We start from the raw sequence: 144179 nt of genomic DNA, 5'->3' as shown, positions 1-144179 counted from the left end.
AAGGAGTATTCAGAATGCACACTGTCTTGGTCTGGGGGAGGGGAGAGATGGGCAAAAAATTTGGAACTCAAAATTTTCTGGAAATGAATGTTGAAAACAAAAAATAAATAAAATAATTAATAAAAATATATATATAGCAATAATAAAAAAGAAAATATGCTTAATATGATGTATACATAGAGCTTATATCAGATTACATGCCATCTTGGAGTGGGGGAGGGGAGAAAGGGGGAGAAAATTTGGAACTCAAAATCTTATGGAAATGATTGTTGAAAACCAAAAATAAATTGATTAATTAATAATTTTTTTAAAAGTTTTGCAAAAACAGTGCAACCAAAATCAAAAAGAAAGCAGAAAGTTGGGGAAACGTTTTAAAGGGAATATCTCTGATAATAGCCTTATTTCTCACATACATAAAAGACTGAGTAAATTTATAAGAATACAAATAATTTGCCAATTGATAAATGGTCAAGGATATAAACAGATAGTTTTCAGAGGAAATCAGAGCTATCTATAGTTTTATAAAAATATTTTGAATCACTGTTGATTAGAAAAATACAAATTAAAACAACAATGTGGTACCACCTCATCCTATCAGATTGGCTAATACAATAGAAAAGGAAAATGATAAATGTTGGAGGGGATGTTGGAAAACTGGGAAACTAATGCATTGTTGATAGAGTTGGGAACTGATCCAACCACTCTGTACAGCAATTTGAAACTATGCCCAAAGGGCTATAAAACTGTCCATACCCTCTGATCCAGTAATACCATCACCAGGTTTATCCCAGAGAGATCAAAAAAGGGGAAAGTACCTATTTGTACAAAAATATCTATAACAGCTCTTTTTATGGTGGACAAGAATTGGAAATTTAGTGGATGCACATCAACTGGGGAATGGATGAACAAGTTGTGGTATATGATTGTGATGCAATACTATTGTTCTCTAAGAAATGACAAGCAGGATGATTTCAGAAAAACCTGGAAAGACTTACATGAACTGATGCAGAGTGAAGTGAGCAGAACCAGGAGGACATTGTACACAATAACAGCAATATTCTACAATGAAGAACTGCGAATGACTTAGCTATTCTCAGGAATACAATGATCCAAGACAATTCCAAAGGACTCACAATGAAAAATGCTATCCACCTCCAGAGAAAGAATTGATGGCATCTGAATACAGATTGAAGCATACTATTCTTCACTTTCTCTTTCTTTTCTTTTTCGTTGAAGTTTTCTTCCACAAAATGATTAATATAGAAATGTTTCTTATGATTGCACACGTATAACCTATATCAGATTGGTTACCTTCTCAGGGAGCGGATTTAAGAGAGAAAGGAAAAGGAATTGTGAACTTAGAACTTAAAAAAAAACAATGAATGTTTAGAAAATGTTTTTATATGCAATTGGGAGGAAATGAAACATTATTTTTAAAAAAGAGAATGCATGGTGTCAAGAGATGGAGTTTTGTGTCTGGGGAAGAGCAAAGGGACCAGAGCAATTGTTATTAGATCTCAGAGGAGTTAGAGGGAAATAAGGTGTATGAAGATTGCAAAGGTAGGAAAAGGCCAGGTTGTGAAGTGAGGATTTATATTTGAATCTGGAAATAATAGGGTACTATTGCATATACAAGAGAGAAGAAGAAAACACTTGGTTGGGGAAAGGCAGCTCGTGGAATTAGAAAAGACATTTTTGGAAGATAAGCTTTGAAGTAAACTAGAGATACTAAGAGGCAAAAGTGAGAATGGAGTTAATATAAGTCATGAGAGAGAGCCAGTATGAAAATAGGGTAATAAGGAATGATATGGATGAGAAATGGAGAAAAGACAAGTTTCTGAAGACCATACTGGGCTATAAAAGGAAGTTACGTGTAATGAAACTAAAGGTAGGTTGGAACCGGGCCTTAAGGGCTTCACAGAAAAAATCAAGGAAGTAATATTAGATCCCAGAGGTTCGGAGGAACCACGTATTTTTAGTGAGCAGGAAAGTAATGAGGTTAGACATGTGCTCTAAAAACTTGACTTTGGCAGAGAAGACAATGACAGATTAGAAATACAAGAGACTTGATAGGGTAGGGGCATCAATGTGAAGAAAGACAGAACTAGGCTATGAGTAGAAAGAAAATGACAGATGCACGAATTTTTAGAGGTAGAAAAGGCAAAATGACACTAAGGTTTAAATGTTGGGAAACTAGAATAATCTTGAGCATAACTGAATAGTTCATTCCTGTTATGGACAGAAGGAACCTTGTTTCTCATTCAAATTTTCATATATTATTTCTCATCTTTCCATTTACTTTTCTTTTTCTTCAAACTTTTCTGCTATTCTTTTTTTCCTTTGGATTCTTTCTCTTGTAAATGTTTCTTTTGTGGTATTCAAATTCTTAAAGAGCTGAATATGGATGGTGGATTTAAAGAGCAAGCAGACTATTCTTTAATGTAGATGGATATTGTACCACAAGGCAGGTGACCTTGTCAGAGGGCAGATGGATAAATTTTCAGCTTTCTGTCTACTATTCAATTATTGATCATGCCTTTCCATTTTTTTAATATAAAGAATCTTAAAAGATTGTGACTGGATATATGAATAAGAAGTTTTTCAGCTTATACAAATATCATAAGAGGCAGCATAAAATAGTGGATAGAGAGTAGGACTGAGAGCTAGAAAGACCTAAGTTCAAGTCCTATCATTTCATTGACATATACTGGCTATGTGACTCTGGGTACAACACAACACCTGAGACATCCAATCAACTGTTCAAGAGATTAACTTGTAGAGTAGTATTTTGCTATAAGAAAAGACAAGCAGGATGATTTCAGAATTTATAATGCCTGTTTTGAATGTCCCTGTGAAAACCTCACTTGGAAATAGGCACAGTGATGTTATTAAACATGAGCTTTTACAGACCAGAAATTGGTAAAAATAAAAACTTGGGATTTGACATATTGCTTTGTTGATTATCTAGACTTAAGGTATTAGAAAAAATAACAATAATGTAGATTAAACTGAAAACTGTGTCTTGTGCACATTCCTTGAGAGCAGGTTATTAAATATTTATCAACACATTTCTGTTTATAGGATAGTAGCAGCTTAATGAATATCAATCTGAAACTTCCACTGCTTACTATTTTTCCTCTGGATCCCACCATAACTGCATGATTTTGCATAGATAGGAACACCTTTTCATATATAGAGGGTCCAAGTCTTAACATGTTTATTTCTGGAAAAACTCCAGCTCACTAAATACTTATTGAATTGACCAGAAAAAAACAGTTATTGAAAGTCAACTAGTGCTTTTGCCTGGATTTGACACATGTAAAAATGGGATGTGGGATAAGGAAGAAGTACACATTGTGAATTACCCCAAGTTCTGTAACTGTTTAGGGAGGGCAAATTCAATCACAGGATGTTCTTTTTTCATTTCCTTCCCACTTCTCAAAAATCAAAATCTGCCTTCAGGGAAACAAGTGATAATATCAGTTCTTTAATTAACAAGGCACATAAATTCTTACAATTAGAGAGAGCATTAGAAATCATAAAGGCCATCTATGAGAGGAGCACCAGGAAAGATTTTGAAGTCAGAAAGACCTGCATTCAAATACTGCCTCTGACACTACTTTTAGGACATTTTTCACAACTCCACAAGGCACCAAGATTTCTCAGCACTTGCCTATGGGCTGAATGTTTTTTCCATAATTTTTGTCTCATTCTCTTAATTTTTTTCTTCATGGTGACCTTAACAGTGTATTGACTGAGTGTCTTCAATGCTGAATATATTATTATTTACCCTGGTCCACTTTTCAGTTATCAAATGACCCCAATTTTCTTATAACCATCTTTCTTCTACTCCCTAGTACTCATGCTTACAATTCCTGGCTTCTTTAATGACTCGTCTTAATGTACCATCTTCTCAAAGAAGCCTTTTTTGAATACTTGTTACTATGTTCTCATTCCTTTCCAAATTACAAATGAATGAATGAGCATTTATTATGTATTTACTTTGTGCTAGGCACTGTACTAAGTACGAGGGATACAAAGAAAGAAAAAACAAGACAATCTTGTTCCCTAGAAGCCCATTTTCTAATCGGGGACGAAGTGTTAGGTATTACAGGTTGGGAAGACAAGCCATAAAAGACAGTCCTGGACCTGGAAAATAGATCCAGGAGAGACAATTTTAAAATTATTGGACTACCTGAAAACCATGATCCAAAAAAAGAGCCTACATGTCACCTTTCAACAAATTATCAAAGAAAACTGCCCTGATATTCTAGAACCAGAGGATAAAATAGAAGTTGAAAGAATCCACCAATCACCTCCTAAAAGAAATCCCCAAAGAAAAACTCCTAGGAATATTATAGCCAAATTCCAGAGTTCCCAGGTCAAGGAGAAAATATTGCAAGTAGCCAGAATGAAACAATTCAAGTATTGTGGAAGCACAATCAGGATAACACAAGATTTAGCAGTTTCTACATTAAGGGATTAAAGGGCTTGGAATATGCTATTCAGAGTTCAAAGGAGCTACAGAGTGCACAGGGTGATTTGAATATGAAGCGAAGATATCTAAAAAATAAAATTAAGGGGTGAGAGAGGACTATACCGGAAGAAGGAGAAAGGGAGAGGTAGAATGGGTAAATTATCTCACATAAAAGAGGCAAGAAAAAGCTTTTACAGTAGAGGGAAAGACGAGGGAGGTGAGAGAGAATGAGTGAATCTTACTCTAATCAGATTTGGCTTAAGGAGGGAATAACATACACACTCAATTGGGTATGGAAATCTATCTTACCCTACAGGAAAATAGAGGGGGAAGGGGATAAGGGGAAGGGGATGATAGAAGGGAGGGCAGATTGGAGGAGGGGGTAATCAGAAGCAAACAGTTTTGAAAAGGGACAAGGTCAAAGGAGAGAATTAGAAAAACAGGGGGTGGGATAGGATGGAGGAAAATATAGTTAGTCTTTCACAACATGACTATCCCGGTAATGTTTTGCATAACTACTCAGGGAAGGGATCAGAAAGGGCTTGTAGTATAAGATGGTGCTGAGTGGAATCCTTAAGGCAGAGAGGTGCTGTACAGAATGGAAATTAGGAAGACATTTGATAGATGCATAGGAAACTATGAAGAAGAAGGAATATCATGTGTGAGAAACTGATAGAGGCCCAGTTTCTCAGGATTACAGCATGCTACAGAGGGAACAAATGACCAATGAGGCTGGAAAAATTATATAGGGCCATGTTTTCTAACACTACAAAGGTTAAGAAAAGAAAAGGGGGAAAGGAGTTTACAATAAGAAAAAAATAGAAGCAATTCCATACAGGTTTCACATGTTAGATATGGGATTTAAAAAAAAAACTTTCGCAGTACTGAGAGGGATGAATTGGGTGGAGAGACACTTTAGCACAAAGAGCATATAAAAGGTTTTTGCCATAATTTTGCTGTAAGGAGATAAGGGGCTGAACTAAGGTGGCAACTATGTGGGTGCATAAAAGGGATGAGATACAAGTCAGAGGATGCTGCCATCTTAATTATGCTCACTAAAGAGAAATGGGTGCCTCCAATGAACCAGAGTCCCCTAAACCACTCTTGTATAAGATAATATTGAAGTTGGAGCTTCTATCATTACTTGGTCATTGCTTCCTCTTCTATGATGACAGCTGTACCACAACAACAACAACACTGTGATACAAGAGTCACTTACAGGGAGAAGCGGGGTGGCACAGAGTAGTCAGAAAACAGGTCTTGAAATCAGGTAGGAATATGTATGAAACTTGCCCCAGACACAATGACTATGTGGTCCTTGGCAACTCACTTGACCTCCTTCAGCATCCTTTTTCTCCTCTATAAAATGTAAATAATAATAGCAACTATCTCACAACATTCTTGTGAGGCTTCAGTGAGATAACAAGTGTGAATAGATAAGCATAAAGACTGGACCTTTGATTTCATTTACACAGACTTTTCAGATACAGAAACTCCCTCTACCAGTGCAAGTCACCACCTTCTCTGAAATGTATAGCCTTGGAGAGGTGTCTGGGAAACAGAAACTTTAATACACTTGTCCAGCTTCACATGACCCATGTGTGTACAAGGTGTGCCTTCAACCTAGGTCTTCCTGGTGTTGAGACCATCTCTGTATCCAATATACCAAGGCTATAATATACGTAAAGCAATTTACAGAATCTAAATGATGATAGAAATGTCAAATGCTATTATAATTCAGAGACCCAAGAGCTGCTCTTTGATACAGCAGTAAACTATCTGGAAAATCTCCTCATGAAAACAGCAAAATTTGAATGAGGAACAAGACAAAATACTTTGGAGGTACATTTTTCTGTTTGCATCAAAATCTTTCCTCTTTGGCACAAAGGCCAGACACTGGACGTTTTTAATTCTTTTTCTCTACCTTATCCCTAACCTTTGCAAAATGAACTAGCTTTTAGATTCATTTATTGTTTTTATACCTAATTTTGTTTGTTTGTTTTTAGTTTGTCTATTTCCCATCTAGTTTTTAACATATCTTCTTTAATGCTATTTTTAGGGGGCTTGTTTGTTTTCTAACTTATAAATGCATATTTAATTCATTAATCCTTTCTTTTTCTGTTTTGTTAATATACTTCTATAGGAATATGATTTTCCCCTCAAGAACTGCTTTGGCTTCATAACAGAAATTTTAGTCTGTTGTTTCATCATTATTATTTTCTTTAATGTAATTATTCTTTCTGTTATTTGTTTTCTGGCCCAGTTATTATAAGATTCCTTAGTTAAGTACCCATAGTATGATGATTAAAATAATTCTGAGAAAGATAGTTTCTGGGTAATTTAATCTTTTTGTTAAAAACACTGGCATCTTAATGAAAGGATGGTCATTTGGCCATCTCTCTTAGATCAAAGACTCCTAATGGTGGCAGGATAACAGTTTATATACCCTTTGAAAAGTGGGTGTTGCTGAGGGGTGTCAGTCAACTCTGACTGGTTAACACAATAAGAAGTGGGCCTATTAAAATGAATGTCTTGGGAGACATGACCTGTGTCACCCAAATTTTGACTTATCAATTTCCATATCACCTGTCTGACAAAAGGGAGAATCCACATTTTCCCAGACCTGTTGGAGCAAACACAATGAGCACGAATATACCCATTAGCCCAAACTTAGAATTTCTTCTAATGTCTTTTTAGATCTTGGCATGGATAAATCTTTAAGAGAGATTTCTGATACTAATTGGTTTCTGAATGAGGAAGTAGAAAAGGGGGAAAACCTTGATCCTGTTTCAATAATTAGATATTAAATATAAGAGAGAAAGAATTAATTTCTCACATTATTACTCTTTGCCTATATTTTGTGGTCCCTGAACTAATTACTATTTTTATTGTAGTATGGTCTGTAAAGGATATATGTATAATTTCTGCTTTTTATGTTTATTTGCCGTATCTTAATGCCCTGATACATAGCCAATTTTGCATATACATGTGTGTATATAGTGTGTATGTGTACATGCATTCATACTACTATAAAAGTGTGTGTGTGTGTGTGTGTGTGTGTGTGTGTGTGTGTGTATATATATATATATATATGGGCATACATATACATATATACTTCAGCAGTGTCCTTTGTTCTAGCTTCTCCAGTAGTTTGTTCCATTTTATACTTTCCTTTTTTTACCTTTTTGTTAGACTTATCAAAAAGAGAAGAACTTTGAAATCTTCTGTCATTATTATGTTACTATCCAAGTTTTCTTATACTTCAGTTAATATTTATTTTACCAATTTAGATGCTGAAACATTTAGAGCACATATCTTTAATATGAATTTTGGTTGATCATCCATGGCTCTTCTTAGCATAATTTAGTCTGCCTGTTCTCAAAGATGCTTTGCTTTTTGTCTGATACCATGATTCCAATTCTTGCTTTTTTCGATTCACCAAATGCACAGGAAATTTATTCCAGCTTCTCATTTTTTTCTGGTTGGATGGAGTATATATACATATTGGTACCTATTGGTGTTAGATGGAACCAACGAAGTGCCACTGCAGGATAGATTGCTTTGGTATACATAAAGCCTGAAAGTAATGATTTCCTGTACCTTTTTTTAAAATTGTATTACATATGTATGGGTGTTCTGACTGGTCTAATGATTTTGCTGATTTAGGGAACTTTCAGTGAGGAAACTCCTTCTACCAATTTAGACTAGCAACTTTGCTACAATAATTAGTCTTAGAGAGCTGTCTAAGGCAGCTATGTCCAGGCACAGAGTAGGATTTGACCAGGTTTTTCTAATTTTAAGGCACAATCTCCATCTGTGATATTCTTTCTCTAATTAAGCATAAAAGGATACATATGCATGAACATACAAATCTATATGTATACATCTGTACACTTACATATGGATCCTTTTTCTGCTACAAAAAAGATCTTTACTGTGTTCCTTTCTCTACTTGGACCTTATCATCCAGCCTTCCCACTTATCTTTTTCTTTTATAAACCAACTAGAGGCAAACAACAGTGACTGAGTACCAACTCTGTCAGATGTAGAATTTGAATAATGGATGTTGACTGTTCTGTATCCTTCCATTCACCTCCAGCGTTTGGTGGGTCCTGGTATGACCAAGTGAAAGGATGGTGCAATAAAAAGGACACATACCCCATTGTTTACCTGTTCTATGAAGACATGAAGAAGTTGAGTAAATAGAGTAAATGTTCATGTACTCAACAGTCTTTGCTGCAGAATCACAGAATCAAAGAGTAAAAGGGGACCTCACAGATCAGAAAATCCAAAAATCCCTTTACAATGGCCCTAACAGCTGCTCATCCAATCTTCTCATGAAAATCTCTACAGAGGGAGAATACATGAATCCCTAACACAGCCCATTACATCTTTCAATAGCTCCAATTATTAGGAAAGTTTTGTTTACATCAAGCTTATATCAATTTGTCCATAACTTCCACCCTTTGGTCTCTGTTCTGCCTTTGGGGTCATCTACACTAAGTTTAATCCATCTTCTAAGACAGTCAAACCATCACTTAATCTCAGCTATTATTTTCCTTCCTAATAGAAGTTAAATTTTTTATAGGATATTTTCTTCCTGTAAAAGGAAGCTTCCTCCATCAAGGCCCTGTTAGGACTCTGCAAGATATTATTAAGATTTCTCAACATGTCTCTGAGTTGAATATTTTCTTTCCATAAATTTTTGTCTAAAATTTCTTTGCTTTGTGGCAACTTTAACAGTGTATTGACAAAGTTTTTCAACAATGAATCTTTTATTGCATGGTAAAAATTTACCTTGGTCCAATACTCAGGTATCAAATCACCCCTAATGCCTTGCAGCTTTTTCTTGTTCTCCTCCCTTTATCTCTTATCCTTACAATCTTTGACTTCTTTAATGACTCAGTTTCATGTTTGATCTTTTCCAGGAAGCCTTTCCTAAACAGTTGTTTCTATGTTCTCATTTTTCTCCAAAATATAAATGGTTAAAGTAATTAATGAAAAAGCATTAATTTTTTACACATATAGAATAAAGTTTATTCAAAGACATTATTTTCGGGGCAGCTAGATGGTGCAGTGGAGAGAGCACCAGCCCTGAAGTCAGGAGGACCTGAGTTCAAATCCAGCCTCAGACCAAACATTTGTCTTGTTACTAGCTGTGTGACCCTGGGCAAGTCACTTAACCCCAATTGCCTACAAAAAAAAAAGACATTATTTGCAAACAATACACAGCTTATAAAGAAAGAACTTGAGTTAAAATGTCAGTAAAGTTGATGGGGCCATTGATCCTGGCTAGGGTATGCTCAATCAAGTTGGGGGAAACAATCTTAGGGCTGTTCTATTTACTTCATGCCATTAGACATTTTAGGGGAAGCCAGCAGAGACCAAATCTCAGAGAAGGAAATAGAGAGATTGGCAGCTCAGACACAGAATCAGACGTCAGACAAGAAAACAGAGAAATGGGCAGCCTAGATATTGACCAGACAGGTCCTGCTTGATTGAGCTAATACTGCTAAGGTAATAATAAACGACTCTCCCACAAAAGGACAGGGACTCATCACTCTAATAATCCAAGTCTACTTTTTGGGATTTTCTTGTGCAATCCTCCTCCCTGGATGTCTACCCAGAAACATCTTTGAATGATGGCAAAAACCATAGGATCAATTACTAGACTGAGCTAATGATCAAATAAACCATCTCCTACAAGAAGATTGGGGTCCACTGGGTCAAATAAATCAAGCCTATGTCCTGGAGTTTACTTATGCAGCATGAAATGACCTCAGGTTTATGCATGTGCATGTATGCATATATGTATGCATGAGTGTGTGTGTGTGTGTGTGTGTGCGTATGTGTGTGTGTGTGTTGTGTGTGTGTGTGTATACTCTAGTTCCCAACATTCCTAACTTATATAGAGGAAAGCTGATATTAGACAGAATTTGACAGTTACCCTGAGCATTGATTCAAATGCTAGGCCCTCCTATGAATACTCCAAAGTTGGGAAGGCCGGAGGAGGGCTGTCACAATTGGGCTAAGTGAGTCCAGCTGGCCCTACGACTCCCACACACATAAAAGCCCATGACAAGGATCAAGGATACTATTGCCCTTACTGATGAGAGAGATGAGAGGAATGCCAAATAAAATGGTACTGGGAGAGAATCCTGACATCTTTTTAGACTCCTAAAATAAGGTAATTGGAGAGATCTGGAGTAGATCATTCTGTCTTTAAACCAGAGCACTATTAGATGAAAAACATTTACTGAGAATTTACAATGTGACAGGCACTGTTCTAAGTACTGGGGTTACAAAGAGAAGAATCAAAACCCTTCACTCTCAAGAAGTTCATGATCTAATTGGAGGTCGAGGGATGAGGGTTGGAGAGAGAACATATAAAAGACAGTTCTGCTACAGGGCAGTTGGCAAGACTCATTAAAAACTAACTGTGCACTTATAGGAAGACATTGTTCAGATAGAGATTTTGCCCATGATTCTGTTGCCTTTCATCTAAGAATAACTTACATATTGAAATGTATGTATGTGTATGTATTATCATTGTTTAGTCATTGCAGTTGTATCCAACTCTTCTTAACCTCATTTCAGCTTTTCTTGGCAAAGATACTACAGTGGTTCTCCATTTCCTTCTCCAGTTCATTTTACAGATGAGGAAACTGAGGCAAACAGGGTTAAGTGACTTGCCTAGGATCACACAGCTTGTAAATGTCTGCAGCCAGATTTGAATTCAGAAAGAAGAGTCTTCCTGGTCTAGTACTCTATCTACTCTGCCACCTAACTACACACACACACACACACACACACACACACACACACACACACACTATATATATATATATATATGCATATATATATATATACATATATATATACACACATAGACATGTGTATATATAATATATACATAGATATATACACATATATATATATATATCAAGGCACATGGTGGTTTACCATACACATATGTGTATATATGTGTTATATACAGATATATATAATGTGTATATATATGTGTATATACATATAGATATATAATATACATATATATGTGTATATACATATACACACATATATATATATACATCATGTGTTATCTTTCCTCATACCATTAGCAAAGCAACAAACATTTATTCTATGTGCTTACGACTTACCAGGCATTATGCTAAGCACTAGAAATACAAACAGTAACAAAAAAGACTGTCCCTACTCTCAGGGAACTTTCATTCCAATAGCAGAAAACACCACACAGAAGGAAATTTAAAAGGAAGGGAATATGTTAGAGAAATTCTGGAAAGTCAAATGTAGAACTACAAGAGGGAAGGAAGATGTGGCTCCCTGGGTTATGCCTTAAAATTCAAGATATGGGAGGAATAAACCAATCAGAAAAATGGGCCACAGGAATAGAGCATACTCCCAGTGAGCTGGGTGAGCTGCCAGGGTGTGGAGGCTTCTGTAGCTTCATAGAGAAAGACAACAGAGCCATGTGTACAACCTGAAGAAGAATATCAGGCTCATAAGCACATAATAATTGCTTGCTGATCAGTCTGCTCACATTTGCTACTTGTGTCACCCTATGGATGTCATTCAGCCTCATTTTGCCTTAATTTCCTTATTGATAAAATAAAGCAGTTGGATAAGATGAGGTTCTTTTCAGCTCTACATCTATGATCCTATGATCTTATTTACAGATATGGAAGGGTACTATGATCTTATAGAAAGTCCTATCTTTTTTTTTTTGCTTTTACTTGTCTCCTCCTTACCCAGAACCCAAAACAGAAAATCCAGAAATTTTTAAACTTCCTGGAGAAGGACTTGTCAGAGGAAATTCTCAGTAAGATCAGCTATTACACCTCTTTTGATATCATGAAGCAAAATCCCCTGGCAAACTATATCACCATTCCTAGAAGCAGGATGGACCACTCCATATCCTCATTTATGTGAGGTGAGTGAGGTTCAAGTTCTGAATTTTATGTTCTATGAGAAGGCAAACCTCAATAGATGCTAACTGGGACTTGTTTAAGAATTCCCTTATGCTGCACATTGTGTAGACACAGCATACATTGTGGAAGGAGTAGTAGAATTAAGTCAGAAGATCAGCTATACTACTAATCAATGTATGACTATAAGTGGGGTCTCAGTTTACTAACTTCTTAAGTAGGGATAATTTTACCTTACTATCCTAAATCACATGGTTATAAAATGTGATGACATAAAAGAAAAGCATTTTGTGGGTTGAAAAATATTATAAGAACTTATGCTGTTCTTGGAACTTGTATATTCAGGTCAGCAGCATTCCTCTGCAATTCTAAAAAGGAAATTTTATGTTCTCACCCATTCATTCAGAGGCTATATGAATATGTGACATTTTTGAAAATTCTACCTCATTACTTCAATATGGGGTTTTTTTGTTTGTTTGCCTTAGGAATGCCAGGGGATTTGAAGAACATTTTACTGTTTCCCAGACTGAGAAATTTGATGAAGACTACAAAAAGAAGATGGCAGGAACCACTTTAACCTTTCACTCTGAGATATGAAGTGGAAAAGAATAGAAAATCACCCAAAATCTTCCCTGGGTTTTTTTACATTAAAAATCACGGCCACATGTACATCAAACCATGAAAGTCTCTTACTATGATGTTCTATCAATCTACACTGTAATGCTTCAGCAATCAATCAATTAACAAGCTTTTATTAAGCCCCTACTACATGCCAGGCATAATATGAAATGTTGGGGATAAAAGACAAAATAAATCAATTTCTGATTCAAGGAGTTTGCAATCAAGTAAACCTGGGGGAGACAATTATGTGTGTATACACACACAAACACACATATATGTTTAGGCATGGTGTGTACACACATATATGTATACACACATATCTTCAGTTAGTCAACTGGCACTTATTAAGCATTTTCTACGTCCTCTGCCCTGTTCTAACTACAAAAGATAAAAAGAAAAGGGGCAAAAAGTGATTTCTGCTCTCAAGGAGCTAAAGGTCTACCAGAGGAGAAAACACAAAACAACTGCATACAAACAAGATACATTCAGAAAAATCGGAGATAATCAGCAGATTGAGGAGGCTTTGGAAAAGATTCTTGCAGAAGATAAGACTTCAGCTGAGACTTGAAGGATAGCAGGAAAAACAACAGACAAAGAGGAGGAGGGAGAGAGTTCCAGAAATGATCCAGCATGAGAATGCATGGAGTCAGTCAATAAAAAAAATAAACCGTTCATTAATTTGACTAAAATGAGGAAAGAAAAAAAACAAATTCCCTGTGGAAAAATAAACGGGGTGAATTTACCCCCAATGAGGAAAATTAAAGGAATTATTAGGATCTATCTTGCCCAGTTATATTCCAATAAATCTGACAGTCTAAGTGAAATAGATGAATAAGTACAAAACTATAAATTGCCTAGATTAACAAAAAAGGAGACAAAGCACTTAAATAACCCCATGTTAGAAAAAGAAATTGAAAAAACCTTAATGAACTCTCTAAGAAAAAATTCAAAGGTACAGATGGATTCAGAAGTGAATTCTACAAAGCATTTAAAGAATTAATCCCAACACTATATAAACTATTTGGGAAAATAGGCAAGGAAGAAGTTCTACAAAATTCTTTTATAACACAAATGAGGTGCTGACACCTAAAGCAGAAAAAGCAAAAACAAAGAAAGAAAACTATAGACCAATTTCCCTAATAAATACTGATGCACAAATTTTAAACAAAATACTAGCAAGGAGATTACAACAATGTATCGAAGGATCATACACTATGACCTGGTAGGATTTATACGAGGAATGCAGGGCTGGCTCAATGTTGGAAAGACTATCAGCATAATTGACCATATCAATAACAGAAACAAAAGAAATCATACAATTATCTCAATAAAAGCAGAAAAAAAACTTTGACACAATATAACAACCATTCCTATTAAAAACACTAGAGATCATAAGAACAAATGGAGCTTTCCTCAAAACGGGAAACAATATCTATCTGAAAAAATTGTCTATAATGGGGATAACATAGAAGCCTTCCCCCTAAAATCAACAGTAAAGCAAGGATGCCTATTATCACCACTGTTATTGAATAATGTACTTTATTGAATAATGTACTAGAAATACTAGCTATAGCAATAAGAGAAGAAAAATAAATTGAAGTAATTAGAATAGGCAATGAGGAAACCAAAATGTCACTCTGCAAATGATATGATGGTGTATTTAAAGAACCCTAGAGAATCAACTAAGATACTAATTGAAATAATTATCAACTTTAGCAAAGTTGCAGATTATAAAATAAACCCACATAAACTATGAGCATAACCATATATTACCAATAAAGCCCAGCCACAAGAGTTGTGAAGAAAATTCCATTGAAAATAACTGTAGACAATATGTAATAATTGGAAGTCTACCCGTCAAAACAAATCAAGGCACTATGTAAACATAATCACAAAATACTATTCACATAAATAAAGTTAGATTTAAACAATTGGGGAAATATGAATTGTTCATGGGTAGGCTGAGCCAATAAAACTAAAATGACAATTCTACCTGAATTCATCTACTTATTCTGTGCCATACAAATAAAATGATAAAAAATTATTTTACAAAGCTAAAAAAAATAAGAGCAAAATTGATCTGCAACAACAAAAGATCAAGAATATTGAACAAATAAATGAAAAACAAAGTGTGAAGGAAAGTGGCTTAGTGTACCAGATCTCAAACTGTATTACAAAGTGGTAATCATCCAAACAATCTGGAACTGCTTAAAAAATAAATTGGTGGATCAGTGGAAAAGATTAGGTACACATTATATTGTAGTAAATAATCATAGCAATTTAGTGTTTGATAAACCTAAAGATCCAAGGTATGGGGATAAAAACTCATTATTGGACAAAAACTTCCAGAAAAACTGGAAAACAGTATATAGACCAGATATAGATCATCTTATGACAAGATTTGGTTAAAATAAGTAGGAACATGATTTTGACACAAAAGCATACCATAGGCAAATTTGGAGGGCACAGAACAGTTTATATAGCAGATATAATACACAAAATTATAGTCACATATATATATCAGATCTATGGATAAGGGAAGAATTCAGGACCAAACAAGATATAGAGAGCATTATAAAATGTAAAACGGATAATACTGATTATATTAAATTAAAATGGTTTTGCAAAAACAATGCAACCAAAATCAGAAAGAAAGTAGGAAATTGGGGGAAAATTTTAGAGGAAATATCTCTGATAAAGGCTTCATTTCTCAAATACACAGAGAATGAGTCAAATTTATAAGAGTACAAATAAGTTCCCAATTGATAAATGGTCAGAGGATATAAACAGACAATTTTCAGAAGAAATCATAGCTATCTATAGTCTTATAAAAAAAATTCTAAATCACTGTTGATTAGAAAAATAAAAATTAAAACAACACTGAGGTGCCACCTCACACCTATCAGATTGGCTAATATGACAGAAAAGGGAAATGATAAATGTTGGAAGGGATATGGGAAAACTGGGATACTAATGCACAGCTGGTAGAGTTGAGAACTGATCCAACCATTTTGTACAGCAATTTGAAACTATGCCCAAAGGGCTATAAAACTGTCCATACCCTCTTATCCAGTAATATCCCAGTTCTATCCCAGAGAGATTTAAAAAAAAAAAAAGGAAAGTACCTATTTGTACAAAAATATTTATAGAAGCTCTTTTTATGGTGGCTAAGAATTGGAAATTTAGTGGATGCACATCAACTTGGGAATGGATGAACAAGTTGTGGTATATGATTGTGATGGATTACTATTGCGCTCTAAGAAATGACAAGCAGGATAATTTCAAAAAACCTGGAAAGACTTACATGAACTGATGCAGAGTGAAGTGAACAGAACCAGGAAAACATTGTACACAGTAACAGAAACGTTGTACAATAAAGAATTGTGAAAAACTAAGACATTCTCAGCAATACAATAATCCAAGACAATCCCAAAGGATTCACAATGCAAAATGCTATCCACCTCCAGAGAAAGAATTGATGGCATCTGAATACAAACTGAAACATACTATTTTTCACTTTCTCTTTGCTTTCTTTCTTGTTCAAGTTTTCTTCCACAAAATGATTCATATGGAAATGTTTTATATAATTGCACATGTATAACATATCAGATTGCTTACTTTCTCAGGGAGGGAATAAGAGAGAGAAGGGAAAAGGAATTGGGAACTTAGAATTTAAAAAAAAAAAGAATGTAAAAAATGTTTTTACATGTAACTGGGGGAAAATAAAACATTATTTTAAAAAAGAGAATGCAAGGAGTCAAAAGATGGAGTTTTGCGTCTGAGGAAGAGCAAAGAGACCAGAGCAATTGTTATTACATCTCAGAGGAGTTAGAGGGAAATAAGGCATACCAGTGCACATACAAGAGAAAGGAAAAAACACTTGGTTGGGGAAAGGCAGTTAGTGGAATTAGAAAAGACTTCTTTGAAAGATGAGCTTTGAAGTAAACCAGCGACAAAGTAAACTAAGAGACAAAGGTGAGAATGGAGTAGATATCCATTGGGGTAGAGAGCCAGCACAAAAATAGGGTAATGAGGAATAATAATGTATGAGAAATGGTGAAAAGACACATTTCTGAAGATCGTACTAAGCTAGAAAAGGAAGATATATGTAATGAAACAGAAGGTAGGTTGGATCCAGGCTGTAAAGGGCTTTAAAGGGAAAAGCAAGAAAGTAATATTTGATCCTACAGGCTCTTAGCAGCCATATATTTTTAGCAAAGAGGAAAGTAATGAGGTTAGACATGTGCTCTAAGAAATTGACTTTGGCAGAGAAGACAATGACAGATTAGAGATGAAAGAGACTTGATAGGGTAGGGAGATCAATGTGAAGAAAGACAGAACCAGGTTGTGAGTAGAAAAAAATGACAGATGCAAGAATTGTTAGAGAGGTAGAAAAGGCAAAACAACATTAAGGTTTAAATGCCAGGAAGCTTACTAGCTGTGTAACCCTGGACAAGTCATGTAACCCCCATTGCCCAACCAAAAAAAAAATCTTATGGAATTGAATGTTGAAAACTAAAAGTAAATTAATTATTAAAAAAAATAAATAAATACAGGTGGCCTGCCCCCTGATTAGCCTGAAAGAGCGATTGCTTCCAAAATAACTAAAATTATATCCTCTGCATCTATTCTACAATGTGTAATATCAATCAATCAATAAAGATTTATTAAGTACCTACCCCCCAAAAAGAGTAAGCAGACTATTCTTTAATTTAGGTGGATATTGTACCACAAGGCAGGTGACCTTTTCAGAAGGCAGATGGATAAATTTTCAGCTTTCTGTCTACTATTGGATTGTGCTCAAGATTATTCTAGCTTCCTGGCTCTGGATTCAGGAGGACTCTATCCACTGTGCCACCTAGCTGCCCCCTCCATAAGATTTTGAGTTTAAAATTTTCTCCCCTCCCCTCCAGTCTCCCCTCTTCCAGATGGCATGCAATCTGATATGGACTCTACTTATACATTCATATTAAGCACATTTTCACATTAGTCATGATGTAAAGAATTGGAACTGATGGGAGGAACCACAAGAATGCAGCAATAAAACAAAACAACAAAAGAAAAGGAGAGCAAATAGTATGCTTCCATATGCATTCAAACTCCACAGTTCTTCTCTAGGTGTGGATAGCATTTTCCATCATGAGTCTCTTGGAGCTGTCTTAGATACTTGCATTGCTGAGAAGAGCTAAGTCTATCAAAGTCAGTCATCACACAAAGTGGCTATTATTGTGTAAAATGTTCTCCTAGTTTTGCTCATTTCACTCACCATCAGTTCATATAAGTCTTTCCAGATTTTTCTGAAGTCTGCCTGCTCATCATTTCTTATAGCAAAGTAGTATTCCATTACATTCATATACCACAACTTGGTCAGCCATTCCCCAATTGATGGGCATGCCCTCAATTTCCAATTCTTTGCTGCCACAAAAAGAGATGCCATATATTTTTGCACATGTAGGTTCTTTTCCCATTTTCATGATCTCTTTGGAATATAGAGCAAGAAGTGCTATTGCTGCATCAAAGGGTATATACACAATTTAATAGTCCTTTGGGCATAGTTCCAAAATGCTCTCCAGAATGGTTGGATCAGTTCACAACTCCACCAACAATATATTAGTGTTTCAATTTCCCCACATCCTCCCCAACATTTATTATTTTCCTGTTTTGTCATGTTAGCCAATCTGATAGGTGTGATGTGGTACCTCAGAGTTGTTTTGATTTGCATTTCTCTAATCAATAGTGATTTAGAGCATTTTTTCATATGACTATAAAAAAGCTTTAATTTCTTCCTCTGAAAACTGCCTGTTCATATTCTTTGACCACTTATCAATTGGGGAATTACTTGTATTCTTATAAATGTGACTCAGTTCTTTATATATTTTAGAAATAAGGCCCTTTTACTGGTTGTAAAAACTCTTTCCCAGTTTTCTGCTTCCCTCCTAATCTTGGTTGCATTGGCTTTGTTTGTGCAAAAACTTTTCAATTTAATGCAATCAAAATTATCTATTTTACATTTTGTAATGTTCTCTAACTCTTGTTGGGTCATAAGTTCTTCCCTTCTCCATAGATCTCACAGGTAAACTATTCCTTGCTCTCCTAGTTTGCTTATAGTATCAGCTTTTATAGCTAAATCATGTACCCATTTTGACTTTATCTTGCTATAGGGTGTAAGATGTTGGTCTATGCCCAGTTTCTGCCATACTATTCTCCAGTTTTCCAAGCAGTTTTTGTTAAATAGTATTTGTCACCATTTTTGTGTTTGGTTTTGGTTTTGATTTTTTTTTGGTTAGGCAATGGGGTTAAGTGATGTGCCCAGTGTCACACATAGCTAGTAAATGTTATGTGTCTGAGGCCGGATTTGAACTCAGATCCTCCTGAATCCAGGGCCAGTGCTCTATCCATTGCACCACCTAGCTGTCCTTATATAGTATTTCTCATCCCAGAAGCTGGAGTCTTTGGATTTATCAAATAGTAGGTTAGTATAGTCATTAAGTGCTGTGTCTTGTGTATCTAATCTATTCCACTAATCCACCACTCTATTTCTTAGCCAGTACCAAGAAGTTTTGATGATTGCTACTTTATAATACAATTTAAGATCTGGTACACTTAGTCCACATTCCCTTTCTTTTCATTAGTCCCCTTGATATTCTGGATCTTTTGTTCTTCAAGATGAATTTTGTTATTGCTTTTTTTTAGCTCTACAAAATAACTATTGGTAGTTTGATTGGTATGGCACTGAATAGGCAAATTAATTTAGGTAGAATTGTCATTTTACTATATGAGCTTGGCCTATCTATCTCTGTGTGAAGTGTTTTGTAATTCTATTCATTTAGTTCCTGGGTTTGTTTTGGCAGGTAGATTCCCAAATATTTTATAATGTCTATAGTAATTTTAAGTGGAATTTCTCTTTCTATCTCTTCCTGTTGGGCTTTGTTAGTAGTATATAGAAACACAGATGATTTATATGGGTTTATTTTATATCCTACAACTTTGCTAAAGTTGTTTATTATTTCAAGTAATTTTTTACTTGGTTCTCTAAGATTCTCTAAGTATACCATCATATCATCTGCAAAGAGTGATAGCTTTATTTCTTTTTTTCCTATTCTGATTCCCTCAGTTTCTTTTTCTTCTCTAATTGCTAAAGCTAACATTTCTAGTACAATATTGAATAACAGTGGTGATAATGGATATCCTTGTTTCACCCTCAATCTTAATGAAAATGCTTCTAGCTTGTCCGCATTATGGATAATGCGTGCTGATGGTTTTAGATAGATGCTATCTATCATTTTAAGGAAGACTCCATTTACTCCTATGCTCTCTAGTGTTTTTAATAGGAATGGGTGTTGTATTTTGTCAAATGCTTTTCCTGCATCTACTGAGATAATCATATGATTTCTTATTAGTTTTGTTGTTGATATGGTTAATTTTACTGATAGTTTTCAAACCAGCCCTGCATTCCTGGTATAAATCCTACCTGGCCATAGTGTATTATCCTTGAGATAAGTTGCTGTAATCTCTTTACTAATATTTTATTTAAGCTTTTTGCATCTATATTCATCAGGGAAATTGATCTATAATTTTCTCTCTCTGTTTTAACTCTTCCCGGTATAGGTATCAGCACCATATTTGTATCATAAAACGAATGTTGTAGGACTCCTCCTTCACCTATTTTCCCAAATTGTTTATATAGTATTGAAATTAGATGATCTTCAAATGTTTGATAGAATTCACTTGTACATCCATCTGGCCCTAGAGATTTTTTCTTAGGGAGTTCATTTGTTCAATTTCTTTTACTGAAATGGGGTTGTTTAAGTATTTTATTTCCTCTTCCATTAATCTGTGCAATTCTTATTTTTGTAAATATTCATCCACTTCACTGATTGTCAAATTTATTGGCATACAGTTGGGCAAAATAATTCCTAATTATTGTTTTGATTTCTTCTTCTTTGGTGGTAAATTTGCCCTTTTCATTTTTTGATGCTGGTAATTTGGTTTTCTTCTTTCTTTTTTTAAATCACATTAACCAAAGATTTATCTATTTTATTGGTTTTTTCATAAAACCAGCTCTTAGTTTACCTATTATCTTAATTTATTTATACTTTATTTATTTATCTTTCCATGGCCCTTTATTACATGTAACTTTTATTGCATCATGATCTGAAAATTATGCATTTAATATTTCTGCCTTCATAAGAGTATTGTCCTCCTGTTAAAGGAAGCTTTCTCCATCAGGGCCTTGTTAAAATTCTGCAAGATATTTTCTCAACATGTATATGGGTTGGATATTTTCTTTCCATAATTTTTGTTCCATTCTCTTCTCAATTTCTTTTCCTCATGGCAAATTTAACAGTGTATTGATCAAGTTTTTCAATACTGAATCTTTTATTGCATAGTAAAATTTACCTTGGTCCAGTACTCAGGTATCAAATCGCCCCTAATGACTTCTAGGTATTTCTTATTCTACTCCATATATCTCTTGTCCTTACAATCCTTGGCTTCCTTAATGGCTCAGCTAAATGGATAATTTCTTCCAGGAAGACTTTTCTAAACAGTTTCTATGCTCTCATTTTTCTCCAAATTATGAATAAATCAATGAATGGAAAAGCATTTACTAAGTATTTACTATGTAACAGGCACTGTACTAAGTACTGGGGATACAAAGAGAAAAATCAAAACTACTTTACCCTCAAGAAACTAATGTTCTAATTGGGTGAATGGTTTGGTGGTTGGGGAAACAATACATAAAAAAATTGTTACATACAATATATAAAAAACTGCTGCAGGGCAGCTGGAAATAGCCAGAAATACTAAGTGTACAGTGGAAAGGAAGTCATTGTTCAAGTAGAATTTTTGCCCACAAAGCTACTAATGCCTTTCCTCTGAGATTAGTTTGATATTTATATATATTTGTGTGTATATGTATATTTGTATATATAAAATATACCATATAGATGCATGTTTGTGTATATATGTGTTATATACATCATATATAATAAATATAATACATCATGTTTTTACCTTTCCTTATATCTTTAGCAGGCAATACATATTTATTTTGTGTGCTTACTATTTGACAGGCACTGTTGCTTAGCACTAATAATTCAAATAAAGTTTACTTTTCTAGAAATACAGAGGAATACCGTTGACCTGAATATATGAGTTCTAATAACAGTATAAATTTCATAGCATTTTTCAGTTCACTAATAATGCAAATAAGAGCAGAAAAAGAGGATCCCTTACCTCAAGGAACTTACATTCCAATAGGAGAAAACAAGACATAAAAGGAAGTTAAAAAGGAAGAGAACATGTTAGAGAAATTCTGGAAAGTCAAATATAGAACCACGACAGAGAAGGAAGATGTGGCTGCCTAGAAAATTCCTTAAAATTCAGATTCTGGGAGGAATGAGCCAATCAGAAGAAAGGGTGTCAGGGATAGGACATACTTCCAGGGTGAGAAATCCAGGGCTGACAGTGAACTGCCAGGGTGTGGAGACTTCTGTGGCCTCAAGAGAAAGATGACAGAGCCAGGAGGGCAGCCTAAAGAAGATTACCAGGCTCATCATAAGCACATCATAATTGCTTACTGATTGATCTACCAGTGTCACCTTGTGGATGTCATTGAGCCTCACTTTGTCTCAATTGCCTTACTGAGAAAATGAAACAGTTGGATTAGATGACCCCAAGGTCTCTTCTAGCCCTAAGTCTAGGATCCTAGGACCTAATTTACAGATATGCTGGGCACTGCGTCTATAAAAGTTTCTCAGTTTTTTGTTTTTGTTTTGTGTTTTTACTAACTTTTCCTCACCTAGAACCCAAAGCAGGAAATCCAGAAGATTTTAAAGTTCCTGGAGAAGGACTTATCAGAGGAAATTCTCAGTAAGATCATCTATCACGCCTCTTTTGATATCATGAAGCAAAATCCCCTGGCATACTATATTGCTTCTCCTAGAGTCATGATGGACCACTCCATTACTCCATTCATGAGCAAAGGTGAATGAGGTTCAAGTTCTGAGGGTCATGTTGTGTGAGAAGGCAAACCTCAGTACATACTAGTTGTAACTTGTTTAAGAATTCTCTTATGCTAACTACTGTAGAGAGACAACATAACTGCAGAAAGAGCAGTAGAATTAATTCAGAAGATGAGCTATACCTCTAATCAATATGTGACCATAAACTGGGTCTCAGTTTACTAATTTCTTAAATGGGGGCAATTTTACCTAATTTGCCTAAATCATAGGGTCATAAAATGTAATGAAATAAATGAAAAGCTTTTGTGAACTGAAAAATGCTATAAAAATTTATGCTGTTATTGGAACGCATATATTCAAGTCAACAGTATTTTTCTGCACTTCTAGAAAAGTAAACTTCATGCTCTCATCCACTCACTCAGAGGTTATGTGAATATACAATAATTTTGAAAATTCTACCTCATTAGAACAACGCTGGGATTTTGATTTGTTTCAGGAATGCCAGGAGACTGGAAGAACCATTTTATTGTTGCCCAGAATGAGAAATTTGATGAAGACTACAAGAAGAAGATGGAAGGAACTACTTTAACCTTTTGCACTGAGATCTGAGGTGCAAAAGGATAGAAACTCATCTAAAATCTTTCCTGAATTTTTTTTCCATTCAACCTCATGACCATGTGTACATCAAAACATGAAAATCTTTCACTGTCCTCTTTCTACCTACACTGTGATCCCTCAGCAATCAATTAATTAACAAGCATTTATTAAGCACCTACTACATGCCAGGTAACTATCAGAGGCAATGAGAATAAAAGACAAAAAATGAAACAATTCCTGACTGAAAAAGTTTACACTGTACTTGGGGGAGATAATTATGTAGGTATGTGTTTATACACTTAGAAAGGTATATATACATCTATGTAATATACATATACATATACATATATAAAATATAAATATGTACACACATTTATATAAATATACACAGTTATATCTTCAGTCAGTCACTTGGCATTTATTAAGCATCTACTGTGTTCTAAACACTTTGCTAGGTGCTAGGGATAAAAAGAAAAGGAGGGGGACAGCTGGCCTGCTCCCAAAAAGCTGACAGTCTACTGGGGGAGCCAACATAAAACAACTGTACCAAAAGGGTATATTCAGGAAAATTTTGAGATAATCAGCAGTGGGAAGGCTTAGGAAAGATAATCTAAAGGAAGGTAGGACTTTAGCTGAGATTTTAAGGAAAACAGGAAAACCAGCAGTCAGAAGTGATGAAAGAGGGAGTTTCAGACACGATCTAGCATGAGAATGCATGGAGTCAAAAAATGGAGTTTTGTACTTGAGATATAGCAAAGGGGCCAGATCCAATGTGATGGGATCTCAGAATATGCAGATTGATTTAAAGCATTAGAAGACTTCAAAGATAGGAAAGGGACACTTTGTGAAAGGAGAATTTCCATTTGAGCTTAGAAATAATAGGGAGCCATAGCATATCCAATCAATCCTCAACATTTGCCATTTAACTTTTTGACTTTAAGCATTCACGTGATTTTGTCAGTAATCTCATTTTCACTTTCATGTTGGTAATTGTGCACCTTCCCAGCTATAAACAGTAAAGAAAAAAAAAGAGGGGCATGTGCTTCCAAGTTTGTGAGTGGCTAGTATCCTGCTAGGCGCATTGCTGCCCCCTGCATTTATTGCATATTTTTATTGTTTCTCTTTAAAACTCAAGTTTTGCATTGCAATTATGCCCCCAAAGCATAGTGCAAATCCTCTGGGCTCTAAGGCCATTCTTGCAAAGTCAGTGAGAAAATAAAGATGTGCAGTAAACTTCATGCTGGAATAGCCAGCAGTGTAGCCACTGTTGACCTAATCAGTCAGCTAACCAGAAGCATGAGCCTCTTAATCCTATCATCAATCCCAGACTCAAGGTTAAATATCAACTCACCTCTGCTATGCTTTCATTCTCCAAGACCCTTAAGAATGTCAAATGGCACATGAAGCAGATGTTGCTGATGAATTATTTCAAGCTGGTATGTCTTTCGTGATCTCCAACACCACCCACCAGCTATAAAGGACAGAGTGCCAGAGGTGATGTTGAGACTTCACCAGTCTTGGTATCTTCTGACAGCAATGACTAAAGTTCCAACAACCTCTCCCTTGGTCTTCAGACAGTGGCCAAGGTAGGGAGGTTTACAACAATATAGCATACAAAACAATGCCCTCACACCACCATCTGACACAGTGAAAGCATGTTTTAGGTTTTAAAAAAATGCTTTAGTTTTAAGAATTTTATTTGCTGCACAGTGTTTATGGTACTGTAAATTTCATATGTTATAAAAATGAATATTATCTGAAATCAATTAATTTTTACAAAGATGTTAACACAAAAGGTCACAGAATTCTAGGAAATTACTAGTGAGAAAAAAATGTTTTGCATGTTAGCAATTTTATTTTATGTACTGCATTTTATGGGCTATTTCGTAGTTACTGTGTTAGAATTAATGTTTTTTATAAGGAATGGTATGCAGAAAAGTGTATTTTTAGCAATCTCTCGAGGAAGATTACAGTTTTTGGTGATCACAGGAACCTCACCTCCTATTTCCCATGGGTTCAATGTATCACCATTTGCATTTTTCCTCTCCTGACATTTATTAGAAACGTTGCCCCCATGAAAGTTGAGGATTGACTGCACAAGATAAGACAAGAATATTTGGTTGGAGAAAAGCAACTAGTGGAATTAGTCAAGACTTCTGTGAAAGGTGAGATTTGAACTAAGCCTTGAAGTAAACTAGGGATACGGAGACAGAGGTGAGGATGGAGTACATGCCAGGCATGGGGGATAGGCAATATAGATACACAGAGTCAAGAGTACTGCGTATGGGAAACAGTAAAAAAGATGAATTTGGCAAAACTATGGTCATAAAGGGGAATAACGGGGAATCTATAAAGATAGGTTGGGTGTGGGCTATAAAAGGCTTTAAGTAGCAAACTAAGGAATTTATTTTTGATGCTAAAGGTCTTAAGGAGACGCATACAATTATTGTGTCAGTGAGAAACAAGATTGAAATCAATGATGTAAGAAAATTGCTTTGGCAGATGAGTCAAGGATAGTTCAGAGATGCAAGAGACTTGAGGCAAGAAGTAAAATGTGATGACAACCTGAATTCGGTTGGTGGCTATAACAGTGGGAAGAAGATGACAGATACAAGAGATGGTGTGGAGGCATAAAAGACAAGATTTGGCAACTGAAAGAAGATGTGAGGCTTGTGAGAGCTAGCAGTCAAGTATGACACCAAAGTTTGAAAACTGGGAGGCTAAATAATCCTGGGCATAATCAAAAGGTAAATAGAAAGCTGAAAATTCATTCATCTGCCCTCTGACAAGTTCACCTGTGTGCTAAATGGAAGTCAGCTTACCCTTTACCTCCATCATTCATACATAACTCTTCAGGAATTTGAATGACCAGGAACATCTAGGACATTTTTTATCATCAGAAAACATTTTAATTACATTAAAAAGTGATAATCAGCGCTCGACTTAGACTGGTATCCATATGAGTGGAGAGATAGTAGTTACAAGAAACATTATGGAGGCAGAAAATATTAGGCAATTGACTGGAGATGAGAGCTTTGCAAGAATGAATAGTCAAGGAAGACACCAAGGCTGGAACCCTGAGTGGTTGGAATACTCCTGAGCATAATCAAACTGTAGACAGAAAGCTGAAGATCCTTCTATCTGCCCTCTGAGGAAGCACCTTGTGGCACAGCATTCATTAGCAATAAGGAAAACTGCTTATTTTTTAAATCGATCATCATATCCAGCTCTTTAGGAACTTGAATGTCCAGGAAGTAAAGTTTAAAAGAGAGATGACCAAAGTAAAGGGGTGGAAACTAAGGGAAAAGACAAAGTGAACAAGTGCAGCAGAGGGAAAGAAAACAATATAATGGGATTTAAATGGCAAAAAGAATTCCTTCTGTCCACACCAGGTAAGGACTAAAAGGATTGGATATTCTGAAATAGAATCTGTGGATCAAGAGGATAACATGTAAAATGGATGCAGGTATCCAGTACCAATGCAAAAGTGTTCAGGGTATCTTGAAGCCATAGAAAAAGACTAAAGTTGGGGAATGGAAGATGAAGAAAAATATACTCTCTTGATGGCTAATGAAAGAAATGGAGTGAGGAGGGAAAAGGGGAAGGATAACAGATTAATTTTAGACATTAGAAAGATTAGCTAATTGGAGGCAAAAGAGAAATCTCACACTGGCCTGAAACTCATGAGAACATTATTGCCTGAGAGAAAGTGGAATATCAGTTTTGGAAGCCAAGATGGCAGAGTAAGTAGGAAATTGCCGTAACTCTCCCATATTCACCTCCAAACAACCATAAAACAGTGCCCCCAAAATGAATCCTGGAACAGCAGAACCAGCAAAAAGATGAAGTGACATAATCTTTTAGCCCAAGAAACTTGGAAAGTCAGCAGGAAAGGTCTGTCTCACTCAGGTAAAAGGGGAGCCCAGTCCAGGACAGGAAGCACCCCAGCAAGCCAGAGGCAAGCTTCACCTCAGCAAATCAGCAGAAGGTCCTGAGCCCCACAGTGGTGGAGCAGGAGAACAGTAATACCAGGATCCCCCATGTGCCTCAGGATAGCCAGTGGAAGGGCAGATGCCAGCTCCAAGAACTTGCCACATGCTTCAGCATAGCCCCTGCAAACAGGTAGACACCAATGCTGGAAGGTAGACACCAGCACTACAACCTCCTACCCCCAACATAACCCAGCATACCTCTGCAAACAGGCAGCCAAGAGCACTGGGACCACCACATGTTTCAGTGTGGCCCAAGGTAAATACACCAATGCAAGGACACCTCCACTAGGACCCCAGCTCAGCACCAGGTAAGCTGCCAGACCCCTATGGCCTCCAGCAGCACCAGTCACTCCCCAACCCATCCTCTCAGCACAGTACCAGACAGGAGGGTCTCCCATGGGCCTCAGGGCAACATCTGGGCAGCACCAGCTAAACAGCCAGGACACGCAGCACCTGGCATAAGAAGCTTAAGATGGAGCAGACCTCAAATTTTAAAATAAGAGAAAAGGCCAGAAAAGATGAACAAAAAAGAATCTGACCATAGATAGTTATTATTGTAACAGGGAAGATCAAGACACAAACTCAGAAGAGGACAAGAATGTCAAAACATCTATGGGAAAAGCCCCCCAAAAAATGATCTCAAACTCAGAAAAAAAAAACTCATGGAATAGCTCAAAAAAACAGTTTTAAAATCAAATAAGAGAGGTAGAAGAAAAATTGGGAAAAGAAATGAGAGTGATGAAAGAGAATTATGGGGGGAAAAAGAATCAGCAGCTTGGAAAAAGAAAATATCTTTTAAAAAGTGGAATTAGCCAAATGGAAAAGGAGATACAAAAACCCACTGATGAAAATAACTCCTTTGGGGCAGCTAGGTGGCATGGTGGATAGAGCTCTGCCTTGGAGTCAGGAGGACCTGAGTTGAAATCCGGCCTCAGACACTTGACACTTACTAGCTGTGTCACCCTGAGCAAGTCACTTAACCCTGATTACCTCAATGAAAAGAAAAAAAAAAGATGAAGAAGAAGAAAAGAACAGAACTCCTTTAAAAGTAGATTTGGCCAAATGGAAAAGGAGATACAAAAGCTAATTGGGAAAAACAATTCTTTAAAAATTAGAACTGGGAGAGTGGAAGGTAATGACTCTATAAGACATCAAGAATCAATCAAACAAAATCAAAAAGAATGAAAAAATAAAGGAAAATGTTAAATACCTCATTTGAAAAACAACTGACCTGTAAAATAGATCCCAGAGAGATGATGTCAGAATCATTGGACTACCTGAAAGCCATGAAGAAAAAGAGAACCTGGACAGCATCTTTCAAAAAATTATCAAGGAAAACTGCCCTGATGTCCTGGAACCAGAGGTCAAAATACGCATCAAAAGAGTCCACTGATCTCCTGAGGAAAGAGATTTCAAAACAAAAATGCCAAGGAATATTGTAGCCAAATTTCAGAACTATCAAGTCAAGGAAAAAATTCTGCAAGTGGCCAGAAAGAAACAACTCAAATATTAGGGAGCCACAATAAGGATTACACAGGACTTAACAGCTGTAACATTAAAAGATCAGAGTTCTTGGAACGTGATATTCTGGAAGGCAAAGGAGCTAGGACTACAACCAAGAATAACTACCTGATGAAATTGAGCTAATACTTCTAGGGAAAAAAATTCTCATTCAATGAAATAGAAGAATTTCAAGCTTTCATGTGCAGAAGACCAGAACTGAACAAAAAGTTGTATCTTCAATATCAAGAGACCCATAAAAAGTTTAAAAAAGAAAAAGAAAACATAAAGGACTCAATAGAGCTAAACTGTTTATATCCCTACACGGGAGGAAGCTACTTACAATTCTTAAGAATTGTATCACTAATACTGCAGCTAGAAGGAATATATATATATACATATACACAGAGGGTATGGGTATAAAGTGAATTTGAGGAAATGACATAAATAATTTAATTAAGGGTGAGAAGAAAAGGAGAGGTAGAACAGAGTAAATTATTTCACATGAAGAGGTGTGAAAAGGCTCAGATTCTTATAATCTAGCCAATAGCTCACTGATGCTCAGACTCCTGAAGAGTCTGCCCAATATGCTGGATGTTCTAATAAACCTTGTCTTTGGCTGAAAGAAGGCTTGGGTCTAATTCTTTCTAGGAGGACCCATATGTTGTAATTTTGGGGTCCCAGTGCCCCTAAACCCCTAAACTCCAACATTTTGATGGCCTGTATGGGGAAACTGCCTAACCCCAAGTTCTTATCCAGCAAAGACTGGAAGGTATCGTAAGCCTTCTTCTTTCTTGCTCTGCAGTTGGGGTCACTCTCCAAGCACCTAGGAAGGCTTGGAGGTACTTTTCAGGCAGACAGTTATGAGACTGTCTCACATGGGGCCTAAGGCTCTCAGGCTTTAGGTCCACCGGTTCAGTTCAAGGCCACGGACCTGGGCACACCTTCCACAGCATAGAGGACAAGGACTGATGCCCTATGTGGAAGCATATGCCCAATTCTCTCAATTCTCTCAGTGCTAGGGAATTGGTAGAACTGCAGTTGCTTTTTGGTTCCTTAAGGCTTACTTACTCCCTTCCCTCTATACCCCTGAATCCTCCTACATGGAGGTTACAGGGAAAAGTTAAAACAGCTAAAAACACCTTAGGAGATTCTACAGGTTTTGTGATTGATCAGTAAGGAGTATTTCAAAACTCTGTACCACCTGGTTGCTCCCTTCCCTTGAGTCAAGAAGGTAACTGTCAACCCCTCTCATAGGAGAAAAGAGTTTCACCCTTTCCCCCTCACCTTTGATTTCACCCTCCCCTGACATGGGGAAAGGAAAGATGGGGGAGCCGCAGGAGCTACAGTACGGGCTCCACTGGCAATGGTCTTGGGCCCTAGGGCAACCTTACCTGGAAGCATCACTGAGGCTCAGCACATCCTGCTCAAGAAAAAGAAGCTGGCCTCAGAACTTGGGTAAGCACGCTCTTTTAAAACTGTAGTTTTAACTGTTAATGATGAGATGTTGATTCTCTGTATAAAGTAATTTGAAAATGCATTTAACAAACCTGAAGTCACCTGACTGGTAATGGGTTTGTTTCAAGTTTCAAATTGGTGAGCTTTCTGTACCAGTTATGTTAAGCAACTTTTCATAATTTGGTTACTGCTAAAATTATTTAGATATTGTTGGTTGTTGTTTTAATGTGTAAAAAGCTTGTTTGGGTTATGGCTTGCTGAGAATTAGCGAGTGTATAGAAATCTCTAACGATGGGCTTTTTACACCAGGACAAATTGAAATTTGAGATGTAAAGCCTGGAAAAGTTTTTCCTAAGCTGGAGTTAGTGAAACTTGCTGTTTGAGGTAAAAGCTCATAGGATTTTATTTTGAGTTGTCTGATGCATCATAATCCATCAATAATCAATAATCCACCATCTGAGAGAAATGCCACAAGCTACTCAGAGAATGTGATACTGGTGGGAAGTCAGCATTGGGAAAAGCTGACAGGACAATTTTAGCCTTAGTCTAAGATGAGATCCTCCTGGCTCAGTTTCCCCATTATGTGCCCTTGAAAGGGAATGTTATCCACCTGGCTATTCCTGAGTCTGGCTATGAGGTGGATTTGATACTGCATGGTTGGAAAACTGAGTTATCTGAACCCAAACAGAGCTAAGGATATTTTATCCTGTCATATCTGGATCCTTCAGTCTTTCCTGTCAGATCTGTGTCTTCCAGACTACAGGTCATTCACCTACAATTGATAGTAAACAGCAGGTACCAGCCTATCTCCTCCCATGTTCCCTGAATGCAGCCTGTGCTTGGTTTCAGTCAACCTCCTCTTTGGGACCCCCTAGAGGCAGGGACGTCTCTACCCCTTGCCAGCAAGAAGCAGCTTCAGAAGCCAAGACCTTCACCCCTTACCCCAAAAGAATTTAGGTGCCATTTGTTCGAGGGGGGAATGAGGGGGTTGAGATCTGGACCCCAGAAAGGAAAAATCCTGTACTTTCCCACATGGCCAAATCTCTGGTGTTCCCCTGAGGCTATAATCCCATCAACTAGCCTTTCATTGTGGCTATACCACCCTTAACCTAGTTTAGGCCTCCATTGGCTTACCTCCCTATGGTCCCAGGCCACTTTCCACCCTTAATCCTAGCTAGGCTCCATTCTCCCTTGGCCCTGTGGTCCTGGTCCCTGGCACTCTATTACCTCACTGTTCCTGCAAACTACTTGGCCACTCCTAGTTCCCTCCCACAGTCTTTCTGTAAGTAAGGTCCATCTTGTCTCCACTAAGGTGCTCAGATTCTTAAAATCTAGCCACTAGCTCACTAATGTTCTGTCTGCCCAATATGATGGATGTTCTAATAAACCTTGTGTTTGGCTGAAAGAAAAAAAAGGGTCATTAAGACCTATTACACTGGAGGGGAATATGGGAGGGTGGGTGGTGGGCATCCCTTAAACCTTACTTTCATCAGAATTGGCTCAAAGACACATAATTGGGGGAAAATAAAATGCTATTTAAAAAAGAAAGTAAAATATCACATTTCTAAATAAATATATGCTTTATGATTGTAAACAGGACCATTCCTAAGAAAACTTCATGCCACAACTCTCTGTTCTCCTCCATTATCCCTCGTTCATAACTCCTTTCACATCTTCAAGGGTATCAGTGCTGTCATGATGCCTGTCTCATCCTCTTTTCAAAAACTATCCTCGGGAAGCAATTAGAAATTCTTTTAAGCTAAAGGCATAAACAACTGACAAAAGCTTAAAGTGTTTCCTCTCTCTGAGTAACATTTAACAGGAATGAAAAAGTGCAGGATTTTAGATATGAACCAGAAGGAGGGTAAAGTGTTATGTGGGTCAAAAGTGCATTTTTAGAGCCCCTGAAGTTATATTTCTTAGACAATACCTACTCTACCAACTACTATAAGAATCAGTTAGGATTGTTAATACAGCCTTATTCATAAAGCACATATCTATTATTTTGCCTTACAACTACTTTAAAGAGGCTACTACTAATCTACTGACTTAGGACATTATCCATGTAACAATCATGGTGAACAGTAACGACCCAAACATATTAAGTTATCGTATGTAAAAAGCTAATAGCTCAGCAACGATATTTTTATCATGTTCCACCTACACATTCACACCAAATACTTCCTGCTCTACAAATACCTTTATCTGATCATTTATAACCTGTACAAACACGTGCTTAGTTTCTCTTTCTGGATTCAATATGCCCCAAACATATATACACAAGCAATAGCACTACAGATATTTTTTTGTAGTTAATAATTGGACTGTACCTTTTCAATTGTTTATATTTTAAAAATCTTAAAAGACCAGGATGCTCCATTTTATGGAAATGAAAATGTTACCTATAATAATATGACAGGCAGCATAGCATAATGGATAGAGTAGACCTTGGAGCCAGGAAAACCTGGGACACATATTTGCAATGTGATTCTGAGTACTGTATTTAACATTTGAGAGACCCAAACAATACTCTAAGGCTAAATTTATGCAGAGTAAGAGTTAATTATTTTTGGCAGAGGGAGTTTTCTCATTATGAGTTCCCTATATCAGTGAAATCACATCTAATCAAAAAGTTAATGACAATATCACAGAAAAGGAAAGCTTTTTTTTCAGTTTTCATGTCATCAATCATCACCCCTTCAGAGTTTCACATTGTTAATGATGCCAGAGAAAAAATGTCTTGCTTATCTTTCATTGTAAAGGAGATCAAAACTAAACAGCACTTAGGGCCAAGTTCATGCGCTAGCAATCTTCTGTTAATCATTATTATGGGGAGGTGGAGCCAAGATGGTAGAATAAAGGCAGAGACTCCCCTGAGCTCTCCCTAGAACCCCTCCAAATCTCCTTAAAAAATGACTCTAGACAAATTCTAGAGCAGCACAACCCACAAAAATACAAAGTGAAACAAATTTCCAGCCCAAGAAAACTTGGAAGATGCACAGGAAAAGTCTGTCACACCAGGGTAAGAGAGGAGCCCAGTCCAGCTCAAGCCACACTAGCACAGACAGGGCCCCAGCAAAATGGAGCAGGCCTCAGGGTTACTGAATCACTTGCAGCAAAGGCGCTTTCCAGACCTCTCAGCCCATAGACGCCAAAGACAACTTAGAAGGTCAGCAGGAAAGGTCTGTCACACTTGGGTGAAAATGTAGCACAGTCCAGCACAAGCCACGCCAGCACAGCCCCAGTCCCAGAAAACCAGGAGCAGACCTTGGGAGTGGCTGAATCAGCAGAGGCAATGGCTGCTTCCAGAGCTCTCGGCCCACAGAGGGTAAGGGGGTCAAACAACTGGTCAGAAGGAGATTACAGGGGTCTTTTTGCCAGCACTCAGGCAGGACTCTGTTGCTTTGCCCACACTCAAATCCAGGTCCTGGGCGGCAGTCCCAGGGCGAGGAAGAGCACTAGGATAGCAGAGCTTGCAGCCACAGCACAGGGAGAATTCTCCTCACAGTTCCAGGGCAGAGAAGAGTGCTTGTGGTCGACTCACGGACCAGAGCACAGGTCAGGAGAGCAGTAAACACCTCTCCCCAGATCATACCACCTTGGAAGAACTGAAAACTTACAGGTCCCTAGAAATATCTCTGAAAACAGCGGCACAAACTCTTGAAATTTGGGACAGTGCACCCTGCACCCTGGAAGCAGAGCCCCACTTTAACAAAGACTTAAAAGTCAGCTAATAAGCTGGGGAATAAGCAAACAATGAAAATAAACCTCTGATTATTGAAAGTTACTATGGTAACAAGGAAGATCAAAACACACACTCAGAAGAAGACAACAAAGTCAAAAGTACTCCAAGAAAAAAATATGAACTGATCTCAGGTCATGGAAGAGCTCAAAAAGGATTTTGAAAATCAAGTAAGAGAGCTAGAGGAAAAATTGGGAGCAGAAATTAGTGATGCAAGAAAATCAGGAAAAATGCGGTAACAGCTTGGTAAAGGAGACACAAAAAAATACTGAAGAAAATAACACCTTAAAAAAAATACACTAGGCCAAATGGTAAGAGTTCCAAAAAGCCTATGAGGAGAAGAAAGACTTAAAAAGCAGAATTGGCCAAATGGAAAAGGAGGTCCAAAAGCTCACTGAAGAAAATAATTCCTTGAAAATTAGAATGGAGCAAATGGAAGCTAATGACTCTATGAGAAATCAAGAAACGAGAAAACAAAATGAAAAGATTGAAAAAATAGAAGACAATGTGAAATATCTCATTGGAAAAACAACTGACCTGTAAAACAGATCCTGGAGAGATAATTTTAAAATTATTGGACTATCAAAAAAACTATGATTAAAAAAAAGATCCTAGACATTATCTTTCAAGAAATTATCAAGGAAAACTGCTTGTATATTCTTGAACTGAGAGGTAAAATAGAAATTGAAAGAATCTACCCATCACCTCCTGAAAGAGATCCCAAAATGAAAACTTCCAGGAATATTATAGCCAAATCCAGAGTTCTCAGGTCAAGGAGAAAATATTGCAAGCAGCCAGAAAGAAACAATTCAAGTATCATGGAGCCACTGTCAGTATAACACAAGATTTAGCAGCTTCTACATTAAAGAAACAGAGGGCTTGGAATATGGTATTCCAGAGGGCAAAGGAGCTAGAATTACAACCAAGAATCACCTATCCAGCAAAATTGAGCATAATCCTTGGGGGGGGGGTTAATGGACATTCAATGAGCTGGAGAACTTTCAAGCATTCTTGATGAAAACACCAGAGCTGAACCAGAAAATGTGACTTTCAAATACAAGACTCAAGACAAGCATAAAAAAAGGTAAACAGGAAAGGGAAATCATAAGGGACTTAATAAGTTTAAACTGTTTACATTTCTACATGGGAACATGATATTTGCAATTCATAAAACCTTTCTCATTATTAGGGTAGTTAGAAGGAGCATATATAGACAGAGGGCACAGATGTGAGTTGAATATGAAGGGAGGATATCTAAAAAATAAAATTAAGAGTGAGAGAGAAATGTACTGGGAGAAAGGGAAATGGAGAGATAGAAGGAGGTAAATTATCTCACACAAAAGAGGCAAGAAAAAGCTTTTGCAGTAAAGGGGAAGAGAGGGGAGGTGAGGGGAAGTCAGTAAACCTTACTCATCATCAGAATTGGCTCAAAGGGGAATGACATACACACTCAATTGGATATAGAAATCTCTCTTACTTACCCTACCAGAAAGTAGGAGGGGAAGGGGATAAGAGAAGGGTGGTGGGGTGGTGATAAAAGGGAGGGCAAATTGGGGGAGGGGATAATCAGAAGCAAAACACTTTGAGGAGGGCAGGATGAAAGGAGAGAGAAAATAGAATAAATGAGTGGGAGGGAAAGGACTTCTAAGCATTACTGACGAGAAGATCAGAGATACACAGAAATTTTGTAAAAGAAACATAAAAAGGTAATATATATATATAATATATATATATTATATACATATATTATATATATAATATGTATATATATTACATATATATACATATTATATATATATGATAAAGAACCAAACATAAATAAACTGTTTATATTCTACTAAGGCAGAATGATACATGTTACCCTTCTCAACCCTATCATCATTGGAGAGTTTAATTAGAACAGGCCTGGGAGTGATTCTGTTAAGTCTTGATGATCTTAAGAATAAAATAGGAAGAGAAAGGTAAGGGAATACATGGCAAGGGTGGGGGGGGGGGAAAGAAAGGAATGTGAGGAAAAAATATCTCACATAATCTAGATATTCAAATAGACATCTATACAAACAAGGATGAAGCGTTGTTGGGGGTAATGGCCAACACTTGTCGCTCACTCTCCTCTGAATTGTAAGAAAGAATACACACAGAGAGAAGTAAAGAAATGTATTTCAATCAACAAGGAAATAGGAGGAAAAGGGAAGAAGGGAGAATTGGGGGGAAGCTAGATTAGATAGGTTTTAGCCTAAGCAAAACAAATTCTAACTAAGTATATATTAAAATATTTATATCTCTTTTTGAGATATAAAGGAGAGAATGAAAATCTGAAAGGAGTGTTGATAAATTCTGAAGTGAATAAACAAGTTATAATAAATAAATGTGATGTTATACTACTGTCCTGTAAAAAAAAAAATGATAAAGGAGATGATTTTAGACAAACCTCAGAAGATTTGTAGGAACTGATACAGAGTAAATTGAACAAAAACAGAACAATTTATATGACAACCACAATATGATAAAGTCAAACAACTTTGAAAGAATTAGGAACTCTGATGAGCTTAATAATCAGCAATGACTCCAGAGGGTTAATGATGAAACCTGCTACCTACCTCCTGATGGAGAGCTGATGTAGAGTACAGAATGAAACATGGTTTTTGAACATGGCCAGTGAAGAAATTTGTTTTACTTCACTGTACATGTTTATAATAAGAGTTTTTTCTTTCATTCTCTTTGAAGGTGGGTAGAGACTGGAAAGCAGAGACAAGGCAGATTTTTTGCTCCTTGAAAAGATTTACTATATACATATATGCACACATATGTATATATACACACATATATGATATTTTTAAGAGATATCGTGTGAGGGAAGAGCTCTTTGGTTTCTCAAACAATTCTTTTAAACAATAAGGAAGCCTCAAGCTATGTCTGATCTTCAAACTGTAAATGTACTGTCTATACTGCCCCCAAGGTTAGTGATGAATTTCTTATATGTAAGTAAGTAGAACATGCTTCTTGCATGATATTGAAGGTTTCTTCTATCTCTGACACTCTGTGACACTGCATAAACACACAGGAATCACAAAGAGTTATGAAAAGAAAGGAGATGGATCAAAGTCACTACTAAACCTGGACGATTTTTTAAATAAATATCGACCTAGACCCTGTGAACAGATAGGGACATAATAGGAAAATCCAAGCCAATCAATGCCTTTAATTGATAAAAGATGAAGGATTTAATGATTTATTGATTTATTATCATAATCCTTTCCACCCTGTGATTAATAATCCTATGGCTCCTTTCATTCTTACCTTACCCACAACATAGTTTTGAAAACCACCTTTTTGAGAGCCTTGGCTCATTCTGGCCTTCAGCAGTCCAGACACTATTCTTATAGGACCTTGTTATTCTTTTGTATTTATACTCAGATACCTGCTCATACTTTGATTTTCAGTACACATCTTAAAAATATGAGCTGGATAAATTAATAGGCAATAGCAATTGGATGTGTAGGTATAGACTACTGCACAAAAGAAATAGTTAAAACATAAGACTTCTCAAAGAGCATTGAAAAATAGTTTAAAAAAGTAAGACGGCACCCCATTTATCACAATGGACACATATGAACCCATAAACAGATACAGAAAATGATGAGGTATTCCAAAAAATCACCTTTATTATACTCTCCTGGAACATAAAGATGTTTATGTAACTTGGGATAATGCTGAACAGACTGCACTTTCAACTCAGTTTGCATTGTCTGAGCAGTACCCTCTTTCTCTTATTTCTTAAAGAGAGTAGGGTATTAATCAAAGGGGCAAAAAGGCCTCTCACTTAATTCAGCTACCAGTTTGGGAGAATGGAGGTGGGAGGCACTTATAGGAAGTAGACTTGGAGGGATTGAGTGGTTTCAAGGAACAAACTCTCCAGGGGTGAGCCCAAAAGACTAAGTGACTGTTGCTCTATTGAATAAAACAGACTGTTAAGCCTGAGTTATGTAACTATATTTAATTATATTGTGAAAATTTCATCATTCAGGACTCCTGCATATTTTACTTCAAAAAACTCTTGACAAGAGAAATGTCTATGACCATGAGGGGACTCTTGTCAGATTGGACATTTCTCTCTCAAACAGAGCAATGCTTGGATATCTCCTTGTACTGCCCTTGCTCGATAATTCACTGGGACTTCCCAGTGATACAATGGGAGACAGGCAGGAATTGAAGTCTCAGGATCTGTGATTGAATCTCAGCTCTGCCACTCAACATATGGGAGAGCTTGGGCAAGTCACAACCTCTGTGGATTTCATTTGCCCGACCAGGTGGCCTCTGGAGCCCCTTCCTGCTCTAGAACTATAGCCCTGTTCTACCAATGTGCAAACCATTTCACAGCATGGAAGTGAAACAGTAGTACAGGCACCATTCTCCATGTCTGTCATTATAATCTGCCTACATTCAAAGACTAAAATGTTGTTGTCTTGGCCTGTACTGGTTATTGTTGGCCAAATCTGGCATTAGATATAATCTGTTAAGGCTTCCAATACTATGGGCCCTTTTTAGTTGAGATTTCACTTGTCTCTTTCCTCATTTTTACAATCTCCATGATAAGCAAGAAAACTTATTAATTTCCCAAGTCTTGAATCTAGAGAGCTCTGTCCAACACTGTGCAAATATTACTGACTACTAAGAGTTATTGACTTATTTTGTTTGAACTGTGATTGGTCTCACATTTCAGCTTTAGGGCTGTCATTCCAAAAAAATGAATATTGTCCTTCCTGATCACCAGTAGATATGAGTCATTTGCCTCAAGGGTTCTACTTAAGAAACTTAGGAATTTTCTTTCTTTGTATCTCTGTGTCTGTCTCTCTGTCTTTGTCTCTTTCTCTTTCTCTATCTCTGTCAGTCTCTGTCTCTTTTTCTATCTCTGTCTCTCTCTGTGTGTCTCTGTTTCTGTCTCTCTCTCTCACACACACACACACACACACACACACACACACACACACACAGCCTCATAAACCCTAACCACTAGTAACACCCTAACCACTAGTATTCCTGATGTAGCACTTAGGTGTAGTCAGTACTATCAAATGTAAACACATTAATCAAAATCCTAATAGGACAGATAAGGGGAACTGCTCTTAGTGGGGAAATAGGGTCAGAACACATCAAAAGACGATTTACTGTGGCTTTTCCCAGAATGCCTAGGAATATAGGTGAACCCTGACCACAATGTCTAATTGGCGTATTCATATCATAACCACCTATATGGACTTTACTGTCCCAAAGAGGTTGGTTTGAGCTGAAGTCAGATATCATAAGTAATAATGATTGGACAGCCAGTCACCTTTGCAGCAAGATATTTAAACAAAGCCCAACTAGTCAGCTAAAACAGTACCTGGGCCACATCTTGCTCACCTCCCTGTTTTACAACTTGTCTTGGAATACTTGTAAGTAACCATACAAAGCCTTCTTTTCACTTTTCTTTTCATTAGCTCTCAAAGTGCAACTGATGATGATGTTGAGGACATGTGGACTAAGTGTGATTATATAATGAGGTTGTTAATGTTGCAGAAGACTAATAGAATTCAAGGTGACCCTGACCAATTAAGGGAAAAATTTATACTGAACAGGATGACATCCTATAACAAAAATTACAAAGAAGTAAAACTAGGAAATGAAAATATACTATATATTCATGTTACAGGAAAATATAAAAAGAACTAGAGTTCAAGGTGGACCCCTAGTAAAATACGTATCAATAGTATAGCACAGCAGGGATTGATTAATAAGATTGACATGTTAGACACAGAAAGTAATTCTTCCAGAGTCTGAAATATTCTTTTGTTAGGGGATCATCCTATCAATCTAAAATACAGAGATGTTCAAAGTAGTAGATTCAGAGTTCTAAAGTAGATATACATTGTGTAGTCCTGGGCTCTACATTTTAAGGCAGAATGTGGAAAAATCATAGGAGTTCCAGAGAAAAGCAGTAAAATTGATTAAAGTTTTGGAAAACAAAACTAATAAGGGAAAATTAGAGTTAAGATTGGTTAGCAAAGTAAATATTTAAGCTAGAAATTGTATTTGGGTATTAAGAATGGTTAGCAAAGTAAATATTTACGCTAGAAATTGTATTTGGGTATTTGACCACATTTTATGAGGAAGATGTTGCCTATTAAGGTTGCATTAACCTAGAATCCCATCAGGCATTTGCCTAAGGGCTAAAGAATCAATCACCAAATATTTGTCAAGAGCCTACAATAAGTTAAGTACTATGCTAAATGCTAGAGCTTTTTTTTAAATTTTCATTGGGTTTTTTGGTTCAATTTTTATTTATAATGTCATAGCTGTAGGAAATACCCTGTGATATGTACCCGTGCATATCAACGTGTGCTTTGTGACTTGCCCAGGGTCAGACAGCCAGTATGTGTCAGAGGCACAATTTGAGCCAAATGTTTCTGACCTTGAGAACAACTCCATATGCACTGTGTCAGGCTGTGCTGGGGACAGAAAGAAAAAATGATGGTACCTGTCTTCAAGAAGCTTACATTCTATTGGGAGTGACAACATGTAGACATATCAAAGTTCATACAAAATTAATGTAAGGGAAGGCATTACAGAAGCTGGAAGGGATCCAAAAAGGTCTCTTGTAGAAGGACTTGATTTGAGTTTTGTAAGAAACTAGGGATCATAAGACGTAGAGGTAAAGAGAGAGTGCGTTCCAGAGATGGGAATCAGCTTGTACGATGAATGGTACAGAGATGACAGATGGTGTGTCTTATGAGAGAAACAGCAAGAAGGAAAGTTTGACTGGACTGTAGTGCATGACTGGAAATAATGTATAAGACTGGAAAAATAAATTGGAAGTGGGTTGTGAAGGGTTTTAATTCCAAACAGAGGAGTGTATGTTCCATGCTAGAGGTAATTGGAGGTTATTAAGCAGGGGGCTCACTCTTTGAAACAGATAGAGCAAAGAATAATAAATGACTGTGATGTCTACGAGTCACCTAAACAGAGAATAATGGCTGGGGTGGTGGGTTTGGAGTCAGAGCCCTGGGTTTGAGCACTGACTTTGCTACTTTATTCTCTGTGTGACCTCGAAGAAGTTTCTTAACTTCTCTGTGCCTCAGTTTTCCTCATCCGTAAAAGGATAGGGTTCTACTAAATAATTTCTAAGAGATGCCATTTCCGGGGCAAGCAATGGACGATTAGGGAATATAGCCTATATCCCTGAATGCCTCCTCTTTTTAAAGGACACTGACTCCCAAAGATGTTAAGAAACTTATGCCAAGGCACACAGACAGCCAGGAATCTATACCAACTCCTCTCACTGCAGAGCCAGCACTCTTTACAAAGCCCTTCACTTATTTCAGTCTTCTTGCACAATATGGAAATGTTTGATGGGGGCGGGGCCCAAGCCAAGATCTTCGCCCTTTGCCCCAAAGGGAATCTGACTCACAGGCCCCAGACCCTCATCTCCTTAGAAAGCCCTAGCTTACCTTTAGATCTTATTCAGATGCACCTTCAACCCTTGCCCTGAATAGAATCTGGCTCCTGTTTGTCTACAGGACCCAGAAAACCCTTAAACCTTCAAATTTCTTAATCGACTCCCCTCATATCCCTTTGAAAGCTTTAGGCTCCCTCTTCTCTATAGGCCCCAGAAAGGCCTTCCTTACAGACTTCCTTTATCTCCTTTTGAAAGTCCTAGCCCCACCTTGATTTTGTGCAGATGCCTTTCAAACTTCTGCCTTCCTGTTCCCATTGTCTATTCAATCTCTCTGACCTCCTCAATGAGAATTCTTACCTAGACCCTTTCCCCAACCCCCTTCTCTGGCCACCCAAAGTTAACTTTAGTATTTAAGATCCACCTTGGCCCTCATTCAGATGCTGAGAATCTCAGGCCCACAAGGCTGAGACCCTCTCATGCCTGCTCATCTTTACGGGTGTCACCCGGCTGAGAATCTCTCGTGCCCCAAAGGCTGAGCCTTTCTCATGCCTGCCTGTCCTTATGGGCGTCACCTGGCCGATGTGATTTATCACTAATAAACTTTTTCTCTGGCTGAAGAAGATTTGAGTTGAATTCATTCCGCAGGGCCCGGTACCGCGATCTTGGGGTCCCAGCACCCCAAAACCCCTAGACCTCTTCATGTTTAACATAATTGCACAGGTATAACCTATATCTAATTGTTTACCGTCTCAGGGAGGGGGGAAGGGATGAAGGGAGTGATAGAACTCAAAATTTTAAATAAAAATGCAAAAACAAAAGTAGTATCATTATGTCCTAGAAAAGGAATACATGTAACTACAACCACCACCCACCCACCCCCCACCCCCCACCCCTGCAAATAAATAAATAAATAAAAAGTCCTTTACAATTTGGCTCCAATCCTTCTTTCCCACACAATCTATTTCACATTACTGTGCCTCATGAACCCTATGTTCCAGACATAGCAGCCTCTTGGTTTGCTCTCCAAACATGTCATTCCATCTCCCACCTCCATATCCTGGCCCAGGCTATCCCTGAAGACCTCTTCTGAGTGACCCTGAACAGGCCACTCCCCTATTCTGACACCTCAGTTCCTCATTGGTTGTTGTAACAGTTTAGTTGTTTTTAGTCCTGTCCAACTCTTTGTGACCCCATGTGGAGTTTTCTTGGCAAAGATACTGGGGGTGGTTTGCCATTTCCTTCTCCAGCTCATTTTGCAGATGAGGAAATTGAGGTAAACAGGATTAAGTGACTTGCCCAGGGTCACACAGCTAGTAAATGTCTAAGGTTAGATTTGACCTCAGGAAGAGGAGTCTTACTGATTCCAGCCTCTCTAGCACTGTATCAACTGTGTCACCTCCCTGCCCATTTGGTAAAATAGATATCATAATATTGCCCTACCTAGCTCTCAGGGCTGTTTACAAGGGAATTATTTTATAAATTTTTTAAAATGCTATATAAGCATGGGCTGTTATTACAAAGAACCCTCCTTTCTTCTCCCTCTTAGCATTTCTAATTTCCTTCAAGGCACAACTCAAAAGGACCCAGAGGTCTTTTCTGTCAGTGTTTCCCACCCACCGCCTGGGGAAATTACTTTTCACATATTTTTTATTAATTTATCTGCATACATAGTCATTTTCCCCATTCTAATGTAAGCTTTGGGAGGGCAGGGCCTGTTTCTCTCTGTCTTCACTTCACCAATATGCAACACAGCACCTAGCATCAATCAGGTGCTTCATGAGCATTTGTTGGAGTGAGTATGGATGAAGCTAAGAGAAAGAAAGAGTCAGCAAAAATGTAACACCCTTTTGGGAGTTAAAGCTTGAATTAACTTGGCATTTTCTCAAAATCACAGTCGGGTCAGAGGCAGGGCAAGAACTCTGACAAAGAGATCAGTTAGCAAACCAAAAAGGATGCAGGAAGGAAGAGAAAGGAACAGAACTGTTATTTAAATCTTTTCCCTACCTGGGGACATGACCTTTGCATAAACAAATCCAAGCTTAAAGACACAGAAAGCTTAATTCTATTCACTAATAATCACTGGCCTCACTGTTGGGGAAAGACCAATAGCACAGCCATTCAGTATCTTTCTGTTTAGAGCCCATGCCACCACCATTACGTTAGAAGTCTAGCATGGAGCATGTCTGTAGCTACCACACCTCATGATAGAAATCGGGCTGGAGGATATCCTGGTTAATAATCAGAGGGCAGCTCAAGTCCAGGAGTAGTTTGGCCTCTTAGAATTGCTGTACTTCTCCTTGGAATGTCCTCTGTTTTCATTAAATTATAATTACTGCACAGTGTCCTAAGTCCTGTTTTCCCTTCGCATTAAAAGGTAAGACATGCAAACAAAACAGGCTATATGTATTTCGTTTTAACTTGTACTATAATGCAATAGGAGCTAAGAAAATAGATTCACCGAATCTGGTGGGGCTATGTGTCTGTTGCACACTAGCCTGAAAATACTGGAAGAACTGGGACTTTAAGGACCATGGACTATATTTTCCAAAAGGCCTGGACCCCATAATAAGACCTTCATCTCCTCTTTATTCCTTCCCAATCTCATCTATCCACACCCCTAAAATATTCATGCACCCACCCTAGTGAAGAGGTCTAGGGGTTTTGGGGTGCTGGGACCCCAAGATCGCGGTACCGGGCCCTGCGGAATGAATTCAACTCAAATCTTCTTCAGCCAGAGAAAAAGTTTATTAGTGATAAATCACATCAGCGAGGTGATGCCCATAAGGACAGGCGGGCATGAGAAAGGCTCAGCCTTTGGGGCACAAGAGATTCTCAGCATCTGAATGAGGGCCAAGGTGGATCTTAAATACTAAAGTTAACTTTGGGTGGCCAGAGAAGGGGGTTGGGGAAAGGGTCTAGGTAAGAATTCTCATTGAGGAGGTCAGAGAGATTGAATAGACAATGGGGAACAGGAAGGCAGAAGTTTGAAAGGCATCTGCACAAAATCAAGGTGGGGCTAGGACTTTCAAAAGGAGATAAAGGAAGTCTATAAGGAAGGCCTTTCTGGGGCCTATAGACAAGAGGGAGCCTAAGGCTTTCAAAGTGATATGAGGGGAGTCGATTAAGAAATTTGAAGGTTTAAGGGTTTTCTGGGTCCTGTAGACAAACAGGAGCCAGATTCTACTCAGGGCAAGGTTGAAGGTGCATCTGAAATAAGATCTAAAGGTAAGCTAGGGCTTTCAAAGGAGATGAGGGTCTGGGGCCTGTGAGTCAGATTCCCTTTGGGGCAAAGGGCGAAGATCTTGGCTTGGGCCCCGCCCCCATCACTAGCATCTCCTGAGGTCTTCAAGTCTTTCTCTGCTCCCCTGCAAGTGACTTGCTTCCTCACCAGAGCCTGTCCACCCACCGCCCCCTGCCATACTGGCCAGAGTTTTCTGAGGTTCTTTTGCTTCCACCAAATCCATCTCAGTTCCCTCTCTGTCTCCACCAATTCCCAACAGCAGCAGCCAGTCTTTCCTAAACTATTCACTTCTGTGCAACAGTAGAAGGCTCAGGGAAAGAAGGCTCCACTGGACTGGACGCTTGAGGACTATGGTCTAGTAGCAATAATAATAATAACTTATATTTACATAAGGTCTTAAACTGCAAGTCCGTGAACTCTGATCTTAAATAGTAACAATCAGCACACACACTGTCATCCTTTCTTTGTAGTTTCAGTATCTCCTCTAGCCAATGTAAAGATCAGGTGAAAGAGAGTATGGCCCAGGAAGCAAAAAGACCACTGCTTTCAGAAGGAAGGAAACGTGCACCCTTGGGGGAAGTGGAGGGGATCCTCCTGCCAAGTTCAACAGTGAATAACTGGGACCAAATACAGAAATTCAAGGCCAAGGATGATGATCTTCTCATCTGTACCTATCCTAAGTCAGGTGAGTGTGTTTAGAAAGATCTGAAGTTCCTCTTAATAATAATTGCTAGTGCTTTATATAAGAATTATGTGCATATTATAATCATTGTATATTAATACAATAATTGATTATTATGTCAATATATTCATACTTTATAATAAAATATAATTGTATATAATAATTATTTTATACTGCTTTGAGATTTGCAAAGTACTTTACCAATATATATTATTTCATTTTATCCTTACAACAACCCTGTAAAAGAGGTACCATTATTATCCCCATTTTACAGATGAGAAAACTGAGGCTAAGAGATTAAGTGATCTATCTAGGTTCACATAGGCGAACTTGGTGCAGGATATGAATTCAGGTCTTCTGTAGTCCAACTCCAACATGTTATCTTTCTCCCACCTAGCTGCCTTCAATTAGGGAAGGAAGGATCTATAAGAAGAAGAAGAATACATATACAGCACTTTGTTATATATATATATATGTCTGTGTGTGTGTGTGTGTGTAACAAATATAAAACAAATATAGAATATATATCTTATATATGTACATATATACATACATACCCATATATTTGTGGGTGTATATATACCTACATATAAAAACATATTGGTTATTGGTGTTGTATTTGTCCTTCATTCTCAAAAAGGACTGTGACATCAGGGAGATGATTTTGATTTGATTTGATCTGAGGGAGGGAGGGAGGGCTGTGCTAGGTCACCAGCCTCACTTTCTCCTCCTGAGCCATCTGCGTCCAGTGGCCAGATATTCATCAGGACAACTGGAGATAACCCAGGATGCAATGGGAGACCTTGGCCCTTTTAAGCTAAGGTCTTTTCAGGTTTTCATTTTGAGTGATGTAACGCCTATTCAGTGAATAGGCCTCTTTAAGAAGCAAGTGGGGGGGAGCAGGTAGGTGGCAGGTAGGTGGTGCAGTGGATAGAACACTGGCCCTGAAGTCAGGACCTGACTTCAAATCCGGCCTCTGACCAAACACTTGACACATACTAGCTGTGTGACCCTGGGCAATTCACTTAACCCCAATGGCAGAAGAAGAAGAAGAAGAAGAAGAAGAAGAAGAAGAAGAAGAAGAAGAAGAAGAAGAAGAAGAAGAAGAAGAAGAAGAAGAAGAAGAAGAAGAAGAAGAAGAGAAGAAGAAGAAGAAGAAGAAGAAGAAGAAGAAGAAGAAGAAGAAGAAGAAGAAGAAGAAGAAGAAGAAGAAGAAGAAGAAGAAAAGGAGGAGGAAGAGGAGGAGGAGGAGGAAGAGAAAAAAGAAGAAGAGGAAGAAGAAGAAAAACAAGAACAAGAACAGGAAGTAGTGAGTCAAGGAAAGGCCCTTTAATCAAAAAAAAAAAGAAAAAATCAAACTGGGAGAGGAAGATCCTTAGGGTTGCTGGCTAAAAGAGAAAGTTTTTATACACACACACACACACCCCATTTGAGCCTCACAACTCTGTGAGGCGGATACTATTATCGTCCCCATTTCACATAGTAGGAAACCAAAGTTAAGTGACTTGGTCACACAGGTTCACACAGTGAGTTAATGTCTGACACAGATTTTGATCTCAAGTCTTCCTGATTCCAGGACCACCCAGCTGCCTCTCCACGATTTCATTCATGAGAGTACTCCTTCTGCCAAAAATAGAACACAGGCTTTCTATAACTTAATACAATCAAGAATTATTGTGGCTACAAAAGTTCATCACTCTGAAGTAAACAGTGATAGGGTCCTCTGAACTTTAAGTAGAGCTGATCCTCAGGGAACAAATATATAGATGCCATCCCTAAGCTGATATTCTGACCTTCCATTTTGGTGGGACCTTTCAGAGTCGTGACTTAGGAATTCTGAGGCTTTGGGGTGAGGAAGAAGAAACCTGAAGAGAGTCCCATCAAGGAGACAAAGCAGGAAACGATGAGGCCAGGGTTCACCAGCTTTCCTATGAGCAATTTGTGGCTGGATGCAGTGATGCCAGGGGAACAGTGGCCCCAGTGAGTCTACATTGTGCCCTCTACAGAATATACAATGACCCTGGATTCACCCCCACCCCAGCATTGGCTAAAAAGGGAGATGGTGAAAGAAGCATGGCATTTGTCTCCTTTGAACATAGGATGTAGTGAAAATATGCAGCAGATACAATAACGAAGTTACCATTGATCCTAAGAGAGATATCAAGCTCTGGTGGAGGGGAGGGTGGCTCGACCAGATAAGGGAATGGGGACAGTTACTGACAATAAAGTGATATGAGGAAACTTGGGGCTAGCAGTACCTGAGAGGATGTCTCTCAATTTGTGCCCCAAGTCCTCAGCCTCTCATTCCCCCCTCAATGTACGTCAGGAACTCCAACCTGGGGAGCCTTAATTATCAGACTAGTATACTTACAAAAAGCCTAGTCCACAAGGTTATGAGGCTATACATTCTGAAGTAGAATCGTAGAGAAGTTCTTATAAAGTACTTGTGAATGATTATCAGAGCTTAAATTTCCTGAGGCTTTGCCTCTAAAATGCTTATCTGCAAGATTCAGGTATAAATTATAACATTTTTAATGTGCTTCAGAACAGAAGAGTGTAAAAAAAAATAGTCTTAAGTGTATTCAGAGCAGAATTAAGGCCAAGGAGGAAGAAACCATCTCATATTAGAAAAGTGGTTTGGAAACCCTAAGTGCCCCTAGTTGTTTTCACTTCTGATATCAGTAACTAAATTATTTATAACAACCCCATTCATTAAGGAGGCCCCTATAAATTTCAGCATCTGAGACACATTTCTGCTTGCCCTGTCCTAGTTCTGATTCTGTCCTAGTCTGACTCTAACTCTGTCCCAAGACACCAGAGGATAACTTTAGTGGGGGTGTCTATTCAAGAAAAATCTGCTGGACCCGGAATTAGGAGATCTGAATTGGACCAGGGACAAGGAATAACCTCATATAAAAGGAGGCCCAGATGTAAGCCTGGGCAATAAGGCTAAAAGATGGGGTATTTTCAGACTTTTGTGACATCTCCTGAGAGTAGATATGAATATTAACAGCTCGTTGTGATGATAGAGGGTATTTCCTTGGTGAGTCATGGGGAATACCTTGATTACTTACTGCTCATTTATACCACGCTGGCTATAAGTGATTAAGTCTCAAACATGTATGATTTGACTGGCTCAAACTATCATAGAAATGTGCCTTTGTACTGTGCTCTATAAAAAGAGGACAAGCGGTGAGGCTTGATCTGCCTAGAAGAGTATGTTGAGTTTGGGTACATACCCCTCCAGATAGACCTATAGGCTCTGAGTTGATATACGGACAGAGAAACCCAAAGCAGAGTTAATTGGGACCCTAACAAGGAGATGGCCTAAATCACGAGGGAGTGGTTATTTCATCTGTAAAATAAAGATAGTAATAGCTCCTACTTCCCAGGGTTGTTATGAGTATCAAACAAGATAATATATGTAAAGCTCTATATAAATGCCAATTATTATTATTATTATTATGCCCATACATTCCAGAGATATAATCAAAGTCCAAAAAAATCTCATCTTTTAGCCTCTTACTTATTTCTGATAACTCCTATTCTCACAAAGCCTCAGTGTCCTTATGTGATAAATAAAAATACTAAGGTTTACCCTTCCAACCTCATAGAACTGTTTGTAAGAAAGCACTTTATTGGGGGCAGATAGGTGGTGCAGTGGCTACAGCACTGCCCCCGGAGTCAGGAGGACTTGAGTTCAAATCCCACCTCAGACACATAATACTAGCTGTGTGGCTCTGGGCAAGTCACTTAACCCCAACTGCCTCACTAGAAAAAAAAGAAGAAGAAAAAAGAAAGCACTTTATCAAATCCAAAAGTTGTTCCTTTTGTATGGTTTGGCCAGTTTTCTCCCTCTCCTAATTATGACATTCCTTGCCCTCAAAGGGGGCAAAAAAGGGATGCAAATAATTCAATAGAAAGGGATTTGGAGAATACTGGGTTCAAATCGCTGTTCTTACTACCTATGTGACTTTAGGAGAATGGTTTCAATTCTCAGAATGCCACAGTCTTCATTTGTAAAATGAGGGGTTTGAATTCAATTCAATTCAATATCTAAGGTCCCTTCCAAATCTAAATCTATGTTCTAGAGTGATTTTATATTCCTCTGTAAGTTCATAGTTCACGAGTCACCCTACTTTCCTACCCCAAGTGGAAAGCTTCCAGAAGCTTTGAATTCTCTTCTACTTCTAAAAACAGTGGGCTTATCACATCATTTCCAGTGGAATTTCAGTCATTTCTTAGCAACAAAGGGAAGAACAGCTATCTACCACACATAATGGAGTTATGAATTCAGGATGATATAGCTAATGTAGCAGGGTCTACTTTGTCTAAGACAAACAGGGACAGTAGTTAAAATGGTGCTTCCACGTGCTCTCTGCTTCTAATCCTTTCTACCTGGAAATCAGGAACAACCTGGATTCAGGAAATTGTGGACATGATTGAACAGAATGGAGATGTGGAAAAGTGTCAACGATCAGTCATTCATCTCCGGCATCCTTTCATCGAGTGGGCACGTTTACCTCAACCTTCTGGTAGGCACTTTTCTCCCTATCTTTTCTCCTTCTCCTTCCCTGTGATCAGTATGAAGTCTTAATTACAATGATAAACACCACAAAGCAGATGTGTATTTGCATGTGTCTGCTACAATTTTCCAAATATACACTTGCTCTCACCAGGTAGAGCCTTCTTGCTCCAAGCAGCAGACTCTAAGACAGCTAAGAATTAAAAATGGTTACTTTCCCAATAGGAAATATAAAAAGCTTCTAACTAAAAAGTTTACTATAGAAGCAAAATCTCTTTGTTGACCTTTCTCATCTCATATCCTATCTTCTGCAGAAGGTCTTTCCTGGTTCCCCCAGCTTGTACTAACTAACCCTGAGTTTACCTCATATCTACTCTATATATAGCAACTGTATGATGCTAGTTATTTACATAGCATCTCCCCCATTTGGGCAGCTAGGTTGCTAAGTGGGTGGAATGACTGATTGTGGGTGGAATGAATGATTCAACTGTTTGCCTGAAAAAAAGCCTTTCCTGGATCATTGCCTTGTCAACTCAATGAAACTATGAACTATGCCATGCAGGGTTACCTGAGATGGACAGGTCATGGTGGAGAGCTCTGACAAAAAAAAAAAAAGTGATCCCCTGGAGAAGGAAAAGATAAAACACTCCTGTATCTTGACCAAGAAAACCCTATTGAAAAAATAGTCCATGAGGTCATGAAGAGCCAGATATGACTGAAAGACTGAATGGCAAATCTCCCCCATTAAACTGTGAACTCCTTGAGAGCAGAGACTATTTTTGCCTTTATATCTGAGCTTAGCTCAGTGTTTGGCATATAGTAATGACTTAACAAAAAATTTTGATTGATTGATTGATTGATTGACTGTTCTCCTGCCTCTCTTGAACTGCCCGGCCTTGTCTTTTGTAGCTCTCCTGGTACCTGCCAGCTCAGACTTTGTACACCTGCTTTGTAATTCAGTACTTCTGTCTTCATTGTTCTTGTCTATCAATACAGTTTCTCACTAACTGCTTTTTCTGTTTCCCAGAATGCATATAGGCCCTGACTTTAAATCTGAAGTCAGAGTTAGTAATGACCTCAGAGGTCATCTAGTTAAACTCTCAACTAAATAGATATATACTGTAGAATATATCTGGCAAGGGCTCATCCATTCTTTACTTGAAAACTTAACAGTGATGGTAATTCACTACCCCCTTGATGTCAACCAATTCCACGTGACATAGCTCTAGTTACTTAGGAAATGTTTTTCTCTTTTTATCAACCATTAAACACTTATTAAATAAACACTTATCATGTATCACACAATATTCTAGGAGCTGTGTATACAAAGAAATGAAAACCCCTTTCCCTCAAAAGCATATAAGTTATCCCTTCTACATTGCAACTTTCCTCATTGTGGTTTCAGTATATTGCAGGTTGGCAAAAAGAATTAAATGAGAATTTTTTGGGAGTCTTGCAGAAGCCACAGATGACATGTGAAGGCCAGCAGAAAAAGTTTAAAAACTCAGAAATACATAAAATATATGTATACTATTATATAATATCAACATACCATAAAAATTTAGACTTCTCTGCTATGAAGGGAGGGCCAAAAAATTTTATGCATATTTTCCAGATAGCTGCACTCCTAACTCCCATGATGTGGAAGAGACAACTATACATATATGTGTGTGTGTGTGTGCGTGTGTGTGTGTGCGTGTGTGTGTGTGTGTGTGTGTGTGTGTGTGTGTGTGTGTGTGCGCAGGCAGCTAGGTGGCGACAGATAGAGTGCTGGAAGAATCATCTTCCTGAGTTCAAATATGGCCTTAAACACTAGCTATGTGACCCTGGGCATGTCACCTAACCCTGGTTGCCTCAGTTTCCTCATCTGTCAAATGAGCTGGAGAAGGAAAGGGCAAACCACTCCAGTATCTTTGCCAAGAAAACCCCAAATGGGGTCACAAAGAGTCAGACATGACTGAAATGACTGAACGACATGTGTGCATATACATACATATACATATATATATATATATATGAAAACTTGGAGTTCATTAAGATCAATCTTCTCATTTTACAAAGGAGGAAACTATGGCTGAAACATCAATTAACTTGCCAAAGGTCACATATCTGAGGCACGACTCAAACCCAAATCTTCCTGGTTTCAAGTCCAGCACTGTATCCATTATACCATGCTACTTGACTGCCTTGTTTTTAACTCATTGTTTCACTCCGACCTTCAGTTCACACATGTACCTGGAATCCTTTCTGATTGCTAGTCCACCTGCCTGTTTATTGATCAAAATCTCCCAGCCCAAATTTCTTCCCCTGCCTTTATTTTCAACCATAGCCTCACACTGACAGGTTGGGAGATGTCACAAAGAGAAACAAAAGCAAGGTAGCTACAAAGTAGCTGCTATTTGGTGAGATGTCTAGAGTATCTGTACACATGCTAAGCAGAAGAAACAATACCACACCCAAGCCATGGAGTCCTGGGATAGGAGCATCAGATGGCCCTAATGAGAGTGCTATAATCAAAGATGGATTAGTTATTGTAATGCCAAAGTCTTATGTACTCCCAAAGGCAAAGAACCACTAATAGTCCTAGAGCCTCAAACCATAAGTACCAGCCCATATGCCTGATCCTATCTAGAAATATTTTTGCTGCATAGAAGTGCAATTTCTTCTTTTTATTAATGTTTTTCATTTTTTACTTCAAAATCACATCTGAATATATCTCTTCCTCCTCCCTACCCAATGGTCCCTCCTTTGTAATAAAAATTTTTAAAGAAAGGGAAGGGGAAGTGAAGCAGTTCAGCAAAACCAACCAACATTTTGATTATATCTAGTAATACATAGACCTGTAGTGCCCCCACCTCTCCAAAGAAGAGAGGAAGGTTTATTGTTTCCAACTGTTCTCCAAGACCAAGCTTAGTCTTCATAATTTTACAGCATTAGTCTTTGTAATTATATAGCATTTAACTTCTGTTTTTTCTTTCCATTTACATGACTGTAGTCACCACATGCGTTGTTTTACTGCTTTTGCTTAATTCTCTCTGAATTGTCTTTGTGTATTTCTCTGTATGCTTCATGTTCATCATTTCTTACAGCACAATAATATTCCACTACATTTTTTTGCCAGAATTGATTTGCCATCCTTAATCAATGGGAATCTAGCTTTATACAGTTCTTTGCTACCACCAGAAATTTGACAGTGAATATTTTGGTGCAAATGGGACTTTTCCTACAGAGAAATGATTTCAAATTAAAGGACCTTTCCCTCAACTTCTCTAAAGATGCAACAATGAGGTAGGGAGGACTTGCGGGTATTAATACTGGGTAGCAACTACTCCAGAAAAACCCAGAAGTGGATGCCTTAACTGAGCATTTATGAATAGTTTTTGAGCTTTATCGCAGGAAGTACTAGGGTAGAAAGCTGATTAGCCAAGTGATATGCCAGTCTTCTGTTCATGCTATTGACATAAAATAATACCCACTAGAGTAAAATAGCCAAATTAACATCTTGCAAGGTAATTTTAAAAAAACTTTATTGTGATCTATAGTCTAATAATACCCCAGTGCTCTTCTCTCGTCCTCTGCCATACTACATTTCCTGTGGGGTCAAGGATCAGACTTCTATTTCTTCTAGCAGTCTACCTTTGGCTTTTCTCCCAGTGCATTGTAATGAAATGTCTGTTGTAGGAAGAGAGCACAAGGGGAAAGATATGGTTGAGCGTCCCATGTCGCCAGAAAGAAAAAAAAAAGCAATTAGAGGTGCTGAGAGGCATCAGGGTCAGAAATGAAGCAGAGGACCAAGCCAGTAGGGCCTTCAGGGAAGTCAGTAGGCACCACTCACCAAGAACCAGGAATGCTGAATTCTCCTTTCTCTTACCTGTTCTTATGTATTCTTCCCTGACTCCATCAAGTGCCAGGCGTATTGGTAACTTGCAAAGGGTTATTTATGGAAGAAAGTTTTGCTAAGCTCTATGTTGCACATAACTACCGTTGTAAATTAATTGTGGTTTTAGAGAGTTGGAAATAATTACATATATCATTATTCCCATTAGACACTGAACACTTGTTAATTGATTGATTGGCTGTTGGCCCTCTCTCTTTTACAGCAGAAAGTTCAAACACAAGAAAGGCAAGGACAGTGGGTAACAACAATCTGACAGGCAAGACAAAGCAAAATCGGCAATACTGAAAACCTGGAAGGTTAAAAAAAAAGTCAGGCAATTAGATAAGAAGAAACAGCACAGGCAAGAAGATGTAAAAATTTTCCTAATTCCTAAAAGCAGAAACAGTTGCTTCCTCCTCTGATTTCCCCAAAGAATCTTGTTCTTACAGCACTTCTCATAATCTCCCCGGTATTATGATTATTTCTCTATGTCTCATATCTCCTACTAGACATGAATTCCTTAAGGGCTGGGCCTGTGTTTTATTCATTTTTGTATCCTCTACAACACTTATAGTAGTGCTTTAAACTGAATAAATGCTCCACAAATAAAATAAATAAAAGCATAACACAAAATAAACAAAAATGAGAGACCATTTTTTTTAGAGGGCAAGGGGGAACCACACCTGAAATTTTATTTCTCTAGGTGTCAATGAATATTATTTTGACTCTATTATTTGTATTCTTAGAGGTCCCTGGTGCACTGAGAAATTACAAAACTTGCCCAGGGTCACACGGTTGATATGGATCAAAGGTAGGACAAGAACAGTGCTCTGATTGATTGAAGCTATGTCTCTATTCACTATGACATGCTAACCCTCGGCAAGACACTCATTACAACTATTGGACTGACGCAGTTAAATTTTATTTGGGAACTGAAGGGATCTCCCTAAGATTACAATATTTCATTGTCCTAAAGAAAAAGGAGATACTGCCTATTAGTTCTATTTTCTAATCCACAACAATTCTTCCATGGAGAAAGCTCCCAAAAATATATAGGGAAAGTAAAGATTTTGAACAATAGGAGATGCTCGACAGGACTTTCTCTACAGCCTCTTTTGATGATTAATCTATCTGCTTAGTTTATCCCTGTCTTATTCTGAATTATTTCCAGGTGTGGACCAAGCCAATGCAATGCCCTCTCCTCGGGTACTGAAGACACACCTTCCCACCCAACTATTGCCTCCATCCTTCTGGGAAAGCACCTGCAAGGTAAGCAGAAACTATTATGTAAGGTAATCTGAAAGAATAATCAAATTCATTCAAGTGATGTTGAATAAATTCTATAAAGAGCACCTATCTCAGTGCCAATTCTGCACTACCCCCCCCAAAAATAGTACTGTTTTTGACAGCAAATTGCTACTAACCATGACCTCTATCTGACCATCGATATGGCCTAGAGGATAAGATCCACTGGCATAAAAACAGATCACCACAAACTGTAAGTTCAGAACTTAATTGAACAGCCCCATTCCACCCATAGCCATGGCAAGTAGACCACAGCATTGTTATCTAGCCCACAGAAGAAAGCCTACTGTGTAAACAGAGTCATACAGACCACAGCATCAGCCTCCTACATAAGCAAAATATATATTCCTTAGCTCTTGTTTCCCGCTCTCATTCAAATCCCTCCTCTGGCAAGTCATTTAAAACTCCTGTTCCTCATCTTCTTCATCTGTAAAATGAAACAGACTAGATGGCTTCTGAGGTCCCTTCCAACTCGAGTTCCATGGCCCATGTTTCAAAATAGCTTCAAAAGCTTTAGAATTTCAATCTGCTCAAGAAACTTTAGCAATATGAGGTTACCATAAAAAAAAATTGGGAGTTTCAGTGGACTATAGGCTCAATATAAATTATCATTGTGATAAGGTAGTCAAAGAGCTAATGATATCCTTATTGTTGTTCAGGCATTTCAGTCATGTTCAACTGTTTGTGACCCCATTTGGAGGTTTTAATGGCAAAGATACTAGAGTAGTTTTGCCATTTTCTTCTTCAGTTCATTTTAAAGATTGAGAAACTTAGGCAAAAAGGATTAAATGACTTGCCCTGGGTCACACAGCTAGTAAAGTCTGAGACCAGATTTGAGCTCACAAAGATGAGTCTTCCTGACTCCAGGCCCAGAACTCTATCCACTGTACCACCTAGTTACCCTTCACATATCCTAAAACAGTTAATTTTCCTGAGAAAAGTCTTAAACTCGTTAAGATGAAGATATTAAAAGTTTATGCTTTCTGTGTCAAACAAGAAAATCTGTTTACAATAAACCCAAATATGATTTATCCCTTCTCATCTCAAAATAATTTTCACATTAATAATGCCCTTCCCCCACCTAGTTACCAAACTACACCCTCCCACTTCAAAATTCTGCTTCAAGATTCACTTTCTCCATTATTTCTTCCAGAAATAACCCCACTTGGTTTCAGTTTCTTTGATATTCCCCTTAGCGTATCCTTTCTGTCAGTCATACATTAGAAAAATACTGAATTGGGGGTTAGAAGGCCTGGGTTCAACCTCTGACTCTGCCACTTAACTGTGACTGCCACACTTAACTGTGACTTTGGACAAGTCACTTGGACACCTCACTTAGCCTCAGTTTCCTCATTTGAAAATTAGAGGATTAGACTATATAACCTCTGTAGTCCCTTCTAGCTCTGAATCTATGATCATATGACCTATATGTAAAATCTATAATTGGTTATGTCTATGTTTCTATCATTTGTATTTACAAACAATGTCCTGTCCTATGTTATCCCATTAGGAACTGTGCCTATTATTTCCCTTGTGATTGTCATGGTGCCTATAACAGTGTTTGGCACAGAATTGTTGCTGATGGATATGACAACCTGTGTAAAATTAACATCTTTTCTATATATTATACTCACTTTCCCAAGATCATTTATGTAGCTCGGAATGCCAAAGACTGCATGGTATCCTATTACCATTTCCAAAGGATGAGCCAAACACTCCCTGAACCAGGAACTTGGGAAGAATATTTTGAAAACTTCATGAATGGGAAAGGTAAGTGAATGCTTTAATGTCTGTTTTAATTTTTACTCTGACTTGAGATGGACCTACATGATCACAACATTGTGGATTATTCTGTAAAACATAGTACAACACTGTTAATTATTTTTTATCTCTGAGGTAAATCACACAGCTAGGAGACACAATCTTCCCATCCTAGCTGCTGGCAGGATGAAAAGCTGTGCTAACCCAGTTTCCTGCATTATGTATATATGCCTATGAATAATCTTGTTTGTACAGGTTACCTTTGTCCTACAGATCCCCTTTCCAACTGTTTAAGGCACAGAATTTAGAATCCTAAAGTTGGAAAGGATTCCATAAACCTTAGTCCAACCTCCACCTAAAGACCAAATCCCCTTTACAATGTCCCAGATAAGTGGTTATTTATCTAACATACAACATCATATTAAATATATGCTATGTGCCAGGCACTGTGCTAAGTGCTAGGGATATGAAAAGAGGCAAAAGATAGTCCCTGCCCTCAAGGAGCTCACAATCTAATAGGGGAAACGACAAACAATCAAATATATACAAACAAGCCATATGCAGGATAAAACAGAAATAATTAACAGAGGGAAGGTGCTAGAATTAAGACTTCCTGTAGAAGATGGGCATTTAGTTGGGATTTAAAGGAAGCCAAGGAAGCCAGTAAGTAGTGATGAAGAGGAAAAGCATTCCAGACATAGTGGACCACCAGAGAAAATCCCCAGAGTTAAGAAAATGGAGCATTTTGTTCATGGGAAAGCAAGGACAGTGTCACTGGATTGAAGAATACATGATGGGGAGTAAGTTGTAAGAAGACTGGAAAGGTAGGAGGGAACTAAGTTATAAAGAGCTTTGAACATCAAACAGGTTGTTTTCTATTTGATTCTTGAGGTGATAGAGAGCTATAGGAGTTTATTGACCAAAGGGGTGACATGTATACAATCAGCAAGCTAGGCAGTCAACAAATGTTTAACTAGCATTGTGCTAAGTGCAAAGGATACAAAGAAAGAACAAAAAAAAAGTTACAGCTCTCAAGGAGCACGCAGTCCAGTAGGGGACACAAAATGCAAACAACTACATTCACATAACATATATAAAGGATAAATTTGGGAGTAGTCTCAGAGCGAGGGCACTAAGATTAAGGAAGACTGGGAAAGTTTTCTTGTAGACAATGGGACTTTAGCTGAAACTTGAAGGAAGCCAGAAAAGCCAGGAGGTGAAGATGATAAGAAAGATAATTCCAGCCATAGAGGACAGCCAGTGAAAATTCTCAGTCTAGAATACAAAGAAATAAATAAAAAGTATAAAATAAATGTGTCCAATCTAAAACTGCCTTTGTAACATCCACCCATTGCTCCTAATTCTCACCACTGGGACCAAGAAGAACAAGTGTATTCCTCTTCATGTGATAACTCTTCAAATACTTTTATATCCTCCTCTATTGAGAGTTCTCTTCTAGCAAAACATCCCTAGTTCCTTCAACAAGCATGATCTCAAAGCCCTTTGCTATCCTGACTAACATCTTCTGTACACACTCTTTTTCCCTAAATCTTTCTTCTCTTCTTGCTCTTGCTCCCAAGCATTTCATCCTGGCCATAGTCATACCATCGTATGAGTAAATCCTGCTGAAATTAATGGTTATTGCTTTATTGCTCTTCCTCCCTCCACAGTTGTAGAGGGTATCAACCACCCATAAGCTATTACTGTTCTGTCCCCTCCAACTCAAAATTCATTCTCCTTGACAAAGAAAGTGGTTCAAATCTGCTATCTCTGTCTTGCATCATTATAATCCATACAACCCAAGCATTGATCCGATCCTTCTTTGATCATCCTCTTTTGCCCAATAGAGCTTTAAAGACTCTTCTTTGCGTGGAAGCACTACTGGCACTGATTCTCCATTACCTGTCCTTGCTTCCATCTCTATGCATATCTTTTAAAAAATTTAAGTTGGCTAGTGAGTCCCCTTTGCATCCACATTGTACACTCTCTCTCTCTTTCTCTCTCTCTCTCTCTCACACACACACATTCACACACACACACAAGGCCTAGTCTTAACCTAATCTAATATTTTATCACCTATCTTATACTGCTGCTCTACCTCTCTAGTCAGTCACAACAGTCAGCTACAAGCTTCAAAACTAATTTATTAATAAGGTATGTGTATATCATATTTCCTCAACAGTATGACACCATCAGCCTAGGATATTATGTTAATTAGTATGTTTCCATAAAGAACACTTTGACTACTGACCTAATTTTTTGCCAAAACAAAAAACAACAAAAAAAAAACCCTGTAAAGGACATTCTTGTGTGTGTGTGTGTGTGTGTGTGTGTGTGTGTGTGTGTGTGGTGCATGAAAATTACTTTTCCCAAATGAGAAGGCAGGTTCTGATTCATCAGTCCCTACCCATACCTTTGACAATAAACAGACAGAAAACTAGGATTTTCAGTGTGCCATCCTTTATATACATAGATGCTCTTGCTAGACAGCACAGTGAATACAGTGCTAGAGCTGAAGTTAGGAAGACCTAAATTCCCATACTTACCTCAGATACTTACTAGTGGTATGACCCTGGGCAAGTCACTTAACTTCTCCTAGTCTTAATTTCTAAGTCTGTAAAATGAAGAAAATAATGCTGCTTACCTCACAAGGTTGTTATAAAGATCAAATGAGGTGACATATATAAAGTGCTAGCTATTTTTATTTTTATTATTACCAATAGGACATGGGCTTTGAGGTTGTATTCTATTGTTTCTACAATGGTGATAAATTGAACCAATTACTATGTCAGGTCATGCATTCACCACACTTTGTTCTCTTTAGACAATTCCCTTTTTCCTACATATCAGAAGTGTTCCTCAGTCTTCAAAATTATTCTTAAGAGTTTTCCCTTGTTCTTCAGTAGACTGTCCATCAGATTTTAGCTATCCTTTCTCTGAACCCTTTGAAATCTGCTCTCTCAAAGTCAAAGGTTCGTGTCAGGTTGTACCTAACTTTCTTCTCTTATACAGACTGTAAGCTGGAAAGGTCACTGTCCTATAAAGCTTCCATCAATTCCACCCAAACATTAGACTCCTCATTGTTGGTAGGAATCAAATCCAGAAAAGGATTTCTCTTTGTTGATTCCTAAACCTTTTGAAGGGTGAAATTATGATTAAATTAAGATAATAAATTATTAGCTGATCTGCTTTCAAAGTCAGCAAATTAAAGTCCTCCATTTCTACAGTATCACATCTCTGCACCTAGCTAGTGATCAGTTTCCTAAATTCTTTATCTGTTGACTCTTTTTGTTCACATGGTGTATAGTATCCTATGATGCCACTTCTATTTCTTCTTCCATTGATCTTCACCTAAATGTTCTCTCCTCTTGTTCCTGGACTTACCTATGTGACTATATTTGCTTAAAATGTAATTCTACTCTGTCCTCTCCTCTCCATACAGATTCTTGTTGTTGGAGAGAGACATACAGGCAGAGACACAGAAAGACAGAGACAGAGACATAATGGAATTGAGGGAGGCTAGTAACAGTAACAGTTCAAATTCATCTGGTCCTTTATAGTTTTTTTAAGAATGTACTATCCTTGGGGGGCAGCTAGGTGGCGCAGTGGATACAGCATCAGCCTGGAGTCAGGAGGACCTTAGTTCAAATCCAGCCTCAGACACATGATATTCACTAGCTGTGTGACCTCGGGCAAGTCACTTAACCCCAATTGCCTTCCCAAAAATAAATAAATAAATACAATGTACTGTCCTTGAAACGATGTTGTTAGCCAGTCAATAAGCCTTTTTTTGAGCATCTGCTATGTGCCAGGCACTGTGCTAAGCACTGGTGATATTAAGGCAAAAGATAGTCCCTCTCTGAACAAGCTCACAATGTAATGGGGTAAGACAACATGCAAGCAGCTAGAGCACAAGTGTTGATTCTCATTTTACAGACAGGGCAATAAACTGAACAGCAGAGAAATTGGATGACTTGCTCAAGATGAGGTAGCAAATCAGTCTATTCAGGCTCTTCAGACTCCAAATCCAGAGTTCTCCCTACTATATATACCACAACTGCTTCAGAGTAAACCAGGACACAAAGATTTGAAAAACAGAGCATGAATTGAGCAAGGACTTGGAAAAAATTTATGAAACAAACTTAGTATTCAAGTAGTAACAGCATGAAATTATTGATTCAAGACAGTATGGGGATATAACAATGAGATGTAAAATGAAATTTCCAAGTGAAAATTTAAGATGAGATTAGGTAAAATTTTCCAGATGGTATGAGCTGTCAGAATGGTAAAGAACCTAGTTTGAGGTTGAAATTGTAGACCCTTGGGACATTTAGAACTATATTAGAATATGCTATGGAAGAAAAAATCTTATTATAATAGCATGATTACCAAAGGCCTGGCTTTCTGAAGTTTATAATTCACATTCTGGGTCATGTGTAGTGTTAGACCAAGAGGAAACGTGTTATTAAATTTAAAGCAATTGGTTTCTCATATTCAAATTAAACAAATTTACCAAATAGAAGTTTTCACATCTTGGTAATTATAGTGTTATCAAAAATGACAGCTTTTAAATTAAATTTGGGAAAGGATAAATATCTTAGACAATCCAATAACTTCCATTATTTTGTAACAACTTTGAAAAGTACCTTCTTTCTATACACAATCTTTATTCTTCTAAAACAGAAGCAATTTATTATGTTTTAATTTCTGTATTTATGCCACTGACCATAACTGTTCTAGAAAAATAACTCAATTCTTATGGAGAACAGCTACATAGATCACTATTAGAGTTGGAAATAGCATGTGTAACAAGTCAGTTTTTTATCTAGGGATCTTGCTAAATAAAGCAATAGATAGATACATATATGTATATACATATGTGTATATATGTACATATATAAATAAGTTTATACACATATAAAAACTGGAAACATATATTCTACTAATTCATTGGGTGATGAGAGAGAGCTTGATTTCAGTTCCTAGCAAAATTCAAAAACACATCATGCAAGATTAAACCAGACTAAATGCATAATTATTTTATCATGGTTATTGCACTGATTCAAGGGAATGCCTTAAACATGGTATTGCTAGATTTCAACAAGGCCTTTGGTAAGTTTTTCATACTGTCCTCATGAACAAAATGGAGAGATGCAGTTCCTAGACTTTTCAAGAATTAGGACCTTTTATGACCCAAACATTTTGTGGACCCCCACATGATAGTCATAGCATTAGCATCCATGCATTGAGTAAATACATGTTGACAAAAATCAACTAGAAGTTTAATAATACTTTTCAATGGACATTTTTATTTTTTCAATTTTGTGTAAATATATTATATCAGTTTATTAATCATAACAATACCCAACAGAAGCAGAAATTTATGTGTGTGTGAATATATATACATAGATATATTTAGTAGATTTTTTTTTTTGTAGAATGTATGTTTGCTTATTTAGCATACTAAATCTTTTAATGGTTAGTGCACATGCATATTGAGTTATGGACAGACTTGTTTCACTTCCCAAGATCTGTTGCCAAAGATAGACAACCACTGAAAGTAGAAAGAGCCCAGTACTTGGAGTCAGAGTCCTGAATTCAAATACTGACTCAGACACTTACTAGCCCTCAGACCCTGGGCAAGTCATTTAGATTCTGTGTGTCTCAGTTACCTCATTTGTTAAAAAAAAAATGGGGATTCAATTGCCATCTCTATGGTGATAATTCTCAAATCTACTTCTCCAGCCTTCATCTGTCTGCTGGCTCTTGTGTCCCACCTCCAACTGCCTATTAGACATCTCAAACTGGAAGTCCTATAGACATTTTAAACTCAACATGTCCAAAACTAAACTCATTATCTTTCCCAAAAAACTGTCCCCTCCTCCTAACTTCCCTAATAGTGTTAAGGGTACTGCCATTCTCCCAATCTTCAGTCTCAAAACCAAGGTGTCATCCTTGACTCCTCACTCTCTTCCCACATCCAATCTGTTGCCAAGGCCTGTCAATTTACATTTGTAACAGCTTGTGCATGCTTTTTTTCTCTGCAACCTGGTGCAAGCCCTTATCACCTTATGGTTAGACCAGTACAATAGCCTACTGGTTGATCTCAGTCTCTCCCCACTCCATTCCATGAATCATTCAACCATTGAAGTGTTCTTCCTAAAGCATAGGACTACCCATGTCATACCCTACTCAGTAAACTTCAATGGTTCTTTGTCATCTCTAGGATCAACTCTCTTTGACTTTCAAAGCCCTTCATAATTAACATTACCTCTTTTTTCATATTCTTTCATCTTACACCCTTCCATGTACTCTACAATCCATGGTCTTCTTGCTCTTCATTACACGCAGCACTCTATCTCCCAATTCCAAGCATTTTCTTCATTCCTAGAATGTTCTTTCTCCTCATTTCCACCTCCCAGCTTCCCTGGCTTCCTTCAAGTCCCAGAAAAAAATCCCACCTTCTGTAAGAAGCCTTTCTTCATCCCTTTGAATCCAAGCACCTTACTTCTGTTAATTATTTCTAATTTATCCTATATGTAGAGTGCACATTGTTGTTTGCATTATACTGTAAGCTCCATGAAAGCAAGAACTACTTATCTTTCTTGAATCTCCAGTTCTTAGACCAATGCCTAACAAATAGCAGGCCTTAGTAAACATTAGTCTTGACTGCTAATAATAGTGTCTTGTTGTGAGAATCAAATGGGTTAACAGATGTAAAGAGCTTTGCAAATCTTAAAGCACTAAACACTAGCTATTATCATTATCATCATCATTATTATTAACTGCCTGAATGACCAGACCTAAATAATAGACAGTCACCAGCGGATAAATGTCAGCTAGAAAGTACATTGGCAGGTAAATACCACAGTAGATCAAAGGTTGACACAGAGCCAGAAAAACCTCACATCCCACTACTTCAGTCTGGTGATACTGGCCTCATTGCTGTTCCACAAACAAGACCTCCATCTCTTAGCTCTAGACATGTTCTGTGGCTCTTCCCCATGCCTGGGACACTCTCCTTTTCTCTACCTCTTGACTTCCCTGCTTCCTTCAAGTCCAAACTAATATCTTAATTTCTATAGGAAGCCTTTCCCAATCCTTCTTAATTCTAGTGCCTTTCCTGTGTTAATTATTTCCTTTTTATCCTGCACATAGCTGGTTTTGGCATAACTGTTTGCTTGTTGTCTCCCCCAGTTGTGAGCTCCTCAAGAGTACAAACTGCCTTTTGCCTTTCTTTGTATCCCTGACCTTAGTACAGTACCTGGAATATAATAGGTGCTTAATAAATGCTTATTAACTGAGAGACTGAGAGGTAAGAAATATGAGGCAAGGAGACCAATTAGGAGGCTGCTAAAATAGCCCAGACAAAAAGGTGAAAAAGGCCTGAATTAGGGTGGTGGTCACATGAGTAGAGAGAAGAGGATGGATATGAAAGATGCTATAGAAAAAGAATAAACAAGTTTGATAAGCAACGAGAAGTAGGAGATGAGAGGGAAAATAGTAGAGGACAGTTCTGAAGTTGTCAATCTGGGTGAATGGAAAGATAATGACTTAAACAGAAATAGGGAAGCCTGGAAACAATGTGGTTTTGAGGAGGAATGATCTATTTTGGATATGTTGGGATGTCTATGAAATGCCCACTGGGAGATATCCAACTGGCTATTGGTAATATAGAACTAAGCTCAGGAGAGACTTTGGGATTGGAAAGGTGGGTCTAAGATTCATCTAGGTAGTGAAGGAAGCTGTCAAGCTCATCAAAGTAAGGCAAGAAGCATTTAATAAATGCTTATTGTGTGCCAGGGACTATGCTAAGGTATTGGGGATACAAATACAAGCAAAAAGGAAGCTAGTCCCTGTTCCCAAGGGAACAGTCCCTGTTTCCAGTGGGAAAAAACAACATACAAAAAGTTGAGGGAGGAGAGGGAATGGTGTTGAAGTATGGAGGGGCAATAAAGGTTGGCCCACCAGGACCTCTCTCCAAATTGAAGGCACTATGAAAACTCACGTGTGCGAGAAGGGAGTAAAAGAGATGTTCCATGGTGAGAAGGCTGCATGAGGTAAATGGATCAGCAAAAGAGGGGTGTAGAAAGAAATATTATTTTTAAAAAAAGAAAGAAAGGTTATAACTGTGGTATATTGATAGTTGGGAGGTGAGACACGGATAATGATTCAGCTAAGAAACTGAGGAAGATGTATGTACTAGGTGCACACTACAGCATACAATGTACTAGAAAATATACAAACTTTGTGTTCTTTTCTCCTGTGATCACATTTTTTATTCTAATTCATTCCTGGACAAAGTAATGAAAGCAGTTAATTTTTCTATTGTTGCTTCAATTGTTTTTTCTAACTTGTGTGTATGTGACAGAAAAGAATACTCCTCCTCTCCAATGTACTTGATAATTATGACCCTATCCAGATGTCTTCTTTTCCCTATTTGACCTTGTTTCTGACTTAAAGAGATAGAATGGCCTTTTCAGTTGTTTTTCCTGTCATATCCAGCTCTTCAAGACCCCATTTGTAATTTTCTTAGAAAAGATACTGGGGTGGCTTGCCATTTCCTTCTCCAGCTCATTTTACAGCTAAGGAAACTGAGCCAAACAGGGTTAAATGATTTCCCCAGGGTGAATGAGCTAGTAAGTGTCTGAGGCCAGATTTGGGCTGAGGAAGATGAGTCTACCAGACACCAGGTCTGGTGCTTTATCCACTGCGCCACCTAGCGGCCCTGAGTAAAATAGCATAGTGGATAAAATACTAGACTTGGAGTGAGGATTGGTTTGCTCTTTGTCCTTCATCCCCAAAGAGGATCAAAATGACATCACTACATTGGAGTCAAGGTACAGCACATCCTACCGTGGCTGATCAGATCAAAAAGAGCTCAGAATGTTCTACCACAGGTCAGGCACAAATAGTCTATGTGAACATTTGGGGGGGGATTCTCTAAATTTGTGTATCTCACGTTTCTTTAGAGCTACTTCAATTCTGCTTTGCTCATGGAGCACAGCACTTCTCTGAGGTGGGCATGCCATGCTGGGTGGTCCTGTGCCGGTAGCTCCCATATCACATAATCAATTCCAGAGTTCTTAAGAGAGACCTTGAGAGTGTCCTTGCATTGCTTCTTTTGACTACCATGTGAGCACTTGCTGTGTGAGTTCTCCATCAAATAGTCTTTTTGGCTAGCAGACATTTTGCATTCGACGTGGCCAACCCATCAGAGTTGTGCTTTCTGCAGTACAGTTTGAATGCTTGGCAGTTTAATTGGAGAAAGGATCTCAGTGTCTAGTATCCTGTCCTGCCAGGTGATCTTCAGAATCTTCCTAAGACAATTCAAATGGAAGCGATTCAGTTTCCTGGCATGGCACTGGTATACTGTCCAGGTTTCACAGGAAGACCTTGTTGAATCCCACTCAAGACATTTCCTTAACTGTGAGATCCAGAGCAAATCACTTAACATGTCTGAGAGTCAGATCGCTCATCTGAAAATTAGGCATAATAATTGCCCCTACCTCAAACAGAGCTTTTGGGTCATATAAACTAAAGCAGTTTTGCAAACCTTAAAGCTTCATACAACTGTGAGCTAATCCTAATGATATACCTTCTAATCTGGTTTTATTCTCATTTCCTCTTCTATTCTTGGTCTGTCTCTGTGGTTTGATCTTGTTCCTTCCTAAGTTGATACCTCAACAGTACATTTGTCTATCTTCTGGCTTGGGTGGTTTATTCTCCTGTTTCCCCACTTAGTCTAGATTTCAGAGGATGATGAGTACTTGAGAACTATAATTCACTGCCTCCAAGCAGAGAGTGATAGCATCAACTACTTGGTCAGGTCTGTGCTATCTTCAGTTCAGGCCCCTTGTTCAATCTCTGTTGGCCCCTGGGAACCTCACATTGAGAATTAGGATCCCCAAGTGACCCAGATTCACTTTGGCATACCATATCAGAGCATAAAATAAGCAAATATTGCTCATTTGTAGGTTCATATACATCCTCACTTAGATTGTTATGTTTCCTTTCTATTTCAGTGAGCTGTGGCTCCTGGTATGACCATGTTAAAGGATGGTGGAAGGCAAAAGATAAACACCAAATTCTCTTCCTTTTTTATGAGGACATGAAAGAGGTGAGTGAGGAATTGAGAGGCACAGCCTCTTATTGAAAATTCTTGCAAGAATCTTGAGGATTCTGAGCAGCAGAGCCAAATCATGTCTATACTCTAATTAAGAGATCATGAAGGAATGGCTATGTGTGTTTCCCAGAAATTCATCAGGGTCACACCTTAGAACTTATCCTTTTGGTCCTCTAGTCTTCTCTACTTCAACCAACATTTATTAAGCAGCTGTTATGAGCAATGCATTCTGAGAGAGAAATCAAAGATTAAATAAAACCTAGTCTCTTCACTCTTAGGGCTTATAATATTGTAAGGTACATACAAAATTGTCACTGTATTTCCCATTATGCCTTTATCTATTAATGTGTTGCCTCTACCACAGACATTTCCAAATCATAATTTTATTGCCCATATAGGTCTTTCTAACATTGTGTTGTCCTGCCACAGAATCCAAAGCGTGAAATTCGAAAGGTGATGATGTTCATGGGGAAGAACCTGGATGAAATGATACTGGATAAAATTGTACAGGAAACATCATTTGAAAAAATGAAAGAAAATCCCATGATAAACCGTTCCACAGTGCCCAAAACTATTATGGACCAATCCATTTCCCCCTTCATGAGAAAGGGTGGGTATTTAGTTTATTTATCCACTTCTCCACTCATTTCTTTAATTTATATATTCCTTCCTACAACAGAATTTAAGTTTTCAGTGGTGATGAAATCATATATTCCACTTACCTAATATCTGCTTGTCATATGACTTGGGGTTGGTTCTAAAATAAAAGGAATTCCTCTGGGGCATCCTACTAGTTTATATAACTTTATATACTAGTTTATAGAACTAAAACTTTGGCTCTTCCTTTTTATAGGAATCGTTGGAGATTGGAAAAATCACTTCACTGTGGCTCAGAATGAGAAATTTAACAATGACTATAAGAAGAAGATGGAAAGAACCTCTCTAACCTTCCGCATGGAAATATGATACAGTGTGGATAATAATGATAATGACAATGATGATGTTGATTATGATAATGATGATGATAGTGATAATAATAATAATAATAATAATAATAATAATAATAGCTACAGCACTTTCGGGTTTGCAAAGTGCTTTGCAAATTTTATCTCATTTTATCCTCATAAATCCATTCTTAACATCCACCAAACAATAGAACCTAAGAAAGCATGCTCTAAATAATCTAGTGGTAGAATTGGTCTCCAATGATTATAATGCTCATATAATACTGTTATTAAAAAGACTAATAATTAATGGTACTTAGTGTCTCTGCCCTTATGAATGAACTTGACTTATTAGACTGAGGCATAGAAACCAGGAATTTTCTTCTCATTGTTGCTCCAATATACTTGGTCAAGTAAGTTATTATATTTGTGCCTCAGCTTCCTAGCCTACAAAATAATAATATTATGAGTATAATTATGTACATATTAGTACAGCTACTAAATAAGACTGTCTATGAAATTTTTTAAAAACCATATATGGTACACTGGTCCAATTTTAATCACATCTGAAAACCACAGAGACTAAAATGTTCCTGAAGGATTTATTATTATAATAGAAAGAATATTGGATTTTTACTCAAGAAGTTCAGAATTTTAATCCAAGCTCTACTATGTACTGCCTACATGACCTTGGGTAAGTCATTTAACTACTTCTTTCAGTTTCCTCCTTTGTGAAATAAGGGGATAAAACTAGATGACTTCTGCATCTCTCTTTGATCCTAAAGCCCTTGTATAGTCATATCAATTTGAGTACACAAATATTTTGTAAATTGGGGTTAAAGAAGTCAGAGATTGAGGCAGGGGTGAGACCTAATAATAGCTATACCATCAAGGCAGTCAGGGTAGTGATATCCAGATGACAGAAGGCACAGAACAAAGCAAAGTCTACCCAACCCCTCTTGGATTCCCCAAAGAGACTGGCCCAAGCACAAAATTCCAAACCAAGAAGAATAAATTTAATTAGGTTACTATAGAATAGATTTATTATGATATTTCCATAATGATGGAAACATCATTAAACTTCTCAGCTCAATCCAGAACTTCACAATTCAGTTTTATAAGACTACATGGGAGTAAAGGTTGTATAAACACTTGTAAGTCATTTGTGTTCAGGTTTATACTTTCACCTCCATATGAGACCACATATCTGAACTTAAATTCCCTTTGGAAATATATTGTCGTCAATCCCACTGATTCATAACTTTCTTGTCAATAAAATCTTCTAAACTTCTAATTTTATTTTTCTGACCTGCTGAAAATATGAATAATCAGATACCCAAATATGGTACGCTAATACTTTGAAATCTGATCACTACCCACATTCCAAAATGCTTTCTTTTGTTTGCTTTGTATTTTTAGCACTATCACAGTGCCTTGCATATAGTAGGCACTTAATAAATATTTCTTGAATTAAATGCTTGAAAGATTTGTGATTTGGAAAAATAAATGTATTTCTTTGTTCCTCTCAAAGAGTCCAATGTCACACTGACAACTTTAAATATCAATTTATTTTGTATTTCTTGAAGAAATTTTCCTTGTATTTATAATTCTATAATTTACTAGTTACATATCTTGGCCAATTATAGGTAAGATTTTGCCATGCTGGGGTCATATGTCTTCTTGCAGTGTATTGCCTGATCTTACACAGTCTGGAAAATTTTCTTTAATTATAACTTCAAATCAAATAAACATCTTTTTTCTTTTTCACTAGTTTCTGGAATTCTAGCATATCTAATATTTATTCATAATGTTCCAAAATCAGACACTAATGCATGTCCATTATTTGATTTTTCAGTCTTGTTTTACATCATGAACTTCTTCTCCCATTTTACTTTTATTCTTCTTTTGTTTAATTTCACTTATTCCATTGATGTTTTTTCCTTAGACATCATCTTAGGGGGAGGGGGGCAAGGGAAGAGGGAGGGGCGGAAGGAGAAGAAGGGGCGGACTCCAAGCGGCAGCGAAGCAAGATAGCGGCGACCACGGGCTCGGGAGTGAAAGTCCCTCGAAATTTTCGACTGTTGGAAGAACTTGAAGGAGGTCAGAAAGGAGTAGGAGATGGGACAGTTAGCTGGGGTCTTGAAGATGATGAAGATATGACACTTACAAGATGGACAGGAATGATTATTGGGCCTCCAAGAACAATTTATGAAAACCGAATATACAGCCTTAAAATAGAGTGTGGACCTAAATATCCAGAAGCCCCCCCATTTGTAAGATTTGTATCAAAAATTAATATGAATGGAGTAAATAGTTCTAATGGAGTGGTGGACCCCAGAGTCATATCCGTGCTAGCAAAATGGCAGAATTCATATAGCATCAAAGTGATTCTGCAAGAGCTTCTACATCTATTGATGTCTAAAGAAAATATGAAGCTTCCTCAGCCGCCTGAAGGACAATGTTACAGCAATTAATCAAAAAGAAAAATCTTCCCCCTTTATTCAGTTTTAAGCTGTCTTCATTTTCCACAGTAGTAAATTTTCTAGATGCATCTTGTAGACCTCAAAGTACTGGAAAGGAAGTTCCCATTCAAAGGCGATTTATCTTAAGATATTGTAAATGATACTAATTTTTTCATTTGAAATATAAGTTGTGCTATAACAAATAATCTTGTCATGTGTAACCACTGTCCACTTAGTTGAACTTCTGGTATCAAGAAAGTCTATTTAAATTTATTACTGTCATAACCAGTGTGGCACATCTAACTCAACTGTGAAAAAATATATCACACAATCACCTTGCTGCTTATATGGCCAAGGATTCCACCACCCTTTCCCCATCCCTACCCCTCTGCAATAGCATCCCAGCACTGAGCCGTTTATTAAAGTAGACACAAAGGTTTTAACTTCCAGTATGATACAGGAAGCTTAATGGACTACTATTGAGGGTGTGTGCTAATCTGTCACCCCTCCCTTTGTGCTGGCTTTAATAAAGGCTGACAATGCTGGTGTCTTTATTTTTTATTATTAAATTCTTTCCATTTTAAATGGTGCCCCAGCAAGCCATTTTACTTCCCCACAACCTTTGGCCAATGCATAGATTGTATCCCTCTCCCACCCACTCGTCCACCCTCTCTTACATGGGCCTTTGGTGAGGGATTCAGGGTTCTTTCAGTGTCTTCTCTTCCCCCACCTTCGTCACGGGGTGCTGCTCTACCCTCCTTTCTAAAATCAGTCTCCCCATTTCAGTGATACTTCCTCGCTTCTGGCCAGTAGCCAACCCAGGTAGGGTTGGAAGAAATCCCTGACTCCCTTTGTTTCTCATTTTTGGAACTACATTTAATCATCACCAGCCTGGGAAATGAGTATCTAAACTGTTTGCAAACCTGGATCACCCCCTCCACCAGCCCTGCCATGCCAGGATGCTGGCAGTGGGCAGTGTTTTTAGCTCAGCTTTTGATACAGTGACAAGAGCAGTAATTTCCCAGGATTGCTCAGATCTGCCAGCTTAGCAAAGGTTTTAGTAGTTAAAAGGAAGGACTGCCTGAAGATTCCCTAAGCACACACTCCAGTTGAAAGAATTGGACTTGTCCTTGAAAATTAAAGAAATGTGACTTGACAAGCAATGCACTCACTTGGTTGCTCTTTGCCATAGCTTAATAAGAGGTTTGGAATTCAATGGCGGGAACAAAACCTTCAATTTGAATTTGGTACAGATTTAGGTTTTGGCACTTCCTCCTTTCAAGCTCTTCAACAAAGATTGAAAGGGGGAAAACCTGGGTGCATTGCAGATCCCAGAATTTGGCTGGCAGAACTCCCTGGCAAATCACTGCCTTTTCTGATTCTTGGACCACTAGCTGCTGCGATGTGGATACAAGCTTAAATTAAAACAATTTATTGTGCCCTGAGGGGTTTTTTTTAAAAATTCAGTATTTATGTAAATCCACGTTTTAAAGCAGCAGCTGTCAAATCAGAAAAAAGAATTGTTTCCATTAAAACTCTTTTGGGGAAAATATTCATTGTAAGGATTTCATATCCTCTGTAATTAAAGTTTAACATAACAGTATTCCATAAGCAGCCTTTTTATTGTCAGACCATTGCCTGGTTTTAATATAATAAGGTGTGCGTTAATATTTAAAAAAAAAGACACCATCTTACCATTTCCCTAATTGTTCCTTCATTTATCTCTTGTGTTTTTTAATTGAGTCCCTTTAAGTTCTTTTAATATTTCAATGATACAGTGTAATTCTCCTTTAGTATTTCTTCCATGGCATCCATTAATGTTTCAACTTGCATTTCTGAAGGAATTTTGTCCTATAGGAATTTTAAGAATATATCGGTTGCATTGCTATTTTTAATTGACTACACATTTTTCTGTTCCTCAATGGAATAATGGGCAGTGGGATCACATGATCAGACATTTAAAGTTGCAAGGGACATTCAATCTAGTTTAACCCCCTTATTTTATAAAAGATGAAACTGGGTTTTAAATGGCATTAAGTGATTTGCCCAAGGTCACACAGATAGCAAATGGCAGAGTAGAGATTTTTATCCAGTTCCTCTGTCTCCAAAGCCAGTATTCTTTCCACTGTCTCATGCTGCATTCCAGTAGGAACAGACCCAGACCTAAGCATGATGGGATGCTTTGGGCATATTCAGGGTAAGAATAAAGTCAGTCACTCATTGTGATGCAGTTGGTGTTTGAGTCTGGGAAATGAGAAACTCCCTTAGCTGTGGCGAGGGAAGAAATCCTCTCTATTTTCTCAATCAGTAAACATTCATTAAGCAATGTGTAAGGTTCCATGCTTTCACCATCACTTTGATGGGGAAATATAAATATGATAGTCACTACTATCAAAGAGCTAATACTCCACTTAAATTTATGGAATAGCAAGAGCAGAGAATAGCAACATATTCAAGGTGTAACTAGGTGACACTTTCAGCAAGGGCAGGGGTCAGGAAGGACTGCACTAAGAAGGTGGATTTCTCCCTGTCTTTATCCCCAAACCAGATGATGAATTCAATGGGGCAGGACTTAACATACAGGACTTAAGAATAGGAAACCTGAGTGATTTCAACATGAGAAAGAAAATTCCCCCTGGATTCTTTCTGTGACTCTAAAAATATAAACTTATGAGGTACAACAATATAAATCTTTACATTAACAAGACAGGGTCATTCTCTTTCCTCAGTAGAACTGCCTACTGCGAGTGATTGAGTAAAAGACCCTAGATTGCCAAATGTAATTGTGCTGAGTAAGTTTTATGGCTTTGTGTTTCCTTTGAGCAGAGGGTGAAGTTGGAGAGAAAATGTCTAGGCAGAGGACTAGGACCTTTCTCTAACCTTCTATTTCCACTTCCACCTCTGTAGTTTCTGATTGGCACTGACGAGAGGGCGTGTTTATGATTATATGAAAGATATATTGAGAAAATGTTACCTCCAGTAAAATAGCCAGTCTTGGGCCAATTTTCTTGTCCATGGCTATACTCTCCAAAGTAGAAGCTTCCCCTGCCACTGACCAATTCCAACCCTATGAGATACAAGGGCAATGAATTGCTCTCTTCCTATTCTTACTTATTTTAGATATCAACTCCCTATTAGCAATTTTTGTTCTGTCATTTCCAGTGTAAATGTCATTCTCTGCAGAGAAAACAAGAGTGGATAAAGCGCTGGGCTTGGAATCTGGAAGACTCATTTTTCTGACTTCAAATCTGGCCTCAGATTCTTACTAGCTGTGTAACCCTGGGCAAGTCACTTAACCTTGTTTGCCTTAGTTCTACATCTGTAAAATGAGCTAGAGAAGGCAATGGCAAACTATTCCAGTACCTTTGCCAAGAAAACCCAAATGTAGTCACAAAGAGTTGGACATGACTGAAAAACAACTGAACAAAAAAAATCAGGGACAGTTAGGTGGCACAGTTAGGTCTAAGCTAAAATTCAGCCTCAGACACTTACTAGTTCTGTGATCCTGGGCAAGTCACTTAAACCTGTTTGCCTCAGCTTCCTCACCTATAAAAATGAGCTGGAGAAGGAAGTGGCAAATCATTCCATTATCATTGCCAAGCAAACTCCAAATGAGCTCACAGAGTTGGACACTACTTAAAATGATTAAACAACAACAAATTAAATGGATACTAAATATGCTGAAAAAATTAAACCAAATAAGCAAAAAAAAAAAATTCATGAGAGAAAATAAGGGAAGAAGTGGAAAGAAAAAGTAAGTCATCTCAAACCAAGAGGAAAAGGAATATAATAATGATGAAGAAACTCAGCAGATTAAAAATTGGTATCAAAAAATCTTCTGCATATAATGCCACAAGAAGTTTATAGCACAGGCTAATGCATAATATTTTTACCAGAAATGTATACAACACAGTAGACAAACACAGAGAAAGTAATCCAAATAACCAGACTCCCCAGAACTGCACTCCTAAATAAAAATGAAGCTCTCAACTCTGTCTTCTGTCAACACATTCTACTCTAGAGTCAAAGTCACAGTGTATCCTTATGGAATTCCAGAACAGAGTGGGCAGTCTCAGAGCAAGAGAGAGGTTAGTACTCTGGTTAGAGATACTGGCAACAGTTACTAACTTCTTAATCTCACAACATAATTACCCCCACCATACCCTCCCCTAGTTGTGCTAAAAGTATCCCACGCCTTTCTAAATCCTGTCCTTTCCTTCCCTTCCTGGAGGTCTGATATGGTGTGTGATGTCACAATTAGATTATGAAAACTTCTAAACAATAACCAGCATTCATCCATTCACATTGTGTTTTGAGAATACTCTGTTTTTATTTTCTGGTAGATCAATATTATGAACATTCCAAAAATGTAGGTCTTAGAGAATAAAAAGTCCTGTTTCCTTCTGGTACCTAACTTTGAAGACATGATAACTCCTGTTAATAAGCCATCCAGATTCCATATCCGAACAACTCAAGAACACAAAAGGGCATAAACACACATACACCAAAAAAAGGGAGGGTGAAAGGGTTCTTAACCTTTTTTGCATCATGGAATTTGATATAGCCTATGGTCCCTTCTCAGAATAATGTTTTTAAATGCACAAAATAAAATGCATAGGATTATAAAGTCAATTAATTATTCTGAAATACAGGTAACAAAATATATTTTAACACATGTCCACAGACCCTAGGCTAAGAATGCCTAAACACAAAAAATACCAATTCCGTTTTCCAAAATAGCAGATTTTAGCCATCACAACTTTACAACCTAGATGAGTAGAAGGCTATAATAATCTGTACTTTCATCAGGGTTGGGAATATTTTTCCCACCCCAAAATATTTCATCCTCCACCTATCATGGAAAAATTCCAATAGTTGGAATCCAAAGATTTCTTTGGATCTTTAAGGCTTTCAACCTTAAGGAATCACCAATTAAAATGGAATGTATGTATTAACAACTTAAGCAATTATCAACCAACATCTTAGTGTACCACTGAGTGTACTATGGAAATATGACAAAGGACAGATAAATGGGATTATGGAAAATATGCAAAAGGGATTAGAAAGAAGTCCAGGATCCAGGAGAAGGGAATGAAAAGACAGGTGGGAAACCAAAGATGAACATTACTGACTTCACAAATTAGCTTCAGTCATACTCCTCATCATTAGTGAAAAACTTTCCCCAAGTGGCCAAGAAATGAAGCCAAGAACTTAAGACAGAGCATCTCATTGCACTCATCTCCCTTTCACAAATAGGGAAAGGTGGGGGATGCAGAAGAGATCACTATGGAAGGCAGATCTTGGAGATTTGAGAAGTAATATTTTTTCATAGGTCATACATTTTTAAATAAGTTTTAAATCATTGCCCCAACATGCTACAACACCTCAGCCAAAAGACAAACATTTATTTTGGGATGGGAAAGGAAATTAGCTTTGTACCCAAACACCCATATGAGACAGGCACCTAAAAAAAGAATTCATCCTCTAGTAAGATAGTCCCTGTTGGTACAACTGTTCTCAGAGTCTTCAATCTGGCATCCCCAGGTGAGACATTTGCCATAATTAACAGCATCCTTTGAAGTGAACTTCATTATGATGATTACACCAAAGAATCATTTCTAGTCTGGTCTGAGAGGAAGAGAATTATGCAAGACAAGGCAATATTAATTGCTTGGTTTGGGAATTTATCAGAGATCCCCTTCTGCCTTCCAAAACTCTAGTTTTTCCTTCCCAGGCTCCCTGGAATACTAAACAAGAAATCAAGGATGTAACTGCTTTCTCTATCTAATGTCTTCTCATGTTCTGAGAGTCCATATAAATCTGTGTCAGTCTTGGGCTTTCTTTTCAAAACTTTTTCTGTTGCCACTTCTCTATCTCAATGGCCAGGAATAAGATGACAGAAATGATGGATCTGGAATGGAGTTCACGGCCACTTCATGAAATTTCCCAAGTGAAGGCAATTACCATGACAAGGTTTATTTGCAACTACTAGGATCAAATCTGGGATTTCAAAGCTAGTAGGCCTAATGTTCTATTCATTTCTTCCTATCCAAAGCAAGTATGTAAACGAGGCCTGTGGAACAGGAAATGAGACCTAGAAGATTTGTCAGCCTCTCTCACGCTTACAAAAAATAGTTCAAGGGATAGGGGGAACAGTTTGCTTGCTTCATAAAATGGATGTTTGGGAAAACCTACACTGTGTCTATGGAATACAAAGCTTAATCTTCCCAAAGTACTGGGAGGTAAGTCATGAGGACCTGAGTTCAAATCTAGCTTCAGACACTTACTAGCTGTATGGCCCTGGGCAAGTCACTTAACCCTGCCTCCAAAACAAAAACAAAAGTACTGAGAAGTCTATTTCTTATCCAAATCCTCCTATCTACCTAACTTTTGTAGTATCTGAGCAAGAGTTCCCATGGATTATATGCAGAAAAGCTAGCGGACAGTTTGCTCAAACAAAAAGTATAACTCTTTTTAAGAGAACCAGCGGAAGAGTTAGGTTAAGAAAGCAGTTAGAGGCCATACTGTAGAGGATGTTAAAGACTGGGCCAAGGAGACTGAACTTAATCGTGAATGTTTATCAGGGTGGAAGGATGAAATTAGGAGCTAGGAAAGAGATGGAGAATTTTAATGAATGCATCTAATACATTGCCTCAACCTGATGCATTTGAATGTGCATCTCTTATACACACAGTGGTATAGCAGATAGAGAACTGGGCCAAGTGGTCCACTTGCCAAAATATTAAAAGAACAAACAGAAGGTCCCTAGCATGTTGGGAAGATCTCCTCTGGAAAACTTATAGATGGACATGGACAGGGAGAGTTCAGGGTGAGAAAACATGGATGGATTTTAATCTGCACCAGTGGAATGACTGGCTAACGTTAAGAAAATTTTTATGGTATTTCCCAGTTTGTAAACTATCACAGATTTTAACCTCTCTTTTCTATTACCAGAATTTTGATCATTCTATTAGACTAGAAGAGAAGGATAGGAAAAGAGAAAAACAAGAAGGATTTTAAAAATCTGGACTCATGAGAAACTATATAATAACTGCCAAAATAAGGATTGAGTGTTTTCTGTAGATATGCCCCAAAAGTTATCTATGGCTATCTTCCATGTTTACAGATGACTTGTCTATGTCACTTTTGCATATGAGTGCTTGTATAGATTAACTTTCTCTATTGTGATTAATGTATATCTTAGAATATAATATTAGCATACTAATATGCTAGGATTTTTTATATCCTAGGAAACTACTTCTGTAACAAGGAGATAAAACATAATAGGGTTACACAAGTCTGCCAACCTTATTTGTAGGTCACCTCTCAACCTGCTACGTACCTTGTTTCCATATTATCTTGAATCCTAGGGAAACCCAGAGATACATTTGTTTATCTTCTTTTAAATTAATACAATTATAACTGCTTTCTCATTAATTAATTAGCTCAAGTCTCTACTCCATTTCATTAAATATTAATAAAAAAGAAACCTCCTTTCCCAGTAATTTCCCAAGTAGTAATTACTACTATTTCTTTATAGTAAATTCCTTAATCTCCTATTATTAAATGTTAATTTTTAATGTACATGCAAATGAAATCAATAATAAAAATAATTATTCACAATATTTTGGCTATGAGAAAGATCACAGCCAGAGTTACTTCAAAGCTTCGAAGCTTCAAGGAATAGCTAGAGTTAATATATGGCTTTAAGGCTGATAAAATACTTTACATATATCTTCTCATTTGATCTGCACAACAACCCTGTGAGGAGAGTGCCATTATTATCCCCATTTTATATAGAAGGAAACTGAATCTGCGAAAGGTTAAGTGATTTACCCAGGGTAACATACTAAGTATCTGAATCAGGATTTGAACTCGGGTCTTCCTGACTCCACCTCTAGCATGTTATCCACTGTGCCACATAGTTGCCCTCTCAGTGGAACACCAGATGACCACTTTGAACTGCATAATTTCACAATTCCTATCCCTCCAAATACTGATTAAAGTTTCTCAAGAATCCACCACATATTGTCTTCCTCAAGATAAGAATTAAATTCAGTCCCTCAGAAAATGTTATCTTATTTTTTTTTCCTTTCTAATCTCTTCAGTTAACCCAGGAAATAATCTTTCCAGAACACCCTGGAAGCCAGCCATTCCTCCCAGACTCTTCATTGATTGTCTAAGATTATCTCACATAGACTCTCTGAATGCACATGGAAAACCCCCTCATTACAAGACATTTCCAACTAGTAACCAAACTTACAACTCAAACCACCTTTTTCTGCAACATTCTATTTGACTCTTAAAGATACAGTAACAATATCTCTAGTTTCTTATGGGAGAGCTTAGTGAGAAATGTTACTTTTTTAAACACAGAGAAGCAATCCCCGAGTCTTAAATTCTTTATTCTATCTTCCTTTCAGGAACCATAGGACAAAGAAAAGTGCGACCATCAAATAGAATGATGGTGACATTGTGAAAAGTTAGCAAACTCATTTCAACATTTGGAATCCTATCTTTAAATAGGTAAGACCATTTCAGATTGTTAGGTGTAATAGGAGAAATCCCCCACTTAAGAGCACTAAATTTATGGACAATTCATACAAGCAGGCAATGGGAAGGCTTGAGGCCAGAATGTCCTCCACCCCTGGGGAAAGCATTGCAATATGGGGAAGGGGTGATTGGGGAGGAGGGGGAATGAAGACAAGGAACATTGGTCTAGAATGCCTGAATGAATGTCCTACTTTTTCTTAGGCAAACTTAGAAAAGCGCTTCTATTATGTCAATGTTAAGTACTTGGGAGACAAGCCAGACAGATTCTCTGCCCCCTAATGCTACCTGATGCTAAGGCTGAAAAGGCTGCTTCACTGAAGGAGGATATATATATATGTGTGTGTGTGTGTGTGTGTGTGTGTGTGTGTGTGTGTGTGTGTGTGTGTGTGTGTTTCTGTCATCCTGAGTGGAAGTTCAAATTCTAATTTACCATAAATATAGCAGCATTACAGTAAAGAGTAATTCAGTGCAGTTAAAATCATATTATTAGTATTAGGCTTCAGATAAGGAAATTATGGGTCAGCAAAGTACAAACATATTCTTTTAAGTTCATGCATTTGTTTCTCATCATCACAACTGGTAACTATTTTAGCATTACCAAAGATTGTGTTTCATTAGTAATGTCAATGGGCAGCATCACAAAGTGGTAGAGGCTAAATTTGGGCACAGATGACCTTGGTTCAAATCCCAGGCCTGTGTGACCTTGGGCAACTACCTTTCTTTTTCCTCATCTGAAAATGAATGGGCTTGAATTAGATGGTTTCTGAGGTTGCTTCTAGCTCTAAATCTGTGGTCTTTTTCTACATTATTATGTGACAATTTTAACTCTCTCAATTAACTTTGTGACATTACTAGTAATGATGATAATGAAATCATTGTGTATAGCTTTTAAGGGCTAAGGAAATACTAAGCAGTGACCAGTCTGAAAGCAAGAGAGGAGAGGTAAAGTAGGATGGACTGATTTGGAGCCTTCCTTACTACAGATTGAGATTTAGTGGGGCAAGGACAGGTATATAAAATTTCAATATGAGTGGAGACTCTGTGTGAAGGGTAGCTGGGAGAAAGGATCAACTGGGACAAAATTTCAAAAGCCCTGTCCTACACACTGGACCTCTCAGAGAAGTGAAATCAAAAGTTTAGCAATTCACCACCTCTTCCTGGCACTAGGATGGGACTATGTTGTAGGTTTAAGGTGATCAGTGAGGGCCTAGAAAAGGTGCAAGCATGGGTCAGGTAGGTGGCACAGTGGATAGAGCACTGGCCCTGAAATCAGGAGGACCTGAGTTCAAATCTGATCTCAGGCCAAACACTTGACACTTACTAGCTGTGTGACCCTGGGCAAGTCACTCAACCCCAGTTGCCTAAAAAAAAAAATGCTAGCAAGCTTTCAAGGAATATATATAAAATAGTAATGGTGTTGGTTTCACTTTTGACTTTCTGTACATTACCACCATGTCATCTGCCGTTTCACCTTGGAAGTTCCTTTTGCCCCTGCAGCTTCCTTCTCCTACTGGTGAGTTCTTCCTACCTAGAGCCTCCATTTTGGGGACTAGGCCAGCCATTCTTCATTCTTCTCCCAACTCTGCCTCTGACTCTTTGGACTTTGCCCTCACAACCTAGTTTTTCAGCTCCTTTTTATGCGTTTATTCTCCCCCTTTAAAGACAAATGTTTTCCAAAGTATAAAGCCTAATGTAAATGAGAGCTGTGTTGGTGGCTATCTTTCTAACTATATCTGAGTATTGCTATAAAATGATATTACTTGTTTAAAAGACCCCTGCCTTCATCATGAGCTAAGGGTGAAGAGGGTGAGTAGCAAGAGAATGGAGTAAGCCATAGTTTTAGTGAGTGTTTTCTAACTGATTGTGTCCAGAAGGGAAAGATCCCAGTTCACCCACAGCGAAGAAGCCATAAAGTAAAACAATGAGAGAGGAAGAATGAGCCTTCCTTTGATCCTTCTCTTTTATCTTGGCTCTAAGAAATCAGTAGCAGAGGGGTGCGTGTGTGTGTGTGTGTGTGTGTGTGTGTGTGTGTGTGTTTCTGTTCTGTGTTGTCTTCCTCAGGTTTAGGTGACTGAGATGATCCTCGCTGAGAGTTCATGTCATGGTGAGCTTGGAGACAGGATTGCAAGTGGGATGATTTGCAATGAGTCAGCCTGGCAACAAAGTCCTGAGAAGCCAGCAAACCTGGGCCAAATAGGAGGTTTGGACTTTGAACTGGGTCTGTGCACTGTAGGAAACAAACTAAGCTATGAAGTTAATAATCCTCTTACCCTCTCCAGAGAGTCCGAAAGGTGGGAGGAGAATTATGCCTCCCACAAGAGAGAGGAATAAGTTTGTATATTTGTTATTATATTTTTTTAACTTAAAAAAAAAGAAAATCGTGATATAGTTTACGGTCATGAAGGAAGGCATGAGGGAATTCAATGTCAACTTAAACCGTAGAACAAAGCTCTGGACAAGCCCTGGATTTTTGGATTGCATTTCAATATAGAATCTGGTTGAATAGAAAGTACTCCTTCCTGGGGCAGCTAGGTGGCACAGTGGATAGAGCACTGGCTTTGGAGTCAGGAGGATCTGAGTTCAAATCCAGCCTCAGACCAAACACTTGATACTTACTAGCTGTGTGGCCCTAGGCAAGTCACTTAACCCCATTGCCTAGAAGGAAAAAAAAGAGTACTCCTTCCCAATATTCATGAAGTCTGAAAAAGCCCAGGGCTAGTATCTAGTACCAGTCTCTGAGTAGCAGAGAAGCAGCATGGTCTAGTGTCCTGGAATTAGAGACAGCAAGACTAAGGTTTCTTTTCAAAGAGAGAATAGTCAAAGACCTCTCTTTTTGAAACCAAAATAGGGCAAGTAGAGGAAGGACTAGAAATAAAAAATAATAACAAAAATGAGCCATGGGTACAGCACTTAAATATTGTGCCTAAAGTTTTATTTTCTTTAAAACTTATTTTTTAAGCAATAGTATTTTCTTATTATCTAAGTTTAAATGTTTTAATAAAGAGTTATGTTTTTATTTAAAGAAATAGATAAACCATACCTATGGCAAAAGTTCCAATTGTTAAGTAATAGAAATATTATTTTTGTTTAAATGGATTGCATATGCCCACTTATCTGTCACTTCTCTAATAGAGACATTATCTTTTTGTAATAATTTACTCATTTTTAGTTTTCAACATTCACTTCCCTAAAATTTTGAGATTTAAATTTTCTCCCCCTCTGTCTCCTTCCCTCTCCCCAAGACAGAGTGCAATCTGATATAGGCTCTACTGATATATTGATATTAAGCATATTTTCACATTAGTCATGATGTAAAGAAGAATTAGAACTAATGGGAGGAACCACAAGAATGAAGAAACAAAACAACAAAAGAAAAGGAAAGCAAGTAGTATGCTTCCATCTGCATTCAGACTCCATAGTTCTTTCTCTGGATGTAGATAACATTTTCCATCATGAGTCTTTTAGAGTTATCTTAGATCCTTGCATTGCTGAGAAGAGCTAAGTCTATCAAAGTTAGTCATCCCATAACAACATCCCACTGTGTACAGTGTTCTCCTGGTTCTGCTCATTTCACTCATCATCAATTTATATAAGTCTTTTGAGGTTTTTCTCAAGTCTGCCTGCTCATCATTTCTTATAGCACAATGGCATTCCATTACATTCACATACCACAACTTGTTCAGCCATTCTCCAATTGATGGGCATCCCTTCAATTTCCAATTCTTTGATATCACAAAAAGAGCTGCTACAAATATTTTTGTGCACGTGGGACCTTTTCCTGTTTTTATGATCTCTTTGGAATACAGACCTAGAAGTGATATTGCTGGGTTAAAGCGTATGCACAATTTTATAGCCCTTTGGGCATAGTAACAAATTGCTCTCTAGAATGACTGGATACAGCCATTATCTTCTGCCAAGGAGACAGTTGAGAGAGAGACATGGAAGCTGTTTGTAACTTTTTAAAAAGAAAAATATAAAATTATATCCTTTTAAATGTATGTAAAAATTAGTGACATTGCCACCAATTTTGACTCTCTGGACATTACTACCATGTCAGCTGCTTTCTCACCCTGGAAGTTCCAACTGTCTTCCCAACAGTAGAGGCTCATAGAAGCTGTTTGTAACTGTTTCTATCTGGAGGATCAAGGAGTATAGAACTAGTGTCACATGGCCCAACTTATGAACCAATTTGTGGAATCTGAGAGATTGCAAAAGCTCTTTAATCAAACTCAAACCACAATCCTTCAATTTTTGCATGATACCATTTGCTGCTGACTCCTTTTTTGTGTGTTTTTGGGTTTTGTTTGTTTATTTTGCCTTAGACTTATAGTTCTGCTTTCTAGGATCCCAACAAGTCAACCTTGTAGCATCATGGAGTTAGACATTGTAAGTCATCTAACCTAACCATCCAAGTTAGATAAGGAAACTGAGGCACAGAGATACCATTAGATCATAGATCCAAAACACTTGCCTAGACTGTACATGGAGCATTGTGGTAGGCGCAGAAGGAATTGACATGACACACCATCCCTACACTCAAGGTACATAAAGCCTAGTTGATGGCAAAGGCACAAATGCTGATGATAATAATATAAGGATCATGGTGTAAGAGATACAACAAAACTTAGAGTTCATCCTGTCCACTCCCTTATTTTACAGATGAAGAAGATATGGCTCAAAAAGATTTAATTATTTGCCCAAAATTTGAATTCTCCAGTTCTTGAATTCTTCCCATTACAGTTAGTTGGTCAATAAACATTTATTTAAGCACCTACTATATGCTAGGTGGGACAGCTAGGTGGGGCAGTGGTTAGAGCACTGGGCTTGAAATCAGGAAGATCTGAGTTGAAATCTGGCCTCAGACACTTATTATCTGTGTGGCCCTGGACAAGTCACTTAACCCCTATTTGCTTCAGTTTCTCATCTGTAAAATTGGAGCACACTGAAGAAAAGAATGGCAAACTCTTTTAGTGTCTTTGCCAAGAAAACCCCATGGACAAAAGTCAAGGAGTCACTTAGAGTTGGATACAACTGAACAACTGAAAAACAGCAAAGGTCCCAGGTACTGCATTAAGCACTGGGTATACAGATAAAAAAAAAAGTCTGTCCCTGACCTCAAAGAGCTTACAGTCTAAAGAGGGAAGATAATACACAAAAGGAAGCTGAAAAAAGGTGAGTGCACCACAGGGTACAGTGTTGGGGGTCTGATGGATAGGAGTATGCTGCTGGAGAGTCAAAACCAAGTGTAGCAGCTGATGGAAAATATAGCATTTAGCTGAAAAGTTCTGAGCCTCTATAAAGGAATGAGTCTTGCTTTGCCCACCAGCCCTCCACATAAGTGCATAATAGAGCTGCAAAACAAAGGGTCAAGGGAAACCTGTTAAAGGGTCAAGTGAAGTCAGTTAATGCTGTCTGTGAAAGCCTTTATGAAAGTGACAACTGAATTAAGCTTTAAAGAATGAGGAGGAATTTAATATGTGAAAAGGAAAAAGAAATACCATTCCAAGTATAGAGAGGAACATAAGCAAAGTTTCAGAGGCAGGAGAGAGGACAGTGTATGTCTAGAAGGCAGAATATTGTCCACTTTGAGTAGAAAATTCAGTATGTGTAGGGGCTGTTTATAAAATAAAGCCGGGAAAGTACCCTGGTGCTAGATTGCATAAGGCTTTGAATGAAAGGCAATGGAATTTGAAATTTACTCTTTTTTTTGGGGGGGGGGCTAGGCAATAGGGTTAAATGACTTACCCAGGGTCACACAGCTAGTGTCAAGTGTCTGAGGTCGGATTCAAACTTAGGTCCTCCTGACTCCAGGACCGGTGCTCTATCCACTGTGCCACCTAACTATCCCTAAAAAGTGGTAGTGATTCAAGGAGGGCTGAGGAGGCTACATGTGGTTTACTTATAACCAGCTTAGAAAATGATCTAGAAATTTTAGTGATCTAGGACACAGCTGGGTGGCTAACCAAGATAATCCTACATTTCAGGATTGAGAACTTCAGTTTCCTCTTGCCACCTCAGTGCTGAAACAGGATGCTGACAACTTGCCCCAAAGGCAGACATGCACTCTGAGCTTCCTGAGTTGCATAAATAAACCAGCAACCTTGGGAAGAGGCAGGAATGGCCTCAGTTCAAACTGCTTCATTTTACATATGAGAAAACTAAGATCAAGAGAGATTAAATGATTGCCCAAGGTCACACAAGGAACCCTTCTGCCCCACTAAGGCTCTCTCTTTCACCGTCAAAGTTCGTGTGGGTGGTACGCAGTCCCAACAAGCCCCCACACTCAAATTCAAGTTTATTCGGAGTCTTCATCAATTGCAGTACCCCCCTCTATTGCATTTCAGCTGAGATGTGTAATCTTAACTGTCTGCTGCCTGTCTGCAGTTCTCCTGCTGCTAAAAACAGTAACACCAACAAGAATTTCAAATAGCTAGCATTTATTTAGCACTTATTAGGTACCAGAACCTGTGCTAATCACTTTATAAATATATCATTTAATACTTACAACAACCTTGGGATGTAGGTGCTATTATTATCCCCATTTTACAGTTGAGGAAACTAAAGCAAACAGCCATCAAATGGCTTTCCCAAGTTCACATAACTAGTGTGAGAGGCTAGATTTGAACTCAGGTCTTCCTGACTCTAGGCCCAGTACTCTAACCACTGCACCTCGTACGCTAATATTCATATCGTCTAAAACCTTACCCTGAATCATGATGATGATTATTTTTTAGGATTTGCAAATTGCTTTACATGCATCATCTAATTCTATTCTTGTAACTACTCTTTAAGGTAGATACTACTATTATTCCCATTTGATGAGGAGACTGAGTCTCAAGAATATTAAGTGATTAGCCCAGAGTCACACAGCTATTAAATATCTGAGGAAGGACGTGGCCTTTTTGTCCAAGATTCTCTGCACCATCATGTGCTACCTCTCTGCTACCCAGAGATGAATGACTGGCCCTTGCCTCTGCACTAGCCCAGGTCACTTTCCTGTGCGGAACTCCTAGAAAGAAATAACTTCTGTGTAACCTGATTCTGACTCTGAAAGTAACAGCAATATTGTACAATGATCAATTATGAATGACTTAGCTATTCTCAGCAATACAATGATCCAAGACAATGCTGAAGGACTCATGATGAAAAATGATATCTACCTCCAGAGAAAGAACTGATGGAGTATAAGTACAGATCAAAGCATACTATTTTTCACTTTCTTTATTTTTTTATGGGTTTTTTTTATCTTTTGGTCAATTTCTTCTTTTACAACATGACTAATATGAAAATATGTTTTACATGATTGCACATATATAACCTATATCAAATTGCTTACTATATTTGGGAAGGGGGATTTAATGGAAGGAGGGAGAAAATTTGGAACTCAAAAAAACTTTTTAATTGAGTGTTAAAATATTTCCCCTACCCACAGAATGAAAGGTACTTCCTTGTTACCCAGTTTCTGCAGTTTTGTAGACATCTTTGATGACATATTTTTATTGTGGTCTCCTTTATCTCCTGTCAATTTCTGGGCTCCACAACCAATGTTCACCTTCCTACTCTATTAGTACTCTCCATAGTGTTTAGCTCTTTCTCTCTTTTCATTCCTTTCCAATTTAAAGTTCTCCTGACTAAATTTGTAAGATTCCAAACCCATATATATTTTACTGGTCTTTCACAGGTATACTCAATTATAAGAAATTATTATTAATAGCTAATATCTTGGGGAGCTTTCAAGACTCTCCCCTTTTTCTAAATCCTCATTTTAAAAAGTTCAGCTCTTCTTCAGAAGGACATTACTGATAATGAGATGACATTGACTCTCATCCATCTTACTCAGATCCCACCCAGTGTTCTGCTCAGGCTTGGATGGGGCATACATTCTTTGAATTGATAGTGTAAAGCTATGAATGGTCTGGTATAGAGACACTTTCCCTATCCGAGAGATACTCAGTCCTTCATTTTAACATAGTTCATCTCTAATCACGTTACCCAATTAAATTTGATTGCTGTTTGATGAACAACCTACTGTTTTGAAGGGCATATAAACTGTGAGTCTGGGCTGCCATGATTTTCTTTGGTCTGAGAGATGGCCAAATGGCCATCCTTTTATTAATTACCTGCTGGCCTTATTAATAAATTAATTACCCAGAAACTATGTCTCTCGAATCTTTTTAAACATCACACAATCCTTTGTCAAGAATTTAGCATTCCTGTAATGTAAACCATGGTCCAGAGATCCAAATTCCATCCTCAGAAAACATTTCCTTAAATTCACTGAAGCATAGAGTAGATGAAGGGTAATCAGACAAGATAAAGCAGAAAAGATAGGCTTGATCCAGACTGTGAAGGGATTTAATGCTAACCTAAGGAGTTTTTATACTTTAAGCAGACCACAAGAAGGTATGAAAAGTTTTATTTAGTAAAGAAATAATGTAAAATAAGCTGAAAATGGTATGTGTACACAGAATCATCTCTGCATTTGTTACCCTTATTAAATAAGTCAAGCTAGAACAAAAAAAAAGTGCAAATAGCTAAGGGTTTACACTCAAACCTTTTTATCAACTGTTTTTGATATCTGCCAAATGTAAGCCTCACTTCCTAGAACTGGCTGTAGCTCTATAGTTGTAGATGCAAATGCAGATGGGGGGGAACATTGACCTAAATGACTTTATGACTTACTTTGTCATGGTATTTCTAGGTATGGTGAAACCTCCACTCAGACTGCTTAGTTATGCTGGTTAGTTTGCCCTTCAGGGGGAGCTAAGATGAAAGGTGTGGTAAATATGAAGAGAACCAGGCTGGAAGTCCCTCTGAGATGTAAAGTCTTCCTAGGTCTGGATAGGAGCAATGTATACAGTTTAGTCAGATCTTTTTTGCGGGGGAAGGCAATGCATAGGTAGATCTAGGGCCTAAGATGCTATCTGAAGGGTGAGGAGGGAAACAAAAAGGAGATCTGGAGATTCTTTTTCTTCTGCTTTCTTCATCAAGGAAAGGGGGGTGTTTCTAGGTAACATTCTGTGAGAAAATTGTGTAACCAATTTGGGTGGGGACAATTCTAGAAACAAAAAACATAAATCAGTGTATGTGTATGGAGGAGGAAAGGAAACAAGAAACAAATGAGATGAGTTTCTGGCACATTTGTCAAAGAACAACTATTAAGACATTATATGGTTACACATTTTCCTTTCCTTATTTTACTCTCTTCCCTCCCAAAACTTACCTGTTTCCCCATAAAGTTTAGAACTAAAACCCTGGGGGAATGGAGGTTTAGTGGAGAAGGAGCCACTGAAGAAAGATTATTTTGTTCCAGTGAGAGGAGAAAGCCTGCATCTTCTACAGAAGAGAAACTAATTAAAGAAATGAAGTCAAGAGGTGAGCTGGCGGAAATAAAGAAAATAGAAGGGAACATAAGTTGGCCTAATCCTGAAGCTTGATCATGGAACCAAATAGAAACTGGCTATAAATGGCAATAAATAAAAAGAAACAGGAAGGAAGAATATGGCATAAATATATCTACCAAGCTAGATATTATTGTTGCTGTTCAGTTGTTTTTTTTAGTTATATCCAACTCTCCATGACCCCATTTGGGATTTTCTTGGAAAAGATACTGAAGTGGTTTGCCATTTTCTTCTCCAACTCGTTTTACAGATGAGGAAATTGAAGCACTCAGGGTTAAGTTAAACTGAGGCAGACAGGGTTAAGTGCCCAGGGTCACACAGCTAGTAAGTGACTGAGGTCAGTTTTGAACTCAAGAATGTTTCTCCCTAGGGGCAGCTAGATGGCACAGTGGATAGAGCACAGGCCCTGGAGTCAGGAGGACCTGAGTTCAAATCTGATCTCAGACCAGACACTTAACACTTACTAGCTGTGTGACCCTGGGCAAGTCACTTATAACCCCAATTGCCTCATGGGGAAAAAAAAAAAAGGAGTCTTCCTGACTCCAGGGCCAGCATCTCTGGATGCTCTAGATATCATAGAGAGTAGCCACAATGTAGGAAGACAAAGAGTACTAGAGATGCCCAAGAAAATCATAGAATATCAAATCCAAGAAATTAGTTGGAAATAAAGATATGGCTCACTCCATTCCCATTTATCCTTGTCAGTCTTAGTTCACATTGATGGTGGGTTGTTTCAATGGAAGTGACAACAACTATCACTACAGCAGGAGAGATTTCCAGTTGATATTAAAACTCAAAAGGAAAAATTATGATAAAATCCTTATAACACCTTTGCCTTGGCTTTAGAAAATAAAAGTGAGAGCTATTATTACAACTTTTCTACCCTATTGTTTCCCTAGTTCTCACAGAAATCTGTCAACTACAAATTTTTGATAATTTCACATTCTCCATTTTATGGAGAGGCAGGTAGGTGGCTCAATGACCTGGAGATAGGAAGATTCATCTTCCTGAGTTCAAATCTAGCCTAGACATTCATTAGCTGTGTGACCCTATTTGCCTTAGTTTCCTCAACTGTAAAATGATCTGGAGAAGAAAATGGCAAACCACTCCAGTATCTTTGCCAAAAAAAACCCAAATGGAGTCACCAAGAGTCAGACATGGCTGAAATGACTCACCAACAACTTTATGGAAACCTTCAAGTCCCATCTCTGACAAAGGCTGGCTGTGGGACCCTGAGCAAGACTCTTCACCACTCCAAGAGTTAGATAACTCTCTAACTGCATAAGCCATAGAGAAGGTGCCACACTGCATTGGTAGAGGGGCTTTTCTACCCAGGACTTCCCTGTAGCAGTGAAATCACAAGTCCAGCCTCCATCCCTTATATAAAGACTTTATTCACTAGACACACAAGTCCTTGAGCAGCTGAAAGGGAGGGTTGCTTCTACACCTCTCCACTTAGGATATCACAGGAATCTCTGAAAACATTTGCTACTGCCTATGTCACATGTTTTATTTTTGTCTGGTTTAATACTCCTTAAGTAGGTATAACACTGCCCTACCTGAAATGCTCTGTTTCATGGGTCTTCCCCTTAATAAAGGATCTTAACAGGGGAAAAGAGAGGACTGGAATTACCAGAATTACCATAGAGACTGACATCTTTATTGATGATAAGATCACATTATTACAGATTTAGGGCTGGAAGCAAAGTTACAGACCATTTAGTCCCATTATTTTACAGAACAGAAAACTGAGATTCAGAAATGCTAAATTATTCGGTCAGAGTCACATAATAAGTGTCTGAGGTAAGATTTGAACCCAGATCTTCTTGACTTATCCACTTCTTTCTTGAATCATATAATGGCAAAAATCATAGAAATTCACATTTGTCAGTTTTTCCCCAGTCTCTGTAAGAATCATGCGCCCAGGGGGGCAGCTAGGTGGCACAGTGGATGCAGCTCTGGCCTTGGATTCAGGAGGACCTGAGTTCAAATCTGGACTCAGACACATAACACTTACTACTATGTGACCCTGGGCAAGTCACTTAACCCCACTGCCTAGCCTAATAATAATAATAATAATAATAATAATAATGCACCCATAAAGAAAGCAGAGAATCATTGTATTTGCTTGAGTTTAAAGGAAGCCAACACCTTTGGTCTCAGTCTGTTAAGAAGCAGGCTTCCTATAGGTATTAGTTTGATGCTGAAACTTGGCAAGGTAAAAAACAACCCCAGGGTTTAAAAATTTGGCCCAGACCAAATCAAGAAGTGATGATCATAATAATCTTAATTATGCTTTTTGGCTTCCTGTCATTATGCACTCTTCCTCCAAGTTCCCACTTCCCTTGGGTGGCATTAAACAAACAAGCAAAGATTTGCATAGTCCACCTTCTCAGAACTCACATAAATCTGTGTGAATTCTGAGTTTATTTTGCACATTTTCCTTTGCTGATTCTCTGCCTCGATGTCACAGGAGAAAGAAAAAGAGACAATGGAGCTGAAGTGGAATTTGATGGACCGTGAGACAGCTTCCCAAGTGAGAGGAATTGCTCTGTTCAAGAGTACCTGTGATTACTGGAATAAAATCTGGGACTTCCAAGCCAAACCTGATGATGTACTCATTTCTTCCTATCCTAAAGCAGGTATGTCTCTGGGATTGGGGAGATGAGAAATAGGAGACAGAACACTTGTCAGCTTTTCTCAAGTCCATATCCTATAGCCCAAGGGAGAAAAAAAGGAATCTTTCTAAAATAAGATAGGACTTGAGGACACCTAAGCTGTTGGCACAACTCGGAAAGGAAGAGAAATAGCAAGTATTTGGTTACTATCAAATTATTCTTCCCTGATTAATTATAACTCTCCTTGTAGTGGTTGTTCCAAAGCTCCTCAATGTTCCCAAACCATGTCCACCCTCTTGTGTCTCAGAAGATAATCTCAGTTGTTATTTTACTAAGAAAACTAGGCTATCCTTGTGAAACCCACCACCTTTTCTTTTTCACGCCTCAATATCCCTCTAAACCTTTTCCCATCCTCTCCTCCTTTGTGCCAATGTCTGAAATAGAGAGGGCCCTTTCTTCTTGCTAAAGCCAACTTGTGCCCTTGATCCCATCCCCTCTGATCTTTTCTGGAAGCCTGACCCATTCATTTCCTCCCTCTCCTTTTCAATACTTCCCTATTTCCTGCTGCCTAGCAGCATGCTTAGGTCTCCCACACTCTTAAAACTTCATTTAAAATCCTCACTATCTCCTCCAAATATCATGTTTCATCTCTTGCCCCCTTCACTGCCCACCTTTAGAAAAAAAAAATTATACTTGCTGGCTCCATTTCCTTCACTTCTCAAGTCTTTACAATCTGTATTTTTTTCTTTCACCATAATACTCTATTCTCCAGGATTATCAATTAATCCCTAAAATGCTGGAGCAGCAAGGTGGTGCAGATAGAGCACCAGACCTGACGTCAGGAGGTCTTGAGTTCAAATTCGGCCTCAGACCAAACACTTGATGCTTACTAGCTGTGTGACCCTGGGCAAGTCACTTAACCCCAATTGCCAAATAAATAAAATTAAATGCTAAACCCAGTGACCACTTTTCAATCCATAACCATCCTCACTTCTCTGCTGTTTTTGACACTGTTGGCTACCACACACCCATACTCTTTCCTTCCCTTGCTTCTATGACACTGCTCTCCCCTGATTTCTCCCCCTACCTGTTTGATTACTCTCAGTTTCTTTTGCTAAATGAATTATTCCCCAAGTCTTAGATACTCCCTAAAGTTGTGCTGGGCCATCTTCTCTCTTTATGCTGTCTTATTGATTTTACCTACTCCCATATATACATACATGCATATATATGCATATATATGTATATATGTATGTAAATATTTCTCCCGAATTCCAGTCCTACACCACCAACTGCCTGCAAAACATCCTCCCTCTGAATCTTGATATGTGTAAAACTGAATCCATTTTCTTCTAACAATCCTCTCCAAACTTCCTCATTTACAATGAGGATTCCACCATCCAACTAATTCCCACAGTTTGTAAACTAGACTCTTCTCTTATCCTCCATATCTAATCAGTTGTGTGGTCCTATCAATTCTGCTTCCAAAATCCCTCATGCCTTCCATCATCCCTTTCTCTAAATTCATACATCGATCTTCATCACTTCCCAGAGAGCTTCTCAGTTGGTCTACTGACTTCTGATCTCTTTTCTTTCTAATGCTCCACCTAGCCACCAAAAGACAATAGGATAGGGGTTGGATCTATGATTTTATTGATACGAGGAATTCCCTAGTGAAGTAACTCACTCTTCCAATGCAAGGTAGGTAGCTCCTCAGAAATTTGAGATTTAAATTTACACAAGTGAAAATAATAATTTGGAGGATGAAACAAAGAGAAAGACCTTAAGAATAATTGGACTTCTTGAAAATTATGATAACAAAAATAATGACTACTATTTCAAGGAACAGAGCAGGGAAAATTTCAAGAAATGACAGAAAAGATCTGCATATTATAAATTGAAAATAAAAATGAATATGAATAAATCTCAGTTTTCCTTACCTACAATATTATAATAAACATTAATAGTATGAAGACAAGAAAAGAAATTTTGAAACAGCTTAGAAAAAAGTATTTTGTAACAAAAAGCATTGATGACAAATAGAAACTGGTTCATCCTCCTACTATCATTATAATAACAATAATTTTCACATTTATATAACACAATATGGTTTATAAAACATTCCTATAATAGAAGGGAAACTTCTTAAAGTTGGGAATTATTTCTTTTTTTTTTTAGGCAATTGGGGTTAAATGACTTGCCCAGGGTCACACAGCTAGTAAGTGTCAAGTGTTTGGTCTGAGGTCAGATTTGAACTCTGGTCCTTCTGACTTCAGGGCCAGCGCTCTATCCACTGCACCACCTAGCTGCCCCTGAGAATTGTTTCATTTTTGTCACTTTTTTTAGTACTTAGCACAGTACTTTTCATGAAGCAAGCACATAACAATAACTGCTTATTGAATAGAATTGAAAAGAGAATTTCAAATTATCTATAACTTCATAAGAAAGTATTTAGTTGTTTTGGCAATTAGGGAATGTAAATCTAAAAAACTTCAATGTAACAACTGACATATATGTAATGGCTTCTCATTTTCAAAGTGCCTTCTATTTGATATCTCATTTGAACCACAACAATCCTGTAGAGGTATTTCCTACAGGTATATTTCTACCCATATTACAGATGAGAAAATTAACTTGTCTTTGGTCAAACATTTGTGTGTATCAAGGTTGGGATTTGGACCCAGATGTTCCTAACTCCAGATCTACCACTCTATCTATTCAACCATGCTTACTTTACATCTTCTACATACTACATAAGAAAAGATGATTTCAAGTGAAATTCATATGCATGATAAGACATTACTAGATGAATTGTTAAATACCATGCATCTTTTTGGAAAGCAATGTGTGTATATCTATTTCTATCATCATCTTCTTCCTCTCCTCTCTCTCTCTCTCTCTCTCTCTCTCTCTCTCTCTCTCTTTCTCTCTTTCCCTTTGACCCAGTAATTCCATCACTAGAAGAAGTATGCTATTGTGAAGAAAAAGTAATTGGTACAAAAATACCTTTGTCAGCGTTTTTGTAAATGTGAAAATATGAAAATGACTTTACTGTCGAATGAGCAGGAAGTGTCTGAGCAAATTGTAATATATGAATGAAGTATAATATTATTATACCATGAAGAATGACAAGTATCCACATTAAGAAATTTTGGGGTCGGGGAGGACTTACTTGAAGTGATATAGAGTGAAGAAACTGGAACCAAAAGAATATATGCATTGACTAAAACTATGTAAAAAATCAAACCAATGGCAATAAAATAAATCTGAAGAATACACAGAAAACAATGGGTAATGAAAAGGGAACATAAATAAAACAAAGACTTGATGGAAGAAAAATATAAGACTAATCATATACTCTGAGTTTTAGGCTCAAATCTGCCCGAAACCAATTTATTTAACATATATCAGAGGGACAGAGACAGAGAGAGATTCAAAGTGGCATAGCCTCCATATGCTCCAACATGGTTCTCTGACCTAAGACAATTTTAGGTAACATATAAATCTTGAACAAGGAAAAGATCACATATATGTTAAAATACAAATTTGACTCCAGAATAGTCATTACTTTGTTCCTAATTAGACCATTTCCCCTCAAGAGTTCCTGTCTGTGAGTGGTATCTTGAATTTCTAAAGAGAAGACAGTGTCTTCAGATGAGATAGTAATGACTTCATGGAGTGGGGAGTCAATGATACCATTTAGAGAAGAGTTAAGTTTGGTTTAAAATCTTTACTCCATTTTAAAAAAAGGTTCTAGCCTTTGTTCTTCCCATTTTCCCAAAGGAAAAGTCTGGAAATGGTTTTAGGCTGGAGGAATTTTTTGTTGTTGTTCAATCATTTCAGTCATGTGTGACTTCATACTTCATGACTCCATTTGGAGTTTTCTTGGCAAAAATACTGGAGTGGCTTGCCATTTCTTCTCCAGCTCATTTTACAGATGAGGAACTGAGCAAATACAGTTAAGTGACTTGCTGAGGGTCATATAAATAATAAGCATCTGAGGTCAGATTTGAACTTAAGAAGATGTCTTCCTGACTCCAGGTCCAGCATTCTATCCACTGCACTGCCTAGCTGCCCACAGGCTGGAAATGACATTTCTAGAGACACTAAAAATACAGTTTTAAAAAATGCTTCCACAAGGTCGATTTTATACTGTATTACTTTTATAAGAGAAGTTACTGCTAGTTCATGTATATTTGAAGTCAGGAATGTGGCTAAGAAGGGAGAAAATGGCCTTGTCCCTTGAACTAGTTTTGTTCTTGCGCTTTCCAAACTCATTCATTTTCATGGGACACCAAACAAGTCTTGGGGATTGAGAATTGTAAACTTCAGATCTGCAAATTGGCAAAGATGAACAAAGATGGGAATAATCAATGTTGGAGGGGTTTGGGAAAGATATACACACTGACACCCTGTTGGAACTGTAAAATTGGTTCAACCATTCCAGAAAGCAATTTGGAATTGTGTTAAGGAAGTGACTAAGATGCCCATACCTCGGACCCAGAGATTCCATAGTTAGGCATATACTCCAGGGAAGTAAAAGATAAAATTAAGGATACCATGTACCCCAAAATATTTATAGCAGCACTTTTTGTGGTAGGAAAAGTTGAAATAAAACAGATACACATTGATTGGGAAATGGTTACATACATTGTGGTATACTAATAGAATGGAATGTCATTACATTGTAAGAAACAATGAATATGAAAAATATGGAAAAGAATGGAAAGACTTATGAACTGATGCAGACTGACAAAAAAAAAAAAGGACGAGGAAAACTATACATAATGACTGCCGTAATGTAAATGAACAAAAAAAATATCGAAAGAGCTTGGCCCTGAAGAGAAGAATCCTCCTTCTAGCATTTATATAACACTTCAGAATTTACGAAAACAATAAAATTTGCTTCATAAATATTATCTCATTCGATCCTCACAACAGCTCTGGGAGCTATTATTATCCCCACTTTAGATGATGAAATCGAGGCAAAGAGAGATTAAGTGACTTGTCCAGGATCATATAGGTAGTAAGTGTTTGAGGCTGTATTTGAACTTAGGGCTTCCTGACCAGTTCCAGCCCACTATCCATAGTGCCACCTAACATTTTTTTTATGTTGTAGTGTTTCTATTTGTAGATTAAATTTGCAATAAACATGCTTAAAATGGACAAAAAAAAGAAAATACACTTCTCTCCCTTCAAAGGAAAAGGTATGTCCACTATTACATTGTGGATGTGATGAAATACTGTGTACACTAGATGAAATACTGCATCAAACATGCTACCCATGGGCAATATTGCTGTCTCATTACTCTGGAGTAGAGACTTAAACCAGATTAAAATGCAATTGGGAAAGATTTAATGAAATAAATGCAAATACAATAAGAAGTCAACATGTGGCTGCAGGGATCCGTGTGTTTAGTTTAGTCACCCTATTTCTGAGTTTGACCACTGGTGCACACTATCAGGCTCAGTCAATATGTTGGTTACATTTCTGGAACTGCTTTCTCTCCCCTTTTTCTTTTCTATTCATTTGTTATAAGGAATGAGTCTGGGTAATGGGTTGAGATATTTATTAGAAAATGGAAGTGATATAAAAATAAAAGACAACAATTAAATTTTTAAAAATAGTCTCAGGAGAAATTATTGTCTTTTCCCATAGCAAAGCTCAGATCCATCTAAAATTCCAACACTATAAATGAAGCACAGTAGGTACAATAAAAAAACACACTCAGCTTGGAAGTTGAAAGATATAGGTTTTAGTCCCAGTTCTGCCAAGACATAGGAATGGATTTGAGTCTCAGCTGTTACTATCTCTTAGAGGTATGACTATGGGCAAGTACCAGGATGTTATAGAATAGAGATCTGAATACAGATCTCCTGATGCCAAGCTCAGCATTCTTCCCATAATAGCAAACAGCAAATGGGATAATATACTTAAGAGCTGTAGAGATGTACTTTATGACATTTATACACCTCAGTTTTCTTCCATGTAAAACTTCTCTACTTACCTTGTAGGGCTAATAAACTAATTCATGTGAAAGCAAAGTGAACTATAAAGTATTTAGGTTTCACCCCTACTCCATTTCTAATCCTGCAGACACCCCTCACTTAGGGTATCAGGAAGGAGGAAGTCATTTGGTTTTCCCTCTCTGTATGACACATACCTGACTTCACAGGTTACTTAAGTGTATTGTACTTCCTGCAAGAAGCAGTAAACAGCTCTATAATCCCTTTATAAACACAGATTAAATCCTAGTAAAAGCTTCATGGAAGTAAAGGGATTTGAGAGGTTTTGGATTCTTTGCAGGTGTCAAAGGGATCTGATACCAGTGTGGTTCCACTGGCAAAGGACCAACAAATGAGCTAATTTCTTTGCTTGGGGCCTTTTCTCACAGAATACAGGCTCTCTAATAATTCCAGAGAAACTCTTCCACATCCATATGAAAAAAAATGATTAATAAGGAAAAATGAAAAAGTTAAGTGCTTCCTGACATTCCCTGTGCAAAAGCTAAATGGAGCAAATATTCTTTCTGTTCTAGAACCTTTCAAAGAGCTTTTTTCATGTTAACTTTGTAAGGTAGGTAGTGCAAATATTATCATCCCCATTTTGCTGAAGAGAAAACTGAGGCACAGAGAAGAGTGATTGGCCCAAGGTCACACAAACAGCAAGCAGCAGAATAGAGATTTGAATACAGATCTCCTGATTTCAAGCTCAGCATTCTTCCCATAATAGCAAATTTTAAATGAGATAGTATACTTAAGAGCTGTATAGGAGTAAATTTCCACATAAGTAAGAGTTACTAGTAAAAACCCTCCTTCATGATTCACAACATTCTATCACTCAGTAAATAGTGACCTAAACCAGTGGAAAGTGTTAATTTAAGACTTACAGATCACAGAACATTGGAAGGGTCATAGGGTCGTACCAGTCTGACAGATATTAAACTTCTAGAAATTTTTTTAAAACTGATGTAAAAAATCTCCCTTATACACATCTTTTTCAGGAAACAAAAGGAAAATGAGGAGAATGGACATAAATGTACTACTTTTTATTCTTTTTTCCCTCTATAGTATTTTGATTGGTGATTTCATCAGCTCCCAGAGTTTCACTGACTGAGTGAATATGCTGAGGATTCTCAGATCTACCTATCTAGACCTAATCTCTCTCCTAACCTCCATACTTTCATGTCCAACTGCCTATTAGATATCCCAACCTGGATGTTTTACAGACACCTTAAACTCAGTATGTCCAAAACTGAGCTCATTATCTTTCTTCCCAAAACTACCCCCTTTCAAACTTTCCTGTTTCTCTCTAGGGTATCATCCTTTGAATTACTTAAGTTGTTTAAAATGGCCCCAAACATAGTGCTGAAGTACTGTCTAGCATCCCTAAGTATAAGACAGCTCTGATGTGCCTTAGAGAGAAAATATGTGTATTAGTTAAGCTTCATTCAGGCATGAGTTATAGTACTATTGATTGTAAGTTCAGTATTAACAATAGGCTACATCCCAATAAGAATTCATCGAGCTGTACATGAGAGTGCTCTGGAAAGTGCAAAAGTAAATATTGTGACTATACTCTGACCCAGAGAGACCACTATTAAGTCTATACCCTAAGGAGATCAAAAAAAGAGGAAAGACACCCATATATACAAAAACATTCATAGCTGCTGCTTCTTTTCTTTTTTTTCTTAGTGGCAAAGCACATAAGGTCATGATCATCTTTAATGCTTCACCTAAAAGCGGGGTGAATAGATATAACAGTAACAGAATCAATAATAGGACCGTTTGCTCTTGGGACCACATGGAAGTAATCTCGGTGAAATAAATTCCTGAGACTTTTCTCCCTACTGAGGGCTTACAGCATATCTTTCTTATCTGAACAGCAGGTAGGCAGGAATAAGCAAGAGCCCTGGCCAGTTAGTGTCTTTTGAATACATTCTCACTTCCAGCTCAGCGGCCAATCAATCTGTTGATTCACCATATAGCTAATCAGCTGGAACCAGTTAGAGAATGTCTGCACATGGTCCTAATTGGCAAATAGGGCCCTTCCATTGTGCTTTACCACATGGGTTAGTAGCAGACAAAGCACACCATGCATCTTCTAGAGACAGAACAATAAAGTGGACAAGTTTGATAATGTAAAATTGAGAAAAATTACACAAACAAAATCAATAGTCAGAATTAAAAGAGAAACAGTGAACTGGGAAAAATCTTTACAGAAAATTTATCTGAAAATCTGATATCCAAGATATATAGGGAATCAATACAAAGTTTTGAAAGATGAAATAGGAATTAAGAGAGCTAATAATAAATGACCTTGGTTGTTTTTATAAAACTTGAACCAAAGTCATCTGCTGCAAGAAAGAGAGCATAGATTAATATGGGGGCAGGAGAAGAATAGCTGATTTGGGGAATTTGATGGAGAATTAATCAGATGAGTAAAAGAATTACCATGTAGTGTTGAGGATCCAATTGATATTATTTAGCATGCCTTCATATAGTACTCTGTAAGTATAGTGTAGTAACTTTTTCTTGCAGTCCTCAGTGGGTCAGGAGTAGTAGCTGAGAAGAGAATTAATGGGGAGTGACTCAGGTTGGAGATTAGAAGAGTAGGGACAATAGAAGACAAGGGAGCAAGGGACTAAGGGCTGGTTGAAAAGGCTGATTGCAGGATCCTGCCTGAAGAGAGGGAATGGAAGCTGGAAGAACAGTGGGAGAATAGAAAGAGATCAAGATATTGGAGATCAGGATGAGATTAAAGATCTGTTGCAGGAGGAGTGAGGTCATAGAAAAAGAAGAAGAAAAAGAGACGATGAGAGAGGAGAATTTTAGAGTTATGATGTTGGAAGCAGAATAGCTTTCAAGGATAGTGATACCTCTGTTGTCATTATGCACGGACTCTGGAGCACTTTGCACAGCTCTACCTCACTTAAATCCAATTCATGTGCAAGTCAAGACATCATCATCCTTCCAATGTCATTAGTACTCTTCAAGAATGAAGGATGAACAATAACAAAGAGCTGTGTAGATTACTGAGAGGTTAAGTGAATTGCCCAGGGTCATACAACCACTATATGTCAAAGACAAGACTTAAATGTAGGTCTTCCTGACTGGTAAGGCCAGCTCTCTATCCACTCCACCATGAAACATCTTAACCAAAATAAGCATCCTAAAAACACAGATATGACCACATCACTCATCTGCACAAAAATCTTCATTGACTTTCTGCTTCCTCTAAGATGAAATAAAACTCTTTGGCCTTGTTTTTATTCACCATAAATACGAAGAAGGTGAAACTAACTCCATTTTTGTGCATTTCTCTAACCCTGGAGCAGGGACTACAGGAATCAGAGAGTACTTGTCACTCAAGGAAGAGTGTTTTCAAGTTGGGAAGAGTGGAATTTTAGGGGTGCGAAGTCATCTAATGTTCAGCCTTTTAAGACCCTCCAAAACCTTGCTCTTAACATAGCTTTCCAGACTCATTTCACATTATTCCTCTTTCATGAACTATATTCCAGTCAAAGTGTTTCCCCAACTTGATATCCTAGCTCCCACCTCACTGCATGCACTGAACTATTCCCCATACTTGGAGCACAAACCCTCCTCAACTCCATTCTCCAAAGCCTTATCTACCATTGAGGATTAGCAGGTGCTACTTCCTTACACAGCACTTTCTTGATTCCCCCTCCTTTCTCTCCCTCCTCAAATCACTTTGTGTATCTATCTATCGATCTATCTATCTATCTATCTATCTATCTATAGATAGAATAGATAGATAGATAGATAGATCTATATCTATATATATATCTCATTTATTTATTTGTTTGTTGGTGCACCTGTATCTGGTGAGGAAAGATAGGCTCCTTGAGGGCAGGGATTGTTTCCCTTTGATCTTTATATTCTGAGTCTCCAAGACAGTAGTTATTTTCTTATTTGTTGCTGCTGTTTTTCAATATTTTTTTTTGGTTTACATTTGAGTTCCAAACTGTTTCCCTCCCTCCCAATCCCACACTAAGGAAGACCAACATTTGACACAGATATTTATGTGAAACTATACAATACATAGTTCCATATATCAATTCTTTTTCTGGAAATGTATAGAATCATCCTTCATGTGCCCTTTGTAGATGTCTTGAATATTCATGTAACTCAGAATAGCTTAGTCCAGGGGTGGGAAACTGTGGCCTTGAAGCTACATGTTGTGTTCTAGGTCCTTGAGTGCGACCTATTGACTGAGTCCAAGTTTTCTAGAACAAATCCTTTTATTAAGGGTATTTGTTCTGTGAAGTTTGGATTCAGTCAAAGGGCCACAGCAGAGCACCTAGAGGGCCACATGTGGCCTCCAGGCCTCAGTTGCCCCACCCTTGGCTTAGTCATTCACAATTACTGTTGGAACAAAATTGAATCTAGAAACATTCTCTTAATCCTGCTCATTTCACTCTTCATTATTTCATGTAAGTCTTTCCATGTTTTCTTAAAATCAGCCTTCTCATCATTTCTTATAGCACAGTAATATTTCATCACATTCATATACCACAATTTATTCAGCCGCTCCCCAGTTGATGAACTTCCTCTCAGTTTCCAGTTCTTTGATGCCACAGAGAACTGTTACAAATATTTTGAAACATATAGGTTCTTTTCCTTTTCCCCAGATGACCTTGGGAAACAGACCTAATAACAGTATTACTAGGTCAAAGAGTGTAAACAGTTTTAAAACTCTTCAGGCATAATTCCGGATTGCTTTCCAAAATGGATGGATCAGTTCACAGTTCCACCAACAGTGTATTAGTGTCGCAATTTTTCTACATCCCCTCCAATATTTGTTATTTTCCCTTTATATCATTTTAGCTAATCCAATAGATGTGAGATTGTATCTCAAATTGTTTTAATTTGCGTTTCTCTAATCAATAATGATTTGGAGTATTTTTTTCATATAACTATAGATTGCTTTGATTCTTCCTCCAAAGCAGGATTCATTTCCTTTGATCATTTATCAGCTGGGGAATGACTCCTGGCCTATGTTTAAGGCAGTTATGTCTTTCTCATCTGAACAGAAGCAAGAACACCCATAATCTGATTCTTGCTAACCATAATTAAATTCCAAGACCCCCAGGAACCTGTATTCTCATAACTCTTGGTCTCTGAATGACCTTTAGCTTCCCTTGCCCCACCTCTTGCTCCAGTACTTTGCAAAGGAAAGTCTCTACAGCCGAAACATCAAATGATAGCCATGCCAACTCCAAGACTACTAACAGCATTCTGCAGCTCTACCCAAAATCACTGTAACAAATAGGGCTCAGCTAGGTGGCACAGTCGGTAAACTGGAGTCAAGAGGACTTGAGTTCAAATGTGGCCTCAGATACTTACTAGTGGTGTTCCCCTAAGAAAGTCACTTAACCCTTTTTGCCTCAGTTTCCTCATCTGCAAAATGAGCTGGAGAAGGAAATGGCAAATTAATTTAATATCTTCGCCAAGAAAACCCCAAATGGGTTCTTATAAATTTGACAAAGTTCTCTATATATTAAGATATGAGGCCTTTATCTGAGAAACTGTCTACAAAAATGTTTTCCCAATTTTCTGCTTTCTGTCTAACCTTGGGGTACATGTTAATGTGTTTTATTTGTACAAAATTTTTTTAATTTAATGTAATCAAATTTATCCTTTTTACATCTCACAATGCGTTGTATCTCATGTTTATTCATAAATTCTTCTATCCATAAATTTTATACATAATATGCTCCATGTTCTTCTAATTTACTTACAATATCTCCCTTTATTTCTAAGTTACATATCCATTTTGACCTTAAATGGTGTAAGATAATGATATACGCTTAGTTTTTGCCAGACTACTAATTTCTAGTTTTCCCAACAATTTTTAGCAAACACTGAATTCTTATCCTGAAACCTTACATGTATCAAAAAACTATAATCATTTACTATTGTTTATTTTATATCTATTTTATTCCACTGATCCACCATTCTATTCCTTAGCCAGTACCAGATAGTTTTGATAACTACCACCTTATAATACAATTTAAGATCTGGCCCTGCTACAACTCCTTCTTTTACAATTTTTTCATTATTTCCTTCCTTTCATATTCTTCACCTTTTGTTTTACCAAATGAATTTTGTTATTATTTTTTCTAGTTCAATAACATAATTTTTTGGTAATTTAATTGGGATGGTGCTGAAAAAGTAAATTAATTTAGGTAGAATTGTCATTTTTATTATTTTGCCTCTGCCTACCCATGGACAATTAACATTTTTCTAATTATTTAAATCTGACTTTATTTGTATAAAAAGTGTTTTATAATTATGTTCATATAGTACTGGGTTTATCTTGTCAAGTATACCCCCAGATATTTTATATCACCTACAGGTATTTTGAGTAAACAATCTCTCACTATTTCTTCTTGTGGAATTTTGTTGGTGATATATAATAATGCTGATGATTTACATAGGTTTATTTTATATTCTGCTACTTTGCCAAAATTATTGTTTCGACCAGCTTCTTAGCTGAATCTCTAGGATTTTCCAAGTATACCATCATATCATCTGCAAAAATAGAGATTCTTATTATCTCATTGCCCATTATGATTCCTTCAGTCTCTTTTTCTTCTCTTATTGCTATTGCAATATTGAATAATATTGGTGATAATGAGCATTCTTGTTTCACGTCTGACCTTATTGGGAAGCATTACAAATAATGCTTGCTGATGGTTTTAGATGATTCTTAACATTTTAAGGAAAATCCACTTATAGCTATTCTTTCAAGTGTTTTTAATATGAATGAGTGTAACATTTTATCAAAAGCTTTTTCTGCATCCATAGATATAATCACGTACTTCTTGTTACCTTTGTTATTGATATAATCAATTATGCTAATAGTTTACCTTATATTGAACAAGCCCTGCATTCCTGACATAAATTCCACTTTGTCATAATGTAGAATCTCTGTGATATATTGTTATAATCAAGTATATTTATAGTAATTTACTACCATAGTAATCTATTCAGGATTTTTGCATCAGTATTCATTAGTGAAATTGGTGCATAATTTTCTTTCTCTGTTTTTACTGTACCTTGTTTAGGTACCAGCACCATATTTGCTTAATAAAAGGAGTTTTGTAGGACTCTTTCTTTGCCTATTATTCCAAATAATTTCTTTAATATTGGAATTAATTGATATTCAAATGTTTGATAGAATTCACTTGTAAATCTAACTGACCTTGATGCTTTTTTTCTTAGGAAAGTTCATTTATGGCCTTTTTGGTTTCTTTTTCTCACATAGATTTATTTAGATATTCAATTTCCTCTTCTGTTAATCTGGGCAGTTAATAATTTTGTAATTATTCTTCCATTTCAATTAAATTGCTAAATTTATTGGCATATAATTGGGTAAAATAATTCCTAATAATTGTTTTAATTTCACCCTCATTAATGGTATATTCACTGCTTTCATTTTGAATACTAGTGATTTTTTTTCTTTTTTTAATTATATGGTTTAAATGTTTTATCAGTTTTTCATAAAACCAACTCTTAGTTTTATTTCTTAATTCAATGGTTTTCTTACATTGAATTTTATTAATCTCACCCTTAATTTTCAGGATTTCTAATTGGGTGTTTAATTGAGGACTTTTAATTTATGCTTTTTCTAATTTTTTCATTGCCTTTTAATTTAACTGAATTTTAAATTTTAATTTAGTTAACTTAATTTAATTAAAAGAGATGGCCCATAAGAAGAAAAATGAGGTAGTTTTTACCAGTTTCTACTAAAATTTTAATTAATTTAATTAATTTAATTTAATTTTTTAATTTAATACTTAATTTTTAAATTTAAAATCCTAAACAAATTACTGGCTGGGAGACTACAACAATATATCATGAAGATTATGAATTGTGACCAAGTGGGATTTATACCAGGAATGCAAGGCTGGTTCAATATAAAGAAAACTATTTATTCTAATTTTTTTAATTTAATTTAATTTAATTTTAATCTAGTTCATTGATCTGCTCTCTCTCTCTCTACTTTATTGATGTAAGCATTTAAAAATATAAATATTTCTTCTGATTACTTTTTTGCTGCATCCCAGAAGTTTTGATGTTGTCTCATTATTTTCTTTAATAAAAGTTATTGTTTTTATGACTTGTTCTTTAACCCAATTATTCTTTAAGATAAGGTTATATAGCCTCCAATTAATTTTCATCTATGTTTCCATGGTCCTTTATTAAATGCAATTTTATTGCATTATGATATGAAAATAATACATTTAGTATTTCTGCTTTTCTGTATTTAACTATAAAGTTTTTATGACCTAATATATGGTCAATTTTTGTTAAAGTGCCATGTACCATTGAGAAAAAGGTATATTCCTATCTATTCCTATTCAATTCTCTCTAGATATCTGTCATATCTAGCTTATCTAAGATTCTATTAATATTTCTTTCTTTGTTTAATAAATTTAATAAGAGTAAATGGCCAACATAGGTTGCTCAGGTCAAAATTACACACATTGGAGACTAAATAATTTTATTTTATATTTTACTCTGATCATATTTACAAGATGGACGCTAACTCTTTTCTTCACTCTGTGCTATCTAGACATGACCCTAAAATTAAGATTTTTAAGAAAGCATAGATTTCCACACATCATGTTTTGTAAATCTCCCAAAACAAAGTGGACTTTACTCAGGACGGTGTATTCCAAGATGGTACCTAATCTAAAGCGCACTGCATTGTGAGTCAAAGGTTCAAATCTTAACTCAGCTACTTACTACCTATGTGACTGAGCAAGTTGCTTTACCTCAAGATATCTCACTTTCTTGTCTTTAAAATGGGAAGAGTGGAACTAAGTTATCTCTAAGGTGGATTTAAGCTCTAAATCTATGATCCTATGACTTCTTTGTGAAAATAAATAAATAAATAAATTCTCAGCAGCCTCTCCCATCTAGATATTTCCCTTAGCCTGAGTATCTACATTGCAAACAAAGTCATCTGGCACCATAAAACATTGAAAACATTCTTTAAATAACATTTGCATAGAAGTTGGTGGAATAAGGAACCAGGAAAGAAAGATGTTTGCTTCATTTGCTTTGCTCTTCCTTCAATGTTAGAGAGTGTCTCTAAGGTGTAATAAAATGCGATGATTACTCAAGGTTTGACATTTTGGATGCTCACCACCAGACACTTTGAGAGATGGCTCATAAGAAGAAAAATAAAGTGGTTTTACCAGTTTCTGCTAAAAATTCCCTAAGACTCAAATCCATATAATCAACCTATAAATTTCCCTAGCTTACTTTACTAAATTCTGATACAAATTCAGGTGACTGCCCCTTTCCCACTCCTGAACCCGTGTTACTAACCCTTCTGTGACTTCTTTTTCCCTTCACATCTGTCCTAAATGTCCACTTTAACTAAAATTTACCCATTTAAAATATTCAGGGAGAAAGGAAGGAACCCCACAAAGTGTGATTTGTCCCACACCTAGAAAAGTATTCGTTTAAGGATAGTTCTCTTGGGGTTGCCTAAGAGTGATCTTTGAAGGTGGCCTAAACTTTGTGTTGCCAGTCTTCTACAGCTTTAAATGTTTATATATAGTAATGTGATTTTGTTTCCTGGAATTAATTAACATTTTCTTGTCCATTGATGAGCAAATATAAAAAACTGAGGCCAAGTTATGTATTATAAAAAATTAAGCAAACTCCACCTTCTCATTCTTTCTGAAAATGTCTTGGGGAACACAGGAGAAGGAATGTAGTAGTGAGATAACATGAGACAGGCAGGATTTGTACCTTCATCCTACCGCCACTCAAATGAAAAAACAGCCTGGAAAAGTTAAGATCCATTGTTCTAGTTTACTAGGTGATTCAATTTGGCATGTCATTTCCATTCAAATGAATCTATAAGTGAGATAAAGTAACTTTCCTAAATGAATGTCCCATCCTCAATGAGATTGAGCTTGCATTGAGAGAAGAATAATATAGGAGTAGGGTCTGTTACTGTATCACCCAAAGAAAGTGATCTAGGAGAGTCTATCATGATTTCATGGTAATATACTACTACTTAGAATGATAAATAATAGCAATAATAATAGGTAGTATTATATGACACTGTAAAATCTTCAGAGCAAGACTATACTCTACTTTTGTTTGTTCATTTTTTCCTTTTTTTCTCCAAAAATAATAATCTTTTGGGAGTAGTTTTGCTTTTTCTTGTTGTTGTTAGTGATGTTTTGGAGGGAAATAATGAAGCAGTAGCATGGAATTAGTGGACAGAGAACCTACTTTGCAGTCAGGAAAACCTGGGTTTAAATCTTGCCTGTAAGACATACTAGCTGTGTGACAATGCCTGAGTCACTCAATATTCATTTAACTTCTTCATGTCCCAAGCAACTCTTGAAGACTATAAATTACAGAAAGTTTACCAGTCTGTATTGGCATTAGGTGACACAGTGGGTAGAATGGCAGGCCTGGAGTCAGGAAGACTCCTCTTCCTGAGTTCAAATCTAACCTCAAACACTTCTTAGCTGTGTGACCTTGGGCAAGTCACTTAACCCTGTTTGACTCAGTTCCTTATTTGTAAAATGAGTTGGAGAAGAAAATGACAAACCACTTCAATATCACTACCAAGAAAACCCCAAATAGGGTCACAAAGAGTCAAACACAACTGAAACAACTGAAAAACAATAGCGATCTGAGTTAGTAGAGGGAATAACCATCCTGGGAGTTCCCTACAGCAATGAAATTATTGATGTGGACAAAAGAAAACTAAGGGGCTATGTTCTCCTTTAGATTTTCAGACCTCTTTCTTCTTTGATGGCCCTAATCTCATTTCTCACAAGAAGGGCATATTCAGTCTACAAATATATAGACTGGTTGCTATGAGACATGTGGCATATTGGATGATGTATATATAGTTACACAAAAAGGATGGTTCAGAAAAAGAACTAGGGATGATGGAACCACATAACTCTTATTAATGGAACTGGAGATATGGTATAACTATTAATGGGGCACAGATGGCAATTGGTTTGCTAGACCGTACCTCAAGTTGCAGACATTCCAAGGGCAAAATCCCACTGAGCTACAGCTAGAGGCCTCATAAGTCCATGAGGTGGATGCCCCAAAAATATGGAATGGAATGGAATGGAATGGGGGAGGGGGAGAGTTTGTGTATGTCTATTAAAGATATTCTAAAGGAAAAAATTGTGTGTCACAACCACAGTAATGTAAATAAAAGCATCTCTAAAAGTCACCAAGATTCAGATCAATGAAAGTAGCTCCGGCTACTTCCACCCTCTTGCACTGAGCTCAGTACAACAAGATTTGCACTAGTCTGGTTGACAAAGCACTCTACTTTTCCATCCCTGGAGCCTGGGATGGGGGTAAAGGGAATCCACATTAAGATTAAGCCAGGAAGAACTGCTCACAAACAGCAGATTTTTAAAGGGAAAACAATGGATATCTGTTTCTTCAATTAAATCAGTTGTGTGTGTGAGAGAGCATCCTGTTTCTTCATGAGACAAAAAGCTCAAATGGTTCTTAACAGTTTACATGGTATTAGGTGCCCAGCCAGAGTTCCCCACAGTTCTACAAATTTCCAAGACATCATAGCCTCTGACTTTTAGATGATGTTTACACTCTGTTATACATATATTATAGGTACCATAACATGATTAATTAGGACTACTTTGTGATTCTGGATTAATCCTGTTAACTTATGGTTATTGTTGTTATTGTTCAGTCATTTTTCAATTGCATCCCACTCTTTGTGACCCCATTTGAGGTTTTCTTGGCAAAGATACTGAGAGTGATTTGCCATTTGGAACTGAAGGAAACAGGGTTAAGTGACTTGTCCAGGTCTGAGGCCAGATTTGAACTCAGGAAGATGAGACTTCCTGACTTCAGGCCCTATCCACTATGCCACCTAGCTGCCCCCAGGTTTTTGGATATATGCTCACTTGCTCATTTCCAAATGGGATAGTGGAAAGAGCCCTGGCTCAGGAGTTAGAGGACCTGGGTCCAAATCCTATCTAATATGCTTATTACATATGTGATCTAGGTAAGTTCCACTTCTCTGGGCCCCAGAAAATAAGCTACCTCCCAACATATCTACTCCTTGATCATCCTCCAAGCCCTTTCTAGGGAGGAACTATACAATGATAACTGGATGTTGTACCAGCAGCAATGTAAAGGAGCCATTCAGTTTTAATCCCAGTAAGCAAGGCCTATATTAGACTTCCCTTTTCCTACTGTCCATGTAAGTGCCCACTCCTCTGACACTAAGATACTACTGTCACTGGAGCCCTTATTTCTACCCCTGACCACCACTGTCCATCACTACTAGAACCCCCATCTTCCTGCTTCTGCCTACCAGTACTAAAGCCTCAATCTGGACCTCCTGCTGTCCACCACTAATGGGATCCACATCTTTACCTTCTGCCCCTTAGCTAACACTGCTGGGACTAGTGTTTGTCCCTACTGTCCCTAGCCAGCACCTCTGGAGCTTATATCTGTGCTCACTGCCCACTGTGCCCAGGGCTAAATCCTCTGCTGCCCCATATCAGGACAAAGTGTTGCCAGAGGCCAGAGAGCTATCTTACTGCAAATCTGGGGCATAATTTTGCCTCCCATGTAGGGTTGCTGCTCCTGGCTTATGCTTCCACTATACTCCTGTATTACAGGAGCTCTGTGGGTTCCCCTGCGGCTAAACTGAGGTAGGGCCTGCTTCTTCCCTCTTATGGTAGGTCTGGGTACTGCAAGCCAGAGTGTCATTGCCCCTGGCTGGTCCACCATATTTGCTGAGGCCTGGAAATGCCACATGGAATGACTTAGGAAATTCCAAAAACTTCTGGATAATTATTCCAAAGTTTAGGTTCCCTTCTGTTAGTGATCATACTCTCTAACATATTAAATTCCTCCTATTGCCAGTCAGCCCCAACTGAGAGATCTTGACATCTCAAACTAACTAGACTGCCACCAAGAATAGGAATTCCCCAGCTCATGATCGACTGTTCAGGAAAAGACATAAATCGACCAAACAAGAAACTCATCTATGCCAATACATGGGCTCTACTTGCCATGTTCAACTATTCCACTGTTGGAGACTGTCTGGAAACTCCAGAAAGAGAGAATTAACAGTTCACAGTTAACAAATGAGTGGGAACGTTTTTAACTGATCCAGCACTCCTGCCTGTCCTCAGCTAATTAAATAGGGGGGCTGGAGTAAAAGTGGTACCTGGGGACAGCAAAGTGGCGCACTGGAGAGAGCACTGGGTCTAGAATCAGGAAAACTTGAGCCTCAAATATTTACAAACTGCATGAGCTTAAGCAAGTCACTTAACCTCTGTTTGCCTCAATTTCTTCAACTATAAAAGGGGGCTAATAATAGCACCCACCTCCCAGGGTAGTTGTAAACATCAAATTGGTCTCTGTCATCAACACTGAGTTGGATATGGGTAATCTATACTCAGATATCCTTCTTTCCTCAACAGCCAAGTAATGTCTCACATCTATTGTCATATTTCCTATAAAACTCAACATCTGCAAGGAAAAAAAAAGAATAGGGGGAGCTAGGCATAAGGAAGAAAACAATACATTTAAGCATGTGACGCATATATAAGAGGAAGAGCTGATCCATAGGTAAGGGCCAGGTATAGATAGCTTTGAATGCCAGCCTAAGAAATTTGGACTTTTTTTTTTTAGGCAATTGGGGTTAAGTGACTTGCCCAGGGTCACACAGCTAAGAGTTATGTGTCTGAGGCTGGATTTGACTCCTGACTTCAGGGCCAGTGCTCTATTCACTATGCCACCTAGCTGCACCTAGACTTTATTCTTAAACAACGGAGAGCCACTGACACTTTTTGAGCGGCAGGACAATGGGTACAAAATGACATTTGAGAATGGGTACAGAGTAAATGGAGGAGGAGAAAAGCTAGAGACTGAATGAGGAATTAAAAAGTCATCTCAACAGATCAAGTAGGAATTAGAGTCTGGCCTAGTAGATGGCAGCAGGAACAGAAGATCAGGGATTTTGTGAATTTGGCAACTGACCGGATATAGCAAGGGAGATGGAAGGGTCAGGAATGACAGAGGCTTTGCAGGATAAATTGTTCTTGGTTATAAACCTACATCTTTTGCCTTTCAGAATATTATAGTCCAATGATCTCCTCTCATTTATATTAGAAGCTTTCAGGACTTACTGGTGTAATCCTAACTGGTCCTTTGATACCTAAAATCTTCCTTTCTGGATGCTTGCAATATTTTTTCTTTGATAAGGAAGCACTAGATCTTGGCTGTGAGATCCCTGATCCTTTTCCTTTCGGGATTTTTTTTAGGGAATAGTAATCCATGTGTATTTTGTATTTTTACTTTTTCCTCGGGTTCCAATAGATCTGGGCAGTTTTTATATAAGATTTCTTGAAATGTAGAACTATCTAAGCTTTGTTTTAATCATGGTTTTTTAAGGTATCTAATGATTCTTAAATTATTTCTCTTTGACTTGTTTTCTAGGACATAATTTTGAAAGCAAGCACCTTACATTTTCTTCTTTTTTTTTTCAATCTTTTGATTCAGTTCTATTCCTTGTTGCACCACGGAGAAATTGATTTCTTTTTAAACTATTCTAATTTTCAAAGAGTCTATTACTTTTCCTTTTTACTTTTCATTAATTTATTTTGATTTATCAACAATCACTTCCATAAGCTTTTGAGTTTTAAATTTTTCTCCCCCTTCCTCCCTAAGATGGCTCGCAGTCTGATATAAGCTATACATATACATTCCCATTAAACATATTTTCACATTAGTGATGTTGTCAGCAAGAATTAGAACCAACAGGAGGAACCATCAGAAAGAGGAAAAAACACAATAGAAGAAAAAAATAGCAAATAGTATGCTTCGATCTGCATTCAAACTCCATAGTTCTTTCTTTGCATGTGGATAGCATTTTTCATCATGAGGCCTTTGGAGATATCTTAGGTTCTTGTATTGCTAAGAAGGGTTAAGTCTATCAAAGTTAGTCATCACACAACATGGCTGTTATTGTGTACAACGTTCTCCTTGTTCTGCTCGCTTCACTTAGCATCAGACCATACAAGTCTTTCCAGGTTTTTCTGAAGTCTGTCTGCTCATCGTTTCTTACAGCACAATAGTATTCCATTACATTCCAGGGAGTCTATTACTTGAGTAAGATTCGTCACTTTCCACTAATGCATTGTTGATGGATTTATGAACTAATGCAACCATTCTGGAGAGCAATTCAGAACTATGTCTAAAGGAAAACCAAATGGTGCATACTCTTGAATGAGTGTTGTCTCAGACAAACTTAGACCTGGGAAAGACCTTAGCTTAAAAAGGCCAAGATCTCCCACTGCAGCTGTGGTCATCTCCAGTCATCTTGATCTCTGTCTTGCCACTGGACCCAGGTGGTTGAAGAGGAGAAAGTCAGACTTGTGACTTTGGACAGCCCTGACCCACTTAAATCCAATTCACTTACAAATCAAGACATCACCCTCCTAATGTCATTGGTCCTCTTCGAGAACAAAGGACAAATAACAACAACAACCACTAGGTTGTTGAGATCATAAAAAAGGGAAAAGGACCTACATGTACAAAAATATTTATAGTAGCCTTTTTCATGGTGGCAAAATACTGGAAATTGAGAGGATGTCCATCAATTGGGAAATGGTGAAACAAGTTATGGTATATGAATGTAATGGAATACCATTGGGCAATAAGAAATGATGAGCAGGCAGATTTCAGAAAAACCTGGAAAGACTTATACAAACTGATGTAAAGGGAAATGAGCAAAACCAGGAAAACATTGTACACAGCAACAATTACATCAGCAACATTGTATGATGATCAACTATGAATGACTTACCTCTTCTCAGCAACACAATGATCCAAGACAAGTACAGAGGACTCATGATGGAAAATGCTATCCACATCCAGATAAAGAACTGATGAACTCTGAATGAAGATTGAAGCATACTTATTTTACTGACTTTTTTTATGATTTTTTTTTCCTTTTGATCTGTTTCTTCTTTCACAACTGTGACTAATATGGAAATGTTTTACATAATTGCACATATATAACCTACATCATGTTGCCTACCATTTTAGGAAGTGAGGGAGGGAAAGAGAAAAATTTGGAACTCAAAATCTTGTAAAAATGAATGCTAAAAATTGTCTTGACATAGAATTGGGAAAAAACAAAATACTATTTAAGAAAAGACTTGTCACTTTCTTTCTAAGCTATTTATTCTTTTTTCATTTATTTCCTCCAGAGACTTTATTTCATTTTTTTAATCTTTTCATTCCTTTTAAATATTCATTTAATTCTTATAGAAAAATCATTTTCCCTCTAAGTCTCTACTTACAATTGTTAGGAAGCTACCCTGTCCTTCTAGGTTGGACTTTTTTTTGGTATCTTTGGATCTGTTATAATTCTTTGTATTTAATTGTATATTCTTGTGCTTACTCATCTCTCCAGACATAGTTCCTTAATTGAGAGTTTATTCCAGTGCCAGACCTGCCATGCTTTTAGTAGGCAATCCTTGGTCTCAACCTAAGTCATCTGAGTTCTTGCACTGACCTATAGATTCTCCTGGATCTTTGAGGTTCAGACCAATAGATGTTCAAGTTCCTATATTGTGTCTCAAGGGAAAGGGATGTTCCAGGACTGAGCACTACCATGATTCCAGACATAGCACACTGGTCATCATCACTCACAGTCACTTCCAACTTCTACACTGTAGGTTTCCAACCACTGTGGAGCTTTTTCAGGAGAATCTGCTACTCTCACTGCTTCTGAAAGTAGAACATGGCAGGTTACACATGTGTCTGGATGTTCTCTAAGTGTGCTGAGAGGCTACTGGTTTATTTGTCTAAGTAAAGTACAAGTGACATCTTTTCCAGTGTGTCCCCTTTCCTGCTGCCTATAAGTTCTGATTGACTTTTTGCATAGTTCTGGGGTAGAAGAATTCACTGTAGTTATTCACTGGATTTCTGGATCATTATGCAATCTAACACTATTTTTAGTTGTTGCTTTTTTTCTTGGCTTCTGTCAGACAGCTGTCTTAACTAGAAGTGTCAAGTTACTGAATTCTATCCTACTGTCTAGTCCTGGTCTCTGTCTCTCTGCCTTCACCAACTGCCTGTCAGTATTATGAACTGGATAATTCAAGTACATCCTGTTCAAAACAGAACTTAGTATCTTTTCCTAAAAATCCAACCCTCTTCCAAATATCCTCATTACTATCAAGAACATCTCCATCTTTCTGTCATCTCAGGTTTACAGCCTTGGTATCATCTTTGACCCCTCACTATCATTTACCCTACATATCCATTCAGTTGCCAAACCTTATAATATCTACCTCCACAACATCTCTCAAACAACTATAATCTTAGTTCAGTCCCCGATCATCTCTCACTAGGACTACTGCAATAATAATCTCATAATTGATCTCCCTGACCCAAGTCTCTTTCTGGCTCAATCCAATCACATAACTGCCAAGTGACTTTTCCTTAAAACATAAGTCTGTCCGACTATGCCACCCTCCCCCATCTCAATAAGTTCTAATAGTTCGCTCTTACCTCCAGGACCATATATCTCTCTTTGATATTTTTTATCCTCACCACTGCCTATAAACACAAACAGATTCATTTCTTCTGTGCTTCATTTATAGGAGAGCAATTCCTGAATCTTAATGCTTTCTTTGTTGTTTTTTTTTCCTACCCAGGAACAACATGGCTACAAGAGATTGTAGATATGATACACAATGATGGAGATGTTGAAAAAACAAGACGAGCTCCAATAAACATACGAATGCCTTTTATTGAAAGGATAAACTCGCGCTACGTTGGTAAGTTGAATATGAACAGTTTAAGAACACAACCTACAAATTACCCATAAATCCAATGACCACCCTTACACCATTTTAATCACAAACAAAAAGTTGTGGGAATATTACCCACAACTTAGACCTTATGATCTCAGAATTATACCACTTCCAAGATCTGGAACTTTAAATTCTATTCTCCATCCACACCTTTTCATCCCTTCACTTCCAACCTCTTACCTTCAATATGACCTATGGTCCACCACCCATCTCTGTCGTCTCTGTCTTCCCTACTCTGGCTTCACTTGCCTCCACACCAAGCCTTAGCCTCATGTTTTTCCTCTTAGATAATTCTTTGGACACTATCCTAGAATCATAGATCACAGGACTTCAAGGTCAAAGAGACCTTAGGCCAACCATCAAGACCTAGTTCAACTGTATGGTTTTACAAATGAGGCACAAATGCATAAAATACCAAAGGCCACATAGATAGTAAGCACCAAAGCCAAAATCTGAAAGCAGATCACCTGACTCCAAATGTCGTCCTGAGCACTACACCACGTCCCTGAAATTCCTGTGTTCTCAACCCCTTAACACTCTTCCCTCAATCACTCTCACTCTCTGATTTCTTTGTTCTTGCTCCAGGTCTTCTGGAGAAATTCATAAAATGGAACAAATTTCACCTATTTCAAATATTTAATACATAAACTCAACCAGGCCCTTTCTGCAGTTCTATGGTCTCCTCTAAATTATGTTTAGGGACTCCTTATCTCATTTGCATCAGCAATCATAACAAATCTTTTCTCCTCTTCTCTCCCACCACCCCCAACCACACTATCAGCTCCACTATTTCCATTCAATAACCTAGCATTCCACTGAGAACATTGAGGCCATTTTTGATGAGTCCCAATCCCAGGCTCCCCTACCCTATTCTTCATAACTTCTCTACTGCAATGCTGTCAAACTCAAATAGAAATAGAGGCAACTAATCAGCATGAAAAGTTCCCAGCTATTCATATTTTGGCTTAGTTCTAAAATGCAATGTTATCTATGTTTTGTTGTATTTTTTATTTATTTTGTTATATATTTTGTTTAAATAAATTGGTAAATATTTCCCAATTTCCCAAATACATTTTAATCCGGTTCTTGCAACAGTGGGAGTACTGTGGGCAATGTGTTTGACACCTCTGCTCTACACCATCACTCACTTTCTCCTCCCTCTCTCTGGTCATAGAAGTATCCTATCCTCCAAGTAAAACATCCCTCTAATTGTGACCTTGATTCTATCAGCTCTTGCTTTCTCCAGGATCTTGCTCCAAGAACTGTCTTCTCTCTCATGCATCTTTAATCCTTTCCCATCTTCCTACAAAGGGGGCTTCATAACCTTAATTTAAAAACAAATGTTATCTTGATCTTTCTACTATATCCAGCTACCATTCCAGCTCTCTCTACCCCTTTCTTGATAAGTTTTTTAAAATAAATTTTCTTTTTAATTGTGATTTTAACATCCATCAACAAATACAAACATTTTAATATACAAAGAAGAAAAGGGAAGTTTATACAAGAAACAGTAAGCTTGTTATGTGTTGTTTGTTTTCTTAAGAATATACATATATAATGTAGCAAAGTAGTAATAAAACTGCTTTATTTATGTCCTCTTCTGTACATCTTTGTTTTATTCTGTGCACTTTTTAAATGTTTCATTCTTTTTGTATGTATATATACATATGTATATATATATATATATATATATATATATATATATATACATATATGTTAGTAATCTAATACCACGAATGCCCTCACCACTTTATAATACATTTTCTCTTCAATCCTCTGCAATCAGACTTCTACCTCTACTACGCTACTGAAACTGCCCTCTTAGAGGTAAAAAATAAACTTCTGATAGAAAAATCTGGTGGTCTTTTTAAAATATCTTTCTTTTTTTAAATCTCTACAGCTTTTGATCCTGTTGGCAACATCTCCCCCTAAATAGGGCAGATAGGTGGCACAGTGGATAGAGTGTTGGGCCTGGAGTCAAGAAGACTCATCTTCCTGAGTTCAAATCTGGTCTCAGACACTTAACTAATTGTGTGATGCTAGGCAAGTCACTTCACCATGTTTGCCTCAGTTTCCTCATCTGTACAATGTGCTGGAGAAGGAAATGGCAAACCACTCCAGTATCTTTGCCAAGAAAACTCCAAATGGGGTCACAAAGAGTCAAACATGAATGAAGAAAAACAACAAAATTTAGGAGATAATGTATTATCCTCGCTCTCCTACTTCTACAACAGTATTTTTTCTGCTTCTTTCACTGGTTTCTCATTCCCCTTAACACATATATTCTCCCAAGGATCTATCTTGAACTTGCTTTTCTACTTTCCTTTCTCTCCCTTGGCAATGCCATTCCCTCTCCCATATTATTATATCTTTTGAAAAGAAAGGAGTCGAAAGAGTAGGATTGACTTTCTGTTTGTTTTTTTGCCTAAAACAACAAACAACTTTCTTTGGGGTTCCTGTAAGTAATATACTTCATTTAGCAAGGTTAGTAAAATCCTAATTCTGTACCAATAGCTCTTCTGATTTCCAAATAGTTTAAAATAGCCAAAAGGAGGGGAATAGGGAAAGAGAATAAGTATTTATATAGCACTTATTATGTGCCAGGCACTGTGCTAAGGGCTTTACAAAGATTATCTCATTTGATCCTCACAATAACTACAATGTAGATGCTGTTATTAAGCCCATTTTATAGTTGAGGAAACTGAGACAGGGGTTAAAGAACTCACCCAGGGACACACAGTAAAGTATCTGAGGCAGGATTTGATCTCAGGACTTCCTGACTTCAGGCCCAGCACTCTAGCTACAACATTAAATACAGGAACAGATATTATATTGTCTGCCCATATCTTATTGTTGTTCAGTCGTTCTCAGTTATGTCCAACCCTCTATGACCCCATTTGGGGTTTTTCTTGGCAAAGATACTGGAGCGTTTTGCCATTTCCTTCTCCAGCTCATTTTACAGATAAGAAAACTGAGGAAAATAAGGTGCCCAGGGTCACATAGCTAGTAAGTGTTTGAGGCCAGATTTGAAGTCAGGAAGATGAGTCTTACTGACTTTATTCCCAGCACTCTATCCACTGTGCCACCTAGCTGCCCCAGGCCTATATCAACCACTCTTCAAATTTCTCATCTCAAATGAGGTGTTTGGACTGGATGATCTCTACAATTCCTTTCAGCCCTAAAATTTAATGTTTTATGAGATATACACATGGATATAAACAGTAAACATAATGTATGCTTTTCTTCTTGAACTTTTACAAGGAAAATGGCATACCCTGTGTATTAAGAGAGTGGCTCAAAAGGTCAGAAACTAGCTTTGAGTTACTCAATTGCCTTCCAAGTTATTGACTGAAGGAAAATGGAACTGAATGGTAAAGCAATGAGGTAATGAAAATAAACTATCTTGCAGGACTGGATCAGGCTAATGCAATGCCTTCACCAAGATTCCTAAAAACCCATCTTCCTGTCCAACTACTGCCTCCATCTTTTTGGAAAGAAAACTGTAAGGTAAGTGTCAACATGGTGGGAAGAAAGAAGTGGAGGACAGGAAAACATGGCAGATGAGACTATGTGTCACCCATGTAAAAAACTTGATCAAGTTATATGTCTACTGTGCCACACCTACCAAGAATAGCTGGAGTTGAGGCCAGAGGGCTCCTGTACCCAGGATTCTGCTGTCTGCAGAGATATTCAATGCAGAGCTATAACCAGAGTGGGGGAAAGTAGAACGTTTATGCCACATATGGCTGAAATTAGAGAGAGTATAAAATTGGTATTCCAGGCTTGAAGTGACTTGCTAATAGCCCCAACCGAAAGGTAGATGTGAGAGAGGTATAGAGATGTTCAGAGTCAGTTCAAACATGTTCATGACCTCTCTCCCTAACCCCAATAGAAGAGGTGCAGGACAGAAGGGGCTTCTTATATGGAGGCTCAGGTATCATAACCTCTCAACCCTTCATCTAATAATTCTCTCCCTTCTACCATTGCACATACACACACACACACAGAGGTAACCTCCAGCTCCCAATGCCCTTTCTCCTTTTCAGAGGATCTCACATTTTCTCTCCCTAGCCTGGGACTAAGCCTGGTCCACCATCAGATCCAAGAGGATGAAATAAGTACACTAGTTACTCTTGATAGTTGAAGCAAACTGCTGGAGAAAATGAGATGGAATGGGATGGCATGTGTATGTTGAGGGGTTCACCTCAACAAGGAGAAAGACCACATTTTCATGTTTGACAGATGAAAGAGGAGATAGTGGAAAAAAGACAACCAAGAAATATGAGATAAGGAAGAAGGGATAAGGGGGAGCTCTCAGCTAATAGCCATAATTTTTCAATGAAATATGAAGCAAGATTCTCAGCTGAGAAAGGAGGGCAAGAAGGAGGTATGATAGATTTGAAAGCATTTGAAAAAAAAAACATTGTATAGTGAATAGGACAGTGATTTGATTAGGGAGGCCCTTGCTAAAGTGAGGGCCCAGTTGAGATTATGAAATTGCAGTAGACTCAGAACAATTTCATGATTTTCTCTAGCTTCTTTTAGCAGTTCATGGAGGAGTAAAGGCAGTGGATGGCAGGAGTAATCCAAGACTGAAGCTCAGCAGGACAAGATGGGCAATAGGATGAAAGGGCAAGGAACTTGAGAGAAGAGAACAGTGTAGAGTGGAACTGGCTGGCCAAAGGGTCAAGATAGGCAATTGAGGAGAGTATAGTCAGTAGAGAAGTGCTGACCTGGGAAAAATCTAAAGGGTAGAAGACTCAGAGGTCCTAGTAAGGTTAAATAATAAAATCAGGAGCTGCATAGAAGGAGAGGTAAAATGATAGCACATTATGATAAAGGAGTTTCAAAGTTCATGAACATGGAAGTGGAGCGCAAATGGGTAATGGTAAGATCAAGGGTATGAGCATCTCTCTGTGGAACTGAGCTGGGGTGAAGGAGCAGCAGTAGGAGAAATAAGTTAAGGAACTAGGAAGCAAGGGTGTTTCAGGGAGTATTAACAATATGTTGAAGTCCCTTAGTATGAGTGCAGGAGTTGAGGAGGAAAGAAAGTATATGAGCCAGGCAATGAACTCATTGAAAAAGAAAGAAAAGCATCGTGAAGATCTGTAGATTACCACCAGAATTTTTTTACTGGATAGAAATGTCCTTTTCTTCTGGTCCATTTGTTAACTTAGGAGAAGTCTACTGCTCATGCCCCTGCCCTTAAAAGTTGTCATTTTTTTCTGATTCCAAGATGTTGTACATAGAGAAACTTCAGCTTATCCTAGCCAGTCAGTCAACAAGCATTTATTAAGTGTTTACTATGTGCCAGGCACTGTGATAAGGAAGCAAAATAAAGGCAAAAACACAGTCTCTGCCTCAAGAAGCTCAAGTTTCTGTAGGGGAGGCAGCATGCAAATAACTATAAACATAAAAGCTATATACAGGGCAAATAGAAAGTAATCTCAGAGGGAAGGTGCTATAGGGATATAGTAAAGACAAGGAAAAGCATCCTTTATAAGTTGGAATTTGATATGAATTTGGAAGGAAGACAAGAAAGCTAGGAGTTAGAGGTAGATCATTCTACACACGGCGACAACCTGTGCAAACAGACTATCCAGAGATACAGTTGTATGTGAGAAGCAGCAAATAGGCCAGTGTAACTGAATCATAGAGGGTGCAGAGGGTAATGAAGTATAAGAAGGCTGGAAAAATAAGAAGGCATCAGGTTGCCACCATGGGTTTCTACTACCAACCTACAGACAATATTCAGAGCTCCATTTTCCCCCACATAAGCCAAAGCTTGCCATCACCCTGCAGTACGCCCAGTTGTTCACCCCAGTCTAAGCTAGATAGAATGTGACATACATGTGGTTCAAGTTAAACCAATTACGTAACCAAGTTAAATTAGTTACTAGTATTACCTAGATGGCACCAAGTTAATGTTCCACTTGGCATGAATAAATATGATGCAACTTCTGGTGTCCTAGACAGAGCGGCTTTATTTTTTTTTCCACAAAAAAAACATTAAGCCAAATTCTAATCAAAATAGAGTTGCAAGCTTTTCTAGGAGACAGAAAACTATTCACTCCTGTCACTTGTGATCACACCCATAATCAAATTGGCATTAACCATATTCAGGTAGAAATAACAAAGGATATCTCAACTACACAACAGAAATTAGAAGAAAGCAAACATACACTGACAAAAGATATCAGTTTTATCTTAAAACTTTTTCAAACATTAATGTTATGCCTACATGGAGTTTTGAACTTTGTATATGTGAAGGGCATACTACTCTAGCAAATTTATTGATGTCTATCTCAGAGAAACTTGAGTTAATTACGGATAAATGAGAAGTGAAAGTATATGTTAATGAACCCGATTTGAAAGCAAACAAAAAGAATATTCAGTTATGTTTACATGATAGGACTAGGAATAGAGATTGGACCAGTGATTACATCAATATAGAGAATTTGCTCTTCCAATGCAGATCAGCGCCTTCTCTACAGCTAGCAATCTTAGACAATTACCTTCATCACTGAAAATTTAAGTGACCTTCTTAGGGTCACATAGCCAGTAAGTATCACAGGCAGGACTTGAACTCAAGTGTTCTTGGTTTCAAGGACAGCTCTACACAGCTGTGTACTGGAGTCAGTCCATACCCTCTCATAAGAAAAGACTGTTAAATTTTCAGTGTGAACATTTAACACCTCTGAAATCAGCAAAGGCTACAATCAGAGTTTGATTGATTGCTTTGTACATTTTCTAGGCTGAAGAAAATGATGGAGAAAATGTTAATAACACCAATTAAGCTCAAAAGTATGTCAATTGTACTTATTTCTTTTCTGGGAAGTGAGCTGTTAAACATTTACCAGGACAGTCCTAGATGTACACCACATTCTCTCTCTGCCTACGTGGTAGGCATGCTAAATACAATACTTTGTGTTTAATTTTCTCTTACATTTTATTTTTCTCCTTTTATCTACTCCAGATAATTTACGTGGCCAGAAATATCAAGGATAACATGGTGTCCTATTTCCATTTCCAAAGGATGCATAAAGGATTTCCAGATCCAGGAAGCTGGGAAGAGTATTTTGAAACATTCTTGGAAGGCAAGGGTGAGTGAGGTACAGGAAAATCAGCTTCTCCAGCCCCTGAAGGAAGATAGTATTTCTGTTGTAAAAAAAAAAAAATGAAGTGAACATACCTCAGCCCTGAAGCTTGCTGGAATATTGGATAATGAACCTTGTAACATTGGAAGTACCAAGGGATTGAGATTTCAAGGCTGTTTACATGTAGGATACAATTTGGGGATCCCCTTCATTTTCTCTGAAGGAAAGTGTTGCAACCAAAGACATCATTCAGCATAAATGAATGTAACAATGGCAATAGGCAACATTTAATTTAAAATTGGCTGCTTTATAACCTATATTAATTTTTAATATGCAGCCATATTTTCAAAACTACATCCAAGTCATAACTTTCCTGCATATGTTTTAATAAACTCTCCCACAGCAATGATCATTGAGAAATTACAGTTTTGGAGGTATGAAGTCTATGACTTGCCAATGATTTGAGTTATTTTAACTCTTTTAGATGTATAATTTTAATCTTTTTAAGATAGTCTACCATTTTGACAATACATTTAGTAAATATGACCTGTTATATAGCACAGAGGGCAGGTAGGTTGCATAGTGGATAGAATGCCAGCCCTGAAGTCAGGAGGACCTGAACTCAAATCCAGCCTCAGACATTTACTGGCTGTGTGACATGCTAGGCAAATCACTTAATCTCTGTGTGCCTCAATTTCCTCATCTGTAAAATGAGCTGGAGAAGGAAAAAGCAAACCATTCCAGTATCTTTGCCAAAAAAAACAAACAAATGGGGTCACTAGGAGTCAGATATGACTAATCAACAAAACAACATCACAAATTTTGTCTTCAATGTAAGATTAAATTTGCAGCTTTGTGTCACAAGTCAAAATGATAAGCCACATAAGAATTTAATTATTGTTTTCTTCTTTAGATTCAAAATTCATAATTCAACACCTTTATCCTTGCTTTCATAGTGAGTCCAATGGCATGTTGCCATTTCACATTTAGCTGAACTTAATCTTTATTTCATTAAGAAAGCTATCGATGTTTGCTAGAGTAGTGCCTTTAACCTCCATAAGGTATAGATTGCTGTTGCTGTTGTTGTTTGTCCTTCATTCTCAAAAAGGACCAATCACACCATGAGGGTGATGTCTCCATTTGGACACGAACTGGATTTAAGTGAGGCAGAGCTGCAAAGTCATCAGCCTCATGTGGCTCTCCTCAAGTCACTGCACTTTGATGACTCTGGAGGAAGGTATAGAAAGAATCCTCAGACCTAACATATTTTTTTGCTATGCTAATTAACATATCTTAACATTATAGAAATTTGTTTTTCATGAGATACATCTGGTATAGAAAACATCTCTATACTATACTTAATATCAGTTTTAATTCCCAAAATTTTTTTCTGCTTGTGCCAACAGTGAAGCTAATTAATTCAATTGCTCTGACTATAGAACACTCGAATGAATGACCAAGGTGAACATATTGAGAGGAAGACAACCTTAGGAATTAGTAGATTTGGATTGTGGCTTCCTGATTGAGTCAAAAGATTATAATCCGTTCTCAGTTTCTGTGCATAGTCTTCAATTCCAATACAGTTCTGTGGCACAGTGGGTTATGTACTGGACCTGGAGTCAAGAAAACCAAAGTTCAAATCCAGCTTCAGAAACTGAGCTAGCCGTGATCCTGGACAAGTCAGTTAACCTGTCTGCCTCAGTTTCTTCATGTTTAAAATGGGGATAATAATAGCACCTACCTCCCGGGGTTGTTGTGAGAATAAGATCAGATTTGTAAAATTTTTGCAAACCTTAAAGTTTTATACAAATGCTACTACCTATTATTATTATTGTAAATTTAAAATCTTCCACCATGTTCTCTCGCTCTGATTTCTCATCCAGTCCTAGAACAATTCAGGGTCTCTGAAATGGGATTCCTAATCATTCAAAAGCTTAGCCCAATAATCCTCATTGGAAAAACCATGAGGATAGAGAATGTCTATTGTCTAGTACATTAAATGCACTTGGATAAACAATCCACGTAGCTCATTCATCAGCATATAATGATAATGATAATAATAATAGCAAGCATTTATGTAGTGGTTTAAGGTTTGATATGTGCTTTATAAATATATGCACATACATAAATACACGCAGAGATTTTTATGCAGGTTTTTTTTTAATTGACCTCAATCTTCTCTCTGAAACTAAGGGTTTTTTTTAACAGCCCATTCTTCTGGCAAAGTTGTATACAACTGCAATTGCAAGTCATAGATTACCACAATCTCCAGTGATTTAAAGTTTAAAATCACTCAAAGGGGGGAAAAAAGAGGCACATAACAGGTGTGAGAAAGCTGCAACAATTATAGATAAGTAATTGTGTAGGAGTTGCTATATAAAAACATCAGCAGAGAAATGTCTGACCAGAAAAAAGCAAAGATGTAGCAAGAGGAATGGTTAATTAATGGTTAACTAATGAACAGGCCACATACTCCATTGAGATCTAGGCAATATCAGGAGACACAAAAGAAGACCCCCCTTTACTCAGTATATTGAGTAGACCCCCCCCACCCAGTATCCTATTTGTGAGACAGATAAAAGAGACCCACAGTACAGAGAGGGATGGAGGGCTAATTGCCATGTGCATTATTAAAGGGCTTATTTACATCAATGGGAACACAGATTCATTGAGGTATTGAAGAAAATAAGCCTCCCAGGGTTTTCCCAAGCCACATCCATGCCTTTAGAGCTGTCCTGACTTCCTTGAGGAGGGTCAGAAAGCTGGTGACCAAGCAGCACCAACTCAACTTCCTAATAAGTGTATACTTTATTGGATGCATGTTAAAAATATCAGCCACATGTGACCAACTTCTGCATAGGTGAAATAGGTAACCACCTACATAATGTGATTTAAGAGATGTGGCCAAAGTCCCCACATTCAAAAATATCACACCCCCTGGAATGCCACAGGACTTATCAATCATTATAGTTAGTCAACAAGCATTTCTTAAGTGTTTACCATGTGTCAGGCACTCTGATAAGTGCTGGGGATACAAAGAAAGGTAAAAACTCAATTTCCACCCTCAAGTTGTTCACATTCTAATGGGAGAGACAACAAGATATATGAAGGGTAAGAAGGAAAGGCATTAACAGTGGACTTCATAGTTTCCCCCCACACACACACATTGAAATGCAAATACCCCTGAGACAGGTAACACATTAATCTGTCACTAATATCTTAGAGTGAATGGTATTATAATATTACTCTCTAATGTAACAGAATAAAAAATGACCCTCCAAGATACAAAACAGACATTTTGATAGAAGGAAGTGTGGAGGGATGTTGAATGTACCAAGTTCTGAGTACCAACATGAGAAAAGTGAGGGGTTCTGCAAGAAGAGATGAGATCAAAATCAAACATCTCTGGCTTTTTAGCTTTAGTTGGACTCAGCCCTCCTGTCACATAGGTATTTCAAATGTCAAGGCTAGTCAGTTGGCATTAGGCAGGCAAGGTTTAACCACCACAGTTGCCAAGAGGTAAGAGGTTAACTGGACACTAAACACCAGAAGCAGAGTTTAGGATGCAAGATGTCAGAATAAAAAAAAGTAAAAAGCAAAAAGATGGTCAGAATCTAGACCAATGTTGACACCAGAAAGTCTGAGGAAGTGGGGTACACAGAATCAGGGGCCAAGGCCCAGGTCACTTCCTGTATGAGTCAGGAACAGACCATATACTACAAGTGCGCTTATGCCAAACACTCTCTTTGCCTCTTGTTCCCACAAGTAAGTAGTAAGGGACATACTGTCCTTAACTATTTGTGACCAAGATAACCATGTTTCTCTCTTTCAGGTTTATGGGGATCCTGGTATGACCATGTAAAAAGATGGTGGGAAGCAAAAGACACTTACCCCATTCTCTACCTCTTCTACGAAGACATTAAGAAAGTACTTAATAATTTTTGATTGTGACTATATACCTATTTTACCTACCATTTCAATTTTATGAAAGTAATGAAGAAGGCTAAGATGTAACGTCATAGTGAATAGAGTGCTGGTCTTGGAGTTAGGAAAACCTGAGTTCAAATCCTGCCTCTGATTTACTAACTGTGTGACTGAGGGCAAGTCAAATAACCTTTCTAAACCTTAGCAGTCTCTTTGGGTTGCACACTCCCTTTACATTCTTGAAAATTATTGGGAACCCCAAAGAGCTTTCTTTATGTGAGTGGTATCTATCAATATTTACCATACTAGAAATTATAATTGGTACATTTTAAAATATTTAATTTATTTAAAAATAACAAAAATTATTACACATTAATTTAAATAATATAGTTTTTAAAACTATATTTTCCAAACCAAAACATAATAGTGAAAAGAATAGCATTTTTAAAGTTTTTCAAATCTAGGTAATATCTGGCTAATACTAAACAGCTAGATTCTCATATCTTCTTCTACATTTAATCTGTTGTGATATGTCATTTTGGTTGAAGAAAATGTCATTTTGTGATATGTCACTTTCTATGAAGAAAATCTGGCCTCACACAGATATGTGCTGGGAAAAGGGAAGAATTTTTCATAAGCAAATAATATCTTAGTATTAATATGAAAGGGCAGCTAGATGATGCACTTGATAGAGTGCTAGGCTTAAAGTCAGAAAGACTCATCTTCTTAAGTTCAAATCTGGCCTTAGATGCTTACTGGCTATGTGACCCTGTGCAAGTCACTTAACCCTGTTTGCCTCAGTTTCCTCATCTGTAAAATGAGCTGGAGAGGGAAATGGCAAATCATTCCAGTATCTTTGCCAAGAAAATCCCAAATGAGGTCATGAAGAGTTGGACATAACTAAAATAGCTGAACAACAAAAAATTATTATGGAAATAATTTTGACCTCGCAAACCCCTGAAAGGGTCTCGAGAACCTCCAAAAACTACACTTTGAGAACCAATGATCGAATCTAATCTCCTCAATTTACATATGAGGAAACTGATGCTCAGAGTTAAAATAACTTATCCAAAGTCAAATCTGTATAAATTAGACACAAACCCAAAGCAGTCCACATTGCCTACAAAATTTTAATTGTACACAGATCAATTAGCACCTACAAAAGTTTTATCCAAATAGGGAATCCAACAAATAAAATAGTAGAAATCACATGTTCTAAAAATCCAGATTTCTAGCATCTTTCAAGAGCCTTTCAAGAGTTATTAATAATTCACAATAAAGTATTCTCCAGTAACCACTTTGCTATGCATTTCATCATATATCTGCTGGGGAGAGAACATTTACTTGGCATACTCAATTCAATCCATTTAAAACAAGACATTTTCATTTCTCCTGTATTTATGCTTATTATCATCTCTGTCCCTTTTCAAGTTTAAATAAATACTAATTCCTTGATTCTCCAAACTCTTCTCTATGGTCTTTCATTCTAATATTTGAATGACGTAGTAATTGTCTATATCCTAAATTTCTTCACTGGCTACTGTTCTCCATTATTATTCACATAATTTTCTTCTTTTCTCTTTTTCTCCATCCCTTCTTGTCTCTGCCCCACTGCTACCTTCATTTCCAGATACACTTCATTACCCTCCCTTTGCAATATTATGGTGGTTTGTGCTCCCCTCTATTGGTCAAGTATATATGCTCTATGCCTAGCTTAGAATGAGTGTAGGACCTCGAAATTATATTATCTCTGATAGAATTTTTGGCAATGATTTCAGGCATCCCACTCACCTAGCCCATAATAAGTGTCTAACTCCCTCCGCAAGAACATATGGACCCTATGGAAAATCCCCAAAGAGGTTCACATCCTTAGACTCAGTCAATAGGAGTTACCTAACTTAACCCCTGGGGCATAACTTAAAGGTTTCAAAATACCAGAAATAAGGAAGATCTCCAAACCCTTTAGGGGAAATGTTCTTGAAGTCACTGACTTCTACAACAAACTGCTCTCAGAAAATTCAGAGAAGGCATCAGGTCTGAAATACAGCTCATAAGCTAATATAGATAACCAGCTATGAATGGGGACCCAGTATTGTTTTCACAGTATACGTTTGTCTATGCTATGGCATTAATGATAGTAATGGTAAATGATAGTAACTAAAGCTAATCCAAAGCTGGGAAGCAGATCAGGAGGCAACCCAAAGGCACCACTGCGAAGGATGCCTGGAAATTCATTCAAGTCACTGCCTCAGATGGAAAAATCTCCTCTATGCTTCCTACTGAAGCAATTGCCAATCAAAAGAATGGCTAGCCCAGGAACTAAAGGAGGGAGTAGGTTAGCTACCTCAGGGTAATGGTAAATAGAATGGAGTAAGAGACTGATAAATAATAACTGGCATTTCTATTGTGCTTTAATGTTTGCAAAGCACTTTAAAAATATTTTCATGACTGATCCTCATAATAGGTAAGTGCTGCTATGATCCCCATTTTATGGATGAGGCAACTGAGGCAGATAGAGGTTAAATGGCTGATCCAGTGCTGCACAGCCACTCCTGCCTCTCAGGCTGGATTTAAACTTAGATAGTGCAGAGGATAGGACACCAGCTCTGGATTTGGGAAGACTTAAATTCAAGTCTGGCCTCAGGCACATACTAGCCATTTGACTCTGGGCAAGTAACTTAACCTGTGCATGTCTCTGTTTCTTCATCTGTAAGGTAGGGATAATAATAGAACCTACCTCCAAGGGTGGTTGTGAGAATTAAATGAGATAATAATTGTACAGCACCTTGCATAGTGCTTAGTATATCACAAGTGCTATAGAAATGTTCACCATTATTATTGTTATTATTATTATTATTATTATTATTATTATTATTCCAGGTGCAGTATTTAGTCTATCCACCATACCACCTATTTGGCACCTCTGAAAGAGCAAAAGAAAAATCTCTACTTTGATATCTTAAGGTTGCTTCCTTTTCTCCATACAGAAAAAAAAAGACTATCTATCACATACATATGCCTCTTAAGCTGTATGACAGCAATATTAATCCCTTCCCTTATCACTAATATGCTGCATGAAACAGGATTTGAGTTTAAACAAAATTTCAAAGTTTACAAATTAAGCACTAACCAAGAATCAGAATCTTGCTTCCGATGGAATTGGTATTGCCCAAGACCTTTTGAATAGAACTTTCTGTTAGAAATCTCAGATAGCCTCAAAACTGACTTAGGTCTTCAGAGCAACATGTAAGCAAAACCAAGAGGTTTGTAAAGAGATGCATCACAATTCCCACGGTTAGTGCTCTGCTGTGATGCCAGCTATGACATTCGATCTTAACGTAGAATGAAGAGGTTCTCATTTCTCCTTCCATTCTCTCTGCAGCATCCAAGGCGGGAAATTGAGAAGGTGATGGAATTCCTGGGGAAGAACCTGGATGAAAAAGTTTTAGATAAAATTGTCTATTATACTTCATTTAATGTAATGAAGAATAATCCCATGTCGAACTATACATTCGAGCCCCTAATGAATCATTCGGTATCCCCATTCATGAGGAAAGGTAATGTATATGTTCTTTCACTAAGAAAATGAAGTTTCTTCATTATTGTCAATGCTTTAAATTGGTATAGGGAAGAGAATAAGCACTGATAAAAATAATAATTTGTTTAGTTGAGTAGTTGTATCCAATTCTTTGTGATCCCATTTGGTGTTTTCTTAGCAAAGATACTGGAGTAGTTTGCTATTTTCCTTCTCCAGATTACTTTACAGAGGAGGAAACTGAGGCAACCAGGGTTAAGTGATTTTCCTGGAGTCACACAGCTAGTAAGTGTCTGAGACTGGATTTGAACACACGTCCTCCTGACTCCAGGTTTGGCATTCTACCCACTGCACCACCTAGCTACCATGATAATAATAATAATAATAATAATAATAATAATAATAATAATAATAATAACAGTAACAATAACTAATGTTTAGATAGCATTTACTAAGTGCCAGGCATTATGCTAAATATTTTACAATTATCATCTCACTTGATCTTCACAACCCTCAGAAGTATGTGCTAGTATTATTATTATTCCCATTTTACAGATGAAGAAACTAAGGCAAATAGGGGTTAAGTGACTTGTCCAGGGTCCCACGGCTAGGAAGTATCTAAGGACACATTTGAACCCAGGTCTTCCTGAATCTAGAACCAGAGCTCTATCCACTGTGCAACCTATAGTTACTGCTATGTGCCAGGATCTGTACTAAGCACTGGACTGGTGATTTTATTGGTATAGAAAACTGCTAGGTGAGGGAATGTCCACAATCAACACAGCTCATCACTTTCTCAGCAACTTAGAAGTTGCCCAGGATCACATAGCCAATATGTGTCCTAAGAAGGACTTAAATTCAGGTCTTCTTGGCTTGAAGGCAACTTGCTATCCACCATCTCATTGGGGTACTCAATATTTTAAACACTAATGTTAATTCATAAAGCACTTTTCTATCATTCAAACTAGAGATAGCATAGCGTATAAAATATGGTTTCCTTAAATGAAACATTGCTTTACTCTAGAATTACCTATCACTGATGGACATTGAAAAAGAGAAAGGCACTTAACATTGCATCCATGAATGTCTAATGGATAAATGAGGATCTTAAACTTAGGATAGATACAGAAGGAAGGAAGGAAGGAAGGAAGGAAGGAAGGAAGGAAGGAAGGAAGGAAGGAAGGAAGGAAGGAAGGAAGGAAGGAAGGAAGGAAGGAAGGAAGGAAGGAAGGAAGGAAGGAAGGAAGGAAGGAAAATTCTTTTAGCATTAAAACATTTCTTCTTAAGAAATTGTGTTCAGTACATGGTGGTAAAATTATATAAAGATGAATAGAGTTTAGCCACTAGGGGTGCTACTACCCAATTACCTAACACCAGTTGCTCATTCGTTTCTGTCAGGTCCAACTCTTCATGATCCCACTTGGGGTTTTCTTGGTAAAGATAACAGAGCAATTTGTCATTTCCTTCTACAGCTCATTTTACAGATGAGGAACTAAGGCAAACAGGGTCAAGTGACTTGCCCAGGGTCACACAGCTAGCAAGTATCTCAGACCAGATTCAAGATAAGTCTTCTGACTTCAGGCCCAGTGCTCTATACACTGCACCACCTGGCTAAGTTCTGGATAGCTCATGCTCATTCTAGCAGTTGTATGCTTTAGCCAACACAAGTAAGGGGTACTCGGGAAGAATGCCAAGCTCTCTGTTTTACAGAGAACTGTCTCTGTTCCTCAGCTCTGTCCTTTTCATGGGTAGCAGACGCTCATTGCATTAGTCTGGGAAGGAGGGGCTAGTACAAATTTATCCAATTAAATTCTTGGCTCAAGCCCCCACCCACATGGAAAACTGTACTCTCATCCCTAGTCTGTTGAATCTCAGTAAACATTTATCACATGAATGTTTCATAATAGAATCAACCACATGTCATGTGTGAAATTTAACAGAAAGCTAAACTGAGGCAATATCCTAAGCAAGCTATCATTTATGAATGGGGGCATACAGCCCAATAATAAAAGTTGGGTTCACCTTAATAAAGGATGACACCACCTCTGGCCAAAAGACCCAGAATTAAAGATGTGACTCATTTTTATGAGCATAAAACAAAGAACAGAACAGAAATCATATTATTGGCCAGCATCACAGGGTTGAGGGCTCATTATTGGTTACATTAAAGAAAATGGGGATGACCCATATGCAGAATGGAGACTACTTCTTTATGTCTAAGGAATGCTTTTGTGAATTGTATGGGCCCAGGTGCTTCCTGAATACTGATACTGATAGGATCCCAGGTAATACAGACTCACTTGCACCTGAGGAATAAATAAGACCACCTTAATTGCTAAAGACGGGAGGTCAATTAGTCCAGCTTCTCAAGAATAAACATACAATCCTTGAAGGAAATGCTGAAATGTTTAATGAGAGTATTACAAATAGAGTTTTTCTTTAATGATTATGGGCAAACTTGAGCCTTTGGTATCAATCTGCAAAGAGAAAGGTGATTGAACTTTTGCACACATCAGCTTCTTCACTCAGTGACAGAGAACAGGCTTTAGTTTGTTACACAAAATATGGTTACGGAACGAAATCATTTATAGAGTAAAATCAAACATAAATTAACAGGTTCAGGAAGTAATTCTCTCTCATATACAGATGGCTTAATCACATACCATATTCAGGACCAAAGAAAAAAAAAAAGGAAATAGACTTGAAATACATTGAAACAACTATTCCATAGGCTATTCACACCTAACTTTTCCGAGATCCAGGTTACCTCCAACCTATGTATAAGCATGCCCCAAACCCAGAAGTTACCTGACTCACATCATTCAGGTACCTAGACTTAGGAACTCTCACCCAAGTATCCTCAGTGTTTAATTTAGAAAATGGCCTAAGTGCCCCCATTAGCTTTCTCATAGGCTGGCAAAGGGTCACAATCAAGACATATGCGGAACTTGAGAAACAGACCCCTCAGCTAATTTCTGGCTCACCCAAAAGGGCAGCAGCCAGCAACCTAGAATCAGAAGATAACTCCTCTAGCCACATTTCCCTCTCTCCATGTTCTGCTCCCACCTTGCTTCCAGCCTCTCCTGCCTCACCATTGACCCCAAGAACCTGCTCCTCTCCAAAGGGATAGATAAGCTTCATCATTAAAGCCTTATCACAGGAAAATGGCTGCAGAGCAAAGGCTATTTTGCCTCTTCTCCTTGACTCCTCTTTTCTCCAAATTCATGCACTGGTATTTTGTGTTATTTCCCACATTTCCCCATCATGGCTTTCCAGATATTCTACTACTCTCAAGTCCTTCAGCTCTCTCCATGTCTCAGTATTGAAAAGGCAGCATTGTACAGAGGAAAGAGCATTCATTGTCTCTGGAGTCAGAGGATCTGCATTCATACCTTAATCTAGATACTATATGTGACCTTAAGTAAGTCATTTATCCTCTCTAGCCCTATTTTCTCATCTGCAAAATAAAAGATTTGAACTCAATGGCCTTTGAGGTCCTTTCCGGTGCTGAAACTGTGAACAGCCTACATTATTTGGGAAAGGTCCAACTTCAAATTTTTATAAGTGCCAATCCAAGACAGGGTTCATGCCTCATTTTCTCCTCCTCTCCAATCAGGCAATATGGTAAGGGAGTTACAAGAGCAAAAAGCAAGGCATTAAGTGGGTAGTAGTCTATCCTTAATTAGCCTGCTAGTTAACAGGGTATATAACTAATAACAACCTCTGGTTAAGATTCCTACTAGGTAGAATAATTAATACATCTTCCTTCTCATTACAACATTGATCTCTAGGACTCTCAATAATAGTGTTTTGAATTTCTAGAGATCCTTTCCTTTCCTCTAAAGAGTATAAAGATCTATAGACAGATTAGCCTAATTTTGCTTAAAACACTTTGTAAGTACAAGCAGTTAGAAATGGAAAGTACAAGTCCTTTAACCATCTTCCTTAAAGCATTTAGTTACTCATTAATGAGTTTGCTATTCCCAAATCAAATAAAAACTTTTAGTCTTTCTATGCCACCCAAGACAACATTTCTCACACATTATTTATTACCATACATATCATTCATGTTGACTTAAAAGTGAAACAATCCTGTTATGTACACATCCGCAGAATTATTTCCTACATGAATTTTTATAGGAAAATTGATACAAATCCATTTAGGAAAAAATGTTGACACCCCACAAATAAGATACTGAACTTTTAAATGAACCATATTTTAAAACAGAGGCAGGTAGGTGGCATAGTAGATAGAGCAACAGGCCTGGAGTAAGGAAGATGTGAGTTCAAATCCAGCCTCAGATGCTTACCAGCTGTGTGACCCTGGGCAAGTCACTTAACCTGTCTCAGTTTCCTTAACTGTAAAATGGGGTGATAATAATAACACCTGCCTCCCAGGATCATTGTGAAGATCAAATGAGTTAATTTTTGTAAAGTGCTTAGCACAGTGACTGGCACATAGTAGGTGCTTAATAAATGCTTGTTTCCTTCCCTCCTCAAAATAAAAATCAGCATATTTTGAATCTTGGGGGTTTTTTAGTGCCTTAAGTTTTAGGATATATTTGGTATGTCACTACTAATGAAAACTACTTAATGGTTAATAGTGATATCTTACATTTTTATATTGACATGCTATGGGTTGTAATGAAAATAAAGAGAAGTGGTAACACCAACCAGTACAGGTGAGGCCAGTGAACTAGTGAGCTAGTTTGTATGAGCCCAAAGATATTTTAAACCCATGTACAATGTTGTTAGCTTACTATATATGATTGTTTTCAAGCATTCAAACAGCCAGAAAGCATTTATTAAGTACCTACTGTATGACTCATATTACGCTCTGTGCTAGGGATTCTATGTCATGCTAGATACTGAGGATCCAGTGACTAAAACATAAGTGTCCCTGCCCTCAGGGAACTTTCACTCTAGCATGGAAACGCATATGTAAGTAAATGAAAAATATATAACAAGTAAATATAAGGCAATTTGTTGGGGGGAGCTTACCAGCTGAGGCACTCAAGAACAGCTTCATATAGAAAGTGACATGAGCTGGGAAAAAAACATGCCTGGGAAAAAGCAGAAATTATTGTAAAATAAGGTTTGCTCTTTCCAAGTTTTGGTACTGTAAGTTTATACATACACGATAGATGTTTTTTAAATAAAGAGCACCGTTAATGATCAACATGGTAACAACATAGGAATCTAGGCCAACTCTCTAGCCTTGGTGTCTTCTATAAAATAAGACTGATAATACCTACTCCTCCCTTTCCATTGAGACAACATGCTAGAGTGGAAAGGGTTCTGACTGGAATAAAAGGACCTGGGTTTAAATCCTGCCTCTGTCACTGAATTACATGTGTGACTGTGGACAAGTCACCTACATGACCTCTGCTGGTTGGACTAGATGGCTTCTAAGGTCCCTTTCAGCTCTAAATCTATACTCCTATCATTAGAGCCATGAAAACTCAACATGCTGTTGAGAAGAAAGGAAATAATAATAAGTATCCACTTGTATACAGCACTTTAACATTTTCAAAGCATTCTACATATATTATTTCATTTCAATCTCACAAAAACCCATGAGGTAGGCACAAACAGGCTTATTATCCTTATTTCACAAAAAAAAAAGGAAACTGAGGCTCAGAGAGATTAAATAAACTGTTCATCATTACATGCCTAGTACCAGACAGGATTTGAACCTTTGTATTCCTGATGTCAAGGTAGCACTCTACACAACACTATAGCATGTGTATCTAGAGTCATCTGTTTTTATTTTTTATTTTTGTTTTCCTGCTAGGCAATGAGCTTAACTGGCCTGCCCAGGGTCACACAGCTAAGAAGTGTCAAGTGTCTGAGGCCGGATTTGAACTCAGTCCTCCTGGCTCCAGGGCCAGTGCTCTATCCATTGCGCCACCTAGCTGCCTTGTCATCTGTTTTTATTAAATATGCTTACTAATACTTACATTGTTATATTTTAGGTGTGATTGGAGACTGGAAAACTCATTTCACTGTAGCCCAGAATGAGAGATGTAATGAAGACTATAGGGAAAAGATGGCTGATACTATGCTCTCTTTCTCCATGGAATACTAAGAAGGAAAATTTGGGATTGAGACAAAATGATGAAGAATTTTGTACTCACCCAAAGCTTTAAAGTTGAAGAGATTGCCACTAACTATACAATATTCTCATAACAATGACTTAAAATGAGGAAAAATTTTAGGCTCACTTTTCTAAGCCCTTTTTAGATTAGTCTCCACTGGCTCCAATTACCCCAGGAAGTATCCTATTTTTTTATGTCCCTCTCCATAGATCTTTAACATAGGTGCCTTTCCATAATGCTACTCATAATAAAATTGAATTTAGTATATTTCTGGTTTTCAGAGACTCATGAGTCAAAGCCCAGTGTTCTTTGTACTATACCACACTTCCTTCCCTGAATGTCTGTTTCCAGTCTATTCTTACTTTAATCCACCCTTCATATCACTACCAAAGTAATAACCATCCAGATGGCATCACATACTATACTTAGAAATAGTATTGTGACTGTCCATTGTCTATCAAATAAAGTATCACCTCCTGATCCTTAAATTCAGAATCCTCCAAAATATCCAAGCTATACTCCCAGTAAACCAATCAATAAAATCAATCAATAAACTTTTATTAAGTTCCTACTATGTGCCAGCCACTATACTAAGCCCTAGGGATACAAAAAAAAAATCAAAAGATTTAAGTTCCTACCCTCAAAGTATTTGCAATCTAGTGGAGGAGACAGCATAAAAGCAAATGTAGACAAAGCAAGCTATCTACAGAATAAATAGGAAATAATTAACAGAGAGAAGGCACTAGAATTAAGAGGGGTTGGGGAAGATTTCTAGTGAAAAATGAGATCTTAGAAGGGACTTAAAAGAAGCCAGTGAAGTCAGTCAGTGGAGCTGAGGAGTGAAAGCATTCCAGAATGGGGGACAGCAAGAGAAAATGTTAGACTTGAGGTGGAGTGTCTTGGTCATGGAACAGTCAGAAGGCCAGTGTCACTTCATCAAACAGTACATAGCAGAGAATAAGGTGTAAAAGGAGGGAGCTAGGTTATGAAGGACTTTGAATGTTATACTCTCCAGCCTACATTCCTATCCTTTACTATCCCACCTCCATGCTTTTACTCACATTAATCCCCTATACCTTGGATTCTTCCACCACCTACCTCCATTCATTCATGTACATCCATACCTTCAAGGCCCAATTGAAATATCACCTTTGGCACAAAGTTTTCACTGACTTCTCCTCATATTACCCCTTCTTTCACTCATACCCAGAGAGAAATCTCTATTTCTTCAAATTTCTCAGAGCATTTTCACTTATATTCATATCAGTCTTTTACATCAGTTATTTATGTACCCATGTTTACTCCTGCTTGAGTAGAAGATCCTTAAAAATAACTATTTAATATTTAAGTATCTCTTCACCAGGCTTGACAAAGTACATAAGCACATAACAGATGTTTAATAAATTGTTAGAGATTTTTTGAAAGCCTATTAGTGAAAGTGAAAAAAAAGTCCATACAATTTGACCCAGAGATTGTATTACTAGGCTTAAACCATAAAAGAGACAACTGATAAAAGGAAAGTCCTACATACACCAAAATATTTATAGTGGAAATTTTTGTAATAGTAAATAATTGGAATCAAGTAGATGTCCATTGAAAGAATAACCACAAAACAATTAAAAGAGATTATTTTGATATTACAAAGAACAAGCATGACTTGAAAGAAGTTATATGAGAAGATGCCCCGATCCCACCCCTTGCAGAGGTGTGGTACTTTGTATTCATTTTCAAACTTTTTTGATGTTTTGATTAGTTTTGCTGATTTTTTTCTCTTCTTTTTCTTTGAAATATTATCTGTTACTTGGGATGGTTCTCTGGGAGGCAGAAAAGAGAAATATTGACATGAAATTTTGGTGATTTTAAGATATTAGTAAAAAGTGTATTTTTTTTAAATCTAAAAAAAGTTTGTCTCCTTCCCCTGGTCCTTTGCAGAGGTAGGAGCTTAAGGGTGAGCGAAGCATGAAAGTCAGAATCAGATTTTTTCAATGCATTGATAAATTTGGGCAAATTTTTTCTCTTCTTCCTCTTTCTTTTTTTAAAAAAGATTCTTTATATCAAAGGATGGTACTCTGAGTGGAGAGGAGAGAGATACAAAGGTAAAAGCAAACAATGTAAAAACAAAAGACAGCAACAAAATTTATTTTCAAAAGAAGAAACTCTACTTATGCATGTATATAAAAACAATAAGAACAAAACTGAATGATGTGTAATTGTGATGACTAAGTTTGGTACTAGAGAAGAGTTGAGAAAACTTATCTCCTTCCATTCTTTGCATAGGTGGGAGACTATGGGTTTGAAATATTGCATATACTGAAGGACATGGCTGCTATTGATTGGTTTTGCTGAACTGATTTTTTTCTTTCTTTTCTATCCTGTGGAGGAGGCAGGGGCGTATTGAGAAATATTTAAGATATAAAAAGCAAAAGTTATCAATAAAAACTTTTTAGAAATCTCTTTGTAATTATCCTCCTTGCTATTATCAGAAGTTTAATTAAATAAAAGTATTTGATGTTTCACAACTCTAAAATTCAATGACACTGTTACTTCAAGTGTACTTGTGGAAATACAGGAAGAGTTTAATTTACTAATGGCTATGACGAAGAGGTCATAATTTTAAAAATAACTACAAAAAATTAACTACATGCTTGAAATGGAAATTGGAAATTCCCCTTTAAATTAATAAGATCACTCAAATAAATAGGTTCAGTTTAAATCTCGGTCATGACCGTTCCATATCTCCTGAGTGTTCTTGGCCTAGCATTCCAGGAACTAGCCATTCCTAGGTCACGTTGACATGGAGGGTTGGCTCCTCTCCTTGTGAGACGTGATGTTATTAAAAAAACAAAATACCAAGCCTCAGGCGGATGGGAGCGTGGCTAAGGTCAGATGTGTATTAGACAAACCATGAATAGCGCATGCATCAAAAAGGGCTTCTTGGCCCCAAGCCTTCTTTGTTTAGAACAATATAAAAACACTGCGTCCTGTAAGCCCGCTGAGCCTCACCCGCGGGAAGGATGCTTCGCCCGGGAAAATCTTTACACAATTCAAGTTTGTACAGGCTGCAACGGGGCTCCCAGCCGTTGATTGACTTTGGAGGTTCCCTTGAATTGGTGATGTATTCTCTTCCATTACCGACTCTCTTGATCGGTGCTATATTATATTATTGATTGTTCTTATTATTTATGCTTTCTATGCAAATTCAAACTATCTGTGCTTTGCTTCTTCTAAATAAATTATCTATTTCCTATTATTTTCTGGTGCATTGGAGAGTGTCATTTATAGGAGCGAATCCGAACCTCACTAAATCCTATTTTAATACAATGCTCAAGTACAATTCATGCATTTTGCTAATTAACTTTACCTGTTTTGGACAATACCAGTGTAAGTACTTTAGCTTCATCATGAAATTTATGAACACAGTTTGCTTGTATATTGGTTGCTCAGAATTCAGAGTATATTTTCCCATAGAGAGAGCATAAATGAAGATTGAGTTCTCTAAAAGACCTATACATGATGATCAACCATGAATGACTTAGTTCTTCTCAGCAATACAATGATCCAAGACAGTTCCAAAGGACTCATGATGGAAAGTGCTGACCATAGTCAGAGAAAGAACTGACGGAGTCTGAATGCAGATTGAAATAAGCTATTTTCACTTTATTTTTTTCATGGTTTTTTCCTTTTGGGTTGTTTCTTCTTTTACAACATGACTAATATGGAAATATGTTTTACATGATTGAACATATATAACCTATATCAAATTACTTACCATTTTAGGGAAAGGGGAAGAGATGGAAGGAGAGAGAAAATTTGGAACTAAAAATTTTTCAATGAATGTTAAAAATTATCTTTATATATAATTGGAAAAATACTATTAAAAAATAAATATAAAGAAAAATTTAAAACTTGTACAACAGTCACACAATGATAGCCTTCGGGAGTTGAAAGGGACCTCAATGGTCATCTAGTCCATACACCAAAGGAATCTAGCCTCTGCTTGAAGAACACCAGTGAAGAGGAACCTACTGCTCTCAAGATGGCCCATTCCACTTTTGGACAGCTCTAACTGTTAGCAAATTATTAGGACATCAGGCCTAAATTAGCCTCTTTAGGATTTCCACTCATTGCTCCTGATTTTACCCTCTGATTCTATACAGAACATTTCCTATCCTTTCTGCATATGATTGCCTTTCAAATGCTTGAAGGCAGCCATCTTATCCCACCTAAGTCTTTTCTCCAGACAAGACATTCCTGATTCCTTCAACTGGAGCCCTTTTATCATGGAATCGAGGGCTTCACCATCCTGGTTGTCCTTCTCTGTACAGTTGCCAGCTTATTCAGTCCTTCTCAAATCATAGTAACCAGGACTGAATACAATATTCCAGAAGATGTCTGAGGAGGATGGAGAACAGCAGAACTGTTACCTTCCTGTTCCTAGAAGCTATGTCCCTCTTAACGTAGCCTAAGACCACATTGGCATTTTAGAGTCAATTGAACCCACATTGTTGTTGAACCATAACAGTAATAGCACTAGCCTGAATTATTCCGCTGAATTATTCCAGTCTCTAGCACCATGCTTGACACATGGAAGAAGCTTAATAAATGTTTGTTAACTTAGGAAAGGGAAGGAAGATGACAAGAAGGACAGTTCTATATCTCTCCTCTCTTTGTTAGGTGCAGGCCCATCCCTAAGCAAAATTTGAAATTGCCAATTTGTCTTTGGCAATCTTTTTGCAATTCTTTTGCACTTCTTCATATTTAATCTCCAGGCTACTGGGAACATCAGATATTCTTGCTGCCCTAAGTCCTCAACCCAGGCCTGTCCTATCCTTGCAAATATTCTACACTTAAAAATTATCTACCTTCCTTCTTCCATGTTGCATAGAAATCTGGAGCAAAGGAAGCAAGGTAACTGGGTAAAAAGCACTGCAAACAGCTCATCTTTGTAGATATAGAAATGTGGAGATGCAGGTGGGAAGGTGATAGGTAGGACTAATAGCCACTTGCCCTAAATGTGATAAAGCCCACCAAGTGGACCCAAGTTAGTTAAGGCTGAACACAATTAGAGTAGCTAAGAGAAAAATCCAAAGTCAAAAACAGAAAGAGCCATAGCAAGAAATAGAAGTTGGTAAGTACTGGTTAGGTCAGGAGAAAGAGGTAGCACAAAGCCAGATTCAGAAGGGAGAGGGAGAAGGAGAAGGAGAAGGAGAGGAAGAAGGAGAGGGGACCACAAGCTGAGTCACTCAACTGGAACTGGACATCTGGGTCCCTATTCAGGCAGCTCAGACTACTCACAGGTTGTGTTTGTACTTCGTTCTCTAAGAGGAGCATGACATCAGGGCGACGATGACATGACTTGCAATTGACTTTGATTTAAGTGAGGAAGGGCTGTGCGAGGTCACCAGCCTCACTTTCTCTGGTCTTGTAGGTCAGAGACATATAGAAATGAGACACCCCAGGATCCAGATCATGTTTTCCCCTGTGCCTTTGGGATCTCATTTATTCTATTCCTCTTCTAGTATTTGTCTTGGATGAAGGGTGAGAGATCAAGACACACAAATCAAAATCCCCATTCCATCAAGTTAATCACAACTGTCAAAAGTAACCGCATTGAAGATATTCATACTGATATCTGAATATTTACAACCATTTAGTCCCATTAGTGATATTTGTATTTTTAAGAAAGATGCTTATTAACTCACATGAATCTCTTAGTGGCAGAGTTTCAGGCAGTTTAATAAAATTAAGTGAAAAAATTCTGTCATTGAGAAGGAAGATGTTTGTGGACTGAGGTATGACCACAGTCAGGCAATCTCTGTCCCTAGAAATACTCCTAGAACCAGTTTCTCTAAGCCAGGGCTTCTTAATCTGGGGTCCATTAACTTAGAGAAAGAGACAGAAACAGAGATAGAGAGACAGAGAGAGACAGCTGTATTTCATGTTTCAATATGATTGGTTTCCTTTATATGATTTTATTGTACGCAATTAAAAACATCATGCTGAGAAGAGGTCTATAGGCTTCACCAGACTGCCAAAGGAGCTTAGGACAAAAAAGGTTAAGAGCTCCTACTCTAAGCTATTTCTTCTTTTCAAAAATGCCTCCTTTCTTCTACCTTTTAATACACAGATTCTCCAAAAGCTACACAGATTCTCTAAAAGCTCCAAATTTCCTCACAGTCAATCTCATGGCAATAGTTGGGAATCCAAGATTTTCTGGCAGAGGTTAAATGACATTTTAAGCCATTTACTGTCCCCAGGTCTCTTCCAAATCATCATTCCTTTATGTCGACACTAACTATTGCTCTTTGAATTTAATTAATTCCCCATAAATCCTCCGTGGGTGCAAGTCATGACTGAGGGAAAGCATGAGACAAGTCTGGGAATTGAACAGTTTCCTATTCCCTCTTGTTTCAACTGGTTGCTGTGAAGCCAGCACCAACAGACACTTACAGAAGTAAATATCCCACTATGCACAGCCCTTCCAATTTAATTCAAGGAGTTATTTGGCAGAAAGGAAGACAGAAGAAAGGAAGAAGAAAGAAAAAGAGAAAGAGAAGGAAGAAAGTAACTAACATCTTTGTGTATTTAAACAATTAAAATAATATAGTATACAGTGTAATAAAAATATGCAGTATGTGATAACAAAATTGTGTTGGCATATGTATAAGCAAGAAGAATGGTAGAAGGAGCAAAAAATATAAAATAAAACATCATTAATTCTCTTGCCATTTAGCAAAGTGAGTAATTTAGTAATAATATGTGTTTAGCACTACCATTTGTAGCAGCGGCATCTATATGGCCTTGGGTTTACAGAGTTTTTTTCTTCTTCACAGCACAAGGTGTTTACACAGCCTGGGATGCAGCAATGCAATGTCTGCCCATATGATTCCTACCAAGATTCAATATTTTACTTTTATTTAATGAAGTTCCATGTGGTTTGAGACACAGGTATATTACTATTTGTATCTCATCATGGGCACCTTCCCAGCAATCACCAGCAGCCAGAGAGTTCCTACTAATAGTGGATTAATTTTGAACTTTGGGGACCCAAAGGAAGAATATATTCCACGGAAGATCTTAATTTTGGCCCCTTCCCCCTGCCTGATATATGCCAGTTTTCTCAGCACAGCAAAATTGACTCCTATTGGTAGGAATCAAATAACTAATGAAGAACAGTTTTAATGATCTCCTCATAAAGGTTGTAAGGCCCTCATCCCTGTTTTCTTGTATTAGTGCAATACCCTCCCAATCAATATCCCTCCTTCCAATTTCTCTCCTCTCAAATCCATTCTCCACATAACTGTCAAATTGATATTCCTAAAACACAGATTTGATCATCTCATTCCATACTCAAAAATTTCTGTGCAACCTATTGCCAGTAAGGTAAAATACAAATTTAAATGCCTCAGTCTAGCATTTAAAGCCCTCTATATCTTCCTTTCCATATAGTTTCCTATTTGTGGCAAGTGAAAGATGAAAAAACTTAAGAAACAAAAGTTCAAGCTTCCAATCATTTTATTTTATTAAGCAATGTATGCAATTACCTAACAAATCAGGACCAGGCTCCTTCTTCAGCTTCGGGCTGGAACCTGAATACAGGGAGAGACAGACTTTTACATATTTAAAACAATTAATCAAATAAGGCCAATTAATTAAAAGGAAACAATTAACCAAGATACATTAAGTAATCTGATTTCTAATTGAATGAAAGGTTAGGGACTTTCCCAGTGGGAAGGTGGAAAGCAAACAAGTGCAATTCCTTGAATTCAGAAAGAGGTGTCCCACTAGCCCCAAGTGTCTGTAAACAATCAAAGGAACATGGAAACGATAACTGACTGATCAGCACAGGGCCAATTTTCAGATAAGATATATGGGTTGTTTGAGATGTACAACTGTTAGAAAACTGCTCACATCAATCTTTGGATTTGACTGAGTTTATGATCAATATAACCTGGGCCCTTAGCTAAGGGTCTCTAAACAGCCAATAGAGGTGGTCTAGTTTCCCAGCCAGGCAAGGCTAGGTTCAAACAATGCAGTAAGATTTTCTCCCAATTCCTACAACAGAATAAAGTTTTCTCACAAGACAGAAATTGGACTAGATCAATAATTGAATAGAAACTAAGCTATTTCCAGAATTGAGTCACAAGATGGAGTCAGTGTGGTTCACTCAATTCCCCCATTCTTTCAATTCCCCACTTAGCACCAAGGGGGATCTCTAGTCATCCTGATCTATATCTTGCTACTAGACCCAGGTGGCTCAGGAAGAGAGAGTGAGGCAGGTGACTTTGCAGCCCTCCCTCACTTAAATCTAATTCACTTGCAAGTCATGACATACCTTCCTGATGTCGTGGTCCTCTACCAGAACAAAGAACAAACAGCTCTTCATGTGGACTT

General features: G+C 37.6%; 2 protein-coding genes and 1 pseudogene across 2 annotated transcripts; all 3 read left to right on the top strand.

The window, feature by feature from the left end:
• The first annotated feature begins 45450 nt into the window (after positions 1-45450).
• On the top strand, positions 45451-69808 carry LOC110203067 (sulfotransferase 1C2-like). Its single transcript, XM_020979500.2, has 7 exons — positions 45451-45659; positions 50066-50191; positions 55230-55327; positions 57007-57133; positions 67150-67244; positions 67680-67860; positions 68104-69808. The coding sequence occupies exons 1-7, from the start codon at positions 45491-45493 to the stop codon at positions 68214-68216; spliced, it is 909 nt and encodes a 302-aa protein (XP_020835159.1). The 5' UTR covers positions 45451-45490; the 3' UTR covers positions 68217-69808.
• A 458-nt stretch (positions 69809-70266) lies between these two features.
• On the top strand, positions 70267-71052 carry LOC110203062 (ubiquitin-conjugating enzyme E2 variant 1 pseudogene; annotated as a pseudogene).
• A 19924-nt stretch (positions 71053-90976) lies between these two features.
• On the top strand, positions 90977-136052 carry LOC110203061 (sulfotransferase 1C4-like). The gene is made up of 7 exons (XM_020979489.1): positions 90977-91252; positions 114973-115095; positions 118541-118638; positions 122108-122234; positions 126061-126155; positions 129535-129709; positions 135663-136052. Exons 1-7 carry the CDS (start codon positions 91075-91077, stop codon positions 135773-135775), a joined length of 909 nt encoding a protein of 302 aa, XP_020835148.1. The 5' UTR covers positions 90977-91074; the 3' UTR covers positions 135776-136052.
• The last annotated feature ends 8127 nt before the right edge of the window (positions 136053-144179 follow it).

This window comes from Phascolarctos cinereus, unplaced genomic scaffold, assembly GCF_003287225.1.
Source record: "Phascolarctos cinereus isolate Bilbo 61053 unplaced genomic scaffold, phaCin_HiC Scaffold_7;HRSCAF=346, whole genome shotgun sequence".
NCBI lineage: Eukaryota > Metazoa > Chordata > Mammalia > Diprotodontia > Phascolarctidae > Phascolarctos > Phascolarctos cinereus.
The sequence above is the reverse complement of the archived record's forward strand: the minus strand, read 5'-3'. Positions and strand labels throughout refer to the sequence as shown.

Excerpts from the sequence above, each read along its gene's own strand:
- LOC110203067 (XM_020979500.2), top strand. The coding sequence starts at position 45,491 with ATGGCCCAGGAAGCAAAAAGACCACTGCTTTCAGAAGGAAGGAAACGT. Across the intron at positions 50,192-55,229 it reads ACGTTTACCTCAACCTTCTG|GTGTGGACCAAGCCAATGCA; the intron begins GTAGGCACTTTT and ends AATTATTTCCAG. Across the intron at positions 55,328-57,006 it reads TCTGGGAAAGCACCTGCAAG|ATCATTTATGTAGCTCGGAA; the intron begins GTAAGCAGAAAC and ends CACTTTCCCAAG.
- LOC110203061 (XM_020979489.1), top strand. The coding sequence starts at position 91,075 with ATGTCACAGGAGAAAGAAAAAGAGACAATGGAGCTGAAGTGGAATTTG. Across the intron at positions 115,096-118,540 it reads GATAAACTCGCGCTACGTTG|GACTGGATCAGGCTAATGCA; the intron begins GTAAGTTGAATA and ends ACTATCTTGCAG. Across the intron at positions 126,156-129,534 it reads TCTACGAAGACATTAAGAAA|CATCCAAGGCGGGAAATTGA; the intron begins GTACTTAATAAT and ends TTCTCTCTGCAG.